Below are 104622 nucleotides of genomic sequence, written 5' to 3'. Positions count from 1 at the left end.
AAGGGAGTTCCTGGACAGAGGAACACTGTTAAAAATAAATGTAAATTTACTAGTATTGCTCTGTATTTTTTTACAGATTTTTTCTGTTTTCTCATTATACATTGAAATACCTGTTGTTTTACAGATATTTGCTGTAATTTAATTTTCAGCTATTAAATTTACAGGGAATTACATGTATTTTAGCATTACATTAAATTTCTGTTTTTTAAAAGAAATGTTCTGTATTTTTTACAGAAAAATGTGTAGTTTTACATAAAATGTTGATTAAGATTTTACAGATTTTTTCTGTAAAAATAGAAAAAAGGGAATGAATGTAACTACAGAAATATGCAGTCATTCAACATGTTTTTATCTTCTTTCATTTAAGAGTAGCTAATGTGTTGGTTAAAGTTAGTTTTTTAAGGTTAAGTTATAGTATTGGTAGCCTTCTATATATTATGCATTGTATTTACTAAAATTTTAACCTCATCTTGCAAATATGCTTATTTTGAAACTGCTGAATGCTGATTGCGACTGTCTGCGAGCACGCGCGACGCAGATTCCGCCGATAACTTTTCCGTTAGTCCCGCCTACAACAGTTCCTGGAGTAGTGTAGTGATGGAAGGGCGAGCGCGTTATTTGAATTTATTTCAGGCTACGCTTGTGTGTCGTGAGATTAAACAGTAGTGTAAAGCAATCCTAAAGAGCAGTCGTGAGCAGGAGTATTTATTTGAACTCATCCGTCAATCCATTCTTCGGGAACAGTGTGAGGAAAAACTATCACGTCCTTTCAGCGAGAAGACCACAGCGAACATCATACCAACCGATCACTGGCTGAGGTAAGAGTTTCATTCTAACGTTACATGTGTGTGATATTTTATGTAGTGTGGCTACACCTTTGTATTGTTTATAGTTTCGAAGCTAATATAAGTATTTCTAAACGGTGTTCACACAAATGACGTAAGGTAACTGCCGTTGAAAGCAAAACAACTGCAGCAGGCATCTGTCAATTTTCCATCTGTTTTAAACCAAGAAAGATTAGCATTAGTTATTAATAAAGTCCGTTCAGTGTTTATGTCTTCGTTCAGATGTGGTAGTACCGCCATTATTTAAATCTCTTTTTATAAACTCTGCAGCCTGTATACTCATACTATAGGCCCATACAGGAAAGCAGATAAGAATACAATATGAACAACATAATAAATATTATGAGTGCATCTGCTTGCAAACGCGAATAGTATGCATATATTAGTGTAATAATAAAGTATAATAATAAAAAAATCTTACATGACCTGAGTAAATTGTCATTACTGAATCATAAGATACATTGGATAGTTGGATATAAAAATTTCAGATCAAAGACGGTTGAGGATTTGCATTGTCTCAGTAAAACATATGCTGGCATGTTTGAATTAATGTAATAGCCAACTAATTTTTATTTCTTTATGATTTCAGGTAATGTGGAAAGACTGGAGATCTACAGCAGCATTACAGTACAGGTGTGTAAAGATTACTATTCTTATACAACAAATTCTTTGTTTACATCTTTTTATGCTGCTATTCTGAACAGTATTTTTTGTTGTAATTGTAACTAGAATCATTCAGAAACATGGCTTTTCCTATCACTGCTATCCTCACACACATCTCTACTTTTCATTCCAGCCAGATGATCAACCAGTAGCTGCTCGCATCTCAGCCTGCTTGATGGAAATGTCCGACTTTCACCTGGATGACCTTTACCTTCAACTCCACCTTGCCAACACAGAAGTGCTCGTGGTTTCAGCCACCCATCCTTTGTGTTATAATTGATCAGTTAAACTTCACAGACTACAGTGCTGGAACTGCCCGATCTTGCATATTTGCCCAGTACAACATTGGGAAGATCAAGCCATTCTGTATGCTACACAACAGAACAACAACTGGCTCTCCAAGCCTGTACCTAAACTCTCTGCTTCAGACTTATTATACGCCCTCCAGAAGCTTGCTTTCTGGAAGTGAACAGCATCTTGTGGTGCCATCCCAAAGGGGCACAAACTCACTTTAACTGACCTTTACCTGGACTGTTCCATGCTGGTGGAATAACCTGACTAACTCAAACCATTTTCAAGAGACTGATAAGAGAGAATGCATCTTTTTTGTGAACAATTGACTGGTTAATACTATCTTTCTGTTTAACTGAAAAAAAAAATAATAATAATTTCTATGCATACTATGCTAGACTAACTGGAAATTGTCATTGTACTTATTGTTGTTTCCATTGTACTCCTTGTAGTCACATATATGTAAGAGTCATCATATATGCATAAAATAACAGCAATATTACAGTACAGAAGTATACAGTAATTGTCTTTTAATGTAGATGTTCTATATACTACGCTTGTATTTCCTATAATTTAAGTAAGTTGGCATACAATGTCTTATATACAGTGACTAATACTGAATGTGCATGCTTTGATTAAATGTATTCTGTACTATATTTTGTTAATTTAACAGAAATTGGTTGTAAAGGTTGCTATTATGCATTTCTAAGTAATTAATTCATAGATTGAAGTTGTGAGTGGTTCTGTAAAAATAAAGATTAATACTGTAAATTGCAAACATTTGTTTTGAATTTATGTGCTAATTACATTTTTATAAATAATTTCTTAGTTATTTTACATGGAAAATCTATATTTTAAAAGTAAATAACTAGATGGACAGAGCAGCTTGATAAAATAACTCATAAAAACCTTCAATTTGCAGAGATTAACCTGAAAATTAGTTGTTTTCTATGTAATCTGACATAATTTATCAGTTTTTTTATGGTTTAATAAACGATTATCAACAGTAAAATACTGTAATTTTATGAATTTTGACTGTAAAGTCTGTTCTGTATTTTTACAGTTTTTGCATGTAATTTTGTGAAATGGTTATTTGCTGTAATTTTATGGGATTTCTCTGGAAACTCTGCTGCCAGACTTTTTACCGTTTTTTTACAGGATTTTTTTTTACAGTGAACATCAGTCACCACACAGAACTGTAGTGGAGCATGTATGGGCTATTAGGGAAAGGACTGAATGAGTGATGCCCATGGTCCGAGAAAACCTAGTGGAAGCCCAGCGTGCCCAGCAAGGTGTGTACAAATGCCTAGCCCAAGCAAGTTTCACCCAGGTTACCATGTCTTGGAGTTAATACCCTGTGATAACTCAAAATTTTAGCAACGTGGCAGGGTCCTTACACAGCATCTGAGCAGGTGGGGCTGGTGATGAGTCCATCAGCCTGGATGTAGATGGCTGGAGCAGATCTATCCCAACCTGCTAAAGTGGTGGAACAAAACAGGTAAGGCAATTCTCTGATGTCTTTTCAGAGTTTTCTGGAAAGACTAATATCATCCAAAATGTCATCCATTAGACCTCAGCAAAGGCTATTAGGCACACCAAAGGCATACTAAGTGAACATCGGCATTATAGAGTACTAACTTCCGGGCTGTACAGGGCACCCTTCATGTTCTAATGCATGATGAACATTCTCAGATTATTCAGATTATTTCTATTTTTGTGATGAATTAGATTAAATGTGATATTTGTCATAAAAAAATGACGTTTGAATTATACGCTTGTCTTTGGTATTGTATACTGTTTTATTCATGCTTTATGATAGAATCACTAGTTATTGTAACCTCACCTATACCATTATTGTTATCTATGAATTTGTTTTGATGATCTAAATCAGGGGTCTGCAATCCTGCTCCTGGAGGGCCACTGTCCAGCGGACTTTAGCTCCAACGCTAATTAAACACACCTGAACCAGCTAATCAAGGTCTCACTATAGGCAAGAAAAATCCAAGCAGGTGTGTTGAGGCAAGTTGGATCTAAACTCTGCAGGACAGTGGCCCTCCAGGAGCAGGATTGGAGACCCCTGATCTAAATGGTCATCTATATTATATGTTGAAACCTATGCAATATATATTAGTATTACAAGAATCTTTAATAGATTCTGCATCAATACCAAATTCAGTTAAATATGCAAAATATGATGCCAATGAAGACAATGGGTTGTAAACTTTCCTTCTGAAAGCTTAAGTTACCATTGGCTAACTGACTCCTGAGGGGAGTGACCATCCACAGAAGTTAAAGAGCACCTACACTTTCTTCTTCTCTCTTCTGTGCATCTCTTGGTTACTGTTCGTGTGGTACCTCACCCGGACCCAGAGCTGGCTCAGCTATGCTGGCAGGCCTCAACATATCAAACCATGTGTAACTTCAGTAACAGAGTCAAACTACCACCGCAGGTTCATCATCATTTCTTCGTTCAACGCGAAAGAAATTGATTGCAACTTCAACACTATTGACTCACAGAACTATTAAGACTTTCTCCAGAGACTGCCTCTGAACGCTTATTCAACCGTTAAGGCATTGCAAATATCTTACAATTAAGTAACTAAACAGAGGTTTAGAATAAGCAGTAGACCACTTTTTTAACAAAGGTGCTTTGAAGTGAGAAACCAAAACTCTTTTCCATAGCTTCATTCTATGTTTCTGTTCCCGTTTCATTCACTTTAACTTTTATCCATTTTACCCATGTATGCATGATTGTGTGTATGCGTTTGTTTAGATTTGTTATGTGTTCGAGATTTAGTTAAATAAAACTTTTGTGTATATTTCACACGAGTTTTGATTCTGGTCCCTGCTTTTAAATCAATGATGGGATCACAGCTACATGCTAAGGAAGATTTATTTTTCTGTGGCCATGAAAAGTACCCATTCTGAGAGTTGATCGGCAATCAATACTGAGTGTTTGCTGGACGAACAGATTAATTGATTGATAATTCAGCTACATCAAGTTAATTCGGTTAACCAATACAAATATTTATAATTAACTTTAACCTGTTATAATTAATTATTCATATTTCCTTTTTGAGCTAATTTGCTACATTATACTTCACAAATTCACATTAACATATAATATATAGGCCTCCTCTTGTGCTGACTGGGTAGATAATCTCCTCCTAAACTTTAACAAAACATCATATAGCAATAATAAACAATAACAAAATTATAAACGCTTTTCATTTAGTAATTTATCTGCTGCATAATAAAGTGTATATATGTAAGGAACTTCAAGGTACATCTATATTATAGGATAAATACTAACAAAGTGAAACTTGTCTTTTATTTTGATAAACATGACATAATACAACATTAAAATGAAACAGTTTTAACTCTAATAAAAACAGATTTGTGGGCATTAGCATAACTGAAGGTGTCAGAATAAACATGTCGTTGCTGTCAGTGAGTCTGGCCAATTGTGAAATAGCCATGAAATAAGTGTCATTATTAGAGCTCTTACAACTGCTTTGTGGTGGCTAAGAGAACTGCATGAATTGCTCTCACAATACTTTGGTGTTCGTAACATTGGCACAGCGTTGATGGTATCTGAAGTTGGAAAAATATTAACCAACATGCACAACTTCAAGTCAGATCTGCGCAGCACTGCATAAAGTCAAACGCACCTATAATTTTCACAATCGGTGTGGACAAATTGCTTGACAATGGAATCTTATCAAATCACACTTGGGTAAAGTATAGTGTTTTAGACAAAAGAGCTTAGAGAGCGGCACAATTTTGCTGTCTACCATTTAGAACCTTTTAGATCATTTAGAGTAAACGATTCAACTGTCCACTGATAACGTCACCAATTATTCAGTGACTGGCTTGTTAAAACAAGCAAGCCACTCATTTCAGATAAAATCATGTGCAGGAAATGCATCATAATGTGACATCAGTTAAAAATACACTATTGTATACTTGGCTATTGTGATGGGAGGGAATCAGAGTTATCTTGTTCTCCTGATTGGCTATGAGTCATTGAGTGACTCATTGATTACACATCTGAAAGATTCTCAAGAACCAATCAGCAGTGAGCATGAGCACTCAGTTTACAGGCCAGGTGACTACCGCAACAGCACGTTTGCGCTGCAACGGGAAGCTCCCTACTTCCTGCTCCGGATCTCTGGAGATTGGGAAGCAAACAGGATTTGATGTCATTTCAGTCACATGGTAAATGATGGCTATTATGATAGTATGACCTCAAAAGTATTTATATTGACATACAAACATCAACCCTTCACAATCATGCTGCTGTACATTATTAGTCTGAAAGTGTATTAAACACATGCACAGGAGCTACACATACAAAGCACATAAAAAGCTAATTTTATGCACAAAGGCAGAAATAGACAGCGGTTTTTAACAGACACTTATAAAAATGGTGTGGGTAAGCCAGTATTGGGATCGCATATGTTTGGTATTAAAACTCAAACCACAGTCTCAACCTAAATATAACTGAAGTTAAAAGTATCACTGGACACTGCAATGGATTTCCTTTCTAATTTTGCTTGTACACAGAGATATTAACTAGATTTTTAGATTTTTTTAGATGGCTCTTAGCAAAGTTGCTAGGAAGTTGTGGGTGGCTGTCAGGGTGTTGCTGTGCAGGCACTTAAGTTCTATGTGGTTTTTAATGTGTTACTATGCAGTTGCTAAGGTGTTTTGTGTGGGTTAGGGATGCTTATAACCTGAGTAAGTCCAAAATTTTGACATAAAAATTCAAATATATTCACATGTTTAGAAGTTCAGAAAGTTGAGGATGTTCTTGTGTCTCAGTTTCAATAAATGCTTCTTTTTCAGTGAGGACAACAGTTGAGGATGAGTGAAGGTTACACTTTTTTCATAGTATAATTTTTTTATTATTATTTTTTTTTTTTAATCATACTATGAAAAGCAAACAATTGTATTTTTTCTAGATTATGATCAATGATGTATATGTTATGGCTATGATCTTCCAGATAAAATATTTTGAAAATGAAAATTGTGAATACTTCTTAATACACACAAGTATCTCCCTGTCCCAACAAATCTAAAATGTGAAAACATGAAGAGAGAGAGAAACTCTGTAATTCATTTGGGCTTGGTTTTCTGCTTTCATTTTTGGCTGGACGACCAAAACCATTAAACAGGAGAGCACATGTCTGAATAATGAAGGGTTATCTGTGTCAAAACTGCTTTTAGACATGTGTACACATTCACAAAGCAGTAACAGGGCCCAGATGTTTGTTGAGCTAAAAGTATGAATATCTCAGAATGTAAAGAATGTACTGACACAGCACACTGAGTGACAAATAGACAGCAGATGAACCAAAGATTTCATTTCTAGACCTCCTTCTACCGTCAACAGACAACTCCCAAAAACAAGACAAACATTTAACAACAATGACAACTAGGTTTACATATTTAGAATAAAATGTGAATGGTGTTTACCTGTGCAAAAGTCACCACAATGATACCAGGATGTTGAGGGCGGTTGCCAGGGCATTACTAAAACGCCTGGCAAAAATTATGGAATCACCACACTTATAGGATGTTCACAGATTTTTTTATTTATTTCTAGTACACAAACAAATTACAGATATGACACAAATAATATTTTGTTCAATAGCTTAACATTCTGGTTTCATTATACACTTCCTTTTTTTTTTTTTTTTAAACCGCAAATAGAGGAAAAAAGTATGGAATCAGTCAATATTGAGGGGGGGGGGGGGGGGGGGGTATGGAAATATGGAATCATAAAAAAAAACAAAAAAAACAATATTCCCCATCAACTTTCTCAAATAGCGTTTGACAGATCAGCTTTGCAGGATGGAGCCTTGTCATAAACCAGTATTTTTAATTTCCACCATAAATTTTCAATTTGATTGAGATCTGGACTGTTTGCTGGCCATGTCATTCAGTTGATATGCCTTTCCAGAAGAAAAGCTTTAACACTCTTTGCTCTGTGGCAAGATGCATTATCATCCTGAAAAATGATTTTATCATCACCAAACCTATTTTCTATGGATAGAATGGGAAAAGTGTCCAAAAATTCAATGTGCACCTGTGCATTGACTGTTGAGGTAATGACTGCCATCTCCCCTGGTCCTTTACCTGACATGCACCCCCATATCATAAATGAGTTTTCAGGCAGTCATCTTTATACGTTTCATTAGAACTGCACCTGGCAAAAGTTCCAGCATCATCTCCTTGGCTAATGCAGGTTTGTGATTCTTCACTGAATATCACTTTCATCCAATCATCCACACTACAGCATTGCTTCTCTTTAGCCCACTGCAACCTTGTTTTCTTCTGTTTAGGTTTTAGTTGGTTTTTCTATATGTAAAGCCCATTTCATTCAGCTGGTTTCTTACAGTTCTGTCACAAACATTGGCTCCTAATTTTCTGTACATTTGTTTTTCTTTTGTTTTGTTGTGCATTTTCTATTTTCTATTAAGGTTGCATATTGCTTTGAGTTTTCTGTCCTGATGCTGTGACATCTTCCTTGGTCAGCCCATATGTTTTCCTTTATGATCTTCCCATTTAGTTTATACTTACACCAAATTTTAAACACAGCTGACTGGCAGCAACCAACTTCTTTGGCCACATTCCGTGTTGAAGGAGTTTTATAATCCTTTCCAATGTTTCAACTGAGAACTGGGGTCATATTTCATTTCAATTAGCATTTTTTTTTTTTTGTAATTATACTGTTAGTGATCATCCAACGCCGCCCACACTGTTTAGATGAATATGTAAATATGTGTTGTGTACTTTCTTCTTAATAACAAAATAACAACAAAAATGACAGCGGTGAGAAAACAGCAGTTCAGAAAGCATCTGATCATAGTGATGAGAATATGTTTGCATCTGCTCAGCAATTCAGCACTCCAGTAACATCACGTCAAGTCTTTTTTTTTAATATACCACTTTATACAGTGTATTGCTTTAAAGCAAGGAGATTTACAGTATTAAACATGAAAAACAGTGTCAGTATCTCTTTCAGTTAGAATCACAACTTCAGTTTCTACTATAAAGCAGCTCTCCAGTGTGTTCATGTTTCTACTCGTGGACGTCTGACCTCAACGGACTGAATAGAAGAAATGAACCGGAGAAAATTTCTATGTCAAAGAAGGCAGAGCAGAAGAGCCACACCTACCTATTAAATGGTAGTTCGAAGGTGTTTACCAGCTGGAGTGAAATTTGGAATGTTGGCTCTGGCAAGCTGTTTCAAACTTGCAAAACAAACTCCAAACAAACATTTTGGTCTGATTTTTTTCTAAATGACATCACATCAGTTTGTTCTTCGATTTCGCATAAAGTATCAAGCTTACAAAGCCCACCCTCAAGTATACTATTATGGTTCTTGTTTGCATTGTGTGCATTGTCAAAAACCATCATGTAAAATTCATCAGCCAAGATATTTTAAGAATGTGAATATTTAGTAAGTACTGCCAAAAACAGAAGGCTTCCTCTCTCAAAGGGATTCAGTTATAGACATTATCCAGTTTAACTGGTAGAGCTGTTTTGAGTATAAATATTTGCTTACACATACTTTAGAGTTCCAACACATTTGTGACTGCAGGTTGAGTATAATTTATATCCTGGACTGTGTCCTGTAATACACAGATCAACACGGTGAATTGCTGCAGGCAGATCTGCTGTACCGCATGCTGTGCAGACATGCAGTGTGTGTGTGTAGACACAGATGGTGAACCTGTGAGTCATCTCTGTTCTGCACATAAAACAGCCTTATTCTCATTCTGATCTCATATTTCTTGTGTATTTTGTTTCATTTAGGAACTGTTGTTTTACGAAGCATGAAATCATCACCTCTTTAATTTCACTTGTTGCTACAAGTTTCTTTCAGAGGAGATTCGAACTGTAACGTGACTACCAGCAGTGCAGGTGGGATATTGCACATTATCACAGTATTTCTGAACACGTATATTGCACCCCGCTAGATGAAATTTTAAGACTCCTAACAGTGTGTGTCCAATGCAACAGAAGAAAACTATCAGTTTTGTAGATCATCATTGTATAATCTATCAGGGTTGTAGACCAGACAAGACCAGACTTGAGACAGAGACTTGAAAGGGCTAAACCGTTCAGATAGTGTACATATTCTTTTGGGTGAATTAAGCCTGGCTTCTCATTAGGGTCACTCGAACATCTACAGTGAACAAGCGGATCGTATGCACGAGTCGGCACAGACCACAAAACGCGTCTGTCCAAATGCTCCCAAGCCCATGAAAATGCGGTCTTATTGTATTGTATTTAGTACATGGCCAATATGGCCAATAAACACTAACGCTCAAAATATGTAATTGGTTTGAGTAGGGCAAACTTAAATTAAACAAATTAGTTCAGTTAAATTAACTCTTATGAGTATTTAGACTTATATTTAGATTTCAAGTTATCTAAACTGTTTCATTGTTTTGAGTTTTATGAACTAATTTCTTTTAATTTAGACTAGTTTAACTGAAACTGGGCTGTGATTTCTATTTCCCAGTATGTTTTGTCCATGGCACTCGAAAGGGAGGTTAAATGCTAAAATTAAGTGTTATATTTTTGTTTTTTGTTTTTTTGTGCAAGATTAATGTTGGGAGATTTAGTCCCAACAGATTTAGTAGTGATTAATGTTTTGTTATGCTAATTTAGAAGAGTTTAATGTGGGTTTTTAGAGTTACCATCAGGCTGCTTGGTTTGAAAGCAGGTAAGTTACATGTTTTAAGTTGCTGTACTCATTCAGTAAGTGCTATACCATGCTATTGTTAACATGTTAGCAAGTTGGCATTTTCAGAATTGGTTTGTTATAGCTAGCTAAATATATACGTTGAGATAACCTGATAATTTTAAGTTAAATGTATAAATTAATGTACAAGTTCAAGTTAAGAACAATAAAATGTATGATTCAAATTAAAAATCTTACTTAAACTTTGAGTTTCTTAATAAAAAAAAAAAAAAAAAAAATTTCATTCAACTGAGTTCTGACAACGTATTAGAGTTCAAAGTAAATAACTCATTTGATTGGCAAGAACTCAAAAATAAAGTTAATTAACTAAATCTTTTATGTTAATTGATATCAAAATGTATGAGTTAGCTAACTCAGTACTTCAAGTTAGGAGCAGTTAACATGCACGAGTACTACAAACTCAAAACTTGATAGTTCTGCATGCTTAAAATTGGGAACATAACTAAAAAAAAAATAACTGATTACCTCAATTTTTTGAGTTAACCCAACTTATTCAGGTTTACAGTGGCAGGATTAGAGTTTAACATACTGTGTAAGGTTAATACATAACCCATTTAACCCAGATAGTTTAGTCGCAATGAAATAATATAGTAATATGTAAAGAATATGATTTGTGCACTAAATCCAGCAGAAACTCTGCCACAACTACTCACAAACAGGAGGATTGCAGAACAGAAGACTTTAATGAACACGTTGATGGGAAACACCATCAACACAAACGTATAATACTGACATTAAACATAGACGTACTACATTGACGACAACCAACAAAGACTGAGGGAGAACGCAGGGAATATATACATGACAGACAAAGGGGCAAACAAGGCTAATAAACGAGAGACAGCTGGGACTAATAAACTCAAATCAGGGTAACCAAGGAAACAAACTAGTGGCAGAAAAACAGAACATTTTACTAAAGACAAACCAACTAATACATGAACAGAACTTGGAAACAGATCAAAAACAAGCTCAAAACATGTAGCACAACAGAAAACAGACACAGAACCATGATAATTAGGCTCATGGCAGACGTCACTACCTGCACCTCACAGAGACTGGCTGCTACATGGCATTTTTTACTTAACATTTGCATAAAGTTTAGCATTTCTCAACTTTTGGACACTCTAAACCACTTTAACTGCTTTCTCTGATCCACTGTCAATCCCAAAACGATTTTCTTGGAAAAGTTAATGTATGATGTAATTTCTGTCATGTAGATCCTAGTTACACCGCTGGATCTCAACAATGTCTAAGGTTACCAGATTGAGCAATAAAATTCCCCATCTGAGTGGGAACTTCATTGTGGCATCACTTAAAAAAAACAAAGTAATGAATGACTAATTACATTTGCTATAAAATTACAAACATGGTTCTGTTAGCTCTCCGCTCAAATGTTAGCTAACTACACTAAAACCAAGGTACTGTAAACATACCACAGAAAAGAGTGGGCAACAACCGTTACTAACCAACTTCATGACACAGCATTACCCTGAGGGGACAATCAACAAATGAGAAGATATGAAGATACATTTATAAATTTGTTACAAAACAAAAAGATAGATAGATAGATAGGTAGATAGATAGATAGATAGATAGATAGATAGATAGATAGATAGATAGATAGATAGATAGATAGATAGATAGATAGATAGATAGATAGATAGATAGATAGATAGATAGATAGATAGATAGATAGATATTTTTTGGTATTTTATCTTGAAAAGTGACATTTCAAGTAAGAGTTCTGTTAACACTTTATTTTGATGGTCCTCTTAAGATATTCTGATGATTATAAGTAACATTGCACCTATATGTCAACTAACTCTACTAATTCATCAGAGTGGGAATCAAGGTTTTTTTGGGACAGCATTCTTGCAATGCATCTCTTTCAGAGAAGAGCAATTACATTTTAAGATCTTCAGTTTTCATAACTAATGTGCTCACCCACAGAATTAGCTTTTTAACGCATTTCCCATTATGGATTATGATACAGCTTGGTTTGTTGGTCATCTCAAGCAAACCACTCCAGAGTCTATTTTAGTTGGGCTGAGACTACCCGGTGATATTAGTGCTTTTTTTTTTTTTTTTTTTGCATCTCCGATTCAAATATGCCTAAATAAAAATGCAACAAGTTCCGAAACAAACGCTCCAATCAAGCCAGGTGTGAAAACGTCCTTAGACTCTTCTCCTAAAGTTAGCCAAACCTGGAGACATCTTTGAATCCTGCAAGCTGTTTGGATTATGTTTTTCAGTTCCAAAAGGTCATGATGACATTCACGTGGCACCCTGAGGATAAACTAAACACGTCCACACCCACACATATCTTTAATAGGGTCTCAGTAACACACCTGCCTTTGAAACCAAATCTCAACAGAAAACAACTGTAACACACACACACACCTCTTCAGTCTGACACATACTGGTTCGTCTCAGCTCCTGGTCACACATACAGCCCTGATCGTCAGATACACTGCTCGGCTCGTCTTTCGCCTCAAGTGTGTCACTAATATAGGACAGCTGAACCTTTAGCGACTAAATACAACCTACACAGCCTCTACTCTCTAAGCTCTCGTTCTCCTCGCCCCTTTTTCTCCCTGTAACTCCCCAAGGTGCTGTCACAGAATACAGGAAACTAGGACGAAAGACAGAAGGAAAGAGAGCGTCAGTTCTAGAACCAGAATAAGAGTGTTCTCCTTTCAGAGAAAATCAACTCAAATGTAACTAATTCACTCTTAAACATAAACTCAACACACGCTCTCTCAATACATATTTCCAGTTATTTCTAAGAGATCAATCTCTGCTTTTTAACCAGGGGTGTGTTTCCCAAAAGCATCGTTAGCCAACTATGGTCACAAGTTCCATCTTTACTACCATAGTTCAACCATCCCAAGGTCAGTTATTATGCTGAAGGTCAGTGACAGGTTAGCCTCAATTCAAAATATACTTCCGATTTTACGTATGTATGTATGTTAGGGTATGCTTACAGTGTGTGTTATGTAAATTTCGTCATCAGCATAGTACTTGTGCACTGTATGTGCGCAGCTAGCATTTTTAGTAGTTCTTACTTCTGCTGACATAAGGATACTTTTACATGACAACATTGCACTAATAATGGAAACATTATTCCTTTGCATTTTTCGTTTCCAGACAACAACGTTAACAAAACTATCCCTGTTCACACAGATCTGAGAAAACGACTAAAAACACTATATTCTGCTGCCAGGCCAGTAGATGGCGATGTCACTTTGTAAATAAACACTAAGCACCGATAGATTGAACACATAATGTATGTATACACATGCGCATGGTGCATGGCGTCACTGTTTACACAAATTCACATTTTTGTAGTTTACATGAAGACAATAAGAGTACTTGCACTTTGAATCACGTTTTCAAAAGTTTGTGTTTTCACACCACAAAACGCTGTTGTCGTGTAAATGAACAGCCAAAACATATACAAAGTTTTCAGTTTTTAGTTGAAAACAGTGGCATGTAAAGGCCCCAAAGTGTTCCTGTCAAAACTGATGTATACTTTGGGCTTGCCACAGACAGGTCTATTCACAGATTGTCTGATGCATACTGAACACAAAAAAGGAAAGAACTGTCCGGATCCGGCAAGCTCTGATTGGCTAGCTATTTCCAGGAATAGAAAAAGTGTGGTCACATCAGAGAAATTTCTGGCCCCTTGTCTTTGGTCAATAGTGTGGTGATGTATGAAGTACAGCTCACACAGAAGTCACTTTCAAACCAGCTTTCTGTTTGTCAATGCGGTGAATCCAAGTGAACCCATTGCAAAATCTGCATGGGGAAATTCATTCCAGATTGCGTGGATTCCTATGGAAATCACTGTGAATTTGCAGAAGAAAGGTAAATCTGACCACACCTTAACACCATGTCCCAACCAGACGCACCGCGACACGCAAAAAAAGGTATCTTTTCCATGTTAATTGGAGTTTTTGTTCTAACTAGCCGCGAGAGCGATGCAACTATTCTATTTTAGTAACGGTTTCTATTGTTCTGTGACGTCATGACTGAAACAACAACACAAAATATGGCATCACTTCGTGTCTGGTGTGGACAGACAATTTTTTGTCTCTGGAATCATATCGCATCACATCTGGTTAGGACACGGTGTAAGGGTATGCAGGTTTTTATTGGTTCACTAGGCCATTTAAATCACAAAATCAGGCTGAAAAAAATTGAGGTACTGCAGGACCCCTGTCAGCTGAGGGCCCTTAAAATTGACCCAATTGTCCACCAATCTTCCCCCGTACATTCCCCCACCGCTGATCTTGAAGCTCGTGGTGATTCTGTCCTGAAAGCTTTTTCTGTTATCACTAAAAATCTGTTTGCCCAAAAAATGAGTGGGATGTTTACCCAAACTTTTCCGCTCTATATTCATCTATTTTTTGCAGTCTCTCTCTTTCTCTCATTTCGTTTTGGCTCTGATAATCATTTCCTGCATGTTGAAAGAGGTCATCATTTCAGAAGCACTGCAGCATTGTGTTTTATCAGCATGTTCAGTGCTGACGTTATCAGGGGCTGATAGCATTATTCTGTGTGTATATGTGTGCTTGTGTGTGGTTTAAGGTTAGGTGGGAGCACTGTAACATAGAGAGAGATTTATTTCTGGGTCTCTTATCTGAGCTTTATTTAAATCTTCAACCTGTCTGCCAGCATATAGATCTTCACACGCACATACACAGAAGCACACAAACATGCCCAGTTTTATTACAGGTAACCTTTGTTACATCACATGCCAAACACCTGCAGAAATGAGAGAAAGAATCATTGAGTAAAGACAAAAAGGCACATATGGTTAGTTTTGAATGTCTTTATAGGTCCAAATGCCTTCACATACTAGAGCTCTGCAGCTGCACACACACACACACACACACTAGGCTATTTATACACAGTTTCCTTTTATTTATCCATTTCATTGTTTAGCGCACATCTGCTACAGTCATGGAGCACAATGGACGGGGCCACATAACACACAAGCAAAGAGTCTACAAAACACAGTTTGTTAGAATTACACTAACATAAGTTGTGATGCTGTATTACAAGACTATACCAGAAGTTAGCTGCCAAAACCTACAGCTTCCTACCTAGATAGCAATTTTAGGCACAATTCTGACACAAAGATTTTCCACAAGATATTCTAATCCCAGAATGCACTGCGATGAACAGAGAGTATCAATACAAACACTTAGACTTAAAGGATCCACTTTTAAATAAACTTTTCCTGATAATTTAATCACCCCCCATGTCATCCAAGATGTTCATGTTTCTTTCATCAGTCGAAAAGAAATTAAGGTTTTTGAGGAAAACATTCCAAGATTTTTCTCCATATAGTGGATTTCAACGGCTACCAACAGGTTGAAAGTCCAAATTACAGTTTCAGTGCAGCTTCAAAGGGCTTTAAACGATACCAGAGGAGGAATAAGGGTCTTATCTAGCGAAACGATTATTTTCGAAAAAAATACAACCGTTTATGCTTTATAAACACAAAATATTGCCTTGAACGTACTTTCCATTTCCGCATTCTTCAAAACGCTTACGCTGAATGTCCTACGCCTTCCCTATTCTACTTACTGGAAAAAAAAACTAAAGGAGTTCCATTCTGTTCTTATTCCTCGTCTGGTATCGTTTAAAGCCCTTTGAAGCAGCACTGAAACTGCAATTTGGACCTTCAACCTGTTGGTAGCCATTAAAATCCACTATATGGAGAAAAATCCTGGAATGTTTTCCAGGTGCACTTTAAGGCAGCATAAGAATCCTGACATCGCAATCTGGCTAAACCAATGGCGTGAGTTTGGGCGGGACCCATTTTGCAAACCATTGGTAAAACCTACGGAAATTTACGGAAATAAACGAAACTGGTGCCGCGTTTGTTCCGTAAGTAGAATAGGAAAGGCGTAGAACATTCAGCGTAAGCATTTTGAAGAATGCAGAAACAGACAGTACGTTCAAGGCGATATTTTGTGTTTATAAAGCATAAATGGTTGTTTTTTTTTTTCAAAAATGACCGATCGCTTCGCTAGATAAGACCCTTATTCCTCGTCTGGTATTGTTTAAAGCCCTTTGAAGCTGAACTGAAACTGCAATTTCTTTTCGACTGACGAAAGAAAGACATGAACATCTTGGATGACATGGGGGTGAGTAAATTATCAGGAAAAGTTGACTAATCCTTTAATAAAACACTAACACAAACATTTAATAAAAACACAACTAATTTAACACGCTATTAAAGCCAAAATTTCTGTTTGCTGTGTTTTGTGCTTATTAGAGTATCACATTGTTAGCTTAGCTACATGCTAACATCAAATTATATGAAAATCATTGTGTTGTCTTTGTGTTTTGTGTTAGAATCACTATTTGTGTTGCACTCAGAGTGACTGCCTATGTTGAATTTTCAAAATCAATCACTTATGAGGCTTTATTTCAGCTATGTTGCCTTTGTAGACAGCAGGGGAGTTTACTAGGTTTTACCAATGGTTTGCAAAACAGGTTCCGCCCCAAACTCACGCCATTTGTTTAGCCAGATTGGGATGTCAGGATTCTTATTCTAAACAATTAAACCTATATTTTAACATTGAAAAGGTGTAGAGTGGACATGACCTTAGTAACCCCCTCACCACACATTTAACAGATCAGATACACTCCATGGGCATCTGTCTGTGTGACCACCAAGACTTGATGGTGTTCACTGTGTTGAACTTCAACACAAGGATTAAAATAGCCCCAGGTTCCTCAAGCTTCTGTCAGGCTAAAGATGAGTGAAGGTGAGAACTGACAGGTTAAGCTCTTAAAAGCTTCCTCAGCAGGTGTCCAACACATTAAGAAACAAACACATAGCGAGAGACACACCAGTAGACCTTAACAGAGTAGGCAACATATTTAATATTTCACAAAAGTAAACAAGACTGTGAGGCATGGATGTGTAGTCTATTCAATGGCTTTTACTCTACAAATGTTTCATATCCTATTGAAAAAAACATTGTACTTCTATCCCCTTCTATCCATAAATAAGGATAAATAAGGTCCCCCCCCCACACACACACACAAATTCCTACCCTGATATGTTGTCAATCCCTGTACGCCCTCATTTCCTGAATCTGAAAGGTCTCAAAATGGCTGACTGAACTGTAAACAAGATCAGTATCGCACAACACACACCCACAGTTTGCTACAACCCAAAACTAGACAAAACATGGCTCTCTAAAATGTGTACTGTCTGTTTGTGTCAGAGTGGAGCAGAGACCGACATTAAGACTCTGTAACAATGCCTCTTTCACACACACACACACACACACACACACACACACACACACACACACACACACACACACACACACACACACACACACACACACACACACACACACACACACTGTATGTGTCAAAAGCAGCCAGTTAGTGGTGCCCTAGGGCATTCCTAAAACACACAGCTAAGAAAAACATGCACACATTTATATTGTAGAAAGCTGGTGTTATTGCTGGGTGCTGCAGAGGAAGGTTGTACCATTTTGGTTCGAGTACATTCTTTCCTCCCCAGACAGGAAATGGCCATTTGTCATTGCCTCAAATAACAGTGTTTACTTCCTGTTGCCATGAGAGTAGTGCTGGGGCTTATGCATTACAAGTAACTTGAGTTATGTAATCAGATTACTTTTTCAAGTAACTAGTAAAGTAATGCATTACTTTTTCAATTTACAACAAAATATCTAAGTTACTTTTTCAAATAAGTAACACAAGTTACTTTTTCACATTTATTGACTGACAGCTCTCATGTCCCAATGTTGAGAGAAATAAAGTGCAGAGGTGTTGTCTTTGCTACTAACCTTCAATGATCCATTTCAATCATACTAACTTGACCACTTTCTTCTGTGTCCTATTCTTCTTTAATCCAGAATGGCAGCACAGCTGAAAGGTTTGTTTGAGCTGTGCCCTCTACTGTACAGGCATAAATATGCAGTTCCTTCAGCCTGAGGCTTATTCATTTCACTTTTGGTGTGAAAGGACCTTAACATTTGCCCTTTCAAAAAAAAAAAAAAAAAAAAAAATTTCATTAAAAAACAAACAAGCCCAGCTCAGGTGAGAAAAAGTAATGCAGAAGTAATGTAATGCACTACTTTTCATAAAAAGTAACTAAGTAATGCAATTAGATACTTTTTCAGGAAGTAACACAATAATGTAATGCATTACTTTTAAAAGTAACTTTCCCCAACACTGCATCAGAGTTTTGTTTCTTTCTGAACAACAACTGGAGAGAAATCAACTCAGCAGATGGAAGCACACTGTTTTGTGATTTCACTGTGAAATCACATTTTGGGAATCACCATATTTAAGTACTTTATTTTGATGGTCCACTTTCGACATTCTACTACTGACTATAAGTAACTTTGAAACTACATGTCAACTAGCAGTCATTAGAGTATTAGTAGACTGTCTTCTTTTAAATAATTCATTTTGTTGCTCCCAACAGACATTCTATTGACTATAAGTAACTTTGCAACTACATGTCAACTTATTCTACTAACCTGAACCCTAACACTAGTGAGTGCTAGTTGACATGTAAGTGCATAGTTACTTATAGTTAGTAGAATGTCTAAAGTGGACCATCGAAATAAAGTGTAACCAAAAGGCATCTCTAAACTCTGACAGCAGATCTTGTAAAAGCACATTTATCATGCCATGAAACTGGCCCTGCACATGGTGGCTTAAGCTCAACTGGTGTTCAGCCAAACCAAAAACCAATATTCTGCCAATGTAAAGAGACATTGATAAATGCTGTACTCCCACAAAGAAATTTTCCCATTGCATCATGGGATTTCTATATTTTTTTTATGATAGGGCTTTGGTATTTCTTGTGCCCTAAATATCTAAAATAAGACATTTTTTATATATTCTCTTGACAATAATGTTCTAATAAAGAAAATGTAGAAATGATTATTGCCATAAAAATGTCAGTGGATGCCAAGGGAACGTGGAAGTCAGGAACTATTTGAACTATTGAATGATCTTTTCCCTCACACACTCAAGTTTGTGACTGCTAAACTGTATGATCAACTGTGGGCCCAGGCGACTGATTTCCTGTCTTTTCATGGCTCTCATTTGACTCCACTCTCTGTTTCTTTTTTGCTTTGCATTGGGATCCTGTTGGAGTTTCATTTTTAGTGCTGAACAGGTGACTGTACATTATCCCATACTTATCCACCCATTCTATATTGAGTGGTCAGGTGGAGTAGTGAACTTGTATAGTGGGACAGGTCTAATTGTGTAGGACAAGTTGTGTTCCCGAATTAAATACTCAACAATGTGTATGTAACTGTCACAGACACGCCAGGCTCCACCTCACCACAGTACCCACGCACCCAATCACCAGCATACTAATCACCGCCACCTGTATCTCATTCACTCTGCAATCACCAGCACTACAAAGCCACCACACTCACACACACTCACTGTCCGGTCTTTTTTGCACTACTACATGTATATGCTTACCTTAAGGACTCCCCATCGACATAGTTACTTGCTCCAGCGATCTCCTTCATCTCCTGGTCCCTTCATGTGCTTACCCTTCTGTGTGTGTGAGTGTCTCCAACGTCTCCCTCCATCTCATCTCAGCTCCTGGATTCACAAACCAAACAAGGACAGTATCACTTTATATTCATCTCTCAAGAACCTGATAACAGCCATTTTCACTCTGTGTTCCACGCATTGTTCAATAAAGCTCACCTGGATTGCTTTTATCTCTGCCTCCGTGTCTATATCATAACAGTAACATCCAAATGAATGATTAAAAGATGGATTCACAACTTAAACAATCAAAAGGACCAGTCAGCATGTGTGAGTAACTGTATTCAACTCTTCTCCCCAATGACCTACAGGCATCATCAATCATCAGTTTTACATGTACTGTAGATTTTAAAACTAAGATTTTTAATGTTTTGAAAAGAAGTTTCGTCTGCTCACCAAGGCTACATTTATTTAATTAAAAATACAGTAAAAAACAGTAATATTGTGAAATATTATTACAATTTAAAATAACTGTACTATTTAAATATATTTGACAAGGTAATTTTATTCCTGTGATGCAAAGCTGGATTTTCAGCATCGTTACTCCAGTCTTCAGTGTCACATGATCCTTCAGAAATCATTCTAATATGCTGATTTGCTGCTCAATAAACATTTATGATTATTTTCAATGTTGAAAAGTGTACTTTTTTTTCAGGATTCCTTGATGAATAGAAAGTTCAAAGAACAGCATTTATCTGAAATACAAAGCTTCTGTAGCATTATACACTACCGTTCAAAAGTTTGGGGTCAGTAAGACTTTTTATTTTTATTTTTTTGAAAAGAAATTAAAGAAATAAATACTTTTATTCAGCAAGGATGCATTAAATGGTAACACTTTACAATAACAGTACATGAATAACCATGAACTAATACATAAATTAATAGTTACTTCATGAACTCATGATTAGTTAAGATATGAACTAATGAAGAGTGATCCTTAACTACGACAGGAGTCATAAGGATTCATGCATGAAAACAGCAACCTTAACTACGCGTTAATACATGTTTGATAATTAATGCATTAATTAACATTTAGGGGTAAACTAAATAAATCAGCCTCCATAAGAGTAAACAAGAAGTACTCTGAATTTGAATTAAACGTGATTTAATACTGTCATAATTTACACTGTAATATCATAATCTGCCATCTGCAGCTTTGTGACAAATAATTGCAATGGCACATGATTATTTAGCCATTAATTACATAGATCTGTCTAATCAAATGTGGAAAATAGACTAACTACCACTATTAAATTTAATTTGATCTAAACTGTTTTCTGATTTTTATAGTTCATTTACATTTAGTCATAGCTAAAATAGACATAGGCCTAGTTTATTCCCGGAACTAAAGTATGTAGGGTTTGTTTCTGGCGGGACACTCATTAGTGGCGCACACTAGGTGTTCTCTTGGCGCGTTTGTTGTGTTGCTGGCATTTTAAACTAATAAATGTTGACTGCTTTGGTAAGCCGAATTAATAATTAAAGACATATTTACATGTATGTTTTATTGGGGTTTTCAGGAGGTTATGTGCAGTTATTAACTGTATTTGTATTTTTGTCGTTTAAATGTATATGCTTTGATTAGCATTAGCTTGTGGACGCGCACGATTTTACATGTAAATGTGCCTTATGTGTGTCTTTACAGGTATGTTTATGGCTTGCTTTCAAGTCCATATATGTTTAATTATATAAATAAAAGTAAAATACAAATACTTTTTATTTTAGTTTTTTTTTTTTGTACCGGGGTGTAAAGGAATAAGGATGGCACTCTATAGTGTTTATTCATGTATTAGTTAATGATGTGTGATATGTGCATCATGTCATGACTTTACTTGAGGGGGCACAATCATAATTAACTCATTATTAACTAAGCATATACTAACATCTACTAATGGTTTGTTAATGTATACTTATGTCATGACTTTACTTGAGGGGGCACAATCATAATTAACTCACTGTTAACAACTTACCAAATTCAGCTCATGATTATCATTAACTTACTATCAAATACACATGTACTAACAGTATTCAGCCCAGTTAAGTGATGTTGTGTGACTTTTCAAAAAGTCAGAGAATGGAGGTACAGTATATGATCACGGCCTGCGTCTGGATGTAGAGTGAACTTCTGAATCTGAATCCAGCAAACGCTCCCTGACCTTAGTTCATGTTTCCTGTTTGGTTATTTTTTTGGGAACTGATTCCTCAGGAACTGATGTAAGTCACAGTAGTTTAGTTTGATAGGAAAGAATATCACAAAAAATGTTAAGACCTTTTAAGATAAATAGTGTATTTAGTATTTTATATGTTTGATGAGGATAAGTGAAAATAATGGCAAACTAATCCTGTGCCTTTCAGGAATGTTTATAATGAAGCTGCTGATGTCAGTAGTTTAAATTCTGACAATAATAAATTGTTTAAATTTATTTCAAAGTCCAAATATGTATTATTCCTTCTTATAGAGACTGTTTGATTTAGTTTACCCTAAATGTTAATTAATGCATTAATTATCAAACATGTATTAACGCATAGTTAAGGCTTCTGTTTTCATGCATGAATCCCTATGACTCCTGTCGTAGTTAAGGATCACTCTTCATTAGTTCATATCTTAACTAATCTTGAGTTCATGGTGAAGTAACTATTAACTCAGGTATTAGTTCATGGTTATTCATGTACTGTTATTGTAAAGTGTTACCCATTAAATCAATCAAAAGTGGCAGTAAAGACATTTATAATGTTACAAAAGATTAGATTTCAGATTCACACTGTTCTTTTGAACTTTCTGTTCATCAAATAATCATGAAGAAAAAAATATTGTACACAAATATTTTGTACAATTGTACACATTAAATGTTTCTTGAGCAGCAGACCAGCATATTTGAATGTTTTCTGAAAGATCATGTGACACTGAAGACTGGAGTAATGATGCTGAAAATTCAGCTTTGCATCACAGGAATAAATTACTTCGTGAAATATATTCAGATAGAAAACGGTTATTTTAAATTGTAATATTTCACAATATTACTGTTTTTACTGTATTTTTAATTAAATAAATGTAGCCTTGGTGAGCAGACGAAACTTCTTTTAAAAACATTAAAAATCTTAGTGGTTCCAAACTTTTGGACTGTACTGTATATTGAGAAGAGGAAGGGGGCCAAGTACTGAACCCTGAGGTATCCCCATAATAAAATAATAGCATTATAGCATAAAACACCCAGCATTAATGCTTTCTTCTATCTTCTGTAGTTCCATGTGTTCCCCAGGTAAGCGATGCACATGCACCCGGCCATCCACGTGATGTGAAAGAAAATGTGATTCATCAGACTAGGCCACCTTCTTCCATTGCTCCGTGGTCCAGTTCTGATGCTCATGTGCTCACTGTTGGCACTTTCGGTGGTGGACAGGGGTCAGCATGGGCACCCTGACTGGTCTGTGGCTATGCAGCCCCATACGCAACAAACTGCGATGCACTGTGTATTCTGACACCTTTCTATCAAAACCAGCATTAACTTCTTGAGCAATTTGTGCTACAGTAGCTTGTTGGATTGGACTACAGAAGAGATCGAAAGGCTTTCTAAAATCAAATCAACTCGAGGTTACACTTTCTTTGATGGTAAACTTTAGACATTCAACTAATTTGTAACTTTGCAACTACATGCCAACTAACTCTCATAAGAGTATTAGTAGACTGTTAGGTTAGGTTTAGGGTTCAGGTTAATTGAATAAGTTGACATGTACTTTCAAAGTTACTTATAGTTAGAAAGTGGAGCATCAAGAAAGTGGAGTGTTACCAATTTTTGTAAATTGTTAGGGCCCACCACAACACAATTGTTGAAACTGGGATGTCTGATCAGACTACAGTGAAATCAAAATGTAAAAATGTGTGAAGTTGACAGCCCACACGCATGGCTGCACTTCAGTCTGCCCATCATTATCCCCAAACTTTGACCTTTGACATCACATCCCAGTCTCTTCTCTTGGCAGACAACAGACTCTGATTGACCTATGAGGGTCATTTCATCTCTGTAACCTCTGACCTCTACGCACATATCAGTGAACCCAGCATGTGCCCAACTCTGAACCCTCAACCCTGACCTTATGTGACTGTTGCAGATAATGGACAGGTATGTCACTGACGAACGTGCGCACTAACAGAGGAACAGACTGAGCAGGACAGATAGAAAATAGACACTGAGGTAAACATCATAAATGCAGCTATAATCGTCACTAAACATTATCTGACCACAAGAACCAAAAGTTGTAATCCAAATTTAGCCCTGGATACTTATATGTAATAACTCAGTGAACATAATCAAAACACTCTCACTGTGAAAACACACAACTCAACAGAATGAAAACATGGAAATGTGGAAGAATGTTTAGCTTACACATGGAAGACACACACATACACACAAAGGAATCCATGCATACTCAACCAAAATTTAACACAGGAGAACAGGCCCTGGCCCGCTGCCTCCGGATACAGTGTAACACATGAGACTCACACCTGTGTGTATATCAGGAGGCAAACACACACACATGGTTTTCATGTTTTATGGGAACTTTCCAAGGACATAATGATTTTTATACTGTACAAACTGTATATTCTAACCCTTCACAGAAAACTGTGTGATTTATAAGCTGTTTTCCTAATGTAGACCAAGAAATGCCCCCACAAGGACAAGGATTTTGGATATTGCCATCTTTGTGGGGACATTTTTTCCCCATTACGTAGGGTTTACCAAGACAACACACACACTACGTGGGTGAAAATGGCTCAAATGTATAATTTACAAATAATAATAGAATACAAAGCATACATTTCTAAGAACTTGGCAGATGCATTTTAGAGTGGATTTTTTTATTTATTTATTTTTTTAAATATTTTTGCTTTAATTTTTGCTTTGTGCTATCAACAGACAAAAACACAACAGGGCGTGCAGTGTGTGTGCGTGTGTGTGGATGTGAGTAAAATCAGATTGATGAGGTAATGACAGACAGTAGCCTTGATTGGTCGACAGCTGTTTTCCATGCGTTTCCTGTTACCCTTTTTAACACACACACACACACACACACACACACACACACACACACACACACACACACACACACACACACACACACACACACACACATCCTCTTTTAAACTGTTCCTATGGAACCCTCACATATTTAGTTCACATTACACACAGACACCCATACTGAGTGCATTGCCAAAATATAGTATATACTTGTTAAGATACTATGGAACTCATTCATGAAACACAAGCACAGTGAACTTCTGCTTAAATCATTTGTAAAACCATTTGTATGTAAACTGACACATACTATGGTTTTATAAATGATTTACACAGAAATTCATACTGCTTATGTGGGCTTTCAAAATATGTTCCTCTACCTCAGGCAGACACAGGAAGACAGAAGAGTGAAAGTGTTGTTCCTCAGATTGACCTGATTCTGATAGCAAAACCTTTTTTTCTCTCTCACCCTGCCCTCAATATTTGTATAAACAGCACTGCCCTCAGCATCTGCCGTCACACACCAAACACCCTCTGAGTTGATAATTTTCAGCTCCACATTCCAGTCAATTTGTCAAGTTCCAATTCAGTGGCAGTGTATTAACATTTTAACTGTAGTGTGTAATTTGATGTTGCATTTATAGTTAATTTATTTTAAATGTACTAAATTGCAACTTCACCATTACAAATTGGTAATTTAAAATGTATTTAAATACATGACATACAAATTTCAATAGAAATTATATTAAAGTATATTTTAGTTTATCATAAATGCTTGTCAGTACATTCAGCAGTACACTTCAATCATATTTAATTTAATGCCTAAAGGTATATAAAGAAGTCAAATCTATTTTTCCTTTATTTTATTTTTGGTTATTTAATTTGAATAATTATTAGGTACAGTAACGTGATTTCTACGGTGGCCGAGAGTGCTCAACACGCTGCAGCTGAAGAAAACACATGCATTTCTGTATTTGGTAGCAATGTTTTACAGCACGTGTTGTCTGGTGAAGATGTTTTCTTAATTTGCTAGTATTTTTCAATTTGCATTAGTTTTCTTTAGTTGCAGCGCACTGAGCTCTCTCGGCCACCGTAATTTCTGAGAAACACTGTGATATTTAAAACTGACACCCAAACAAACACACTCTTCCCTTCATTTTCGATTTCGGCTTCCAATGACTTTTATGAAAACAAGATAATCAAGGTAAAACAATTATTGTGCCAACGCCACATTCCGTCCAGCGCACTAACATTTCCTTCACAGCGGTGCGCTTTCGTTCCTCCCTAAGCTAAACTTAACATCCAAATCAGCAGAATAAGTGAGTGTTGTAAAATGCAGTCTACTGTTGCTAAACTGTGGGATGTGCTTGATATTAAACAGTGTTATTAAAAGTGCATTAAGCTGCGAAAGAGACATTGTTCCCCAGGCGGCTTTCTGTGCATGCTCTCCGAGACGGAGTGGAACGTGCATAAGCAAAGTATACTGTGCGCTTTGAATACGCAAAACAGTCAAATATCCTACACACAAAAATGTTGAAATGCTGTTTTGTGTGAGTATCCTCTTAGACACAGTCGTTTATGTCTTAAGTGAATGTAAACAGTTGAGAAAGAAAACGCATGAAACAGAATATTGGATCCGTGCAGCTCTTAAAGTGACAGCAGCCTAATAAACCTGATGCAGTGTGTCATTAATGTTACTCAAACAGAAAAAGACAAAGATAAAATCACTCACTGCTCTTTAATGAATAACTTTTGCAGATTTAATAAGTGTTCATCTATATTTATTGTATACAGTGCAGTTATTTTACATTTTACATGCTATAGCATTTGCCTGATCGTAACCCTTCTTCTTTCAATTATATTCATCTGACCTTTTCCTCTTTGGTAATATCTCGGCCATCTCACTTTCTACAGTCTTTCTACAAATGTCCAGCTTGCTCACTCTTTCTCCTCCAGTCCTCCCCCATCATGAGCAGATATGCCCTCTGTTGCTGACTGGCTACAAGAGTGTTTTGGTGTTTCATGGATTGATCCAATTTATTTTTATTTTTTCTCATATTTACACAGCTAGGACTATGGACAAACAATTTTTTTCCAGCACACACACAAAACAGACATCTAGCAAAAATTCACAAAATAGTTTGTTTAGGTTTTAAGGGGAAAGGTTTTACTCTTTCTCCTAGATATCCACCAAGTTCAGTCACACATGCCTCTCTGTTGCCACCATCGGCGACATTGATCGACCAATGGCAGCAACAGTTTGTTTGGTGGACAGGAGGGCCAGATCTGTGGTGCGGCGCAGCCCCTTCAGGAGACTGATCCAAATCTCTTAGCAGATCCACCTGGTATGCCTGCAACACGGCCATCGTGTGCAAGACACCACCGGTGGATATGTGGATGCTACCACATATGCTATGTCATTCAAGTGCAAGGTGGTCTGTAATGGCTTAGATGGCAGGTTTGGAGCCTTCAGAGAGGAAGATTCACCCTGAGAGAGATAGCACGCAAGCATCTCTTCAACAGGAGGCATCATCACATATCCTCGCTCGCACAGTCCCTCCACATTTGAATAATTAGAATGTTGGAAATGATAGATACAGACTAAATATGGCTTCTACTATGACCTCTCCACCTCTGTGTGAATATCAGGTGGAAACGGAAGGCTCATAGGAGTGGGATGGTTATGACCTGACAGGATCTGCTCATTGAGTCTGCCACAAATGACTTCCTGTCTCTACCTAAACCAGATCTATTCTAGTCATGGCACGGGCCATCACATCCAGCAGCTCCTTGTATGTGGGACTTGCAGGCTGTGAGGGCTCACTACAAACAATATCGTCACCTTCCTCAACCATATCTGCCTCATCCTGGCTGGATGGCGCCAGCAGCATGCACTCTGCTGTATCAGATGGCTCAAGAGATATCTTGATCTAACAGATTGCTTGAGTCAGTGACTTACTATACTCACCTCTTATACTCACGGGTGCTCTAGTAATGATATCATAGATTGTAATCAGCCAGTGAAATTGTCATATTTGCACACATGCTTCAGGCACCGGTCACGCTGGCACTCCCCATAGTCTCAATCCAAGATGCAGTGTCTCATTCCACTTCGAAAGGGAACTAGGCACTGACGGGCCCATATCTAAAGAGCTCTCAAGTCTCTATTATACTCTGAACCCTATATGGCTGTATGAGCAATAACAGTACAGTAATGGCAATTAGGTAGCTTTAAGTTCATTAAAGGGGAAAATAAACAATATTTAACAATTTTAAATTTTAACTCTGGAAAGTAACAGAAAACTGGACACATATGAAAGCCACATGTTTAGTGCAAAGTTTTGTTCATAATGATCTCATGAAGACAGAAGTTTACCCTGATGGGACTGAAGCGTGTCTGTGGCTGCCAACACAGCTGAGTTCCCCTGTGTTTCCTGTACGGTAACAAGGAAGAGTCATTCTGCCAGACAGGATGTGTATCTTCCTTTCTGTCTTTGTATGGCAAAGAAGCAACAGCAATATGGACAATCACACAAATCTGTGCTTCAAAAAAGCCTCATTCACTGTTGATTATTGTGATGATTTCTCTGTGATGCTAATTAGAAATACAAAGACACAACAAAAGACAAAGTAAAAAGAAAAGAGAGAGAGGAAGCAAGGCAGATAGAGAGTATAAATAGTATGAAAAATAATTTATATTTTATTTTAACTCTTACTATTGTATAGTAGTAATAAACTTTTGGTGCATAACTTTTCTCACACTATTTGTTCTACAGACAACATCTGTCTTGTTAAGAAAAGTGAACTTTTACTTTTATTAGCAGTTTCCTTTTTTTTCAGAAAATGAAAAAATCTACCTTTTTTCCCTTTCTAAATATATTTTTAAAAATGTAATTGTTAATGTGTCTAAATGTGTTCTCATGTATATACAGACTAATGTTCCTAATGCTTTGGCAGTGTAAAGTTTTGTACCATGTTGATAAACTTGAATCTGAATCTATGAGGGACAAAAAGAGGAAGTAGTAGGTTTGTGCTGCTGACAAGAAACAAAAGATGAGTGCACATTTCTCTTTCTCTGTCTCTCTCTCTTCTGAAGCGTGACCTCTCTGTGGGTAGTTTGTGAGAGACAGGTGAAAGGTCGTGACCTCAACATAAAGCTCTGCTGGGTGCTCTGAGGGTGTGGAAGAGGGTCACAGGTGAACCCCGCAGGGCGAAACACAATGCTCACGCACTTCTCACATGCACCACTCAGGAACATGCAAAAACAAGCCAATCATCACAGGAGAAAGCTCAAATGACAGCCAATCACAAATGGCTTAAAGCGTCCACAGCCCACATCCTCATTAAAACGTGGAGGGCTTCAGAAATGGTTTTTTTCTATTCTTCTGATTCAAATAGTCTAATGCAGTATTTGTAATAGATAAAAGATTCTGTTGTGTTAAAGAGTAGTAAAGGCACACTTTGTAATTAACAGCACAACAACCACAGCAGCCTAATTACTGTTGCTCTGAAAACACGTTTCCATAAACATACATCATCAGTTGTATGGAATTCAAAATACTTTCTTGCATCCCAGTTTAATGTGCAGAGTAAGACATTTTTAGGGTGATATTGAAATATAAACACTATAGCTATTTGGGGTTTTCAAAACACTGCTCTGTTTATCTGAGCGGCTGAACGTTGACATGAAGATAAATCAATAGTGTGAGTTTGGGGTGCAAATTTCAGTCACTAGGCTGCAAAAAAAAAAGATCATTATGCATGGGACATGGCTGTAATGTCTAGCAGGAGTGGAAGACATGGCAGGAGTAGATAGGATCTAGCGAAGCACAAGAAGTTTATCGAGCAAAATTACATAACATAACATAAACTAAAACTAGAAACAAAGGAACAGAGAACCGGGGAATGCATGGAACAAGGAACGTGCACCATCAACAAACCTACAGAAAACATCAACTGACAACAGAGGTTGGGGCTTGGAGAAAGGTATTAATAAAAGTATTAATTTCTTTTTAAATATCTTACTGACCACAACAATTTGAACAGCAGTGTATATTTACTACACATTTTGAAAATTACATATTGCGAAAAATCATGTCCTTCCAGGCATTACAATTATAAGTCATCTATCACTAAGAATAACATGGCCAATAAAATAGCCATGGCCAATAAAATATTAGGCAGGTCTAATAAATGTCACAGCAGGTCAGGCAAAACAAGGAGAAGGGGATCTAACTGCAGCACTTGATTTATAAATAGAAAAAAAGAAGATAATCCACAATGAAGATGATCACAAGAGAAGCATGTGGCAGTAAAAACACTACAAGACAAGGAACTGAACACACCCGAGGGCTATATATGCACAGAGCAAACTAGAAAAAGGTGGGCAGCTAAATCAGTAACCATGGTAAAAAAAATGAAAAGCAGAAAAGCGGGGAAAAAAAAGTGATACAAAATAAAAGTCCATCTAAAACTAAACTAAAACAAGACTGATCATTATATTATGTCCCCTCCCAAAAGGTGCGTCCTTGCACCATAACAGTCCATGAGGGAGTGGAGGGAGGGAGTAGCCAGGGAGGAGACAATGGAGTGGGTAGCCAGAGAGAAGACAATGAAGGTAGGAGCCTAGGTGGAACCTTCAGCAGGAATCCCAGGACATAAGCCCATGGCAGAGTTGAGGGAGGGAGGAGCCATGATGGAGCCTTGCCAGGCAGAACCAGGGGGATGACTGCCTGAGGTGGATCTGATAGTGGTGGAGTCGAAGAGACCAGTTGACATAGAAGGTCCTGGAGACCAAGGAGGAGCTACAGGACCGAGGTGAAGCCAGAGTGCCAGAGGACTGAGCCAGAGCCAGTGCAACTGAGTACTGAGGTGAAGCTGGAGCCCAATAGAGTGCCCCAGGGATGACGCGTTTTTGTAGGCCAACCCGGAAGTTAGCAGCGCACGGGTTCCCTCGACTGAAAGCCTATTCATTTTTCCCATAGTCTTTTGGAAAATCGCAGAAAATAAGCTCTGTGTTTAACAAAGGGTTATGACACTTACACGTTTTGTCTATCAAGATAATCTTTACAAGTTAACACAACATTTATAGATTTTGAAGCCTAAATAAAGTCGTCAGATATAAAAAGCTAACAGTAGGCTATAAACGGACTACAGCACACCATAGTCGCGGATCAACGTCGTCACCACCAAACTTCCTCAAACTTTATTTAGAAAACAACTCTATTTAAAAACATGCTCACTGATTATATATGCGCTGTGTATGAATACTTATCCATTTTTTCATGAGAAATGCTGTCCAAATGTCCTGTTTGTCATGATGACGTCTAAAGTCCCCGCCAAAGGAAGTAGTCCCTTTTAGCAATTTGTTAGCAACCGCCGAATTTAAGACACAGTAAAAGTTTAAAAAATCACAAGTGGGTTATAACTGGTGTGTTTTATGTCATAGATCAAAACATGAAAGTATTTAGAGGCTTTGTTTACCACAGACCTTATTTCAGGCGATTTAGCAAAAACCCATTCAAAAAACCCATAGACTTTACGGCGTTGGAACCGGAAGTCCTAAAATGCTAACTCGCTTCCGGGTTTTGCCTACAAAAACGCCTCATCCCTGGGGCACTCTATGGAGCTGAAGAGGTGGAGAGGCCCGTAAGTCAGTGACATAGGCAGAGCAATGCCTGACTAAGGTGGAGCCAGAGGGATGAGGGAGCCCGGTGGAGCCGTGAGGACGATGATCCCAGGTGGATTCAAGAAAGCAAGGAGCCAAAGTGGAGCCGACTGGCTCGGAGGTGGAGCCAGGGGATCACCACACAAACATAGTAGAGCTAGAGACAGAGAAGCCCAAGGCTGATCCGAGCAGTTGAGCGGAGCCACTGAAGGAGGAGCTGAAGAGATGGGGCCAAGAAACTGGATGAGTTTGGAGGGAGTGGGAAGTATAAACAGACTTGGTGCTAGGCGGAACCAACGGCAACAAAGACTTGGTGCTGGGCTACAAAGGAGGCTTAATGCTAGGCGACAAATGAGACTGAAGGTTGTTTGGAACCAGTGGAGGAGGGAGGACTTCAGATGGGACCAGGACATCCAGCCAACCAGATCGGACTACCAGAGGGGGAAGATGTTTGTGGGTGGGGACAAGGGTAGGAACTGGCTCTGCCAAATCCCAGTCTATAAGCCACTCTTCGTCATTCACTTATACTAATAACCCCACTGGGACGGACATGGCTTCAGGCTCTGGCTCCATGGCGAGCATTGGCTCTAGGTCCTTGGCTGGTATTGGCTTTGGGTCTGTGGAACACATCACCACCAGGTAGGCAGACTCCAAACAGGTGAGGACATGCTCTCATGAGATTCCAAATGAAGATTGGGAAAGTGGGGAACATAGGAAAACAACGTGTTACAAACTAAAAGTCCATCAAACATTAAACTGAAACAAGACTGAGCGTTACAATAAAAGTTATATTTAGTATATACAGTCATGGCCAAAAATTCTGTCATTTGTAATTGCAACAATTTTCTGGGAGAAGTAGGGCATTATCTAACAGAAATGCATGGGTTCCAATATTTCATGTAAATAACAATATATTTTATATAAAATACAATATTTAAAGAATTACAAATGTCATTGGGATACACAATGTGTTTATAATTTTAGGGGAATGTTGGTTATGATTTAAGAAATTAAACTTAATGGCATATTTAATTCAGGTGGCTAGGATATTTTCTGCTTATTATTATTATTTTTTTTAATTGGTCAATCAACTATAGATTTGTATTTATTTCTTTGTTGGACAAAATGTAAATATTCATTTATTTAGTTCTGTTTAGAGACAGAAAATTACACACGTCATTTTTAATTATGCTAAAAAAATTGGTTTATCAACAATTACAATAAATTTGACTAGAGTTCTTTTGAGTTCTACAAAGAGCTTCATTACAGGAAAAATAATAATAGTATATTACATATGGTCTAATAACAACAACACATGCCTTTAAGCAGTTTTGTCTTTCTGATGTTTTGTGGTATGTCAAGTATTTAGATCTACACTGCAGGGATTCATCCCTCTACTGATGTTTTCCATTCAAACACACAGTCTGGATCTGTTTAAAGGCATTGGTAAGTATTTTTATGTGTGCTGTTGAAAAGAAGCTGTACACAGTGTATCCGTTGCGTATGTTTCGTAAGCACAGTAGCTATGTGAGAGGTGTCTAGACAAGACCTTTTGATTACAGGCCATCCACATCTTCAGCCGTCCTGTAGAGCTTTCCCTGGAACATAATAATTCACTCAGCATGCTGTTTCTTTATAACTTATAATAGAGCTTATGTAACACATACACACACACACACACACACACACACACACACACGCACATTGGGTTTTCATGTTTTATGGGGGCTTTCTATAGACATAATGATTTGTATACTGTACAAACTGTACATTCTATTCCCTAACCCTAAACCTACCATCACAGAAAACTTTCTGCATGTTTATGATTTAGAAGTTGTTGTTTTATTGTTGTTGTTGTTGTTGGTTTTTGGACATTTTGTCGCCATAAAATAGGGTTTACCCTATTTACAAACTAAAAAATGGACTATGTAATATTGATTGGGAGAATTAGGGAGAAAAGTTTTCTTTTAATGTTCTTTTAGACTTTCCCTATAAAGTTGTACTTCTCCTTTGGAGCTGGCAGAAATAACTTTTCATTAAATAACAGGTGCATTATGTATTGTTGTGCAACAACTGTAAAAGCATGCTAATGGATTGCTAATGGAGTTTCATAATTCATAATTTGGCACCAATCCCGAATGGAGCAATTAGGGATCCTTCAAGAATTCCAACCCAGGCTCACAGGAAAAAACATACCTTTACCTACATTTTTGCAAAACTCCAAAATGCACCAATACATAAAATTCACTGCAGTTTCCAACTGAAATGAACAATGGTGCCATTTGTTTTTTACAATCACTAGGTCACTTTTTCAAAGCTCTTCACACAGTGATCACAGCATCAGTCTATGTGGGATAAACTGTGGATCATTGCTTTGAGAAAAAATGCATTCAATGATGACATCTTTCAAATTACATAAATTCTTTTCTCACTCAGACATAAACACCACCAAAATTTTATACGGGCCAATTTGCACATTTACATACTCTTTTCAAAACTGTTAAAGGGGTGGTTCACTGTTTTTTTTTTTTCTAGGCTTGATGTAACGGAGGCCAGGTGGTAGTCGCTGTGTGAGTAAACCTCACTCCTCTGATCTTAAGTGATGCTTTAACAACTGACACTAGAGGTTGCAGCCTTTAGCCTCCTTGTTAAAGCGTCCGACTCCCACACCAGAGACCCAGGCTCAAGTCCGGGGTGAGTAGGACCTGGGTAGAGGGGTTACATTGATTGTGTTTATGGGGCACAGTTTAACATGTCTTAATGCTTCATTTTTAATAAAACGGCGTATTTTTCATATAGTTTAACTTTATTCTTTAATCCATTGTCATTTGAACGGCCTGTTGACTTCCTGGTTCTGTGATACCACTCCCTCCGAAATACGCAATGGGCTCAGATTGTTAGCTGGCTCAGTATATTGTTATTTGCTGAAGCGCCTAGTTCACGTTGTCCAGAAACGGCACGCCAATGGTGTCAATATTGCCGTATCAATTTGAGCCCGAATCAGACCCAGATAGCAGTAATGAAGAGGGTCAAGCAGAACCTCTGCAAGCATGGCTTTTAAAGGACATTTATGAATGGTAAATATTTTTGTTTGTGTCAAAGTGTTTAGATATGCTGTCATTTGTAAATGTCACTGCTGTTTATGTTAGCTTTCAATATACAGTGTTATCCTGATTAAAGTTTTACTGTCGCTGGATACATGACATAGAAGAATGACTTGACATAACATGACATGAATTAAGTGCTTTGGTAGTTTTAGTGAATTTTGAATGTGAAATTAATTGTGTTATTTTTCTGTTGTTCATTTAGTTGATTAGTTTACCTTTTGTATTTAAGCCCTGTGTTTAGTTCAGTTCATTTGTCTATTCTTGTTTTTTTTTTACCAGTTGTTCTGTTCCAGTTTAAGTACTCTGAGTATTTTGTTTCAGTTTTTGTTTAATAAATCTACTGCTGCATTTAGATCCTACCATTTCTCATCATTATTGCAACCGTTGCTGACAGAAGAACAGACCAAACAACTAGTGGCAGTTAGAATCCTCCTCCTCTCCCAGGGACATCGCTCCATTGAGAGACACAGAGGACATTTTAGACCTTGTCCATCTGGTACATTACAATGAAGACAGCCTCTGTGTGTTCTGCCTGGAGACGGACCACGATGGAGCTCCCAGGAGTTTGTGGACTGGGTCCTGTTTCACTGTGGATCCCCCTTTACCATCGGTGAAATGGAGAAGGATTACAAGGACATGAAGCCTGAGCCCACCATAGATGCAGAGCCAGAGCCTGCCGCGATGCCAGAGCCCACGCCTGAGCCATATATTGCCCCAGGGCCCAAGTCTCACAAATCGGACCAGGTGCATGAGCCGGCAACATTGTCCATCACCAAGGGAATACTGGTGGAATGTGAAGGGATGGTGTGGAGCCCTGTCCCGTCAACAAAGCCGGATGTGGATGTGTTGAACTCTTGAGCCCCTGACTGATTTAGAGGAGAGCACAAATGTTTGCACCCTGCCTGTTTCACCGTCCTGCATCAAGCCTGTTTCATCTCTCAGCACTGAATTATTTATGTCTTTGCTGTTCCCACTCTGCCTCCCACCTCCTCTGCTTGTTCCAAGTCAGCTAAAGAGCCTTTCCTGAGAATTCTGTCTATTCAGTGTCAGCAAAGGTGGCCGTTCCAGATATGTCTGTCTGCATCCAGTGGCATCAATTCACCAAAAGCCAAGGTATGGCGAACTCTGATGATGTCCTCAAAACTTACTCCATTGACTTGACGACAAGTGTGTGTCTGAGTGTATGTGTGTGTGTGTAGTGTGTCCAAAGATGAATTACCTATAGTTTTGATCATAACCCAGCAAATTAGACAGTTATAGACCACTGTTCTAAGAATTAAAGACTTTAAAGACTTTCAAGTAGCCTACTTCACATTTTCTACATTTCAAACATTAAAAGACTGAATATTATCCAATTTAAATGTTATTTTTAATGCGATGACCGAAAACATTTTTGTTCATTCTTCAAAGATTGTCTGAATTTGTAAAACTAAAAGTTTTACAATGTAGGAAAACCAAATCTTGGTGAAATACAAACACTTTTATTAAAAAACAAAAACAAAACAAACAAACAAAAAATTACTACTATAACCAGTAGATGGTGGCAGGGGAGCACTTATTGGCTCATTAGACATTTCCACTTCCTAATATAGTTTTCACACATTTTGCTTTTGAATTTATTTTTAGATAAATTCAACATTATAACATTAAAATCTGTTTTTGTCCTTTTTTTCCTTCTATTTTTGTCTTTTTTATGTACTGAAGTGTGAAGTAAGGAAAGGTCACAAAGTCTCATGAAAAACAAAAACTTTTCTTTAAAAATTGTAAATGAAATTACACAGAGAACTAATCAGTGAAGCTGTCAGTCACTTCAGAGCAAACATCAGAGCATTCAGTGTGAAAATCAGTGATCCAGTTTTAATCAACGAATCTGACTAAACTCTACAATTGACCTTTTATTAACATTGTGTCTCTTCTTTGTTTGTTATATTGAGAGGATTTGTGCACGTGTAAAACTAAGTAAAATTGCACTAAACATTAAGCATTTTGAGGGATACTAAACAGATTCTGGTAACGCTTTAGATTACAGCCCGGAAAGTACTGTGTAATTACAACAAATTTACAGCGTAATTTTCAATAATTATAGTGTAACTATACAGTAAGTATGTGTAAGTATAGGGGGAACAATATGTAAAGTCTTGGGAATAAAGGGGTAACAACCAGGAAAATAACAAATTATTTATACTGAAAATGGTCAATAGAGTCTGGGAACGTGACGTCAGCAACGCATTGCATTCTGGGACTTTAGGTCACGGACAGTACAGTTGAGACTGGGAAATAGTGGAGGAAGATGTTAAATTTTATATTTTACAGTTAAAAACATATTAGAATGGTGAACGCTGGCTGTGTTATGAACTATCTGCATATACTGACCAGCGTGGAAAACGGATGTGAAATGAAGCGCCATTTTGTCCCATTTTCGGGACATTATAAAAAGCTTAACGTGGCGTAATGCTGCCGTAATGTAAGTAAACATCATACTAATAGCCCAGAATTTGAACGCAGCGCGTTTAATTTCACGTTAAACGTTCTCCTCCCCTAGAAACTAAGCAGATGAGCCCAGAATATGAACAGAACAGAACCCGTCTTATTACACGTTAAGTCACTGTCCATTAAGCGTTTTCTTTATGAGAGGAAAATGCTTGTGTTAAATGTGCTGCGTTCATATTCTGGGCTCATCTGCTTTTCTGTAGTAAACACCAAACTAATAAAGCATACTAAGTTTTGTTTGTCTTGGTAAATTAAGACACATTAAGCATGCTATAATGTCCCTCATTTTCTGCCTTCCAGCTTAGAAACGACACAATGGTGAAAGTGAAACTCAATGAAAATAAACTTGACCAAAATGTGGCTTTGTAATTTGTATTTATTACAGATTCATAACTTCTGATCTGTTTGAATATGTACGTGCTCACGCCATTAATAATGTACGAAAACACGTTTAAGAAATGTTATTTGTGAAATAGCTCATTGCGATCACTCTCCGTGTTTATAAAGCAGCACATCTTTGATTCATAGTTAAGCTTGGTTAAGCTCTCAGTAAGTAATCATGTATTTATTCCATTTAGGTCCAGTAAAACTTACTTGGTGTAGCGACTCCACAATATAATTAATTTCAGAGCTGCATTACAGATGGTCAATGCTGTTATGTTATCCCTTAATGCTTTAACATGAAGAAATCAGGGCGATATGATGATATGCTGGCTGAGATCAATCTATATTGTGTTTATTATTTTATCTGGCAGATATATCGGTGCCACTTAACCAGTTATTAAAAACTGAAATAGAGAAATCACTTTGGTCCTGTGTGTGGTCCGATAGAAGGCGTCAGTATGATTTCTATGTGTGTGTATCGTGTCCTGGCCACACGACTGAGCGATCGAATGAACACAAGGGATTCAAATATTAGTCCTTTATTCTCAGCAAGTACAAGCAGCTCTTTAAAAAAATTAACGTAATTACAGTCGTTTTTTCATCTGGTGATTTGTATTTATTGTCATTGTACGCTCCTGAGCGTGACCTAAAACATGGCGGCGACTACCCAGAATGCAACGCGCAGTGACGTAATTTGCCAAGCTCTATTAAAGGTACAATTTGTGATATTTTTTTCCGCTAGAGGTCGCTAGAAGCCTATTCAAAACAAAGGCGTAGTTTGATGACGCCAAGTTTTAGAGCGGAAACTTGGGACATGTAGTCTCCATCTCAACGGACGCTGCAAAAGAATAGGGATTGGAGTCTGGAAGAACTCATGTTCGTGGATGCGATTATTAACGTTACTGTAGTATGAAGCAGAGCAGGACCGAGTGTTGCGGGATGGTAAACAGTAATTATGTTCCATAAAAAAGTGACACAATCCACCATAAAACGTGCAAGAAGTAAATAAGGAACTGCTTGAAGCAAGCTAGTGGTTTGCTGGACGCTAGACACTACTTCCGCATTTGACCACGGCACTGTTGTCATGTGGTTTCTACGTCAGTAAAGGCGGTAACAAAGTTAACTGACATCATTGACAGGCGACTGCACTGCCCCGTGTCACTGTTTAGAATGGGAATTTTCTCATGATTTACAAGTAGTTGAAAACATTAGAGATATTGTTTGTAATCAGCTGGACAAAATATATAACAATAGCCTAGTGGTTTTTGGATATTTTACTGCAAAAATGTTACATATTGTACCTTTAAGTAGGCTTTAATTTGATTCTTATAAGATATTTGATGTCATTAGGTTTGGTTCTAAATGATGATGGACTATTATGGGCTATTAGAACATTCAAACAGTTACAGGTTCATATTCATGTAAACTTTCTTAATGTATGGGCTACTACAGTAGCTGATCTCTCAGGTCATGTTCTCATGTTGAACTGTGGCAGTATCTCATCAGGGTTTGTCTTCATCTGCGCTTCAGTCTTTACTGCTCCTGCTGCAGCGGGACGCTGCTGATGAACAAGCCGTCTTTAAAAGCCCCTGAAAAGCTGCTATTGAGTGGGTCTGGGCAGCTGCCAAGCTCTGTGGGCAGACTGCAGGACTACACACTAATAGATGAGGAGGGAATTCCATGGAGATCTGAGCGCTTTCACTAAGAGGGCTATCGTTTTGGTTTCAAAATAACTTCCAGAAATTCAGTAGAAGTTTTTTTTTTTTTCCCAAAGAAACTTTCAGTGGGAAGTTTCGGTGTTTTCAGTGTTTTCCTTTTCCCCCACAGCTCTACAAAACTATTAACCTTTTTATCAGCAATAGTAACTGGATTTTTACATTTTCTGAAGAAAAGTGTAATAATCCTTGTTCAATTAAAATCTTGCCACTATGATGCTATTACTATACTGTTGTTAAGTTGTTTCTAGATGACTGCTAACTTGACCAAGTCAAAAGAGCCCAGACAGACAACAGACAGACATATGGACATTTGTATGGTCCTTACTGGGGCTGTGAATCAGTGTTGTCATGGTCATGACTGTGTGCTGTGGTGATCTAACCCACATTCTGATCACAATGTCTGTATGTAGGTCACAGTAAGCCAGGCAAATGTCATAAAGTGGGTTCATATCTGATTATGCCTCTTCAGAAGACAAAGCAGATACTGAGATAGAGGCTGAGAAATGAACGAGTGTGAGAGAACTGAAGAGAGTGGGAGAGGATGAGTGAGAGTTTGAAATGTTAAATATCAGAGCCAGAGTTTGTGCTGCTGAATACAGTTTTTACTATTTGTATTGATTCTTTGATGGGTATTTGATTTCATGTAACTTTGTATAATGCACATTTTATATTTTAGCCAGCATACTGCGTCATGGGTACTTGTGAATTACTCTTAATGTGCATACAAAATCATTTTAGATCTACAATATTCCCCAAATATTCCCCAAATATCCCCAGTTTGCTCAGCTAGACAAGCAGTTTTATAAAGACGTGATGCTAGTCAAGAAGACAATTATACTCAAAATCAGGTTACCTTTTTTTATATAATTCCTAAAGAGTTATTCACTCTCAAGTTGTTTAAATCTGTATGATGTTCTTTCTAGAATGCAAAAGGATAATTTTTAGTCTTTCCAATAGTGAAAGTGAATGAGGACTGGTACTGTATCATAAAAGTAGTCTAGTCACAAGGACTCATGCACTATATCCAAGACTTATTAAGTCATGTGATAGATTTGTGTTAGAAACAGGGCAAATCATTCACTGATAATCTTCCTCATCACTCGCTGAATCAATCCGACTTATGAACGAATTATTCAGACTGATTCTGTGGAGTAGATCAACCGATTCATTAGATTTGTAAGTCAATTCTTTTGAGTCACATCTTTTCACTCTTATCATGTGACTTTAGTGCACAAGGACTATGGTGTGTTTTGTAATATCATCACTGACTTTTATTATATTGAAAAGAGGATATTCCTCTGTAGAAATCTAATGAAGTGAAGCCACTGGATATTCTAAAGAACTGAATACAAAGAGATCTATGATTATAATTATAATTACACTTCCTTCTGTATACATAATAAATGCCATTGGTACATGAAAACAACAACAGAAAAAACATTCAATGCAAGTGCTAAAATATTCACAGCAGATGTAGTTTGAAAAGAAGGAAGAGGATATTAGACTGACAATAAGTGTGTATATGTGTATAATTTGACCTTTGTACGATAATAGAAGGATATAAAACAGTACACAAACCTGGAGCCTTTCTCTTGAGCCAAACACTGATCTTTGATCAGCTTCACCACCCACTGAATAATAATGAAGTTTATTATGACAGTACACTACTGATATGAGATCAAAGGTGTGGACTGATGACTGATGTACCCAAGGGACGGGTCTTGATTCCCAGACTTTCCCTGGACTCTTACCGGCACTGAGAGTGATGTCATCGGCAGCAGGGAGCTGTACAGGGTGTGTCTGGCAGAGACGCCAACAACAGTACAACAACCTCTACAGGATAGAAAGAGGAAGCTCACTTCCATTATCATATTCGCTTCGGATGTTCTCCTAAAATTCCTTTAAAATCAATTGTGGAATAATAAATGAGGGTATAACAGAGGTGTAAAGAGTACCTGAAAACCATACTTTAGTAAAAGTACTGATACCTTACATCGAAAAGTTACAAGTAACCAATTCCAATACGACTTGAGTAAAAGTCTTAAAGTATTTGATTTTAACTGTACTTAAGTATTTTAATCATGCTGAATGTAGGTTCAGAGATGCACTAGTCCTCAGAGACATGCCAGTGAAAATAAGAAACTATTGATTTGTAAGATGAGAAATCAAGTTTATTTTCTTAAATCAAAATAAAACTGAACGTCGACACAACAACCTTTTAAACGTCTACAAACTCTCAAGTCTCAGTTGAGCTCAAGTGCACAGAAAGGCCATAAAGTAAACCAATATCCTTTAAAACGGTCTTGTCAATATAGTGGATGAATAAAACAATGTTAAGTAAAATTAAATAGTCAAAGTCTACTGCATGTGCTGGTTTGAGCCTCATCACCAGCTACAGTAATTTCCTCATCTAATAAATAAAACATCTGCGATCAGCAACTACCTGCTAATGCACTCACATTCACATAAAGTATCCTTGTTGACAAGTTTTGGGTGAGCAAAGGAAAAATGCGCAAGATGCTCTTCAATGCCCTTAGATGGCAATATTGCTTTTTTATAGCAGAAATAAACTGCTGCAGAAAAAGTTAGCTGCCATGAAAAATGTAATTTGTAATTGCATTACTCATCACAAATGTAGTGGAGTAAAAAATACATTTACTTGCTCAAAAATGTAATCAAGTAGATTGTAAAAGTTGCCAATCTTTGATACTCAGTACAACTACAAAGTAGCCAGAAAGATACTTAAGTACAGTAACTAATTACATTTACTCAAGTACTGTACACCGCTTTACTGTATGGGAATACTTCTTTATATATGTGTGGATTTGATAATGGCTCCAAAACCTGAGGTATGTTCCTTTTGACCATGGACTTCACATGGTATTCTGCCATCTTAAGTGAGATTCCAATCTATACATTTACCCACAATTCACTGAGCAACACCCCAGAACTTAAAGAAATTTGAATAAAATAAAGGCAATGAAAAGGAGTTTGCATGTTGCTAAGATAACATGAAAGTCTAATAAGCAAATATTGGCTAAAATAGTCAATTTTAAATACAGTAGATCAAACTATTTCATTTCAACTGTTCAGTATTGAATGAATCGTAATTGTATAATCAACATTCTTCTTGTCCACCATCTTGAATGAATTCATTCTCTGAGCTTGTTGCAGTGCTTTCCCTTGTGAGAAAGTAGCACAGTTTAGTGATAGTTTAAAAAGAGCACTTAAATTACAGAAATATTATACTTTCAAATAATATACTTAAGTGTGAAATGAATGTAATGTTTTTAGACACTTGTTATTTACAATTAAATGAAAATGTATTATAGTTTAAATTTATATAAAATGGAATTAGCTGAATTATAGAGTGCTTTTTTGACCAATTTCAGTTCTAGTATGTTCCAGTATTTGAAATATTAAAGTGTTAAAGTGTACTGTTGAAAGTACCAACAAAAATTTATAGTAAACTAAAATATACTTTAATGTAATTTCTATTGAAACTCATATGCCATATAGTATATCTAAATATATTTGTAGTTACATATTTGTAATGATGAAGTTGCAATTTAGTACAATTAAAATATATTCACTTTCAAATAGTGAAAAACACTAAAGTTAAAGATAAAATGATAGTCAAGTACTTTGTATGTGCTTTAGTGTTAGTCACATCAAATTAACTGTACTTCTTTAAATCACAAAAAAGATGATCAAAACAATGAATTCAAATGTACTTTAAAAAAACTTAATTTGACATTACAGTGTGCACAAGTGTGTTAAGAAAGTCATGAAAGTGCGCTCTCTTTAAACACACGTAAATGGCCATTTTTATCATTAATATTATAGTATCTGCAAGTACAGATTTTAAAAATATCTATTATAATATATAAATATACAGAAGAGCACATTCATTACAATTAAACACACTTCTTTTTCACAAAGGTTTCGCTTAGGCACGACTCGGGAACCAGTGTGTGTGAAAGTGTTAAAAAGAGAATGTTTACATTAATCTTCTAATATGGTGTCTCAGTTTTATTTTTGGTTATGGTTAAATTTTGAGCCAGTGGCTGTAATTATGGTTTGTAATCGTTGCCATATGTTATCAGGGAAACATTTCAGCACGTGAAAATCCTTTTTTAAATATTTATAGTAGTAGTGATGTTTTAACTAAGACCAGATGTGTCATAGATGGCTTCATTCAAATTAGGACATGTCATTTTTAAATGAATGATTTGAGTAATAATGCCTTAAACTTGCTGCACATTTCTGCAGCTGATAGTTCAAATGATGAAATGTGATTACAGCACATATGAAGCCATGACTTACTGAGAGACAGACACTTCACATTACATTAAAAGAGACACACAATTATGAGAGTCAGAGACAGCTGTAGTTAACCACATCATCCAGACGTTGTTTTGTCTACTACTGTGTCTTAGAAGATATTGTCTACCCATTCCAGCCAACTAACATGCTACTACATTCACTTTTTGCCAGACTTGCCATTGTTGTCTGAACTGAGAAAATTGACCAGTTTTAAATATGTTTTACTGTCTGTCCACAATTTGCATTATTACATTGTTTAATTTGGTCACTATTACAAATACTTTATCTATCCAAGTTTAAAGGGTTAGTTCACCCAAAATTTCAAATTCTGTCATTTATTACTCACCCTCATGTCGTTCCACACTCGTAAGACCTTCGTTCATCTTTGGAACACAAATTAAGATATTTTGGATAAAATCAGATGGCTCAGTGAGGCCTGCATCAACCAGCAATAACACTCCCTTTTTCAACGCCCAGAAAGCTACTAAAATCATATTTCAAACAGTTCATGTGACTACATTGTTTCAACCTTAATATTATAAAGCGGCTAGAATACTTTTTGTGCGCCAAAAATAACAAAATAGTGACTTTATTCAACAATATCTAGTGATGGGTGATTTCAAAACACTGTTTCGTGAAGCTTCAAAGCTTTATGAATCTTTTATTTCGATTCAGTGGTTCGGAGCACATATCAAACTGCCAAAGTCACGTGAACTATTGAAGTTTCAAAACACTTATGACGTAACGTATGACGTAAGACTCATTTACTGAAATCATGTGATTTTGGTGCTCCGAACCTCTGATTCGAAACACATGATTCGTAAAGCTTCAAAGCTTCGTGAAGCAGTGTTTTGAAATTGCCCATCGCTAGATATTGTGGAATAAAGTTGCTATTTTGTTATTTTTGGTGCACAAAAAGTATTCTCGTCACTTTATAATATTAAGGTTGAAGCACTGTAGTCACATGAACTGTTTTAAATATAACTGTCTTTTGTAGCTTATTGGGCATTGAGCAGTGTTATTGCTGGCGATGCAGGCCTGAGCCATCAGATTTTATCAAAAATATCTTAATTTGTGTTCCGAAGATGAACGGAGGTCTTACGGGTGTGGAACGACATGAGGGTGATTAATGAATGACTGAATTTACTTTTACACACACAAACACACTCCTCTGATGGTATCAACACACAGACACACACACACAGGAAGTGGAGGAAATGCCATAGAGGGTGTGTAATGCCATCCCTGCAGTGTTTTAACCCCTGTCTATTTATTGATAAGGGTGGGTGTGGAGGGGGGCTGTAGATGTAAAATTGGGAAGAAGAAAAAACACGCTGGCCAAAACATTTAAAAGTTAGAAAGTCACAAGTGTTTACAGCAATAATACAAAAAGTTGTATTGTGTCATTTGATACATTTAAAGTTACATTGAAGTATATTTTAAAGAGCACCTATTATGCCCTTTCTCAAAGTCTTGTTGTTGTTTTTCTGCTCTACTAGAACATGTTTTCCTACTTGAATGTTCATTATTTTCCTCATATTCTCCATTATTGCAGCTCCTCTCTTCCGAATCTATTAGTAACGCTTTGTTAAGTTCCTGTCTCTATGAAGCCCCTTCTTCTGAAAAGCACACTGTGCTATGATTGGTCGGCTGGAACAGTGTGCTGTGATTGGTGTTTGGGAAATGTCCCGCCCCTTACCATAACCACTAGTTTCAACACACTACTAACTAACTTAACCAGGCCCCGCCCCTTTATTCTGCCTATGAATTATTTAAATAAGGAATATTGTGAAGAAAACTCAAGACTACAATGGAGGCGTTTCAGGGAGTTCAGAAACAGTGACACTGATATAGAGAATAACTCCTGCTGGAGAGACTTTGGAGAGCTTTTTCATGCTCAAACAGCAACATTACACACTAAAGAAAGATGGAAGCATGGAGAAAAGCAGAATAGGTCCTCTATACTGTAAATTTACTATCTTGCATCTTCATCATTACAAATTTGTAATTACAAATATATTTAATTACATGACACACAAGTTACAATAGAATGACATTAAAGTATAGTTAAGTTTACCATAAAATTACATATAAAGATGTACTAAAGTCGTACTTAAGTGTGTCAAAAAACACCCTATAGTTCAGCTAATTGCAGTTAATATAAACTATAATACATTTTCATTTAATTGTAAATAACAAGAGTCAGAAACATTACATTCATTTATCACTTAAGTATATTAATTTTATTGTTTTTATTATACTGTAAGTGCTCTTTTATAATACAGTGTACTTTCTTTTTTACAAGGTTTACACCACAAAATGCACCTCTCTTGTTACAAACAAAACACATATGACACTTTTAAAAGCAAACAAAATTATCCACCAATGACTTGGTAATTATTCTTGAAACAATTATCTAGCTATTAAAATATTATTGGATCATAAAACTAAACGGAAATGCATTCAATTAAGCAAACTTTTTAAAAGCATTGAATATCAAGCTAATCAATTTATTTCAAATCTAACTATTTAACTTACTATTCTTATTTTCACATACAGTGCTTTAATGGTATAGCTACATTTTAGAAGTATGTGTGTTTCCCAGTTGAACCACTGACTTTAGTATTGTTTGAATTGTACAATAATGCGAAATAAGAACTCATTTTAAGGATAAAACATTGATTGAAATAAGACCACAAATGGGTTTTGCTTTGTTTGTGAGTTTTAAGACCCAATAATATTAGTGGCTAAATATTTATGCTATAGTTTCGAGAATTCATTTTTGTCAGTTTTGTCATTTTGCTGGCCTATATTGTAAGTACATTTAGTACATTGTTTGTTTTTACAAACTGAGGGACAAATACATATTATTTTTTGAGATAATCAACAGAATGATGCCAAAACAACACAGAACGCTGCTTTAAGATTTTGACTTAATCATGCTCGGATGGTTTTAGAAGCAGAAGCAAGACTCGAAAATGACAGCTCAAAACTCCATGTGAACTATAATTATAGCCTTATTTCATACACCTGTTAAAAAAGCTTTTTCAAGCAATTAGTTGCATAACAGCTCACTATCTTCATGGATCCACACACAAACACTCATTCATTCACACGCTGCTAATGCCACTGTAACATCTGTGTTCCACAATAAACCCTGCGTCACAGTTCAGTGCACATCACGCTGGTTACTGAAGAGTTTCTTCACGCAAAACCACTGTTTGATCACACAGGTGTTTGTGTGAGACTTTATGAAGACTAAAGAGGGTCTCCGCTGAACCTAGACATTGAGTTAATCCCTGTTTCACTGAAAGCGTAATCACTGTTATTATCTTGTCACGTTTTCAATGGAGCATAAACCCAGACAAAGGGTTTTGAGACATCCTCTCACCTTCAGAATGTGTGTTATGTAACATATGATGACCATTATGGATTCATGAGGATAAGCTTAAGTTAAACAATGGCTATTTTTAGTTGTTTCAGATAATATTACAGTCATGCTTTAAAGGGACTTTTATCTGACCCAGAAGAACTTTTATTTTCTATGGAAGCCACATGGTAAAATGGGGGTAGGGCGGCCATCTTGAAAAACACACACTGTGCTCAAAATGGTGTACTGTCTGAGTAGGTGCTACATTTGAATTTGAGTTTACGTCCTGACTGTTAAAAATAGTATGCTCTATATAGTATGAATGTAATCTGGACGTACTACATCCGCCATGTTGTCATTACCAGTGTCGGTTGAGTCGCTCCATTCATCCTCCTCTCCCGTGGCCTCATGGGATAGTAAAGTGTCCAGTGAATGTGCACTTCAGAAACTTGCCGGAAGTAGTAGGTCACAAGGACTTTTCGCCTACTGTTTTTCAAACACTATGTATTTGGTCATAATAATCGTCTGCCGTATTGTTTTTCACATACTATACAGTAGGGAAGTATTTGGTTTCGGACGCAGTTGGCATGTTGTTTGGAAGATTACTGAAGCCAGACTAAAGCAATAAGCCCAGTGAAGCCGTAATTTACAGTGAATTTAGATCAGCTAAAGGACATTGTTAGTGCCTCAAACTAAATTCACTGTAAATCACAGCTTCACAGGGCTTGCTGCCAAAATGGTTATTCCACATACCTGGTGAGGTTTCATAAAACAAACACACAGACATAAAAATGTAATGTTGTTGATAAAAATTATAATTCTTCCAGCAAGCAATGTAGCTCTTCAGAAGCAACACACTGCAGTGGTGTGTTGAGTGGATGCAGTGGTACTGTAATACTGATGTGATGCAGGAGTGTGTTTTCAGAGTAATTCACAACGGCTTTGAACGCAGCTCAACCAATCAGAATCAAGGACTGTAACTGTCTGTTTTATAAGCAATTTTCTTGGATCCACATGTCTGGATTAACCCTTTTGTGTATTACTTCAAATAAACATTTCAAGAGAAGATGACTGTCGTCCATGTGTTTATGCTGGCCAATGTTTGGACATCTCTGTGTGCTTTTTTTTTTCTTTTTCTTGAAAATTTGCTCTTCATTGACTCAGTATTTAATTAATTTGTATTAAGGGTGTTGGGAAATGTTTGATTCAGTTTGTTTCCATACACTGTCATGTGTATTGAAGAAAACTTGACTTCCAGTGTTCACAGAACATTATCAAATTCCCAAATCATGGCATATAAAAATTGTACTTGTTTTGAATGGATGGTATTGATCCCTTGTTGAAACATGGTACTACTTACCAATTTGTAACAATCTGAAAGATAGTAGAAGATGATGGTTTAAACTAATGCCCACTATAGCACCCCTTGTGGTAACAAGAGAACTGAGAATTGCAGTGTGTTATGATTTGCTTTATGACACATTTCAGAACACAATGAGGTCCCACTTTATATTATTAAGTGGCCTTAAAGGAACACTCCACTTTTTTTGAAAATAGGCTAATTTTCCAACTCCCCTAGAGTTAAACAGTTGAGTTTTACCGTTTTCGAATCCATTCAGCCGATCTCCGGTTCTGGAGGTACCACTTTTAGCATAGCTTAGCATAGTTCATTGAATCTGATTAGACCGTTAGCATTGCGCTTAAAAATGTCCAAAGAGTTTTGATATTTTTCCTATTTAAAACTTGACTCTTCTGTAGTTAAATCGTGTACTAAGACCGACGGAAAATAAAAAGTTGTGATTTTCTAGGCTTATTTGGCTAGGAACTATACTCTCATTCAGGCGTAATAATCAAGGAACTTTGCTGCCGTTCCATGGCTGCAGCAGTGCAATGATATTACGCAGCGCCCGTGAGCCCCTGCTTGCACAGGGAACGTGCCTTGCAACCATGGAGACGTTTGTGTAATATCATTGCGCCTGCTGCAGCCATGGAACGGCAGCAAAGTTCCTTAATTATTACGCTGGAATGAGAGTATAGTTCCTAGCCATATCAGCCTAGAAAATCACAACTTTTCATTTTCCGCCGGTCTTAGTACACGATTTAACTACAGAAGAGTCAAGTTTTAAATAGGAAAAATATCAAAACTCTTTAGTCATTTTTAAGCGCAATGCTAACGGTCTAATCAGATTCAATGAACTATGCTAAGCTATGCTAAAAGTGGTACCGCCAGAACCGGAGATCGGCTGAATGGATTCGAAAACGGTAAAACTCAACTGTTTAATTCTAGGGGAGTTGGAAAATTAGCCTATTTTAAAAAAAAGTGGAGTGTTCCTTTAACTACTATGTACTTACATTTAAATTAATCATTTGATACAATGCACTTGTGTACATACGTGGTTTTACATTGTACCCTTACACCTTACCCCTACCCTTAAAGGTGCCCTAGAATTAAAAATTGAATTTATATTGGCATAGTTGAATAACAAGAGTTTAGTACATGGACATGACATACATTGAGTTTCAAACTCCATTGTTTCCTCCTTCTTCTATAAATCTCATTTGTTTAAAAGACCTCAGAAGAACAGGCGAATCTCAACATAACACCGACTGTTACGTAACAGTCGGGGTGTACACCCCCAATAGTTGCATATGCCAGCTCATGTTCAAGCATTAGACAAGGGCAGGACGTCTGGATCTGTGCACAGCCTCAAATTCATTCAGAATCAAATGTAAACATCCAAATAAATACAATACTCACATAATCCAATGCATGCATGCAGTATGCATGATGAACACTTTGTAAAGATCCATTTTGAGGTTTATATTAGCTGTGTGAACTTTGTTTATGCACTGTTTAAGGCAAGCACGAGGGCTTAAATGCATTTAAAGGGGCTAAATGTATGAATCGGCACATTTCTAATTATGCCCCAAAATAGGCAGTTAAAAAAATGAATAAAAAAAAATCTATGGGGTATTTTGAGCTGAAAATGCACAGACACATTCAGGGGACACCTTAGACTTATATTACATCTTGTAAAAAAACGTTCGATGGCACCTTTAAACCTACCCATACCAGCAAAGCTTTCCCAAACCTTACCGTATTCCACCTCAATAGCAGCAAAAGTGTTTTGCAATTCAATATGAACCCAATAAGTACATTGTACTTATTTTTTGATGTAAGTACATAGTAGTTAAGGCCACTTAATATAAAGTGGGACCAATGCGGGAATATATAAATGGTTTTATATTAACAAGAAAATAAGATACAGATGCTTTATATCACATTTAAGATCAGCTGCTAAAAGCAGTTTCTTGCTTCAACAGAAAGGGAGTTTTGTTGTTGTTCTCTGGCTTTCCTCTTCCATCACATCAGAGGAAGAGACAGGCTTGACCTTGAATGATGACATCACCCCATTCAGTAGCAGCGAGGAATGAAACTGTGACTAATCATTCTCTTCCTCAGCTACTTTAACCTCTCCATTCCTTCAGATACCAGTGTTTCCTCAACGTATCTGACCTCATTCCATATTGTGTCATTTCTCATCTGTTTTCCCCATCAGCTGAAGGGGGTTTCTCCTGCTCTCTGCATCCGTCTGGAGCTTCTGAGGGGGAGATGTGTCTGTTATCCCCATCAGCACGGCTTCTGTCTGGCGCACAATGTTTCAGCGCTTACACAGTATCACAACACATCCTGTCACCAGACAATAATTCAAACACCTTTATCATAAACCCTTGTGTGGTTTCACATAAATATGACTGCCAGTATGACTGGATATTCCCATTTACACAAACATCAGCATTGGATCAACAAGTAATATTTGCTCAACCAAACATTTATCCACTAATCCACAAAATCCCAGGAAAGATGGTGGTTGATTTACTTTGTAAATTAAATAGGTCCATCTGAGCTCTTGAATAGGTGAAAAAGAATAATTGTTCCCTCAAATAATTGTAATGAGAACCTACTTTTATATCAAAGATCATGTCAAATAATTAGTGCATAGTTTAATTAATATTCACAACCCACAGATTCACCACCAAGGGTGATTTTCCCAAAAGCATTGTTAGCTAACTAAAAATAAAGCAAAACAACAGAGAACAAAAATGGTGAAATAGCCCTCAGATGTTCATTATAGTATAATCTAACTTTAATTCAATCTCTAACCGATTAATTAATTAGCAGATGCTATTACTCCATGCATGACATCATTAACGACAGTTCTATATTGCTGAATCAACATGGTTCAAATGGCAGATGTGCAACAAAGTTGCTACGGATTTGGGAATTAGCCATTACTAGTTAATTTCTCCAACAATGCATTGTAGTTAAAGGGATAGTTCACCCAAAAATGAAAATTTGATGTTTATCTGCTTACCCCCAGCGCATCCAAGATGTAGGTGACTTTGTTTCTCCAGTAGAACACAAATGATGATTTTTAACTCCAACCGTTGCTGTCTGTCATTCAAATAATGCGAGTGAATGGGAACTTCTACTATAAGAGTAAATAAAACTTGCTTAGACAAATCCAAAATTAAACCCTGCGGCTCGTGATGACACATTGATGTCCTAAGACACGAAACAATCGGTTTGTGCGATAAACCAAACAGTATTTATATAATTTTTTACTTCTAAAACACCACTATGTCCAACTGCGTTCAGCACTCGTTAGTGAGGTCTGATCGCGCTCTGACAATGACAGTGATGTCTAGCACTCATTGAAGTATAAGTGCGAGACATCACTGCTCTTTTATTTACTCTTATAGTAGAAGTTCCCATCCACTCGCATTGTTTGACTGACAGACGGCAACGGTTGGAGTTAAAAATCATCATTTGTGCTCTACTGAAGAAACAAAGTCACCTACATCTTGGATGCGCTGGGGGTAAGCAGATAAACATCAAATTTTCATTTTTGGGTGAACTATCCCTTTAAGCAGTGAGTTACTGTATTTGTTGTACAGGAAACACACCCCAACACGCCTGTGAACTGCTGAACTGTCTGTCTGAACTCCTGAAACTAAATAGAAATACAATAGTATGGCTCCAAAACAGCAGTAAAATGTTACCATTTCCAAAACACACATAGTATCAGGGTACCTGTTCAAAGAACTATGAAAATTCCACAGTACACAGCCCCAAAAAAGTATTTTTTGTTTCTTTTCTCTCATAACAGAAAGTGTACAAGGGGTCTGTGTCTCCCTTCAGTTGGTTAAAGTGTGCTGTACAATTGAATAGAGTTTCAAATACCTCTCCCTCCCTCCAAGCTTCTCTCTTTCACTGATCTGTGCATCCTCACCAGGTTTTGTGCTGGTAATCTCTAATATATCCAGTATCAGTTACTCGTGACCTCCAGCGAGCAGGAAGAAATGTGATCACGTTCAGCTTTGGTTTGTGAAATATCTCTCACTCTTCAGTTAATGCTGGGTCAGTGTGAAACTGTGAAACGACATTTGATAAGGTCTGACTTACCTGAAAAAGACCCATTATCGTCACGCACACATTTTATATGAAGCTAATTATAATGACTGCAGACTCAAACTTTAAACCAAATCCTAAAACATATCTTTAAAAGGTATTATTTTGGTGTATTTATGAATCACTGAAGACATGAACAAAATTAATTTAGCAAGATTTAACATTTGATTCAAGTATAAAAGCATAACACAATATAGGTGAGTTAATTTTTTCCTTACACGTGCACACACACACACACACACACACACACACACACACACACACACACACACACACACACACACACACACACACACACACACACACACACACATCTCTAAAAACTTCCACCATTTATCATCATTCTCTCCTCTCCATTTTGCCCTGCAGCCGTGTGTGTGTCAGAATCCCCCGATGATAGAACTAGATCTTTTTAAACTGGGCGAGTGCGTCACACACACTCAGGGACAGGTTGTCCCACAGCCCGCCCCAGATTAGACCCGAGCTGCCGGCAGCGCTAAAGTTAGCACTGTAATTAGCACACAGTCTAATTAGCCCAGAGACATGCAGAGCACACACACACACACACACACTTGATGACAGTGATGGGGAGGCAGCAGGAGTCAGTGATACACCAACTCCTTGTGTTTCATAACAGCATCATTTTTACTTTTGTGATATTGCTTACATGTATTATATATGATATTAAAATATTGTCAACCACTACTTATTTTAAAATGACAACATGTTTAGTAGGTCAATGATGTGACATTCATTTCTTTTGTCCAGATTAATTAATTGGTAACACTTTACAGTACGATTCCATTTAGTAACATTAGTTAACTACATTAGTTAACATGAACCAACAATGATACTTCTAAAATACTCTTAAAACACTCTTAATCTTATTTAATGTTGATTTCAACATATACTGGTAGATTAAAAAAAAAAAAAAAAAAGTTGTATATGTTAATATTATTTAATGGACCTGACCTAACTTGAATTAACAATGAACAGCTATTTATTATTATTATTATTATTATTATTATTAACTAATGTTAACAAAGATGAATAAATACTGTAATCAAAGTATTGCTCAGCGTTAATGATAGTGAATGCATTAACTAATGGGACCTTCTTGTAAAGTGTTAAAATAATTTAAATGATTTGACTTGAATGCTCCTCCTCTATTACAAGCATGTTTTTAATTTCTGCAAAAATGTAAAGTGCCCGATTCTGATTTTTCAGATATTACCTTTCATGTAGTGGGTTTGTGAATGTAAAATGTCCTCAAAGTTTCAAGGATCAAAGTGCAGATAAATGGTCTTATTGTCTTCCAAAAGAAAGAAGCAAATAGACCCTTTTCACTTTCCAGAGAAAAAGGTAACACTTTAGATTACGCAACATAGACACATAGACACATTCAGAAGAACAAAAGATGTTAAATTTGCCATCAGTCCCTCAGCCTTTGTATTAGACGCAGCAGTATTAATTTGTTTGTTTTTTTGTTTTGCTTTTTTGTAATTTACTGCCAAGGTACTTGTGACGAGCAGGGCGGGCGAGAGCCGTGAGGGAACTGCGCGAGGCCGGTGACGCGAGTGATAATGAGCGTCACCTGCGAGGCGTGCCGGCATCGAGTCTCTCACGGAGGAGCTCCGGAGGCATAAAAGGAGGAGCGACTACAATGAAAGACGAGAGAGGACCAGGCCTGGACTTTATTTTATGTTTTATTATGTTTGTGTGGCCGGCAGAAGTCCGTGAGGGTCTGCCGGCATTACTTTCGTTTTGTTCTTTGTTTATTTTATATTAAAGTTTTGTTGAATGTTCGCCGGTTCCCGCCTCCTTCTTCCCACATCTACTGACCGTGTTACAGTACTATAACACACAGTATAGTGTTATAAATGTATATTAAACTTTTCAAAAAATGAAAATATGTCAAACTTTTCCCTGATGGAGGGATCGAGATGTTGTGTTGATGTATTGACACTTTAGGGGTCGTATTTGGGAGCCCCAAACACCTCTGATACTTTGAGAAAAGACCAACGAGAATTGGGAACGGAGGTTACAATAGCGTTCATTATCTGTCAGTCACTTCGGTGTTCACTGTCGAATATGAATAGACGTTCACTATCTGACAGTCACTTCACTACTGAAGTGATAATCCTACTGCGTGTCAGTTAACAGGTTCACTCTCAACATCATAACATACCCAAGAAGTTAGCAGTTTAGGTCATACCTATCAGAGCGTCACAATTTTGTTTATATAAATGAGGAAAAACCTAAGATAACGATAGTAAACTAAGTGCCGCAAGGATCTATGTTAGGCCCTTTGCTATTTTCAATATACATGCTGCCACTTGGCAATATTATACAAAAACATGGAATTAGTTTCCACTGCTATGCCGATGATACTCAGTTATATATTTCAACAGAACCAAATGAAATCTCTAAATTATCCAATCTGACAGAATGTGTTAAAGAAGTAAAACATTGGATGACTAGTAATTTTCTTCTATTAAATTCAGATAAGACTGAAGTATTACTTATTGAGTCAAAAACCTGTACACAGAATCTTTCAGACTACAATCTGCATTTAGAAGGATGTACTGTTACTCCATCCTCAACAGTTAAAGACCTGGGTGTTATATTAGACAGCAGCTTGTCCTTTGAAAATCATATTTCATATGTTACAAAAACAGCCTTCTTCCACCTCAGAAACATTGCTAAGATACAGAATATGTTATCTATTTTTGATGCATAAAAGTTAGATTACTGTAATGCATTATTAGCTGGTTGTCCTGCTTCCTCAATAAATAAGCTACAATTAGTACAAAATGCAGCTGCTAGAGTTCTTACCAGGTCAAGAAAATATGATCATATATCACCAATTTTATCATCTCTACACTGGTTACCCATTAAGTTCCATATCAATTATAAAGTATTGCTAATGACCTTTAAGGCTCTAAATGGTGTAGCTCCTTTGTACTTAACCGATCTTCTATTACCCTACAATCCTTCATGCTCTTTAAGATCACAAAACTCTGGATTTCTGGTTGTACCTAGGATATCTAAGTCCACTAAAGGAGGGAGAGCATTTTCACATTTGGCTCCGAAACTCTGGAATAGCCTTCCTGATAATGCTAGGGGCTCAGACTCACTCACCAAGTTTAAATCTAGTTTAAAGACGCATCTATTTAGCCAAGCATTCACATAATGCATCTCATACCAGATCAGTTGCACATGACTATCTTTGCTTAATGTTATGAACAGCAGCTACGCTAATTATTCTCAATTTGCTTTTCTGTTTTACCTCGGGACACCGAGGTGACTAGAGAGGACATCAGCTTCAGTTTGGATACAGCCTCTTAAGAAGACCTCAGATGACCAACACTTATGAAGAGACGGCACCAACTCCTGCGAGGACTTCAGAAGACGCAATCATCTGGATCAACATGCACATTGCCCAATTTCTATATCCTAATTATTTTTAATGTAACTCATTTTTCCAGGAGCTCATTGCTTCTACCTTCAGTTAAACTGCTAACAGTAATTGTAAATTAATTGCCTACATTTTTATTTGCTAACTGCATTCTTTAAATTGTAATGTTGACATGCATTCTCTGTAAAGCTGCTTTGAAGTTATATGTATCGTGAAAAGCGCTATACAAATAAATGTGAATTGAATTGAACCTGAAAAGGCCATACTTCAGGAGTACTGGGGGTACGAATTTGACTACCGCAGGGTAATGGAGGGTAAACCATGTCCATGGCTGCCAGCCTGGAGAACCCACCTGGCCAAGAAAAAGTGCACATTATCACCTCAGGGAGGGGAAAGGCATTGTGTACAAAGTGTACACCTGGCCAACTGCCCAAAGCTTACCTGTTACAACACAAGGGATGAAACTAACTCAACCCAGAGATTGTAAAATCTTGCGAAGGTATTAGATGTCGCCCAGCCCGCTGCTCTGCAGATGTCTGTTAGTGAGGTACTGTTGGCTAAAGCACAGGAAGAGGCAACACTCCTCGTGGAGAGTGCTCACAATCCTAAGGGTCATGGCACACCTTGTGCCTAGTATGCCAAGGCAATAGCATCCATGATCCAGTGGGCCATCATCTGTTTGGAGATAGCCTTCCCTTTCTGCTGTCCCCCAAAACAGACAAAGAGCTGCTCAGAGTATGTAAAGCTCTCAATGTGGTCCAAATAAATACACAGGGCCTATACTGGACACAGCAACAATAAGGCTGGATCTGCCTCGTCTGCAGGCAGTGCTTGCAAGTTCACCACTTGATCCCTAAAAGGGGTAGTGAGAACTTTGGGCTCGTAGCCCGGCTGGGGTCTCAGGATCACATGAGATTATGCCGGATCGAACTCAAGGCATGTTTCGCTGACAGAAAATTCCTGCAAGTCAGGAGCGCCATCTTCAAGGAGAGGGCACTTAAATCTACTGACTCCATGGGCTCAAAAGGAGCTCTCTGTAGGCCCAGCAAGACTATAGAGAAGTCCCACAAGGGAATAAGGTGTGGCATAGAAAGATTTAAACTCCTTGCACCTCTGAGGAAACTAATGATCAGGTCATATTTCCCTAGAGACTTGTCGTCCACTGCATTGTGATGTGCCAACCTCACCAATAAAGGAATCCAAAGGAATCACCAATTCCTTACCTGAACTTCTCCTGCAGGAAGGAAAGCACTGTCTCGACTCTGCATCTTTATGGAGGAAGAACACCAATTAGTAGACTCCACTTCAAAGCATAGGCCTGCCTGGTAGAGGGGGCTCTAGCCTGAGTGACAGAGTCCCACACCGCTTGTGATAACCCACTCAAGTCTTCCACGTCCCATCCAGGGGCCAGAGGTGGAGATTCCAGAGGTCTGTGTGCGGGTGCTAGATTGAGCCCCGTCCCTGAGAAAGGAGGTCCTTCCTCTGGGATTCGCCAGGCTGTTGCAAGGAGCATGAGGTCTGAGAACCAATTCTGGGTAGGCCAATACTATGCAACCAGCAGGACCTGTTCTTCATCCTCCCTGACTTTGCACAATGTCAGCCTGACTTGGACGACAACATGCCTGGACACTTGATTTAGGGCAGTAGTTCACAAACTGGGGTACATGAGTTGACAGAAGGGGTATTCAAACAAAATCCTGATTCTTGCTGTCCATTAAAACCGAGGCTGTATTTCTGACAGGCAAAATGCAGTAAAATGGTCAAATACATGACATTCAATCAAATTACCTCATCTTAGCGGTCAAAACTGACTGTATCCACACATGCAGCGTGCATATTTTTGCTATGGTCATATGGTCCATTCTGAACTGCTTGAAACGAGTCGTCAGTAATTCCAGTCTTACTTCCTGCACGAACCCATGTAGGTTTGTAATAAAATTTCATAATGCCTGCCTATGGGCTGCTGGTGAACAATGTATACTTTGACCAGCCCTCAAACACTATAGTTGTAGCTGAGGCCTGGAAGTTTGGTTTGTACCATTGATATGTCGAGAAGACGCTGTGAATCCACTTTGCATGCGGATGAAGACTCGCACTGGAATTGATGCGGTAAAAATGACAATTTTCAAAACCACATGACACCAATACAAATAGTACAATTCTTGAAACATTATTTTATACTAGATTGTCTTGGACACTCTTATTATTATCAGTATTAATGTTGAATACATTTTCATTAACAGAATTCAGTACTCATAGACAAAGATCCAAAACCATATATGAATTATATCAGCCATATCCCATCCTGTTGTCCTGTACTGACCTCTCCAACTTGTCACTCTTCCTGTCCCTCATACATGCCATACTCTCATTTTCAAACCTAATATTATAGATGTTTTAATCAAACTGATGCTTGAGTTCAAGTATCTTTCTCTCTCTACGGAAACTAAAATGTCCATGTTCCCACATGCTCTCTCAATGGTGTCACTCAGCCAAAGCATATCCAACAGATGAAGGGAAATGGAGAACGGACGAATCTCAAAACAAGAGCCCCGGGAAATGTGTGCGATGGTAATCAAGACCACAGCCAAAGAATGCAAAGTGAAAAAAATCTAACAATTACGACTCTGTTGGTCAGTAGGAAACTGACTCAGGTGCAATCAGCCCTCATTCACACATTAAATAGAGCTCTTTGTGGGTTCACACACACACTCTCGTGCAGTATCTCTCAGCATCAGAGTATCAAGTGAATGAATGCACCTCACACATTCTCTCTGAATCATTTCAGGTTACATATAAAAGAACACAATGAGGCATCAGGTAACACAGCGTTCACTAATATGCAAAAACACACTTGACTGGCCTACAATAAGCATGCACACTTCTTTCAAATACTCTGAACAAGACTGTGGAGTCTCTTTTCTCATTCCCCGCGATAGTAGCTCATGCCTCGTTTTTCCATGCACACATACCTGGTTGTGAATAGATGTGGCAGTAACAGATGGAGCTCCATAAATCACAGCAACAAAGAAGAGTGTGTGGCCTATAAAGCGAGCAGCAGTGTGGGGAGGAGCAGAGGAGAGTCCCTGGTCTGGTCTCCAGATCACCCAGGAGGCCACAGGCCTCTAGAAGAACCATAGATCACACAAGATAACTTTTTCTGTGTCCTCATGGTTGAGGCTAGATTAGGTGAGAATGATTGCTTCAGACATCATTTGTGTCTGTATAATAGTGTGCACAAATATGTCTGCACATTTGTGTTTGTGCAAATATGTATGCAAATGTGATGGTAAAAATCTGTGCATAGGTTTATGTGTGTAGGTCATGGGGTCAGATGGTTATAGATTGATTATTTCCAAACAATTATCTGCAGATGATTGCTAAATTAAACTGTTTGATTTTGCATTGAACACTCGAGACAGGTTCTGCCCTGCTCTCAAAAGGTTTGCATAGTTTTGCACTGTGAATGCATTCAAATGTACTGTAGATAGCCAACGTTACAAAATTGAATTTATTCAATTTTTATGGAAAGTACAGTTCAAAGTTCTAACCAGCTGTGATGAGTGACAGGACATTTTGTTGGTTGCTTGATTTATATTTCTGTGGCTTTGTGATGGGTGGCCCCACCCAAATTAAATCTCATTGGTCCAAAATCCTGCCCCATTTAACCATATATAAATATCATTATGTGTTTTCATTTACTCTGATTGTGACATCACACAGCATTTTTGCTTTCAGCGTAGACAAATTTGTTGCCACAACCTTGTTACATTGCGCCAGGTTAAGAATTTACTTTTATTATTTGTTTCTTTTAGGCATTATGTTTTAGGGTTTTGCTTGACTTATGCCGCTTTTCCATCAAAATTACCCGGAACAATTTGTCCCAGGAGCTTTTTCCCCCAGACCCGTTGCTGTCTGCGTTTCCATTGAGATCTAAAGTACGGTGAAGATTAAGTCCGGTGACGTAGGACTGCGCAAAACTTTCCAGTCCCAGCTGGATTTTGTCCTTCGAACCTTGTCGTTGGCCCATCTGTCATATTTTTAAAACTCCATTGTTGATTCAAATAGTAAACAACTCTTACTGCATGCACCGCAACAGACTTCAAAAATGGTTGAAATAAAATGCTGCGTGGAGTGAACCAATCAAAATGCTGCGTGAACTCAACCAATCAGCATTTTCAGCATCCAAGTCCCACCCCCAAAAGTTCCGTAACTTTGGAAAAGTACTATCTAGCGAGCAGGTACTTTCTGAGGGAGAATTTTTTACCTGGAACTTCATTTAAACCCTGGTTCCTGCAGGCGAAACACACCGAGTACCACCCCAAAGTCTTTGGTTCTTGGGGAAAGTTCTTTTGGTGAAAACGTGGCTTTAGAGATGCTTTAAAAAAAATTGAAAATTGAAAATAAAATAAATAATTTTACTTAATTTTCTTATTTCTTCCAAAAAGTAATCTGTAATTTCCGATGCTAATGTCAGTGTGATGTTCACTTCTGATCTGATCATGGTTGTATAAGCTGCTCTCCATTAGCCAGAGGGACTTTCCAACCTCAGCACAAGCGTTTCCTTTCTCTCGTCACAGTTTGCTGTGGTGTAGAGTCCGGTCATCTCCAGCGTGACCCGACCACAGTACTCAGCACAGAAACATGCTCTCTTCAGGGCAAGTTGGTTCCTCCTTGAGCCCAGATTTAGAGTCAGAGTTTCAGGCTGGACTCACACAATGCCGGCTTTCACCATCTGACTTCACGCATGACCGCAACATCTCAATGACGCCTTCGGCAGGATAATCTACAACCTCGCACACACACACAGACGTCTGATGGAACGACATTCACACACATTCATGCAAACACAGCAGTGGCATTCAAATGAATCAATATAAAGAACTGCAGTGCTGCATATGGCATTGGCTCACTGCTGCCCCCTTCTGGCTCTTGGTGGAACGATTTATCAAACGTCTATGATAAACAAAGTTGCCTGTTTTGTTGGGTAATTTTGCGGCATCAATGGTTTTACTGTCAATACTTTTTTTTTTTTTTTAGAAAATATATACTTTAAATGTGTAATATTAGTGATGAAGGAAGGACCAAAGTAATATCTAGAGATCAGAATATTAAGAGTCTTGAGAATGGACTCTTTAGTTTGAACCACCAAGCAACCACACAGAACACCCAGCAACTGCAAATCAAGAAGAAAACTTTTAACCAGAGAGACTCGCACTGAATCTACATGTGCAGAACTTCACAGTACCAACATTTTTGACCAAGTTCAAATCCAATACTGCAAAATTTCACCCCAAATCAGTGTGAAAAAAGCAAAAGACTCTGCAGATTTCGTCTGATTGGCTACATTTCGGTCAGTATATATGCAGCGACAACAATACTTCACCCAGGGGCTGTTTTTGCCATGGTTTCATTCTCGTCTCATTGACATAAACGTCTAGACGCTATCTATACTGCATTTGTACATTCCTGAGGGAAATAACACAGTCCCCATCAACAATACACGTATTTGTGTCCAAACAGACATGAAAGAGCGCAGGGCTGCTGTTTCTAATCAGAATAATGACAGCAACAGACGTGTTTGATCAGATGCCAGAGAATAATGTGTCTGAGGCTCAATGGATATTGATATGTATGGATTATTGTAGTTATCATCTGTGCCCTGATGTGTATGAAATGTAAAAGCTCCAACCTCAAACTGAGAAAACTCTGAGATATTTTTGATTTTACAGCTTGAACCAGTGACCTCGCTTTCATTCACTGCTGTAATCATGTGTTTGGTGTCTAATGGGCTGATGTGATACAGCTGTGATCTGCGCTCATGGCCTTTAGCATGTAAACAGATTTGAGCTGATAAATTAAACCCATATGACGAAGAGGAGCCATCTAGTGGTGATTACAATATTTGCTTTAACCTAATAACAATTTTTGTGCAAAGCTTGATATCCCTAGAGGTTTATTTTCTGGTTATTTTTGCATGTCGGTGTGCTTCCATTCACAGATTTTGTACCAATGTATTTAGTGCTGTCTGTGTTTAATAGAGTAAAGTGTGGATAGAGAAAGGGTGGATTTAAAGCACATTATGAAAGCAGAAAACATGATTTGGAAACATTCCAGTGCAGGTCACGTCTTTGAAGAATCACAAGATTCCTTGATCTTCTAAGAGTAAATAGTTCACTGTGCTATGAAAACAACTGCAACTTTCTTAAAATGTCCTCCTCAGGGAAAAATGTTTCCAAAATGTTCTGAGGTCAGACACATGAATACATAAATATTACATAATACTCACTAAGGTAATAAAGGTAATAAAGAGGAAGCAGGATAGATAATTATTCCTAAACACCAGGATAAATGTGAAATGCTGTTTCAGACTGTGTGTAGCACCTACAGCTCTGCAGATCTGTCATTTCAGTCTGATCACAATAATTTGACTCATATTTCAGCAAAGTGCCCCTATTATGCTATTGTCTCCTACAATAGATTTACACGCATCACCTCTTTTCTCACAGTGTCTGAAAACAGTTTGTTCAAAGATCCGGGCAGACCCGAAAAATGTTGCGAAACGTTTTTTAAACAAACGGTGGTGCGTTGAACACACTGTTCTGATGACGCAAGAGTTGTAACTATGGCAGCTCAGAAGGCCATTCTTTGCATTCTTTTTGAAGAATTTTCGGAGCCTGATGAAATCGGTATTAATACGTGTTTAATACTGCAAAATACGCTCGATGTTACAGTCACTGCCCTTGCCGTCCAGAATAAAAGAGAACATCAAGTAAGAAAGCACTTAATTACCATTGTGTATGAAATTTGGTATATAAATAAGCTTGCCTTGCAATGAAGCTAAAAATGTAAACAACTACATCATCATGTTGATATGCTATATTTTTACTATGAAACTCTGACGACAAACATGTCTTCTAATATCTTCAATTGTTGCATATACCGAGCTGCAGCAGACACATTTGTAAACGACTTTACTTGGACCCATTGTGCAAGCTGTCTCTTTAATATCGTGTGGTTTATATACACAGCAACATCTCCAGAGTTAAATCAACTCTGCTCAGAGTACATTTGGTCCCTCTCTATATAGTGTTAAAGTAACACTGAAGCAGATTTATAGTTAATGAGATAATTAAGAGATTAATTAAGTTATGATTGTGCATTAGTGATGAACACCTGCTGTTAACAAGCAGAATCACTGAAGAAATAAGAAACACAAGAACTACAACTGACTTCAGTCACAGCCATAATAATTGCTTAATTATCTCATCAACAAGTCCCAACCAAACAGAGCTGATAACAGCTGACAGATCTGATAGATCCGTTTCTGTCTGTCTGAAGCAGACACATCCATCAGTCACACACTGATAACATCTCTGCAGTGCTGAAGTCTCAGAAGAATTACAGTGTCACATGCAAAGCAGAGAACAGTTAAAAACATCTGCACGGTTTTATTCTGTAGGGCTAATATTGCACAATTTCAACACTTAATTGTGCCTCGGTACAAAGTTAGCAATCTTGTGTAATAAAAATGGCTTAAAAATATTTCATACATATCAATTCAGTACAAGCATGAAAAATATACAGAATAAAAATGTATAAAAGTTTTAAAATCTCACATAAATAACATTACAGACTAAGTTTCTTTAAGAATAAATAAGAGAGCTAATATTAGTAGATGTAGTGTTAAAACACACCAGCAGGAGCTCTACAAAATCAAAAATGTATTTAAAATATGACATTCATTTCATACGCAGCACATCTGGAAGTCTTTTGATGATTACTCTGCTGAGATCTAGTGTGCACTGACCAGGGAGGCAATATAGACCCAAACGGAGAGCACGTTACCGGGGTACGGGTGCACGTGGACCGCCAGGGCAAACTCTACGTTTGCCGCTTCGACCTTATGAACCCCTGTGCTGTGAACGGCTTCAATGATTGGCCGAATCTCTGAGAAAGGAAGGTGAAGGGGAAACCCAGATATCTGAAACAGAACAATTAACATCTATGATTAAACTGACTGATTAATTAGCTGACATTAGGGCAGTATGTCAGGCTATATGTAATGCAGGGTGTTTCAGATAGACAGGAAACATTTATTTAAACAAACAAAAAGTAACTAGGGTATAAAGACGCTGGATAATGAGAGGCTTCAGGAACAGGTGTGTGTAATCAATCACTTTGGCAACAAACAAGGACAACTATAGAAACAAAGTACACCATGAACTAAACAGAAGATGTGAACACTGGGAACGATAAGAACAGAAAGTACACTTCAAAACACAAAACCAGGGAACGTGTACAGTGTAACTTCTAGCAGAACACTCACCCTATATTCTCCCAGAAGGCTCTGCAGCTCGAGGCGATGTTCCTCGGCCACCTCTCGTCCTCTGCTCAGCTCTAATTTTGGCAGGAACTGTCGTAGCGTAGAGATGCAGTAGCGGTTCCAGCGCGTGGGGTGACGTGGACGCCAATCCATGATCTTCTCCCTCAAAACCTTCTCTATCCTACATCACAGGAGCACAAAGGTGGATAAAAAAGTCCACGCAACCCTGTTAAAACAGCTGATTTATCTGATGAAAAAAATAAAAGACAAACCATAGCAGAAATTCTGCACATTTAAAGGGGACCTATTATGCAAAATTCACTTTTGCATGGTGTTTGGCTATAAATCTGTGTGGGCAGTGTGTGTACAAAACCACCCTATAATGATAAAAATCCAACCACAACTTTTTTTTTAATCCCCATAAATCATAAGCAGTGTCTCAGAACAAGCCATTTCCAGATCCCTGGCAGTGTGACGTCACATTAGCCACAGGCCCCGCCCACAAATGTTGACAGACACTGCCATTTTAACATAGAACCGCCCTGAGCGAGTTCACAGCGAGTTGTACAGTCCACCATTGCTGCACTGAAGAGAATGTCTCCCAAGCGTTTTAGGTGTTCTGTAGCTGGATGGATTAATCCACATAGCTTTCTCCATTTACTCCTGAAATCTAAGCCACTGAAGACGAGGTGGATTAACTTTGTTTTCCAAGAAAATGCTCCCTCTATTCTACCAAAATTCATTTATGTCTGCGTGAATCATTTCACACCGGACTGCTTTGTGAACAAATATCAATACAAAGGGACGATACAAAACAGAGGTTGTGCTAAAAATGTGTTACTCAAGGATATACAAGTACAAACTGTTCGTGATCCAGCTTACAGTCTCCAGAGTGATATTGAATATGGAAGTAATGAAGGTGAGAGCAATTTATTACAGTTCATTGGAGTTGATTTTAGGATATAAAGTTTACCGGTTTATTAAAGGAACACTCCAATTTTTTTGTAAATAGGCTCATTTTCCAACTCCCCTAGAGTTAAACAGTTGAGTTTTACCGTTTTCTAATTCATTCAGCCGATTTCCGGGTCTGTCGGTACCACTTTTAGCATAGCTTAGCATAGTTCATTGAATCTGATGAGACCAATAGCATCTTGCTCAAAAATGACAATGATATTACGCAGCGCCTGTGACCCCCTGCTTGCACAAGGAGCATGCCTTGCAACCATGGAGACATTTGTGAGAGGTGCTGCGTAATATCATTGCACTGCTGCACCCATGGTACGGCATCAAAGTTCCTTGATTATTACGCCGGAATGAGAGTATAGTTCCTAGCCATATCGGCCTAGAAAATCGCAACTTTTTATTTTCTGTCGGTCTTAGTACACGATGTAACTACAGAAGAGTCAAGTTTTAAATAGGAAAAATATTGAAACTCTTTGGACATTTTTGAGCGAGATGCTATTGATCTCATCAGATTCAATGAACTATGCTAAGCTATGCTAAAAGTGGTACCGTCAGACCCGGAGATCGGCTGAATGGATTCAAAAATGGTAAAACTCAAGTGTTGAACTCTAGGGGAGTTGGAAAATTAACCTATTTTCAAAAAAAGTGGAGTGTTCCTTTAAGGACCACCCAAAAAGGCATAAGGTCTTTATATATTTGTTTACTTTTAGTTATAACGAGTGTTTCTGTGTTCTTCGCAATGTATGTTGATGATAATACAAGGGAAAGAGAGAGTTTATGGATAATATTTTAATGCACACTTGCACTGTGTTTTATTAAGCTCTTACAGAGATTTTCTAGAGTTAAAACGGACACTTCATCTTTTGTGTGTAGTACAATAAATGTCAAAGCTCATCAGTAAAGTTTTGGAAATCATTTGGATGGTACAACGGGCTTGTACTAATATAGTGGATAAAAACAAGAAGACATTATAATATATATAACCGCAATTAAACTAAACTATACCTGTTCTATTTCCATGTAGCATATATTTGCAGTTTCTGACATTATAGTACATCCTGACTGAATCCTGACACCGGAGAATCAGCTCTTGAAGCTCCACCCTCTAAGGCTGAGCACAGCAGCTTATGTGCATTTAAAGGGCACACGCTGAAACGGCGCGTTTTTGCTCAACCCCAAAAAGTGTCAATTTTAATATGCTTTAAAAAATTATCTGTGGGGTACTTTGACCTAAAACTTCACATACACACTCTGGGGACATCAGAGACTTATTTTACATCTTGTAAATAATAGGTCCCCTTTAATGTAAAAATTACAATCTATGCAATGCTACTGACAAAAGTGACACATTTCAGAGAAAAAAGGTAAAAATAAAAAACTTCAAATGAACTGGTGCGTGTCTGATAAACAAGACCACTAACCTGTCTTGTAACTCCACGGCAGCGGCTCTGTCCATGCGTTTGTACACTAGTGCCTCCGGCTGAAAAACATTACTCAGAATCAGTTCTGACAAAACAATGTGAGCCTGTTAAACGGAGGCCTGTGATTGGTGGATCCATCCTTACCTGCACACAAGAGAGGCCGGGATCAGGGAATGCTCGCGAGAAGAACGGCTTCCAGAGCTTTGGCTTAGAGACATCAAAACTCATTCTCACGGGTGCAGCATACGGCTGGATATTAAACCACACCTGAGACACACGGACACACATAATAAATATAATAAATATACTAATAAATGTAAATTAAATAATCATACACTATTTCATAATTTCACATAAAATAAAAGCCAAAACACACTGTAATCAACTTCAATGCAGCTTTGACAGAAATTGCATTTTTGTGTAAACACACACTACAGGTCAAACGTTTGAAAAGATTTTGTAATGTTTTTGAAAGAAGTCTCTTCTGCTCACCAAGGCTGAATTATTTGATAAAAAACAAAGTAAAAACAGTGAAATATTATTGCAATATAAAATAGCTGTTTTCTATGTGAATATATAGTAAAGTGTAATTTATTCCTGTGATCAATGCTGAATTTACAGCATCATTACTCCAGTCTTGATCCTTCAGAAATCATTCTAATATGCTGATTTGCTGCTCAAGAAAAATTAATGATTATTATCAATGTCAAAAACAGCTGTCCTGCTTCAGATTTCTGTGGAAACATTGAAAAATCAATTTAATGTGTCCTTGCTGAATAAACATATTATTTTTAATTTTTTAATTTTATTTTTAATAAATTGTGAATAAAAAAGGAATGCAATAATTTACAAATCTCATAAACTTATATTTTATTCACAATAGAATATAGATAACATATCAAATGTTGAAAGTGAGACATTTTGAAATGTCATGCCAAATATTGGCTCATTTTGGATTTCGTGTGAGCTACACATTCCAAAAAAGTTGGGACAGGTAGCAATAAGAGGACGAAAAAGTTAAATGTACATATAAGGAACAGCTGGAGGACCAATTTGCAACTTATTAGGTCAATTGGCAACATGATTGGGTATAAAAAGAGCTTCTCAGAGTGGCAGTGTCTCTCAGAAGTCAAGATGGGCAGAGGATCACCAATTCCCCCAATGCTGCGGTGAAAAATAGTGGAGCAATATCAGAAAAGAGTTTCTTAGAGAAAAATTGCAAAGAGTTTGAAGTTATCATCATCTACAGTGCATAATATCATCCAAAGATTCAGAGATTCTGGAACAATCTCTGTGCGTAAGGGTCAAGGCCGGAAAACCATACTGGATGCCCGTGATCTTCGGGCCCTTAGACGGCACTGCATCACTTACAGGAATGCTACTGTAATGGAAATCACAACATGGGCCCAGGAATACTTCCAGAAGACATTGTCGGTGAACACAATCCACCGTGCCATTCGCTGTTGCCAGCTAAAACTCTATAGGTCAAAAAAGAAGCCATATCTAAACATGATCCAGAAGCGCAGGCGTTTTCTCTGGGCCAAGGCTCATTTAAAATGGACTGTGGCAAAGCGGAAAACTGTTCTGTGGTCAGACAAATCAAAATTTGAAGTTCTTTTTTGAAAACTGGGATGCCATGTCATGCGGACTAAAGAGGACAAGGACAACCCAAGTTGTTATCAGCGCTCAGAAGCCTGCATTTCTGATGGTATGGGGTTGCATGAGTGCGTGTGGCATGGGCAGCTTACACATCTGGAAAGGCACCATCAATGCTGAAAGGTATATCCAAGTTCTAGAACAACATATGCTCCCATCCAGATGTCGTCTCTTTCAGGGAAGACCTTGCATTTTCCAACATGACAATGCCAGACCACATACTGCATCAATTACAACATCATGGCTGCGTAAAAGAAGGATCCGGGTACTGAAATGGCCAGCCTGCAGTCCAGATCTTTCACCCATAGAAAACATTTGGCACATCATAAAGAGGAAGATGCGACAAAGAAGACCTAAGACAGTTGAGCAACTAGAAGCCTGTATTAGACAAGAATGGGACAACATTCCTATTCCTAAACTTGAGCAACTTGTCTCCTCAGTCCCCAGACGTTTGCAGACTGTTATAAAAAGAAGAGGGGATGCCACACTGTGGTAAACATGGCCTTGTCCCAACTTTTTTGAGATGTGTTGATGCCATTTAAATGAAATTGATGAAATTTAGATGAAATTTAAAATCAACTTATTTTTCCCTTAAAATTATATTTTCTTTAATGATATTTAGTTTAAACATTTGATATGTCATCTATGTTGTATTCTGAATAAAATATGGAAATTTGAAACTTCCACATCATTGCATTCTGTTTTTATTCACAATTTGTACAGTGTCCCAACTTTTTTGGAATCGGGTTTGTACACTGTAATAATTTTTCACAATATTACTGTTTTTACTGTATTTTTGTTCAAATAAATGCAGCTTATAAGCGAGTATAAGAAATTTATTTTAAAAACAATACAAAATCTTAACTATTCCAAACTTTTGACCAGTAGTGTATTTTAAATTGATTGTAAAATGTGTTTTTGCACAGAACAATGTCCATATATGAAGTCAGTTCTGAGTTTTATGTGGTTTTACTAACGTTGTCAGCGTTGATGAGGCAGCCGATGGTCTGTAAGGGGCAGAATATGTCATACTGTCCGTAGTGCTGCCCAGTGCTGGGATTCCAGATCAGATAGCGGTTCTGCTCATATGTCAAGACATATGCTGTAGGGCCCTGAAACAACGACACAAACCCATAAAACAACAACACATGTCCATCTCCACTGACATATGTTGTCATAGAACTAACACAGACATGAGAAAGATGTGGTCACATTAGAACATTTTCTGTGAAACGTCAAGAATACTTTGCGGCTTGACGTGCTCCCATCTTTAAATATTTTTAAAAATCTTTTGGTGTCTTACTTGAAAGAATCTTGTTCTTGTTTTACTTAACATTTACATATTTTGTTAGTTCTGAGTGATGGACAGGACTTTTTTTTTTTGTTTGTGTGTGTGTTGGTTTTGAAGTGTTTTTGTGTGAAACTGTGTGCTGCCAATTTGGCCAGGACTCCCTGGTAGAAGAGATTTTATCTCAATGGGATTATTCCTGGTAAAATATGGGATAAATAAAATAAAAGGGAGAATGAAAGATGTTCACACGCAGATTTCAGGTTCAAGTGGGTCATGTGCCACGATGACCTGCAAAATTTTGTAGGGGAAAAACGGTCCATGTCTGTTGTCAATAGTGTATTGATGTATGAAGCACAGCTCACACACAAGTGTGTTCAAAGCAAGCAGCTTCCTGATGATCAGGCAAATTCACATGATCAACTGGAACCTGATCTAAATCCTGTTGAAATCTTTCATCCTCATGGTACATTCCTGACAGTTGGATTCCTTTTGAAATGACAGGATTTCACCTGCGTAAATTAGCTAAACAACAGTAAATTAGCCAAGTGGCCTGTGACTCACCTCAGGAATGGCGGTGCCTATGATCAACCATGCCCTTTTCCCCATTGAGAGGAAGTAGTTACAGAGCAGAACAGCATGCTCTTCCTCATCTCCAGCTAGCAACGTTAGGAATTGCTAAAAACAGCACAAATCAAACAACGAACATATGTATATATATGATACAAACTGAAAGAACAAAAACATATGATGAGAGAAGCGCCTCACGTCACACGTGCTCCATAAGTCACAGACTCCCGCAAATGACACGCTGTCTGGGAGAGAAGGGATGAGCGCCACATATCGTGCGACTAACTCCTGAGGAGAGAGAACATGAGGATGAGCAGAATGACCACAGAGAAAGAGTGACACAGACTGGACGAGAGTGTGTGCGGACAGACCGCGGTCTCCTGAGGACTGCTGGGGAATGCGTCCAGCAGCTCCTGCGGGGGATTCAGAGGCCGGATGAAGCGTGTGACGAAGACGGTTTTGCCGTTGATGTCAATGACGGTGGTGAGACAGGGCCGGTCTGGGAAACGCCGGCTCGCCTCCTTCTCAAACACTTCACTCGCTATCAGCAAACGCTCAACTTCCTGAGTGTCAAACTGAAAGGAGAGGTCAGAGGTCATTTACACTCATATGGGAGCCATTTTTTAGTTTCTTATTAATGAATTTGAGCATAATGTTGCTAATCTTAGATACAGTACATTACTGTTTGGGGTCGGTATGATTTCTTTATGTTTTTGAAAGAAATCTCTGATGCTCACCAATCAAAAATACAGTAAAAGAGTAATACTGTGAAATATTATTACAATGTAAAACAGCTGTATTCTATGTGAATATATAGTAAAGTGTAATTTAAAGCTGAATTTTCAGCATCATTACTCCAGTCTTCAGTGTCACATGATCCTTCAGAAATAATTTTAATATGTTGATCTGCTGCTCAAGAAACATTTATGATTATTATCAGTGTTGAAAACAGTCATGTTTTTGTGGAAACGGTGATACATTTTATTTTTCAGGATTATTTGATGAATAGAAAGTTCAAAAGAACAACATTTATTTGAAACAGAAATCTTTTGTAGCATTATATAGTCTTTACTGTCACTTTGATCAATTTATGGCATCCCTACTGAATAAAATAATATTTCTTAAAGGTGCCGTAGAACGTCTTTTTAAAAGATGTAATATAAGTCTAAGCTGTCCCCTGAATGTGTCTGTGAAGTTTCAGCTCAAAATACCCCATAGATTTTTTTTTTAATTCATTTTTTTAACTGCCTATTTTGGGGCCATCATTAAATATGCACCGATTCAGGCTGCGGCCCCTTTAAATTCTCGTGCTCCCCGCCCACGGAGCTCGCGCTTGCCTTAAACAGCATAAACAAAGTTCACACAGCTAATATAACCCTCAAAATCGATCTTTACAAAGTGTTCATCATGCAGCATGTCTAATCGTGTAAGTATGGTATTTATTGGGATGTTTACATTTGATTCTGAATGATTTTGGTAGTGCTTCATGGCTAAAGCTAACATTACACACTGTTGGAAAGATTTATAAAGAATGAAGTCGTGTTTATGAATTATACAGACTGCAAGTGTTTAATAAATGAAAATAACGACAGTCTTGTCTCCGTGAATACAGTAAGAAACGATGGTAACTTTAACCACATTTAACAGTACATTAGCAACATGTTAACGAAACATTTAGAAAGACAATTCACAAATATCACTAAAAATATCATGATATCATGGATCATGTCAGTTATTATTGCTCCATCTGCCATTTTTCGCTATTGTCCTTGCTTGCTTACCTAGTCTGATGATTCAGCTGTGCACATCTAGGCGTCCTGCCCTTGTCTAATGCCTTGGACATGAGCTGGCATATGCAAATATTGGGGGTGTACATATTAATGATCCTGACTGTTATGTAACAGTCGGTGTTATGTTGAGATCCGAGTGTTTTCTGGAAGTCTTTTAAACAAATGAGATTTACACAAGAAGGAGGAAGCAATGGAGTTTGAAACTCAATGTATGTCTTTTCCATGTACTGAACTCTTGTTTATTATTCAACTATGCCAAGGTAAATTCAATTTTTAATTCTAGGGCACCTTTAAGAAAAAAAAATCTTACTGACCCCAAACTTTTGAATGGTAGTGTATAAACAAGTAAATTTGACATGGAGAGATATTAAACTAACAGCACACACATAACACACACAGGATGTTCTGGGGTAAACTACAAGTAATACAAGTAATGCTCTATGATGCTCACAGATGCTGTACTTGTACTGATCACAGAATATATCTTAATAAAACTATGATATCTGAGATATCAGACTCCAAATCTGTTACCTTTGCTTCCTTCATCTAATAAAAGCAGTCCAAAAACAAGAAAGAACAAAGAGAGAAAAAAACAATACTGAAAAAAAAAAAAAAAATCATAAAAATCTCACTTTACTATAGTAGATTAAATAGATTAACTCATTTGTATGATCATATGGTACAGCTCTGGCTCCTGTACCTTCTCTCTGATGGTGTCTCCAGGCACCAGCTGTGGTTCGATGGTGATGAAGAGGCTGAGGAAGGTTCCTTCGCTCAGGCTGCGGGTGGTGTCATATCCACCTTCACTGCCCAAACTGCGCTCCTTACTGTATCCCAGCAGCACTGGAGGAGTGGACACCTTAAACGTCCCGTCAATCTAAACATACAACATCAAGATCACAATATATTTTCAGCTTTACTGAAATAAAACAGTCACATTTTCAGTCATACAGTCATAAATCACATTTTAAGGCTGTGTTCACACTTGTAGTTTGGTTCTCTTGGTTATTTTGGTGCGGACCAAAAAAGAGAATGACGTATTTAGTCCTGGTTCACTTAAAATTCACACTGTCATTTTGCAAACACTTTTTTGGTGCGCGCTAAGGTTTGGGTGGCAGTGTTCACACCAAAGACAATAACTATATCTATAAAGATATAGTTCTAAAAATCATTCTCAATATTATCACTTGGAATCATTTTCAGAACGATTTTTTTTTCCAGCTGATGAAGGATAAAAACATTGACAGCCAATCAGAATCCATCCAGCATTTAAAGAGGCACACTTTTAATAAACAGAACAATATTGTCCACTGGTGTGGACACTAATATATTCATCATTATAGTTATCTTTATAGTGAACAGGCCTTTATTCAAAAGAACTGTACTAACAGAGCAATCACACCAGAGTTTGGCTTAATCGAACCAAACCTGCCAAGTGTGAACACACCCAAACAGATATATGATCAATCAACCTATCAGAAGCAAGCAGTATCAACCATTTAGGATGATTCCATTCACACAAGAACTCTCGTACCTCATTCTTTAAACATGAGAGTTTCTACTTGAAATGATAAATGAATTGAGAGTGTGTATGAAGTGTTAGCATGTGGTATCTTGCCCGGGACTGCAGGTAGATGGTGCTGAAGGGAATCTTGATGGAGCCGAGCCAGTGCCGCTCTATACGGGTGTGAATAGTGTTTCCTCTCTCCCGCTCGTCCTGAGGGAGTTAAGACCGACCACTCATGTCACTATCACATCATGAATATTTAAATCAGTCTGGGAATAGCACTTCTAAATGTTCTCACCTCCACCACATCATAAAGAAGCTCATCGAAGATGTTGATGAAGACCTCATCCCTGACCGACTGCAGACTGGTGGAGCTGTAGTCTCCATTTGGAGCACTGAGATCAAGGGAAAACAGCTGATTCATGTGAAAACTGAGGAAATAACACTTCTGACTATGTTTGATATGATTTTGAACTTATTTCATATAAAATCCTAATGAACTGCCTACCAAACCAGCATTTTAAGATGCACTCCCAAATTGAAGGCTGCCATTATGCAGCCTTTTAAGACAAGCCAAACTGTTTCAATGCTCAGTGAAGTTAGAGGAAATTGAAACTTCTCAAGAGAAATAATAAACATTATTATGTAAATTTACTTAAAAAAATATTTACGCTTCTTTCAATACTGGAGAATATTGATAAAAAATGATATTTTGTTAAAAGAAATAAATATTATTAATGTAAATTTAGTTGAAAAATATATTTATGCTTCATTCAACACAGGAGAATCTTAATTAAAAACTTTAAATGATAAATGTAAATTTATTTTTTAAAATATGTATGCCTCATTCAATACTGGACAATACCAATACAAATATATCAAGAAATAATAAATATTATTGATATACATTTCTTAAAAAAAAAAATAAATAAATATATATATATATATATATATATATATATATATATATATATATATATATATATATATATATATATATATATATATATATATATACACACACACTTGTGCTTTATCAGTACTGGAGAATATCAAGAAAAATTAAAAAATGAAAGAAATTATAATTTGTCAAGAGAAATAAAAAATATGAATGTACATTTATTTTAAAATAGTTATGCTTTGGTCAATACTGGAGAATACCAAGAAAAAATTGGCCATTTTACCCCCATTTTGTTCTATGTGATGTGTTTTTTTATGATGATTAGAGTATTGTGTCATTAGTTTAGCAACATGCTAGATGTGTAGCCGCTGACAATGTAGAGCGTTTCAAATGAGCCTCGTATGAGGTTTCATTTCAGTCAGGAGGCCGCCTTAGAAGACAGCTGCCTAATGTAGACAGAAAGCAGTTCACTAGGTTTTAGCACAGAGGTATAGGGTCATTCCGTGTCACATCAACCAAATTTTTGTAAAAGTACATCGCCTAAAACTGCAAAATTTTTGCAGAGAAAACTCAAAATATCTCACTTCCTGTTGGGTTTTCAGATTTTGAACTCAGGGACTTTTTTGTAGGTATTGAGTTGTTACATGTGTGTACCGAATTTCATACCTGTACGTTAAACTTAGGCACTTAATTGAAATTTTTTGTTGGTGGCGCTATTGAGCCATTTTGCCACATCTAATTCTGAAACCCATATCAGACGTTTCACCACTTCTGACGCATGTGCAAAGTTTCATGAGATTTCAAGCATGTTTAGGCCTTTAAAAATGCGATTCATTTCAGAGAAGAAGAAGAATTAACCAAGCAATAGGGTCCTCACACCATCGGTGCTCGGGCCCTAAATAGTGATGAAAGACAAAATATTAAATGTCACAGATGTATATTTACTGAGTAATCCACTATTTTCAAAATTAGATTTGGAGCCAATTTACAGGGGTGTAAAATGACTTTAGAAAGATGGCAGCATTATTGATTGGTAAGACTATTAGTAAAATCTGTTGACTTTAGCAATCTTTGTTTCATTATATGCCAGCAGTTTTTGCCTCAAGTTTGCATGCCGGTAACTCAAGAAGTACTAAAGATATCTTAATATCATTTTAGATTCTGGTTTTTAAACTTTACTTTTGGTATCTTCATTTTAAAGGCCCTCGATTGTTCAATCTCAGAGATATGGAGATCGTATTGCAGCTCCATGAGTAAATTGGTAAATTGTACACATTTTCAGCGGTCAAAAACCAAGACATGTTAATGTGATGTTACACTGGCTTTCAAATCCCTCTGCTGTAGCTTCTAGTCTGACCTGAATGGCAGAACTATCTCCTCATTCCAGCAAGGGTTTGGACCCTCGGCGGTAGACGTCTGAAGCACTGAACGCTGGAAAGACACCTCCACAAACGGCCTGATCAGAGGCTAAAGCACACACACATGATTACACACAGGTATAGTTAAAGTTGCAGTAGGTGATTTCTGAGAGACGCTGTTGAAAATGTAAACCAACACCTAAACAAAAAATTCTGTGAATATTTGCTAATATATTAATATGTCTGTTTTGTGTATGTGCTAAAAAAGTATGGTGTTTGTACAGAGTCCTGGCTGTGTAATAGGAGAAAAAACAAAGTGGATTGGACCAATATAGGTATGGAGCAGCGATGCCATCATGCTGTTACCTGTCCGAAGGGCCACTCACTGCCCTGTTGGGGTGCTTGGGACGACACAGGAGCTGCAAATGGCTCTGCGAAAGATCGTCCAGACTTAGCCGACACAGGGGGTTTGCTGAAAATACAACAAACGATACATAAGAGAAAGTAGTCATTTAGTGTCTTCTTATTGGTCAACTATCCTGGTTGTGTACAGGTACCTGGCGTAAGGTCTGCGGACAGGGATGTCGTATCCTCTGATGATGTTGACCAGGAGTTTGATGTCTCCGTCAGAGAGGTTTTGAGCGCTCACCTTCTTCCTCTCCTTCCTCTGAGGCTTCAGGGGCCGCTTGGGCTCGGCCAGTTTGAACAGGTTCCAGCCCAACACTCTGAAAGAGTATCCGCTGAGAGTCAGTGTGCAGATATCCCATAACACACTGCAGTATTAGTGAGGGATTTGAGTCTACATTCAGCTTGAACAATAGACATTGAGACACAGGACTTACATCCAGTTTATTTGTTTAAAGTCTCTAATTCTACCCTGAACACACACAAACGCACATCTACTAACAGATGCTGATGTTGAACACACAACATAGCATTTCATTTCATGACCTCTTAAATGTTATAAAACTGATCAGTCCTTGAATTTGATTGGTTGAGCAGCATTTCAAGAGTGCTGATAAGGAAGTCCAACAACATTCATTGTTTGTATCACTTTTTTTCTAAATTTACAAAAAATTTAAATGTGGTCTCTGAGAGTAACAAAAAGCTATAAAGGAAAGATTGTGGAAAGTCCTTATATGGAGATAATCTAGGCATGTTTTATGCAAATTACTACCATGGGGTACGTTTAAGAATAAATTCATGTGTTTATGCATGTTTGTGCAAATCTAATTAGTGACTCTTTCTGCAGGTGACATCATTAAGTCAGTAGATAGCAACTCTTTATGAGGGAGTCAATTGATTCACTCATCCGTTGAATCATTCACTCATCCATTTCATTCAAAAATACTAATTCGTTCTGGAGAGAAATAAGTGACTGGTTCTCATTCACTAACTGTGCACATGCATGTATGTATACATTTTTGTGACATCTGCTCATGACCGCATTAAATGAACAAATCATGATTAATTTCTATTTTTTTTTTTGTAATTGTAGAAATTTCATATGGTTTCTGAGAATAACAAAAGGCTGTAAAGGAAAGGTAGTGGAAAGCCCTCATAGGGATATAATCTAGATGTGTTTTATGCAATTTACTACTGTGGGGCACTTGAGCACTCATTTAGAATATTCAAAGAGGCATTAACATCATAAAGAGGTTAAGAAAAAATGTTCAGTGCTCAGCGTAAATGACTACACCCCCTTTGAAAAGAAACATTTTAAATAATATCTCAATGAACACAAAAACTATTTCCACAATGCTGACAAGACTAAGTTTTATATAACATCTGTTTAACTTGTAACATGAAAGGTTAATAATATAACTTAGAGAAAAAAAAAAAACAGTTTTACTGAGTACATCCCACTGAAAGTCTCTGGAGCAAAGCTAAATTTTAGACTACAAATGTCTAATTTCACAAGAATTCAACCACAGGTGAGTCTAATTGTTCATTATACATGTGTCCAGCAGACAGTTGACTATAAAAGGGTGTTAAAACCCTTTCTCATTTCATGCTGTCAGCAATGGCACCACATGGAAGAGAAATGTCACAATACCTGAGAAAGAAAATACAAAAATTTTAAAAAGATGGAACTGCAATCATCTCACAGAGATGTCCAGGATGTCCATGGAAGTTTGACAGGAGCGAGTTATGTAAAGAACTAGAAAGCCAAAGTGGGGTAACTATTTCCTGTGACACAATACGGTGTACACTGCAGAGGAATGGCATGCATGGGTGCTGTCCAGGAAAGAAGCCTTTCCTAAAGCCCAGGCACAAAAAAAGCCCGCCTAGAGTTTGTCAGGGCCCATGCTGACAAAGATGAAGACTACTGGGACTCTATACTCTGGAGTGATGAGACCAAGTCAAGATAAATGTTTTTGGAACTGATAGCTTCAAAACTGTGTGGCATCGCAAAGATGAGGAATACAAAGAAAAATGCATGCTGCCTACAGTGAAATATGGTGGTGGCAGTGTCCTTATGTGGGGCTGCATGAGTGCTGCTGGTGTCGAGGAGCTGCATTTCATCGATGGCATCATAAATTCACAGATGTACTGCTCTATACTGAAAGAGAAGATGCTACCATCACTCCATGCCCTTGGAAAACTGAAAAATGTGTAATCCAAGTTATATTATTAACCTTACTTTCATGTTATAAGTTAAACAGATGTTATATTAAACTTAGTCTTGGAAACTGTTTTTGTGTTCATTGAGATATTGTTTAAAATGTTACTTTTCAAAGGGGGTGTACTCATTCACACTGAGCACTGTATGTGTACATACATGAGTTGTGTATTAGGCTATTTATTTATTTTTTGACAAGGTCTCCTGTGCATGAAAATACAAACTATAAACTTAATTATTAAATCTTTATTAGTGAGGAATTGAATCATTCACTCAACTGATTAATTCAAACACTAATTCATACAGGAATGAATCACCACTACTGTGTTGATTCTGCATGGAATTATTTTTGTTGGCAGAGTCAAGGTATCTGGCAATATTGTGTCTAAAATGCAAGTTTTGTTTGTTCGTTTAGTGAACTGCTGCATAAAAGCAACCATGCTGTTGTTCTGAATATCATTATGGCTGTGAAAGCTAAATTGGAGGAGAATATTTTCTTTCAGCCTGTTCCTCACACAGAGCTTTAATCACTTATGTTAGTCGATGTATGATTTCATTATATGGAAAAGAGCAGCATGAACATTCAGCTAAACCACTCCTTTAGTGCTCCACAAAGAAAGAATGCCATATGGGTTTGGAAGAACATGAGGCTTATTAAATAAATACATCAGTGCTGTTACTCTAAACACACTATCAGTACTCAACGTACAGCAGATCAAACACACAAACACACTCTGAGTGTGAGACTGGACTCCTCTAACATACTTTACACTGACTAATTCTACAGAAAATGGCATCTCATGAACACACAGATCTGAGGGGAGGAACACAAGGAAAATAAAGGAATACTGAAGACTGAGAAAAGAACGAAAAAAATCCTCAGGACATACCCAACACCTGGACCACTGAATATACAAACATACAAGAGAAAAAAAGAGAAATAAAAGACGAGAATTGTCAAATAAAGGTTACTTTATACAGGTCTAAGTTTAGATAAAGCCTCACGCTTAGCAGTCTTTGCTCAAACTACATTGCTCACTGCAGGAACATACCATAAACTGCCTTAAAACATGTTAATCTTCTATATAATCATCATCAAATACTAAAGTTATTTAGGCCACGTACACACCGCAGCTAAATTCGGTTGTCAGTTCACCTTTCTTAATTGCGTTCTGTACACATACAGTTCAGTAAAATACGGGAGTGACAACCGCATTCTACAACTGAATTAAATCCTGAAAAATACAGTTAGTGACAACCGCATTTACAGAAATTCTATGCAGTGTGTACGGAACTGAACTGAACAACTAGTTGTTAATGACGTTTTTTAACGTTCATCTGAGATGTGTCTCTCTTCTGTATGTGTGGTGAATCACAGGGAAAGCACAAGCCTTGACTCATTCGAGTTGCCAGATCTTGCTAGTAAAATCAGCAAACAAGAATAAGCCCATAATAAATAAACTGAAATAAATACAAATGCTTTATGCTGAAAATAAGACCAAAATATCACGACTCATGTCTGCTCACTTTAATAACTTCATAAACCCATTTGCTTTATGAGAAGAGCTTAAACAACAAGCCCAAAAACTCTTAAAATGAGTGACTATGGCAACACAGAAAGAGCGTGCTCTGTGTGAAACAGGCTGCACAAGCATAAACAAAACAGTGTTTAGTTAAATTGCTGAAAATAATGAGTGTTTTGTCACTGTAATATTACTATAGTCACATTAACGGACGCCAGAACGTCGCTATGGTCTCAAAGCTGTCAATCATCACATTTTTGAGAGTGAGTTGTGTTCCATACACACATGTGATGATAATTTAGGGGATTCTCTCCCACATTTAAATGTGGTTGTCACTCCTGAAACTTAAAGTGTGTACGTGGCCTTAATGAACTGCATTTAGCTTCAAAGAAAGTGTCAGCATTTGTTAGTGGGCAAGTTTGTGTAAAAGACCATATCTGAATATGGCGTCTAGGAGTGGGTGGAGTCTGATTCAGTACGCCTCTATTTAAAGTCTGCAGTAGTGTATTAGATCAACAATAGAGCAGTTTACCCGATGCTGGGAACCTCGTCCTCTGAAACCACATCAGACAGGATGAAATGATGCTTCGCTATAAGGGAACGATTAATGACTGACTCCCGAACCTGAAACAGAGAGACAAACAGAATTTGATGACCAATACATAACTCACATCACTGTCCACTGTCCTTACATAATTAAAACATAAAGATGAACAGAAAAAAAGATATAGGGTCAGTAAGATTTCTAATTTAAATAAATATTGTTCTTTTGAATTTCATAAAATAATATATAAAATAATAACATATTAGAATGATTTCTGAAGGATCATGTGACACTGAAGACTGGAGTAATGATGCTGAAACTTCAGCTTTGATCACTTGAATAAATTACATTTTACTACTATATATATTCACATAGAAAACAGCTGTTTTAAATTGTAATAATATTACACAATATTACTATTTTACTGTATTTTTGATCAAATAAATGAGGCCAAGGTGAGCTTCAGAGACTTCTTTCAAAAACATTTGTAAAAATCTTCCCGACCCCAAACTTTTTAACGGTAGTCCAAGAAAGAAAGAAAGCCAAATAACTCCACAGCTCAGTTTCACTCATCACTCACTTTTTGTAGATATTTGGCCACGAGGGCTCGATGTGAATCAATGTGCTCTTTTGTATCGATGATCTCGCCCTCCTTTAGTCTCTTCTCATAATCCTGAAACAAAATTGATACAAATCCACCTGCTTGTTCTTACATATGTTCAATAAACATATGAACTAATTACAGGTACATACTTCCTAAAAAGATTAGACTGTTGCAGCTGCTGGAAACCTATATTCACCGTCTATTTCATTCACAGACCTGCACAGACATCTACTCGACACTAGGTGGTGCTACAATAAACTATAAACAAATTGACTATGTTTTTCTTTACAGTGATTCAGTGCAACTTTCGACTCCTACCTGGACAGTCTTGCCTTTGTTATATATCTTTTTCAAATCTCTTTGAAGTCCTTGGCCTGAACAATCTTAGGACACCCAGCACTCCACAGACAGTTCAGCATGTCCGTTATAACGCTGTTTTCACAGAGGTTAAGTGATCTCACCTGGAACACTTTTTCAGATATCTCCCGCTCCATGGAGGGGACACATTTAAAGTGCCGGAACTCCGCCACCTCCTGACTCCGCAGCCTCAGGAGACGGAAGCGACGTGAACGCTGCAGCTCCTCATCAGTCAGGAAATTAAACTCCTCCTGAAGCTGCTCCAGACGAAAGTATTCAGGAACCGCCACGTCTCCACCACTCACCACCTACAGAGACACGGAGACAAAACACAGCACTCTTGAACAATAGACTCCTATTGGTATTCTCTACTGTGGAGTTGAGTAGTCAAATATTTTTTTATAATGACTAAACTGCATATTTCACCATCAATGGAAATGTACCAGCACTGGTCTTATTCAAATTAGAATGGCTAATGGCATTCAAGAGTTGGAGAGAATTCTGGGAAATGTACCGAGAGTAGCTGCATGATGGAGGCGTTGTTGGGGTCGTTGGGGTCGAGGCGAGACTCAGCTGCCCATTTCCCCAATTTCTTCATGTCATTCAGACCAGAGGCCCCGATACAGGCTATAGCATCCATCTGCCCGAGACCACTGAAGAGAGAGAAAGCAGTCCATCTTACTCAGCACAACTCTGAAAAAGGCCCGCTAATGGAGGGCTGGATCTCTGTTTGGCTCTCTGACCTGTACAGGCCCCCTCCAGGCTGAGTGGACGGGGGAGCGAGGGGGATGTCATCTTCCCCTACAGCCCATGACACGCAGCAGGAGAGCTTCCCTGACGTCATCAGAGTCTGTGTGTTAGCGCCGTCAGCCTCAAAAGAGAATGCAACACCTACCACAAAGCAGATACAACACAACCTCGTTTCACCTCCTACAATCTGAGACGCCCTTGATTCGGTGACACACAGGAATCTGTTTAGGCAGGTTTAAGAGATGTTTACCACTGCCGACACCCTCATGGCTGAAGGTGACCCTGTGGTTGCTGCTGAACTCCATCTCCTCAGATGGTGCACTGCCGGTGAGGACAGAAGTCTCTGGAAGTGGCACACACACCTCAGCCAGCTGGGTGGAAGATGAGCCAACGCTCTCAAACACCTGCAAGACAACATCCAGAACATCTCAAACATATACAGACAGATGCCAATGCAATTGTGTGTATACACACAACTAGGGCTGCCCCAGACTAAAGATTTTTCTAGTCGACTAGTAGTTGTTCATTTAAGACATTAGTCGACTAATCGCACATTTATATTAATTTAATTACTTAAATATACTGGGAGCGGAATATATGCCTCGCGCTCAAGTGCACACATAAAGCTTGCCACAAAGCACTGGCAAAAGTAATGATTCTGAATGTGTCGGAAAAAAATGTATTATTATAAAATAACATTTTAATTGTTTATTAATAAACTAGTGTTTTCTGAGTCAGTGTCGGCTGCAAAGATGAAGTTGATGATGCTGACTCGTCATCTCCGCAGTAACGCGCCTATAGAGAAAAATGCACCTTTCATATGGATTACATAATCAGAGAGCATGTTTTCGACTGAAATTGGTTAGTTTAAAGGTAAACGTTTCAAGCTTTCTATAGATATATTTCTCATGTCTGTGAGGCAAGTAGCCTATATGCTGAGTTTTGGTTCATTTATGTGATGCACTGCTGTTCACAGAGACAGAGACAGCAGAAAATGCATCCTGTTTGTTTTCTTTATTTTACAAAAGCAATGTTTTGTTGTTATTGTGAGAAACTTTACAGTTTTGAATGATGTATTACTCTGATCTGTATGAGAAAAAGTATTTTAAGTTGAAAAAATGCAAGTGATCGCGCCAACGCCTCCATGTCTTACAGTAAAGCGTGCTATACTTTAGCCGCACAAACACTTGGATATATAATATCTCACATTTATCTAGGTTAACGAGCAGCCATGTAAAGTTGCTACTACTTACATGTTTCAAATGATAAGCCATATTTAAGGTCAAAGGATGATAGGCAGACATTTTGATTTCCCACCCGGCATACTGTAATTACCACAACGACCTGCCGCTAACCAACTAATAAAGTCTTGGTTGACTAAGCCTCTTTTAGTCAACTAACATTTAGCCCTACACACAACCCAACCGTACCTGCAGTTTGATGCTTTCTGGCCAGTTCACTATCTTCAGGTTGAAGATCTGACCAAAGTGGACTCTGAAATCCATGTTGAGGGCTCGGCTGTCTGTTCTGGAAACTTCTTTATCGTTGTACAGGACCTTGATGAAGAGGGCACGTTTGGCCACATCCTCTCTACGAGCGAACTCGGCACTAGAAAAGGCACAAACAAAAACTAGTTTATATTACATTTTCTGGAAAAACTCTGAGTCTGGAGAAACCCAGGCAAAAGTCCCTGTAAGAGTGCTATGGTGGATGGTGTTGTGGGTGTTCTGAGTGGTTGTAAGGTTGCAAAGGTGTTGTGGGTTGTTGCCAGGGAGTTGCTAAGGTGTTATGGGTGGCTTTGAGGTTGCAAAGGTGTTGTGGGTGGTTGCCAGGGAGTTGCTAAGATGTTCTGAGTGGTTTTAAGGTTGCAAGGGTGTTGTGGGGGTGGTTTCCAGTGAGTTGTTAAGGTGTTCTGAGTGGTTTTAAGTTTGCAAGGGTGTTGTGGGTGGTTGCCAGGGAGTTGCTAAGGTGTTCTGGGTGGTTTTAAGGTTGCAAGGGTGTTGTGGGTGGTTGCCAGGGATTTGCTACGGTGTTCTGAGTGGTTTTAAGCATGCAAGGGTGGTGCGGGTAGTTGCCAGGGAGTTGCTAAGGTGTTCTAGGTGGTTTTAAGGTTTACAAGGGTGTTGTGGGTTGTTGCCAGGAAGTTTAGAGAAGTTCTGGGTGGTTTTAAGGTTGGAAGGGTGTTGTGGGGGTGGTTTCCAGGGAGTAGCTAAGGTGTTCTGAGTGGTTTTAAGGTTGCAAGGGTGTTGTGTGGGTGGTTTCCAGGAAGTTGCTAAGGTGTTCTGAGTGGTTTAAAAATTGCAAGGGTGTTGTGGGTTATTTCAATGGAGTTGCTAATGTGTTCTGAGTGGTTTTAAGGTTGCAAAGGTGTTATGAGTGGTTGCCAGGGAGTTAAGGTGTTCTGGGTGGTTTTAAGGTTGCAAGGGTGTTGTGGGTGGTTGCCAGGGAGTTGTTAAGGTGTTCTGAGTGATTTTAAGGTTGCAAGGGAGTTGCTAAGATGTTCTGAGTGTTTTTAAGGTTGCAAGGGAGTTGCTAATGTGTTCTGAGTGGTTTTAAGGTTGCAAGGGTATTGTGGGTGGTTGCCAGGGAGTTGCTAAGGTGTTCTTAGTGGTTTTAAGATTGCAAGTGTGTTGTGGGTGGTTTCTAGGGAGTTGCTAAGGTGTTCTGAGTGGTTTTAAAGGGTTAGTTAACCCAAAAATTCTGTCATTTATTACTCACCCTCATGCCGTTCCACACCCGAAAGACCTTTGTTAATCTTTGGAAAGCAAATTAAGATATTTTTGATTAAATCCGATGGCTCCGTGAGGCCTGCATAGCCAGCAATGACATTTCCTCTCTCAAGATCAAAAAAGGTACTAAAAACATATTTAAATCAGTTCATGTGAGTATAGTGGTTCAATATTAATATTATAAAGCAACGAGAATATTTTCAAATCAGCGGTTCGGAGCGGCAAAGTCACGTCACGGCAGTTTGTCGGTTTGACACGAGATCCGAATCATGATTCGATATGCTGATTCATAATGCTCCGAAGCTTAATGAAGCAGTGTTTTGCAATCGGCCATCACTATATAAGTCATTATTTTGTTTTTTGGCGTACCAAAAATATTCTCGTCACTTTATAATATTAATATTGAACCACTGTACTCACATGAACTGATATAAATATGGTTTTAGTACATTAATGGATCTTGAGAGAGGAAATGTCATTGCTGGCTATGGAGGCCTCACTGAGCCATTGGATTTCAACAAAAATATCTTAATTTGTGTTCCGAAGATTAACAAAGGTGTTACAGGTGTGTAACGGCATGAGGGTGAGTAATAAATGACATTATTTTCATTTTTGGGTGAACTAACCCTTTAAGTTTGCAAGAGTGTTGTGTGTAGTTGCCAGGGCAAGGCACAGCAAACTGACATCAAAGAACTAACAGCGTCAAAAGCGGACTGTGTTGTCACCTCGTGTCTCCTGTCTATGTGCTTGAACACACCACAAAGACGCTAGCCAACTGAGAACTAGCACATTACATTGATTAAACTTGCTAAAAAACCTGCAGATAGGGGTTCAACTGGTGTAGTACAGTGTAGAAAACACTGCAAAAAAGACCGAAAGATGCTCAACCATGACACTGGCCAGCTGTTGATTTGTGTGTCACAGCCTTAAGGTATTCTACATGTTTTAAGTAGATTGCTGTGCAGTAGCAAGGGTGTTGAAGGTGGTGGCTTGAACATCCTGGGTAGTTGCCAGGGCATTGCTGTGTGGTTTGAGTGCTAGGAATTGTTTTTCCCAATTTATCGGCCCCAAAGTTCATTAATGGCCTGGAAGTTTAATACTAAAGGCAGGGGTGCTTAATCCTGTTCCTGGAGACCTACCAGCCCTGCTCCAACACACCTGTCTGTAATCATCAGTGCTCCTGAAGATCTTAGTGCATGACTTACTAAGGACAAGCATATGACATGTCTTAATGTTGAGCGCTAAATAGTGTTGCTTACCTTGTCAAAAACCGTTAGGGGCCATTAACACAACGCAGGTCAGTAAAGTGAAAAAGGACGTGTTTTTAAAAGTTGAATTTAACTTGAGCAGAAAAAAATGGAAAAACACGTTCTGTGTGAACCGGCCCTCATTTATGTAACTTTGTAAAGACAGTCACTACCTGAAAGTCTGAGGTAAGTGTGTCAGTGTGTATGTTCATTCACCGTGGACACTGCTCATTGGGGGTGACAGGTCCGGAGACAGTGAGTTCTGGAATCAGAAGCGACTCTCCAGGTTTCCTGCGAATCCTGGCAGCCTTCTCCCGCACATGCTCTTCCAGGGTGCTCACGTCTGGTTTCTCTGGAGGATCTGGCTTCTCTGGCTCCTCGCCCAGCTCCTCCTCACTTTCCTCATCCTCCTCCTCTTCTTCTTCCTGCTGTCTTTTCTTTTTCTGCTTTTTCTTTAAGGCTTTCTGAGAGAATCAGATGCATGTTGTGAACATCTCCTGTCAGTCTGTTTTTAAACAGGATTATAAATGCATAAACAGTAGTTTTAAAAAGTGGCTATTAACATTGACAACGATTTGCAGAAACAAAGAGACAAAATCACTGATTTTAAATGAAAGTTAACGAGTTACATCGCAGCTACCAATGAGAATGCAAACAACTGCATGTATTAGAACCTGTTTTCTCTTCCAGGATTTCCACTCCTCGTGTCGTCTTCTGTATTCACTCATCTTCTTCTGATAATCTTCCTCCGTCTCCGCCTGCAGCTCAGACACTTCTGCCACAATGTCATCCTCATACTCCTGCTCGTCCTGCTCTCTCTCCACCTTCTCCCTGCAGAGGTAAAGTCACATGTCACATTAAACAGAGCACAAACGCAGAGAGGAAGCACATGTGACAGAAGCCGTACCTCCTGAGGAAGAGTTTGAAGGGTGTGTTGGTGAATCTCTGGAAGTCTCTGAGAGCTTTGAGCTCCTTCCACACTCTGATGATGCTTTTGAGGAGAGCTCTGTCCTTCTCCTGCTCCACATCACGCAACTGACGAGTGTGTCTGACAATACAGACCCAAGACAGATTTAAGTGTGACAGAATGACTATACTGAAGGAAGGGGTGATTAAAAGTTTCTTACCTCACTTCCTGTTTGTATTCTGCTATCCTCTGCTGGGTCACCTGACTCAGAGCCTCTCCTCTGTGTAGCTCCAACATATTATGAATCGTGTTCCTCAAGCCGTTCAACTACACAAACACACACTTTAAGAATGAGACCTGTACGTTGAGAACAGGAAGCTTGGTTTTGACGGAACTCTTCTGGGTTACCTTATCGGTCAGGAGATGTGTGAGATTCTTATGCTGTCTGGTCAGGTGCTGATCGTACAGCTGGGCGAGACGGGCTGCCAGCACATGTTCACGGCTGAAGAGAGGATGATGGGAGAAGATGAGGCCCGATACATCTACATCAAGCTGGTAGTCAGCCTGGGGATTGCCTATTCCAGATATGTAGAGGTTCACATGCTTGGACTTCAGAGCCTGAGAGAGAGAGCAGATTGTAACAGCATCTGTCATTAATTCAGAAAGAAGACATTCATTATGCGTTTCCACAAATAGTCTTAAAAGTAGATTGTTATTTTAGGATATTATGTTTGTTAACTCTGTTTTAAAACAATTGAATGGCATCTATGCTATTGCTAATAGTAGTCTATTCACATTCATTCCTACACTCGGGATACTGATCCTGAGGTTATTAGAGATCCAGCTCTGGCTCAGTGTGATGTTGCTGTCCCACTGTTTAAACATCCTTATTAATTAATTATTTAGTCAAGAGGAGTGAGTGATTTTTCTTTGTCATTTGTTGTTTGAATAACATTAAAAACAGATGACAGCAGCAGGAATCTTAGGTCAAGTCACCTTTATTTATATAGCGCTTTTTACAATGCAGATTGTATCAAAGCAGCTTTACGTTGATAACTGGTACATAATTTGGCTGCACAGCAGCTCTTAAAGAATAGTGTCAATGCAGGCAGATCAGAAGCACTGTTGAATAAATGTCAAGAATACTACTGAATATCAAATGTCAAGTGTCCCCAACTAAGCAAGCCAAAGGCGACAGCGGCAAGGAACCCAAACTCCATCAGGTGACATCAGGTGGCAAACAAGTGGCAAATAGGTGTTAAAATGAAAAAAAGAAAAACCTTGGGAGAAACCAGGCTTAGTCAGGGGGCCAGTTCTCCTCTGGCGAACAGTGCTTTGTTACAATCAGGTTGCTATCATAAGTCTGATAGGATCGCAACAATCAAAGTATTTTTTTTGTGGCTGCTGTCATTAGGCTGCTGTCATTTTAAGAGCTAATGTACGGATATAATATACTGATACTGTAAACGTGTTTACTTTCTCAACTGTTTATTCACTTAAGAAATAACCAACTATATTTACTAGAATACATAATTTAATTTTTGACATAATTCTGTGTGAATTTGTGCAAGAAGACGTGATACAGAGCTCAGTTTAGTATATATGCACTGTCTGACGGGGCTTCCTGGGCACGCGCTTTTAGGTCCTGCTTACAGGTATCCTAATCATCAATATCACCACAAAATGAATTAATAGACCAACCTACAACTAATACAAGTATATCCCAATTTACTGCATACATACAGTACACTCATGTAAAGCAATATATACTTTATAGCAAATCTTAACTTTGTGATAGTTTATATTGTAGCAAAATGTAACCTATATTATCGCACAGCTCTCTATATAAAGTTGGATATATAAATATATCCATCTTTATTTGCATACATACAATATATTCATGTAAAGCAACTAATAGGCAATATATTCCAATGTATTAAGATATTATAAACATTAACATCATGATTTTCTGTAAAGCTGCTGTGAAACAATGTGTATTGTGAATTCTACACAAAAACTGACTTGACTATTTATTTTAAATGAAGTTTGCCATTTTTACAAGCCTTTTACAGTGTTGGCATTGAAACATTTTTTTTTTTTAATTCGGTAATTTAAATAAAGTATAATAAATATTACTTAATATAATAAAACTTAAACATTAAAAACTAAAGTTTCAGTACTAAAATTACTACAACTAAAATGGAAATAAAAATACATTAGAGCTAAATCGAATTAAATATTTAAAAAAAAAAAAAAAATGACAAATCCACATAGCTAAAGTACTAATACTACTAAACTAAAAACTGATTTTATATACATACATACTGTATGAACAATAGTATATGTCATATATGAATAGTATATGACAAAAATATCACTGCCCTGTTATCAAAATGTGGGACATTTTTGAATACAGTTTAATACCTTCATTTTTTATTTTTTTATTTTTTTTATTTTCTAGCTATAATTAAAAACAAGGTCAAACTTTAGTCAAATTCTCACTATTATCTATGAATTTTCCCTTAATAAACTCCGAATTACTGCTTATTAATAGTTGGTATTTGTTAGGTATTTGTTAAGTTTAGGTATGGGGTAGGATTAAGAGATGTAGAATAAGATTATGCAGAATGAAGCATTAATATGTGCTTTATAAATACTAATAAACAGCCAATATCCTAGTAATATGCATGTTAATAAGCAACTAGTTAATACTGAGAATTGGACCCTAACCTAACATGTTATCTAAAACATAAACTAGAAAAAAACCTGTAGAAAATAAAAAGTAAATAAATTAAAATAAAAATCTAGAATGAGTAACAGGGTTGCAGATTTTGCATAAATTTACCCGTACGTAGTAGAGGCTAACTAGTCTGGGACCAAATATTGGTTTGTAGTCACTGCATTTAAAACTGACACCAAAAAAGTAAATATCTAAATATCCTTTTCTACAGCATGGTGGGGAGACATAACACATAAATAAATAAATAAATAAATAAATAAATTCTGCTCCATTTTCTTAATCTTCATATAATTTGCAATTTAGCATTTATTTATTTGATAATAAAATAATCAGTTTTAAACTCTATGTAGACATGTTAAAATTTTTGTTTTTCACTTGCTCAAAAATAAAAAATAAAAAACATGTAACATTTTTTGTAACATGCCTGTAATGTTTTTCTTTCTCAGGTAACAGGATTGATGAACATAGTCAAAACTCCTCCTCTACTGCTTGCACCGTGTATGAGTTTTCTCATCGGTTATCAGTCATGTGCTGCTGATGGACACTTGATATGGGATGCATTAGCAGAACATTTTGTCAATTAGTTCCACATGTCTGTGAGCGCATTAATATTCAGATGTGCTCATGATGTGTTCTTCTTCTGATTCATTTCTATCTGCATGCAGCAATCATAATACTCAAGCAGCTTTTATTAAACACACATGGCAGAAGGGGTGTGTTATTACTCCATTGTGTGTGTGTATGTGTGTGTGTGTGTGTGTGTGTTTATGTGTTCTATAAGGCGTGGCAGGCACATGTGACCTCATTCCCCCATCTCACAGCAGGATTTGTGACATCATCACACATCTGGATCCCATCTCCGTTCTCACACCTCTTATCTCCACAAATATTATTGGCACTTCATATTGCCTGGAAACAGGCTGCATGGAGGATATGACACCAAAAAGTGCTAGTAAACATCACAGGATTGTATTTTAGCACGATTTTTAAAAGTCAACCACAAAGAGCAATTTCTAGCGCATGACATATTTTAGAGTTATGCTAAACTAGCCAAAAAAAAAAACAAAACAAAAATCAATATAGACATTTTCACAAGTTGCCATGATATTTGAGGTCTGGTGCATTGGGACCAGAGAAAACTCTCATCCAAAACCAGCACATTTAGCACAGTCATGTTTGCTTTGAATTACTTTTTTAAAAACTTTGGCAAAATCTAATAACTAGTTACTCTATGAAAGCACTCATTGCAGCAGCCTTGGAACTTGTGTAAAAGGGCCACATATACACTCTCAAAAAAGTGGTGAGTGATTTAAAGGCAAGGTAGGCAATTTATTTTATAAACACGTTTTGTTATACTGATTGAAAGTCTCTTCACATACTGATAGAAATCAATAATAAAAGTGGTCTAAATATTAAAACATGCACATATATCTTCTGTGGAAGTTTCAGGACCAAAAAATGTTTGTCCAGTCATTGCACTTAGCTCAAATACATGGCCGTACCTGCCTATCAACACATGTATTTCCACACCTCCACACACCTGCTCACGCAGACATCACACGTCATCAGTGCGTTGTAGACAGACATTAGTCACTGAGCACCACAAACAAACATCAGCCGCATTTTACAGTTCCTCCTGACCCAAAACAATGCTGCATTCACACCATGTCCTAATCGTAATAACGAGATGGCAACCGGTGATGTTCTAGAGCTGTACCCAGAGCTGTTCACGTCCCCAGACTCGGATTTATGTGTTTATATGTCAACAACAAATTGGAGTAGAAACATAACTATATCATAAACCTTATTAAGCATTATGAGCCATTTAAGTGTTTATATGCAGCTCAGTTTTTATTTGAGTTTTGATTATTGAATGAATGTGATTAATTGCTTGATTATTAAATACACTTTAGCATAAAAGATGGTGCACACATCTACAAAGGTTAGGGAAATTAAGGTAAAAATGCCCCCAGAAATCAATCTAAGGGGAAATTATTGTCACTTGATGGAACAGATCATTTCTGTCATTGCTGTGAACTCACTACCACACAGAATATGAAAATCTTTGTGAGTTAGTGGTCCATGACAGGCCTGAACTCTCCAAGGTATAGCACAAAAAACACAGGAAATACAATCAAATCATTGTTATCATTAACTGGATCCCTCACCTTTCTGTAGACAGTCTGCAGTGCTGGGTCCAGCTCATCCTCCAGGTGGAAGAGAGGCGGTCTTGATGAGGACTCTTTGATTGGGTCGGGCAGAGCCATGATACGCCCATCGTCTCCAAACCACTTCCTCCCCTGCAGAAATCACAAACACTCACATTACACATAACAGCATTTGTTATTTACAGGATCATTTTTATAGAAGTTAGTATATAAAGTCTTGTTGAAACAGTTTCTAGAATTACCTCGATCTGCTTCAGTATTCGGTTTTCTAAAATGCTCTGATTTGTCAGGCAGACGGATGGCCTCTCCCCCACATACAGCCCCTCTTCCTCCAGGTAACGGGGACGCACATTCTCGGGCAGCTTACTTGAGGCAGGAACTGTGACACACATGGTAAACCCATCACTTGAGCTGCTCTAGGAGGGTAAAGATAAAGAGTGTTTGTGTTTCTGTACCTGGTCTCATGCTGGGAACAAACAGTGTCTCTCGCTCCCTCTGCAGTCGCCTACTGTAGTCCATATACTCCGCCCTCTTCACTTCCAGGAAGTCCTGTGTTGATTGGTCAATGATGAAAAAATCCTCCTCCTCATCTCTGACAAGTGGGGCATCTTCATCCTAAACAGCGATTGAATCACATTAAGGGGAGTTTATATGAATTATAAACATAGCACGCTATATTCTTTAAAATGACAATAAACGCCACTTTTATGAGCTAATATTAATTGAAAGACTGCATACTGGTTGAAGGACCCTAAAAAATTGCTGATTGAATGGTTAATGTTTGATCACTGATATAATTTTAATGTTGATATTACTTTGTTGTTTGTTAGTGTACATCTTTACATAGAGTACATCTACTGTCTTTGTTGTTTTTTCTAGTCAGAATTAAAGAACACAAACACAAGTCACCCTGGCTTCAGTCTCTTCCTCTCCTTCACACTCTCTCTCTTCCTCCTCTTCTTCTTCATCCTCTTTGTCTTCTTCCCCCGATTCCCCCTCTCCTTCCTCCTCTGCTTCTGTTCTCCTGGAACGTCTTTTCTTGCGTCGGCGTTGCTGTTGAGGCTCTGGGTCAAAGTTGAAGGTGAAGAAATTGTACGCCTCTTCAGCGGTCGGCAAACCAGCCTCGGTCTGCTCAGAAACCAAACACACACACACATCTATGTCAGGATTGGAGGATTTCTAGGTTACTTCTTAATTAATTCTGTCAGTTCTGTTCATTTATACTTCACCTGATGTGGGAAATATCATCTTTATTTATACACACATGCAACTATGAACAATGTAGACTAGTCAGAATCTATTATTTTATAATGTGCATCTATCACTTTCATTTCCTCCTAAAGGGTGCTCTTCGTCCTCGCAGGAGAAACAGGCATTTCTTACACTTTTGTCTTTGACTGCACGTCTGGCCGCGTCACGAAACTTAAGCCTGGCAGCGAAGGATGAGTCTTCATCAGCCCGGAGATCTGGATCCATCTGGAGGAGGACACCATGACAGGATGTGAGCACATCAGACTACAACTTCTAAACTGTGTTTTACTCCTAATTACAAAATATTAGGGGTGTAAACATTACATATATTCCACCCAAACCGAAAGGTACGAACGTCACGGTTCGGTGCATACAGTCAGATGACGAATACAGTCGGTCACAGACGATCCACACTCCAATCCAGAAGGGGGTGTGCATGGTAATGCATTGCTGTTTGCTACCAGTAAAAAGCGCAGAAGACGAGACGATCAATAGATATTTTTATGTGCAATCTCTCAACCAGTGTTTCAATCATGGAAAGACATCATTAAAACAGCTTAAGAATAAAATCTAATGTAGCATTGCATTTACCTCAGAGGCAAGTCATTTAATGTCCACAGCATGTTAGTTCACTAGAGAAATGAACTCTAGAGAGAGCATTCCACTACATATATGCAATATATTAGCTCATATATAAATTATATTTACTTTACCTGTTAGTAAGGTCTTATTTATTTTAATATATGTTGTAATAAATTTGTCATGAAAAAGTTATGACAGTAAATGTGTAAATGATTATATTTCAAAAATGAGAAAAATAACTTTATAATTAGATGTAGAGGTTGATGCAAAACCTGCCTTATGTTTTTTTTTTTTTTTGGTGGGTTTTTTTTGGAGTGTTTTTTATATCTAAAAATAAACAGCAACTGAATTTAATATTTTGGGCTCTGTTGTTAATTATAATGTTTAATATTATAGTAATGTGTAAGTATTACACATTATAAAATTGTATTTGTAATTGAATTTATTTAAAGAGACACATTTTGTTAAAAAAAAGCAGTTTAAATTAAAAAAATAAACTGTAAAACCGTACCGAACTGTGACTTCAAAACCGAGGTATGTACCGAACCGTCATGATTGTGTACCACTACATTCTTACAATATATATATTATATATATATATATATATATATATATATATATATATATATATATATATATATATATATATATATATATATATATATATATATATATATATATATATATATATATATATATATACACGAGAGAGAGAGAGAGAGAGAGAGAGAGAGAGAGAGAGAGAGAGAGAGAGTCATCTGTACTTACTTCTGTTCAAAAGTTTGGGGACAGTAAGATTTTTTTATGTTTTTGAAAGAAGTCTCTTCTGCTCACCAAGGCTGTGTTTATTTGATCAGAAAACAGTAAAAATTCTAAATATTATTATAAATTAAAACAGCTGTTTTTTTTTTGTTTTTTTTATGTGAATACATGTTAAAAAATGTAATTTTTATTCCTGTGATCAAAACTGAATTTTCAGCATCATTACTCCAGTCTTCAGTGTCAAATGATCCTTCAGAAATCATTCTAATATGCTGATTTGATGCTCAAGAAACATTTATGATTATTAACAATGTTGAAAACAGTTGTGCTTCTTCAGATTTTTGTGGAAACAGTGATATGTTTTATTTTTCATGATTTTCGATAAATAGAAAGTTTAAAAGAATGTCATTACTGTCGCTTCTGATCAATTAAATGGTCTTTGCTGAATAAAATAATTAATTTCTTTAAAAAAAAAATCTTACTGATCCCAAAATTTGAACGGAAGTACATATTACAATATTTGGTTTATGGTGAGAGGGAAACTAAATGAAACAAAGAATGACCGTACCAGGACAAATTAAGTTCATACATTTACTTGTTGACAATTTTCTTTGCAATTCATGACCACTGTGATTTTCCTGTTTCAAATGTGTGCTTACGTCTCTGTCAAATCGAGTGAGGGTGTCTCTGTCCCGTAGACTGTGCAGGCGGCTGGCAGGCTCAGTGATGCTCTCCTGCTCTAGAAGACTAGCGGCTTTAGACTTAAGAGACAGCACAATAATGAGTTAGTATTCTGAAAAACATTTCTCCTCTCACTGGTCCTACATGACCTTTACCTTCGCTGCTCTCAGCTTCTCAGTCACACGCTGTCTCATGGTGGTTTCTGATTGGCTGGATCCTGGCCTCATCACAGGACGAGGAGGAAGATCTAGAGAGATTGTGAAGATGAGAGAATAGTGTGCACACAACCAAACGGAACAGCTTAACATTATGAATTTACAGTCGTCACACACTATATAAACCTATGCTCTGTAATGAGGTCTATAGCCTCACCTCTCGGAGAACGCACTGGAGGGCTTCCTCCCCGCTGTGTGTCCTGCTCCTCTCTCACCTCCTGCACTGCTGTCACCTCCTCATCTGGAGGAGACTCTACCGCCATCTCTTTAAGCAGCTACAACATGGAGACCACAAGCAGACATTACAGACAAAACAAATACAAGCACATGAGGTCTGAGGTGATTCTTTCACAGCCTCTAAGGACTGATATTTTGTACCAATATCCACACTTTTGAACTTAAACTGGGTAATGGTTCTTTATCTGGTCCCTGAAGCACTCAACACTATTAAATCACTATTTAATGTATTCTTTGCATTATAGGGGTGTGACGAGACAGGTATCTCACGAGACAAGACGAGACAAGATTTTTTACACTATTTTTAAGAAATTCTCAATGGCAAAATACATGACTAGAAAAAATATTCTGCAGGTGTATTTGAAATGTTTTAACTAATCATCTTGTAATGAATGTCATTTCAGTTCTACTTTCTGAGTATGAATTATCATATGCAGTAAAAGACAACAATACTCAAGTACTGTAAAAGGTTTTGCCACTAACTCAACTGACTGACTTCTCTTCTGTATGATTTCAGTCTCTTCAGACCTTACTGTATATGATTTATGAGCTTCTACAACTTTTGACCTCCTAACTGAACTCCTTTCCACAAACTGATTATAGAAATAAAACGGTATAAATGAAAATGTTAACACTTTACAATAAGATCTCATTTATCAACATTAATGTATTAACCAACATCAACTAACAATGAGCAATAATTTTGCTACAGTATTTATTAATCTTTGTTTATGTTAGTTAATAAAAATAGTCATTCATTGTTAGTTCATGATAGTTCACAGTGCAGTAACTAATGTTAACAAATGAAACCTTACTGTTTGTGCTTAATAAGATTAAGAGAAAACTGTAACACTTTACAACAAGTGCAACCATAATTGCACTCTCTCAATATTCAAAGTTCAAATAAGACCAAATGTTTCTTTGATACAGAGCTAAGAGATGGTTACAACTACACTGCCCAGCCAAGAATAGCTTTCATATTGAGAGATATCTGTATTCATCGCTTTCAAAATGCGGGGTATTGAAATCGCGTTTGAATGCACGCTCGCGTTTACTTTCACGATTGCACGTAACTCTGTAAATATGGAGCGGCAGCAACCGTTATTCAACTGAATTAAATGTTTTTTATTTAAATACAAAGCAAAACAACAGTGGATGCATAATGAAAATATAGCGGTGGCATATTCTTTCCTAATCATCCTAACACTCTGTCATGGCAACATCACAAGACTACTTTTCGCCTTGACAAGAAATCTCGTCACATATTAGTCTCGCAAGATCTCGTGACACTTCACTTTCAAAATAAAAATGAGAATAGCCATGTGTGCACCAAACCCATCTGGTGGGTTTGCAGCCAAAAAGCTATTTTTTTTTTAGTTTCATCTGACCATAGAAGCTGGTCCCATTTGAAGTTCCAATCATGTCTGACAACTTAATATACTGGAGATTGTTTCTGGATGAGAGCAGAGGATTTTTCTTGAAAACCTCCCGAACAACTTGTGGGGATGTAGGTGCTGTTTGATATTTTTTTTTTTTTATCACTTTCTTAGACTCAAGACTCAACTAATCTCTGCAATTCTCCAACTGTGATCCTTGGAGAGTCTTTGGCCACTCAAACTCTCCTCCTCACCACGCATTAGGACGATTTAGACACACATCCTCTTCCAGGCAGATTTGTAAGATCTTTAGTTAATTGGAACTTCTTAATTATTGCCCTGATAGTGGAAATGGGGATTTTCAATGCTTTAGCCATTTTCTTACAGCTACTTTCTATATTGTGAAGCTCAGCAATCTTTTGCTGCACATCAGAACTATATTCTTTGGTTTTAGTCATTGTGATGAATGATTAAGGGAATTTGGCCTTTGTGTTTCCTCATGTTTATACTCCTGTGGAACAGGAAGTCATGGCTGGACAATTTCATGTTTATGATCACCCTGGTGTGCTAAAAAAATGTAAATATGACTGGGAATATACTTCAGAGATATTTTACTCATAAAAAATTCTAGGGGTGCCAATAATTGTGGCCAACATGTTTTGGAGAAGAACATTTATTTCATAATGTGATTTTCCCCCCACTTTCAATTATTTTCCCTCAATGAAAGGTTAGATTTTTACTCATTGTATGAATTAAAGATCAATGGATAAACAATGCAGATTTATTTTTACAGTTATCTTTGATCATATTTACCAAGGGTGCCAGTAATTCTGACCACCACTGTATATATTGGTAATCATACACTATTTCTGAAGTTAGCACAGTCCTGACCTTATTCTTCTTTTTCATTCTCTTTGCCATCACTGAGCGTCTGAGTGTCTCACCAAGGTCCTCTTCTCCATCTGCCAGCTCCTAATATAACATATTAAAGAATATTACAATAAAAATATATATGATCATCAACACTACCTAATGGACAGTATATTTCATATTATATATATATATATATATATATATATATATATATATATATATATATATATATATATATATATATATATATATATATATATATATATATATATATATATATATACACGTTTATATTTATGTCCACTGTGACTGTTTTTTTTTGTTGGTGTTTTGATTTTGCTTTTTTTAAATTCTGGTTAAATGTAAAAAACAACATTTATTTTGCCAATTTTCCCAAAATACCCATTTTGTTGAGTATTCTCATAAGAGCGGTCTTAAATTAGTTAAATGACATCTTAAATTAACTTAAGGAGTTTGGAGAAAATGAGACGCGAGTCTGATCTGCGTGAAGTTTGGCAGCGGCAGCTCTTAAAGTGACAGTAGCCTAATAAACCAGTTGCTGTCATTAATGTTAATCAAAGAACAAAGGTAACATAGAAAATTGTAGCTTTAATAAGGATTAATCTATATTTAATTTAATATTTATGCACTGAAGACTGTAAAGTATTTGATAACTTTATTCAATGTCGGTACATTTCCTACCTGTTAGACAGGTAAATATGACATTTATTACTATAACGGGTTTATGTGAAGATTGTTTTAAGTTCACTTCAATCACTTCAATTAATTAATTTTTAAGCCTAATAAATGTTGAACTTGATAGCTTTCAGTTATACTGTAATGTTGAATGTCTATAATTAATGTTTAAAAACAATTTCATAGAGACATTAGTTGCAGTATTAGTATCAGTGATACTGACCTTTATTCATAAAAAGATCCCATTAGACAAATATTTAAAATATTCTGTCTTTAAGTTGTTCCTACATTAATTTGGAGTAACTGTGAAATTATTACAATATAAAAAATATTAAAAACTCAAATGTTTAATCATGATTAATCACGATTAATTACAGAAAAAATGTGATTAATTAGTTAATTTTTTAATCAATTGATAAAAAATATAATATAATATGATACAGTCTAATTAAAACCAATTATTGCTGTTATCTTAAATCATTTTGATTAGATCAAATAACCACGATCAGTATTCAGTATTTGTGACAGGTCTAGAGCTGTTAGTAATAAACTGATAACACACGGCATTCTCCTCACTGCTCAGAAGCAATTTAAGGAAGTCACATGCTTGGATACAAGAAGAGAGACAAAGAATTATCAAGAGAGCCCAGAAGAAAAGCAATGAAGGAATAGTTTAAATTTTGTTACTCAGCCTATTAAAATAAAACTGGTCCATATGATACATTTGAAATGATCCATTTAAAAGCATGTGACTTCAGAAGACTTAGACTCATTTGAACCAGTTCTGAGACTCATTCACAGGTGTGCTGCTCGTTTGTCCTTCTTGGCAATATACAGTGGCATGAAAAAGTATGTGAACCACTTGCAGAATCTGTGAAAATGGGAATAATTTTAATAAAATAAGTGAGATTATACAAAATGCATGTTATTTTTTATTTAGTACTGTCCTGAGTAAGATATTTTACATAAAAGATGTTGCATGATGTTGCAAGATGATGCATTTAGTTCACGAGACAAAACAATAGCTGAATTTATTAAAATAACCCCATTCAAAAGTTTGTGAACCATTGAATCTCAATACTGTGTGTGGTTATCTGGATGATCCACAACTTTTTTTATGTTTTGTGATGGTTGTTCATGAGTCCCTTGTTTGTCCTGAGCAGTTAAACTGAGCTCTGTTCTTCAGAAAAATCCTCCAGGTCATACAGATTCTTCAGTTTTCAAGGATTTTTTGCATATTTGAACCCTTTCCAGCAGTGACTGTAGGATTTTGAGATCAGTCTTTTCACACTGAGGACAATTGAGGGACTCAAACTCAACTATTAAAAAAGGTTTAAACATTCACTGATGCTCCAGAAGGAAACACGATGCATTAAGAGCAGAGGGGTGAAAACTTTTGAATTTAAATATCAAGGTAAATTGTACTTAATGTTTCTTCCGGGAAACATGCAAGTATCTTCTGTTGCTTCCGAAGGGCAGTACTAAATGAAAAACAACGATATTTAAATATAATAAGAAAAATTGTGACATCTTCATCCTGTTTTCACCCCCCAGCTCTTAATGCGTTGTGTTTTCTTCTGAAGCATCAGTGAATGTTTGAACCTTTTTTAATAGTTGTGTTTGAGTCCTTCAATTGTCCTCAGTGTGAAAAGACGGATCTCAAAATCATTCAGTCACTGCTGGAAAGGGTTAAAATATGCAAAAATGCTTGAAAACTGAAATTTCTGCAAGACCTGGAGGATTTTTCAGAAGAACAGAGCTCAGTTTAACTGCTCAGGACAAACAAGAGACTCATGAACAACCATCACAAAACAGGTAACCAAACACAGTATTAAGAATCAATGGTTCACAAACTTTTGAATTGGGTTATTTTAATAAATTAAGCTATTGTTTTGTCTTGTGAACTAAATGTAAACATCTTTTATGTAAAATATCTTACTCAGGACAGTACTAAATAAAAAATAACATGCATTTTGTATGATCTCACTTATTTTTTTTAATTTATTCACATTTTCACAGATTCTTCAAATGGCTTTTTCATGCCACTGTAGATGTCTATATTTGAGAGAACTAGGAATGAAGCAGCGCTGAAGGAAAGACCAGCAAGAATGTGTTAGACACTACAGGAAGATGAAAAGGTGAGTACAGAACCAACCTCCACCGCAGCGTGATCCTTAGACAGATCCCCATCTGACGGAACCAAAGCCTACAGCAGATCAGCACAGGCTTCACATACATGTGTTCAGTGACACTAACAAACATGGCTAGCAGCTTCAGACATGAAATACATCCAACATGCAAGTGCATGTCTGTGTAGAGTGAAACAGTGCTGTACATTTTTCCAATGGTTCCGGAAGTATTTTTTCCATTCATTTCTCCCATATGGATTTCAAAAAAATCTTTGTTAAAGTGACAAGCCAGCTACGAGGAGAATCACAACACTACAAAAAAAGTATTTGAAAAAATGACAAATATACAAAGATAACAGACTGAGGGAAAGAACTACAGTCCCATGAAGCATTGCGAACAGCACAATTAAAAACACTCATTTAAAAATGTTGATTATATATAAAACAATATATTTTAGGTTTACTAAAAAAATATGCATGTATATTTAAAAAAAGCATTTTGAGAGGGAGAATTGACTGTAATCTTTTGCAGTGCTTCATGGGAGTGGACGGAGCTAATGAGATAATCTGGTGCGTTTTGCTTGTCTTGACTCTGATTGGTGTGATTTTCTGTACAGCATCATGGGTAATGTAGTTCATCACCACAAAATCAGCTGTTAAACATTATTAGTTTAAAACTATGTTAAAATAATGAGGGCTTCAACAGAAGCAAATGCTATCGATTAACAACCACACAGCTCACAGTAGGGCTGTCTTTAAAGGTTTATATGTTGTCATTAAAAAACTATGGAGAAAATGAATAGAGTTCCGGAACCGGACAGTTGTACTTTATTGCCCAAAAGTGCAGCACCTTAAAAAGACAGGTGATGAACAACACACATAGTAAATGACAATCACTGATCATTATATTATACAAGGGGTTTTCAATATTTTAGATGATACAGACCACCTGTGATCATCCTCGTGGGAGGGACTGTCCTAAAATTTACATCTATCTTCTATAAACACCCAATTTATACACTGAAAATAAATATTATGAATCTAAAATTTGTTTCTATTTAGATACATACAGTGCACAGCATAAATGAGTACACCCCCTCTGAAACTTCTGAAAGTCAGCAATTACTCATTACTTAGAAGACATGTTAGTGTTCTTTAGAGATATAATGTAACATTATATCTCTAAAGATTATGTTCCAGCAAGTCAATTACAACTTAATCAATTACCAAAGAAGCATGTCAAAAATATTCAGGAAAGTAAGATTTTCTTATCAAGGTGATAAAATGTTGTGTAGCAAAAATGAGTACACCCTCCTAAAAGTTACTAAATAAAACAAAATAAAAATGTTCTGGTATAAGTTTAAGGCAATGTTTGATCAACAAGTAAGTATGCTGAACCAAAACATTTAAAGAGAAGAAATTTCTTGACAATTAAAAGTGTTATATAGCCCACTGAATCATTCAGAGATTTAATGCTGACAACAATGGAACGACTTGGGAGAGAACTGTCGGGAGACTTATTTCTTAGCACAAAAGAGGACAGTGGTGCAAGAGGATTACCAAATCATTGTTTTAAGTGTGAAAATATAGCAAAAGTAACACTGAAATTCAAAAACAATGGACTTGTGACAAGGCCCCTGAAATAATCAGACCTTTCATTTAGTGATGAGGGATTTTTTTGCTAGACATAGAGCAGGAGAAATACCAAGCGAGTGTCTCAGAGCCAGCAAAAGCTATGAAAAGAGTGCAGAAATGACATGCATGGTTGTTGTTCTCACTGGAACTACCTACTGAAGCCAAAGCACAATAAAGTCAGTTAGCCATTTCAAAAGCCCATATTTACAAAATATAGATTCTGGGAATCAATACTCTGGTCTCATGAGACCAAATCAATCATTCTGGATCTAACAGCATCCAAAATGTTCTGGTGTTGCTAGAGGAGTACAGTGAGAAGTGCCTGGTTCCCACAGTAAAGTTCAGTGGTAGTAAAGCTCTTATATAGGGATGTATGAGTGCTGAAGGTGTGAGGGAGTTGTGCTTTATCAATGCTGTCATGAATTCCCACACCACTGTGTAATTTAATACACAAACTTGAAACAGAAGATGTTACCCTTTCCTCATTCCCTGCATTGTTGGGCATTTTTTCAACATGACAATGAGGATATGCATTCTCCCAAGGTGAAAAACCTTCTGTGGAAATGTATTGCACTCAATCTTAAAAACAACATCCAGGAGTTAAACAGGACAGATGTGACAATTTGTCATGAACTTGTACACTCCGTGGCAAGAAGGGTCAGAGCAGTATATTCAAAATTATGAAGGGCATACTAAGTGCTAGAATATTATACATTTGTTGAATTAAATCTAGGGTGTACTGATTTCTGCAATCCTTAATTTAAACAAAATTGGCTAATTTACTTATTTTATGGCTATTAATGACATATTTTTCTATTATGTATATGTTTAATACATTTTAGTTTTGCCATCTTTCCATGAATTGTATTAGTGATAATGAAGAAAATACATCTTTTGTATTTGTTCAGAGGGGGTGTACTCATTTATGCTGTGCACTGTATATATTTTTCTACTCACTATAGTAATGTACTGTTAAATGTATTATTAATTAATTAATTAATTAACTTAATTTTAATATAATTTATATTTATTAATCCATTTTTATTTATTTATTTTAATCTAATTTAGTAAATGTAATAGATGAACAACTAATATTTTTATTTTAATCACATTCTGTACTCATTTATTGAATTGAAACGAATTTATTAACATACTAATCTTATTATTTACAGTATTATTCAGGTTGAAACCCTTTTACTGTCATGTTCTGACCTGTTTATCATCTCTGACTCTTCCTAAAGACTCCTGCATTACTCTCTTCTTCTTCCTGATCTTCTCCCGCACATAACTGAAGACAACAAGACAGAAAACAGTCTTAAAACTATCACTTTTGTTGTTTTTATTCCTGAAATAATAAAAAACTGGAGATTACCTGGGCGAAGACATTCTGAATACAACTAAGTTACTGATGTCAGATATCTTCCCAGTTCATATCAGAAGGAAGAACTTCACTGGGACTTCTTGATGAAACTGTAATAAACCTTCAGCAGAGGGACTGACTGTATCATCCACAGCAAACACACAGTCGTCTATAAACACACATCTGATGTTTCTGTCACAAAGTCATTAAATCTCTTAATAACAGCAGACTGTACTCTTTCGATGCAGGAAATAACCCTGAGTAAAATACAAAATGCTAATGCTTTCCAGATGGCAACAATTCGAGCAGCATTATTTCACTAAAGGAGCAGCTATTAAATATAACGTTATATTTTAGTATAGTTTTACCGTCATGCTGCGTCCCGCTGCCTGGTAACGGATGTAAATAATCTCAACCGAACCCGCAGCGGTTTGCGTCCGGTCCGTCCCACTTTATGTCAGCGCGTATTTTCATTGGCTCAGACTCCCGTCAATCACCTAAATCTAATGACGCCACTAAACAGAGCTTAATCCGATATTGCATGAATGTGTAGGGTTTTTTTTTTTTTTCTTATGTCGTTTATTTGATTGTACACGACAATATTTACAATACGACTACAATCATATTTAATGTAAAAACAAATCTATATGTTCATAAAATTATTTCTTGAACTTTTAAAATAATTTATACCATCAAGGAGTGTCTTCTCAACGATTAGAATAACC

The 104622-nt window shown here is 37.3% G+C and overlaps 1 protein-coding gene across 3 annotated transcripts; it reads right to left on the bottom strand.

The window, feature by feature from the left end:
- Positions 1–62682: 62682 nt before the first annotated feature.
- Positions 62683–104322, bottom strand: cc2d2a (coiled-coil and C2 domain containing 2A). 3 transcript variants are annotated; one of them, XM_067370832.1, is made up of 39 exons: positions 104266–104322; positions 103910–104066; positions 103750–103825; positions 100929–100979; positions 98096–98176; positions 95749–95866; positions 95532–95623; positions 95355–95456; positions 93484–93576; positions 93010–93228; positions 92556–92715; positions 92343–92479; positions 92101–92232; positions 87601–87810; positions 87413–87519; positions 87193–87333; positions 86960–87116; positions 86502–86749; positions 83740–83917; positions 82560–82713; positions 82303–82450; positions 82074–82212; positions 81664–81867; positions 81179–81271; positions 80587–80678; positions 76466–76633; positions 76275–76380; positions 75908–76017; positions 73948–74044; positions 73761–73859; positions 72843–73019; positions 70724–70927; positions 70551–70640; positions 70347–70460; positions 69472–69606; positions 66983–67105; positions 66839–66897; positions 64458–64635; positions 62683–64112 (listed from the first exon to the last, which is right to left on the bottom strand). In XM_067370832.1, the coding sequence occupies exons 2-39, from the start codon at positions 103921–103923 to the stop codon at positions 63924–63926; spliced, it is 4995 nt and encodes a 1664-aa protein (XP_067226933.1). In that variant the 5' UTR covers positions 103924–104066; positions 104266–104322; the 3' UTR covers positions 62683–63923. The 3 variants fall into 3 exon arrangements, with proteins under 3 accessions (XP_067226933.1, XP_067226936.1, XP_067226934.1); XM_067370835.1 differs by lacking the exon at positions 100929–100979; XM_067370833.1 differs by lacking the exon at positions 104266–104322 and having other exon boundaries at positions 103910–104246.
- Positions 104323–104622: the final 300 nt, after the last annotated feature.

The sequence above is a fragment of the Chanodichthys erythropterus genome, chromosome 20 (genome assembly GCF_024489055.1).
Source record: "Chanodichthys erythropterus isolate Z2021 chromosome 20, ASM2448905v1, whole genome shotgun sequence".
NCBI classification, from domain to species: Eukaryota; Metazoa; Chordata; class Actinopteri; order Cypriniformes; family Xenocyprididae; genus Chanodichthys; species Chanodichthys erythropterus.
This window is presented reverse-complemented; position numbering and strand designations above follow the sequence as displayed.

Coding starts and splice junctions, on each gene's coding strand:
- cc2d2a (XM_067370832.1), bottom strand. Junction 82,213..82,302: donor CCTGGAGGGGGCCTGTACAG/GTCAGAGAGCCA, acceptor CTCTCTCTTCAG/TGGTCTCGGGCAGATGGATG. Junction 74,045..75,907: donor GAGATAGTTCTGCCATTCAG/GTCAGACTAGAA, acceptor CCTTGATCTCAG/TGCTCCAAATGGAGACTACA.